The sequence below is a fragment of the Macaca fascicularis genome, chromosome 10, assembly GCF_037993035.2.
Source record: "Macaca fascicularis isolate 582-1 chromosome 10, T2T-MFA8v1.1".
Taxonomy (NCBI): Eukaryota; Metazoa; Chordata; class Mammalia; order Primates; family Cercopithecidae; genus Macaca; species Macaca fascicularis.
This window is the reverse complement of record NC_088384.1, coordinates 93,427,560-93,555,000: the sequence shown is the minus strand read 5'-3', so window position 1 is coordinate 93,555,000 and position 127,441 is coordinate 93,427,560. Positions and strand designations below refer to the sequence as shown.

At 53.6% G+C, this 127,441-nt stretch overlaps 1 protein-coding gene across 8 annotated transcripts; it reads right to left on the bottom strand.

The window, feature by feature from the left end:
- Positions 1-38,055: 38,055 nt before the first annotated feature.
- Positions 38,056-100,270, bottom strand: SRC (SRC proto-oncogene, non-receptor tyrosine kinase). Of its 8 annotated transcripts, XM_045362958.3 has the most exons (17): positions 98,699-98,814; positions 97,723-97,841; positions 76,425-76,498; positions 60,901-61,068; positions 59,285-59,542; positions 57,538-57,637; positions 57,252-57,269; positions 50,697-50,729; positions 49,720-49,818; positions 49,436-49,539; positions 47,381-47,530; positions 45,851-46,006; positions 43,108-43,287; positions 41,763-41,839; positions 40,868-41,021; positions 40,581-40,712; positions 38,056-40,290 (listed from the first exon to the last, which is right to left on the bottom strand). In XM_045362958.3, exons 5-17 carry the CDS (start codon positions 59,532-59,534, stop codon positions 40,082-40,084), a joined length of 1,662 nt encoding a protein of 553 aa, XP_045218893.1. In that variant the 5' UTR covers positions 59,535-59,542; positions 60,901-61,068; positions 76,425-76,498; positions 97,723-97,841; positions 98,699-98,814; the 3' UTR covers positions 38,056-40,081. The 8 variants fall into 8 exon arrangements, with proteins under 8 accessions (XP_045218893.1, XP_045218892.1, XP_073861396.1 ...); XM_045362957.3 differs by lacking the exons at positions 97,723-97,841; positions 98,699-98,814 and adding an exon at positions 100,088-100,270; XM_074005295.1 differs by lacking the exon at positions 50,697-50,729.
- Between the last annotated feature and the right edge of the window lie 27,171 nt (positions 100,271-127,441).

The following is a 127,441-nucleotide window of genomic DNA, read 5'->3' as shown; positions in this document are numbered from 1 at the left end:
CAGAGGGCCACGGAGAAGAGGAGAAAGAGACCAAAGTTCCATCCCAAACTCTTCTGTGGACGCAGGAGGAGAGAGCAGATGAGAGGGAGATGGAAACAAAAGGTCAGCAGAGGGAGGTGAACAAGTTTGCCTCCAAAAACCTGGGAGAGGGGAACATGGCGTTGCCAGGGCAACCACACGAATGGGTTAATGGAGCGGAGCGAAGGGAAGATGGGGTGGGAGTGCGGCTCAGAGGAGGCAAACCTGAAAGCTGGCGGCAGTAGAGGGGAGGAGTGCCCAGGGATGGTGAAGGGGAGCACAGGGGAAGGATTGGGAAGTCAAGGATTTCTCGCTGGGCTTAGAGAGTTTGCAATGCTGGAGGGGTGAGGGGGGAACGGGTGTGGAGAAGTGGGCAATGCAGAAAGACACCACACGCAACACACAACACACAACAAAACACACAACACACACATGCATACACACAACTCACACACAACACACATAACACAATATACACAACACAGAAACCCACATGCACACACACATTACACACACACCCTGAGCGTGATGCTCGGTGACCCAACCCAGTCTTCTTGTGATATAACAACTGGTCCGTCTGCCCTGGACTCCAAGTTTCTTCAGGACACAGCCTGGGTGGGACTCTGGGCTCTTCGCCCTCAGCAGCGCACACACAGATGTTCAATTCACATTTGTTGAATGGCTACTGGATAGATGGGTGGCCAGACACAGACAGATGAAGCAGGATAGGAAAGGTGGGAACCAACCTTGACCGTGTACACACACTCATGCACACACTGCAGGAATGATGCACAAGCAGCACCATTCAACAAGCTCCCCTGGAAAGCTGGAGGAGCAAGGCTGGGGGAGCGGGAGACAGAGGCACCGAGAGAGGGGGTGGTGCATCAAAGAAAAGTTTGAAAAGTCAAGGAAGGGGAGCAGAAGCCTGAGGAGGCAGACAGGCGGAGGAGCAGGCGTGCAGCCCACCTGCCGGCTCCCAGGAGGCGTTCACGTGCGTTTGTTAGGTGGGTGGTGAACCCCGCAGCACAGAGAGGGCAGCCAAGCCTGAGAAAGGCCCCGGGGGAGAAAGCCCCCAGGGCGACACAGGTGCCTGATGACTCCCACACCTGCCCTTCCCGCCCCACCGGTCCCCCTCCTCCTCCCTGCTCCGGGCTGGGGAGACTGAGCCCTGTGGATGAGCCGTGGGCCTTCCAGCTTCGAGCTGGACCTGGCCAGTGGGGACCTCCAGCAGGAGAGTGGAGGGAGGAGGGAGAGAGATCAGCGTGTCTGCTCCCCTGCAGCTCAGGCTGCTATGCCCTCTGCTCTCAGCTGCCCTCTCAGCTGCCTTCTGGAAACTTCTCCTCCCTCGTTCCTTCAGATTCACTGGAAATCACAAGTTTGCTGCTCTCCTGGCTCCTGCGCCCCCTCCCTCGGCACCTTTGTAAACAGACCCTCCTGAGGCTTCCTGGATTGGAGGGAGACATCTGTTTCCTGTTGGGGCCTGAATGAAGATAGGAGCAGGTGCCAAAGGGCACCTCAGTCCTCCATGGAAGGCTTTGTGTTTTTTACAAATACAGTGCGTCCTTAGAGCATGTATGGAGTTAAAAAATGATTTTCCAAAAGGAGACAGGAAGCAACAAGGGGAGAAAGAGTAAGAGGGTAGAAGAGCAGAGCTCGCAGATGCTCCGTCTGTCCTCATCTCCACACTCCCCTCGGTGCCAAGACCCTGACAGAGGTCACACCCAGGCCCCACAGAGCCCATGGCCTGGAGGGGACAAGGACGACCACGAGCCTGGTGCTGGGTGCTCCCAGGGTAGTGCTCCCTGCATCCAGGAGGGCCCAAGGGAAGGCTCAGCAGGGAGTTCTCTGGGGAGGACAAGAGCCCAGGCCTTCTTTACAATGGTGGGGTGTGGGAGAAGGGGACGGAACCTGGTGGCCACTCCACCTGGAGCCTCCCCATCAGGCTGATGACATCTGGACTCTGCAGAGAGGGCCAGAGTGGAGCCTGGCCTGGATCAGCCTTGGAAGGGCAGGAAAGTGGCAGGGAGCAGGCAGGGGAGGGCCCTGGAACACCGGAGTCCCACGCAGGCTGGAGGGAGAAACCCTCCAAAGGAATGGAGGAGGCCCAACTGAGAGGTGCAGGAAAGCCTGGCCTTGGTATCTGGGGTCCAGGGAGAGGCTGCTGTCCAGAAGCCAGCACTGGTCTCCAAGGGGCAGGGGAGCAAGAATGGACGGGCTGCAGGTTTGTCAAGGAGCAGGTAGGCAGCCTTGAGGGGCGCTATGAGGGGCTTAGGGCAGGGGTCCTCAGTTGCAGAGGGGAAGGGAGAGAAACCACCAGGTCTAATACTTCCTCCCCAGCTCATCTGTGGCCAAACAAGAGGGAGCCTATGAGGGCACACAGTCTCACCCCCACCTCTACCACCTCATCTACCTGCTGAGAGGGCCAGGGGGAGGGGAGAGGACAGCGGGGGGAGGGGGTGGGAGTGAGATTATGTGGAAAAGATTGTGAAGACCTGAGGCAGATTAGAGGTGGAGCAGGGAGAGGGGAGAGGTATCCAGACAGCTGGGTCTGGGAGTGGGGTGGGGGTAGGACGGTGGAGAGTTTCATCCTGGCTCAGGGAGTCTGTGAAGCTGGTGGCACCAGTGAACAGACCCAGGGAGAGAACAGTGAACATGCAATGTCTGGGACTTGAGCTGAAGAGCCATAATGGAGGGGACACTGAGGTGAGGCAGTTTGTGGCAGGACCTTTGAATTCCCAGGAGTGGACAAGGAGGGAGATCTCAGGGAGGGAGAGAAGCAGAAGGGGGAAGCGCAGCTGCAGAGGTGTCTCTGCTGGAAAGCAAGGAAGAGGCAAAGGGGCTGGAGAAGCAGCCAGGAGTGACTCCACCCATGCACGCATGCACTCATACACATACACACACACGCACACACAGGTGCACACTCGTATGTATACACATATGCACACACGCACACATGTGCACGTGCACACACACTGTGATTTGCAGAGTGACATAAAGTCTTAGGAAGCCTCCATCAGCCATTTTGTAGTGCAGGCATAACTGCTCTGTATTCTCCCTGGACTCTGAGCTCCCACAGGCCATGGCTAAGGCTTTGTGACCTGTGACCATAGCAAATACCCAGTGGGTGCTCAGTGCAAATCTGTTAATGGATGGACAAAGGGATGGATGATGAGGGGAATGGATGATGAGTGGGCAGATGATGGGGGGATGAACAATGGGACAATGGATGATAGGAGATGGGTAGGTAATGGGGGAGATGAATGACGGGGGATGGATGGATGGATGATGGGGGATGGATGGATGATGGGGAATGGATGGATGATGGGAACATGGATGGATGATGGGGAATGAATGGATAATGGGGGGATAGATGGATGGATACTACTGGCATCAAAAACCTGATAACTGGGCTATGTCAGGGACTGAAGTGATTGGAGTGGGGAGGGGGCTGCTTAGCCACCCCATGGAGAGAGACTTGAAAGGAAAAGAGGACAGATGGGTAGTGGGCAGCAGGAGTGAGTGGAATCAGAGATGACTCGTGCTCCTGGCTGTGAAACCCCAGGTGGTGGTGAAGCCCGGTGCCAATGAGAACTGGGTGAGAAACGCATTTGGAGGATGGGGACAGGAAGTGCTGGGCTTGAGTGAAAGAGCTCAGTCTGTGTGAGCCACAATTCAGTGACAGGATGGGGAGAGAACAAGTAGGGTCTGGGCTGCAGGGGATGCTGGGGTGTCAATGCAAAGAATGACTCTGTGAACCTTGGGGAGCTGGTGAAAAGCTGGGGAGGGAATGATCCACGACAGGAACCTGGGGCCCCAAGATGTGAGGGTGTGTAAAGCAGGAGGAGTCAGGAAGGCAAGAAAGAGACAGGAACAACAGGCAGCCCCTGGTCCCAGCTCAACAAGTATGGTGTGTTGGATGGATGGACTGGCAAATGGATGCAGAATCACTGAGAACAACAGAGAGGGTGGAATCCAGTGAAGACCAACATGTGTACACATGTGCATGCACACACAGCAAGACCTGGAGAAAGTGGGAAACTTCATGAGCTTGAGAAAAAGAGGGAGCTAAGGGGAAGCTGTGCGCGCATGTGCGTGTGCACACACATACACACACACACAGCAGGAAGGATGCACCAACTCAAAGCAAAATTAAATAACACTTCTCGAGAGAGTGGGAAAAAACCACACTGAGCCAGAAGATCAAGACAGAAGCTGGATGAGCAAGATGATGTGTACATTCAAAAAATTAGAGCATGGGAAAGAGAGTGAGGTGGGGTCTTCAGAGAGACGGCCAGGCAGGCAGGTGAGACCCGGGCACGGACATGCACACAGACACCCTGACACACACATGGCCAAGCTTAAACCCCAGCTCCTGGAACAGGCTCAGTGCATTTTTGTGAATGGGTACATTCACAAAAATGTGGGTGGGAGGATGGGTGGGGTAGCCCAGAGAGTGAGAACAAAAACCTGAGAAAGGCCCCAGAGAGAAGGAGTCACCTGAAATTATCCTAATTTGGTTGTGATATCACTTTCCTGATGGGACCCTTTATGGTTACATAAACAGAATGGGGAACAGACAACACACACATGCCCCACACACAAACTCAAGAACTAGGGCCAAGTCCAGGGGAACTGGGAAAGCTGAGGGAGAAACGAAGGGCAAATGAGGCCAAGGAGGGGAGTGACCGAGGACTCGGAGACCCCAAGAGACAGATGAATGCCCAGGCAAGGTTTGGGGTGCCCTGGAACCTAAGAGAGAGAGAGAGAGAGAGATGAATTTTTTCCCATTAATTTGATAACTGAGTTTCCTCTCAGGAAAGAGAGGACTGGGGACCAGCAGGTAGCGTGGTGGGCACAGTGGAAGAGGCTTTAGTCTCATATGTAATGTTTTAATCTTTTAAGAAGAAAATGTGTTTGTATATCACTGATGAGATTGGAAAGTAAAAGTAATTTTGGTTAAAAAAAAAAATAGAGGAATGACAGGAAGGGGAGAAAGGGACTGATAAAGAAGAGGATGAGGCCAGGCACAGTGGCTCATGCCTGTAATCCCAGCACTTTGGGAGGCCGAGGTGGGCAAATCAGTTGAGGCCAGAAGTTTGAGACCAGCCTGGGCAAAATGGTGAAACCCCATCTGTACAAAAAAAAAAAAAAAAAATTAGCCAGGCGTGCGCCTGTAGTCCCAGCTACTCTGGAGGCTGAGGTGGGAGGATCACTTGAGCCCGGGAGGTCGGGGCTACAGTGAGCTGTGATTGTGCCACTGCACTCCAGCCTGGGTGACAGGCTGAGACCCTGTCTCAAAAAAAAAAAAAGAAGACAAAGAGGAAACCCACAGACATACATGCCTTCCATCTGTCTGTCCATCCCCTTCCCCACGTAGCCACACACATCCCTAGCCTTCCTCTGTGCTGACATCCACAGAAGACCTTGACATTAAGGTTCACACTCTGGTAGGGGAGAAAGGTGCCCAAACCAAGGAATGCCTGGCTGTTCCTTGGGGGAGCTCTTGTTGGGGGTCCCAGGAGGAAAGAAGCCAGCAGAGGCTTCATCAAAGGGGACACAGTGTCTTATTCTTGAAAGATGGGTTTGCGATGGGAAGGAAAAGTGGTCCTTGTAGCCAACGGTGAAGACACCCACGGGGACCTCTCACACTGGGCAGATGAACGTGCGAAGGACAAGAGCCTGAAGATCTGGCACACAGGAGGTGGGTAGAGGGCCCTGCCTGAGCACCTTGGCTGGCACAGAGGAAGCAGGGGTGGCAACACTGAAGCCAGTGGCTCCCTCCACAGCTCTTCTGATGATGGAAGGAGAGGACAGAAGGGAGACAGATCAAGATGAGAGTTTCCCTACAAGTTAGAGAGAAGTGGGCACACTCCCCAGCTGAGAGCAGCCAGGAGAGAAGGGAGAATGGCCGTTGCCAGGGCAACAGTACTGGCCATGAGGATGGAGAGGACCAAAGGGGAAGACAGGGGAGAGATGTTAGAGGAAGAATCGGCAAGAAATTAGAGTCAAATTGGAGATGGATATCTCTTCCCTGTCCAAGGGGGAAGAGAAGGTGTCTGGGTTTCTGGTCTCAGAGATGCAGGTGGGAACAAGGAGGGAGGGTGGGGATGTTGAGAGGCTTGATGCTAGCTTGGCAAGTCTGTTGTGTTGCTGGGCATCTGAGTGGATTTGTCTAGCATAGCATCCACCTCAAAATACTTAAAAATGGAATAACTGAATAAAGTAATAAGTTAACAAATGAATGAATGAATGAGGCAAACTAGAAGTTATATCAAAGCCCACTATGCGAGAGAGAAACAAATATGACCCACAGTGACATAGACAGGCACAGACATGGGTGTGCATTCACACACCCACACACACACACACACAAAATGATGCACTCACAAAGGGGACGTCAAACCTGCGTGGGCTCAGAGAGAGAACCCTGAAGCCAAGAGACAAGGAGGACAGGAGCTCGGAGCAAGGCAGGGAGGCAGAGAGGTGAGTGGAGGGCACAGAGGTGAGAGCTGTTAAGGAACCAACCTGAAAGGACATGTGCCACGCCTGCAACCCACAAGAATTTACAGAGCTCCTGCGTGCCAGACACTGCTGAATGACCAAATTACAGCAGGGAGCAGCCTAGACCCAGCCCCTGCTGGGTGGACATACATGAGTACCGTCTGCATGAAGGGCATCTCTGCAGAGTGGACGTACATGAGCAGCATCTGCATGAAGGGCATCTCTGCAGCCCTGGGCAGGGATGACATGGAGCAGGCACTCACCATGGAAGGACCTGGGCCAAAGCGGGAGGACACAGCCCTGGTAGAGGGTTGGATGTAGGAAGGAGGTATGAAAAAGTGATACGTAAGACAGATGCTGGCTAGGTGCAATGGCTCACGCCTGTAATCACAGCACTTTGGGAGGCTGAGGTGGGAGGATTGCTTGAGCTCAGGAGTTCAAGACCAGCCTGGGCAACATGGCAAAACCCTGTCTCTACCAAAAATACAAAAATTAGCTGGGCATGGTGGCGTGTGCCTGTAGTCTTAGCTACTCGGGAGGCTTAGATGGGAGGACTCTTGAGCTGGGGAGGCAGAGGTTCCAGTGAGTCGTGATTATGCCACTGCACTCAAGCCTGGGTGACAGAGCCAGACTCTGTCTAAAAAAGAGAGAGAGAGATCACTCCCCCAAACACACTTTTGTGTGATGACAAAAGGGACATAAAGTCTTGGGAAGTCTCCACCACCCATCTTGAAGGGCAGTGACAACTCTTCTGTCTCCCCTCTGGACTCTGAGCTCCTGCCTTTGGGGACTGTGTCCTCAGCAGAGACCCACTGTGTACTCAGTGCAAGTCTATTAATGGATGGGTGGGTGATGAGTGGATGGACAGATGGATGGATGCGTACAGTGGTCCAGGCTTCAATTTTCCAGGCCCAGGCTGAGGCAGGGGCTGTTAAGATGGTGGGGGTTGGGGGGTGCTGAGCAGCTTTTGGGGAAAGATTACACAGGAAGAACAGATGGGATGTGGGCGGCAGGAGAGTGAGGACTCATAGATGACTTGGGGCTTCTGGCTGTGGACCCAGGCAGGCAATGACACTCAGCGCTAACGAGAACAGGGAGAGAAACACATCAGGGGTGCGGAAATGATGTGGTGAGTTTGTCATCCACTGAGTTTGTGATACCAAAGACAGCTGAGGATTGGCTTTGAGTATCCAACTTGTGAGCATGAGGGCAGCCTGGCCTGTGGGGCCATCAGCACCAAGGACTGGTGCAGAGGAGGAGGGTGGGGCTCAGGACATGCCCTGGGGCCCCAAGATGTGAAGGCAGGAGGAAGAAGAGGAAGAGAAGGAGACAAAGGCAGGGATGGCAGACAGCGTGCATTCACACATGCACACACATACACAATGGAACAGCCCAGGTCCTGACATGAAGCAGGTGTTTAATCAACCTCTTGTGGATGAATCAACAAATAGATGGAAAAGGTGTAAATGACAGTGACCCAGAGACCAGGAACCGCCCCTCCCAAGTCCTAGGGGGAAAGAAGTGAGAGACTGACAGATGTACACACACACACACACACACACACACACACACACACACCCCGTGAATGGCTTGCAGACTCAAAGCAAAAATCCAACAAGGCTTCTCTGTAGAGAGAAAGGGAATGTGGCTTTGGAAGGAGATGAAAACCCAGGCATTGAGGGAAGGGAGATGGGACCCTCAGACACACAGCAGGGACATGGATACAGGCACCCCACAGATACAGGCACAAACTCACCTCTCACTGATTGGCACAGAGTATTTTAGATGGATGGATGGGCAGATGGATGGAAGAGTGGATGAATGGATAGGTGAATGGATGAGTGGATAGGTGAATGGACGAGTGGATGGGTGGGTGGATGGATGAATGGATGAGTGAGTGGGTGGGTGGATGGATGGAAGGATGGATACATGAAAGTGAATGAATGGATGGGTGGATGAATGAGTGGGTGGAGAGATGGATAGATGGATAAATGGAGGAGTGAATGAATGGATGGGTGAATGGATGAGTTGATGGGTTGATGAATGAGTGGATGAGTGAGTGGATGGATGGATGAATAAATGGAAGTGAATGAATGGTTGGGTGGATGGATGAGTGAGTGGAGAGATGGATAGATGGATAAATAGAGGAGTGAATGAATGGATGAGTGGATGGGTTGATGGATGAGTGGGTGAGTGAGTGTGTGGATGGATGGATGAATAAATGGAAGTGAATGAATGGATAGGTGGATGGATGAGTGGATGGGTGGATGGATAGGTGGGTGAGTAGGTGGAGAGGAGGAGGGGTGGATGGATAGGGGGTGGGAGTGTGGATGGATGGATGGAATATCCAGAGATGAGAACAAAACCTGATTGCTTCTCGGCCTTTTGGCTAATATCGAGTGAGAACAACACACGATAAGGGTCCAGAATATGAGAGATTCACAGATGTGCCCACACACATATCACACATCTACACTGTCTAGCATAGCATCCACAATAGGATATTTAAAGATGGAATAACTGAATAAAGTAATAAATTAACAAATGAATGAATGAATGAATGAGGCAAACCAGAAGTTACATCAAAGCCCACTATGTGAGAGAGAAACAGAAATATGACCCACAGTTACACAGACAGGCACAGACATAGGTGTGCATTCACACACTCACACACACACACACACACACACACACGATGATGCACTCACAAAGGGGAGGCCAAACCTGTGCTGGCTCAGAGTGAGAACCCTGAAGCCAAGAGACAAGGAAGAAGGGAGCTCAGAGAACAAGGCAGGGAGGCAGAGAAGTGAGTGGAGGGCACAAAGGTGAGAGCTGTTAAGGAACCAACCTGAAAGGACCTGAGCCATGCCTGTAACCCACAAGAATTTACAGAGCTCCTGCATGTCAGACAGCGCTGAATGACCAAATTACACCAGGGAGCAGACCAGACCCAGCCCCGGCCATCCTGGAACTGACCCTCTAGTACAGAAGACAGAAAGAAAGGAGGAGTAAATTAATGAGATCATTTCAGATAATGATAAGAGCAAAGAAGAGGATAAAGTAGGTTGGTGAGACTGAGTCCAGGGGTATGGTCAGGAAAGGCCTCCCTGAGGAGGTGGCATCTGAACCTAGCACTGAGTGACAAGAAGGAAGGACATAGCCTTGTGGATTACTGGGAGGAGAATCTTCCAGTCTGAAGGAACTGCAGGCTCAGCCCTAAGACAGGAATCAGCTCTGTGTGTCTGGGGGAGAGCAAGCAGGTCAGCAGGGCTGGAACCAAGCAAGTGGGAGGGAGGCAATGCAGGAAATGAAGCCAGAGCTGGGATCAGGGTCACATCATGTCAGATTTTGTGGAATATGACACAAAACTTGGATTTTATGAGCAGGAGGTGGCATGATCCTATTTACAAGATCCCTCTGGTTCTAGGTGGAGAATGAGTTGGAAACAGGAGTGAAAACAGGGAGCCCACAGAGGAGGCTGGACTGGTGTCCCAGAGGAATGATGGGGGCTTGAGTTAACATGGGGCAGTGAAAAACATGGAATGGACGTGGGGAGCTTTGGGAGTTAAGTCAGTACTTACCAGTGGATTAAACATGGATATGAGTGATGAAAGAACAGGGGGCTCCAGAATGACTTCTAAGGTCTTAGAGTGGTGTCAGTTACTGATGTGGGAAAGACTGGGGAAGGAGCAAGTTTTGGGGAAGATGGAATGAGTTCCACTTTGGACACAGTGAGTTTGAGATGCCTCTGGGACATCCAAGTTGAGATGTGGAATGGGCAGTGGAGTCGAGTTCAGGGAGAGCTGGAGTTAGGAAGTCGTCAGCAAATAGATGGTGTCTCAACCCAGTGAGCTGATGGAGATCAGGAGAGGGTGTGGGTACAAAAGAGAAGGGGGCCATTTAGAGGTTGGGGAAGCAACAGGATCCAACAACAGAGGCTGAGAGGAAAAGTACAAGAGTGTCGTATCATGAAGGCCAAGACAAGTGAATGTTTTGAGACTGAAGGAGTGATCAACCCCACAGGCACTGCTGATGGGACAAAGAAGATGAGGGCTGAGGAGTGACCACTGGATAGGACAAGATGGAGGTCCCTGGTGATCCTGCCAAGAGCAATGCCAGCAGCAAAGTGGGGATGGAAGGCTAATTAGAGGGGCTAAAGAAAGAATAGTTGGGGATTGACTTCCAAGGTCTTGTTTTGATCAAAGACTTGCTCAAGTAAATGAGGTGGAATGGCAGTAGATGACTGCTGGGGAGTGGGATGGCTCAAATTGAGATTTCAGAGTTGGCGCTGTCATTGTGTGGCAAGACCAAAGATGTGGTCATAGCTGAGGCTGAGCAAAGGACAATATTTTGGGCACCTGGGAGGTCCAGACCACAGCGTGGGCTACGCCATCCATGTTGGCATTGAAGTCATTCTTGATGAAGAATGGCCACAGAATTCAGAATAGAGAAGACAGAGAACCAAGAAACAAACAGTGATTGAGGGGGCACAAGAAGGGCTTGTCAAATGACCATATCAGTGAAAAATACTAGTGGAAGTAAACAATGCAGAATTAAGGGTGATGTGGGGTGCCCTCCATGGTAAGGCACATGGTGGTCTTCTTGCCAACACAAGGACCCCAGAGAGAGAAGGAGTATGTGTAAGGGATGACGCTGAGTCCACATGGTCCAGATGGAGCAGCAGGTGCCTGAGGGACTTCGGGGTAGAAGCCTCCAGGAAATGGCTAATCACAGGCTCAGAATAAAGGTTAGGCAAGAGATAAAGACTCCGGAATCATCAGTATTTGTGTGGTTATTGAAACAGTGAGCAAAAGACGAGAAAGGGGGTCATGAGGAGGGCTGGGGATACAACCCTGAGGATGAGGGAGAGTGGCATGTCAGGAGAGGCCCTTGTTTTAGATTGTGTGTGTGTGTGTGTGTGTGTGTGTGTGTGTGTGTGTGTGTGAGAGAGAGAGAGGGTGGGGGGGTCTTGCTTTGTTGCCCAGGAGCACAGTGGCATGATCTTGGCTCACTGCAACCTCCGCCTCTTCACCTCAAGTGATCCTCCCACTTCAGCCTCCCGAGTAGCTGGCATTACAGGTGCCCACCACCATGCCCAGCTATTATTTTAGACTTGAGTGGTGACTGTGCCAGGTCCTGAAGTGAGGGCAGCCAGGCAGAGGCCCAGCTTGGAATATCGAAGTCAGGGGCTCATCTGGATCATGTGATGTTTGAGTGGCCACAGACTGACACATGGAGATGGCCACGGGGCAGCTGGACATCCATGCCTGGAGCTCAGGCCCAAGCTAGGAATCATCAACATAAGTCTTGCTGGGTTTTCAAGTCATAGGACTGGGTGAATCAGGATTCCCAAGGAAGTGAGAGAGAAACAGAGACAGAGAAAGAGAAGATAAGCAGACATTGAGCCAAGGGCTCACCAACATTTCAACAACCTCTAGAAGGAGTTGGTCATGTCCTCCAACTCCAGGGGCTGGTCATCGGAGGACATGAGGAGAGATGCGGAGGGCATCCCAGAAAGTGCTGAAATGCCACAGAGAGTCAGAGGAAGAGAAAAACTAGCATTTAAAATGTCCATGAAATTTGGCAGCATGGGGGCCACCTATGAGCTTGACCAGGGCAGAGGCGTCTGGGGAAGGGGCTGATGGGAGTGGGTGGAGGAAATGGGGCTAGTGGCGGGGGGAAGTGCAATTCTTTCCCAGAGCTTTTCTAAGAAGAAAGGAAAGGAAAGGAAAGGGGCTGTAGCTGGAAGAGAGATGGAGTCACGGGAAGGATCTTTTCTAAGACCGGAGAGGCTTGCAGGCTGGCTCAGGAGACCCAGGGCATTTCCAAAAGGCAGCCATCACTCAAAAATGGTAAAAATCCTGCCCTAGAGACAAGGAGTGTAGGGGTCGGGGAATCTGAGAGGAACATAAGGAAGAGAAACTGGCACACCCATGGGGCTGTTCACTCATTCATTCATTCAGAAAATCTTTAGTCACAGCTACCCGTTTAATCTTTAATAACAGCTACGGATTGCATACCTGGCTCTGCTGCAACAGCTTTTCCGTATTTGCCTAATCCTCGAGATACCCCATGAGGAACATGTCATCACCAGCTTTGTTAACGGACACGGGGACTTAGGAAGGTAACAGGTGTCTGAGTAAGAAGTGGAGGGTGAGAGCGGAGGTGGTGGGCCAGGAAGGACAGTCAGCAGGAAGTGGGGACAGATGGGTGGTGGGCGGCAGGCACTGGAAGAGTCAGAGATGACTCTGGGCTCCTGACTGCAGCCCCAGTGGGTGGTGACGCCCAACACTAATGAGAACAGGAGAAAAACACATTTGGGGACTGTAGCGACAGGCGGTGGGCTTGAGGCATCGGTGCAGGGACTAGCAAGTGCCGGCCTTGTGCCTTCATCCAGGCGAACTGCAGGGAGGGACTCCAGGGTCAGCACAGTGGGTAGGGGATGGGCTGCCCAGTGAGAAGGTGCAGAAGGTGGACAGGGGACAGGGAGCCCAGGGCAGGGCAGAAACTGCAGCAAAGAGAAAGACTCCAGGGCCCTTTACACTGAGAGAGAAGTGCTTGATACCTACCACCTCACACCACCTTACAGGGTGATTCTGGAGCCAGACAGCCTGGGTTCAAATCCTATCGTCACTACTTACTTGCCGTGTGACCTGGGACAAGTCTTTTCACCTCTCTGGGCCTTGGTTTCACCATCTGTAAATGGCAATAATCATAGGATCTATACTTGTACTGTAAGGATTAAATGAAAAGCCCACGGAAGGCGCTTAGGACAGTTTCCAGCGTGTGGTGAGCACTGTGTAAGGATTCGTGGCTGCTGCTGTTCTATTCTGTCTTGTTTTATCCTTGAGGACCAACAGCCTTGAGAAAGGCAGACAGACACAAGAGACCCATGATGTGACTAAGGCTTGCTATGAGAGAGTCCAGGGTGGAAGCCACTTTCTAAAGGGGAAGCAGGAAAGGCTTCAGAAGGAAGGGCTATTTGAGCAGGGCCTCGAAGGATGCATAGAAGTTATCCAGGTGGAGAAAGACGGAGTGTTCCTTCTTCCAGCTGCTCCCCGGGATCCCCTGAGTGCCTCAAGTGCACTCAGCTCCGTGCTAGGCAGGCAAGGAAAATCTCCACAGAGAACTTGAGTGCCAGGCCTGCCCTCCGCCACGCCTAGCCTGGGTACCAGGCAGGTACAGAGAGACAGATAATTACAAGAGAAGGTGGGAACAGCAGCAACAATGGGGCAGTGCCCAGGGGTCATGGGAGCCCCAAGGCAGGATGACCACTTGCGGGATGACAGGAAGGGGTGCTGTGAGATGGAGGGAGCTGGGTAAAGGGTAGGAGGAGGGAAGAAGGGTGCATCCCAGGCCGAGGGGACAGCCATAGCAAAGTGTCAAAGCTGGGGAAGGCCACTTGTGCCCCCAGTGATCCTAACCAGCCTTCCCTCCCACATCCTCACCGCCTGCAGGCCTCCATAACTTCTCTCCCTTGCTTATTCCCTGAGTATCTGTTAAACATCTCGGGGGAGCCGCACCTGCGTGGACCAACCTCTTTCCTTCTTCCCCACCGCCACCCCAGCCCCTCACAGCCTCTGCACCTTCCTTCTTCTTCAATTGCTGCCAGAGAGCACGTTACCAAACTCCGCCACTGTGACCAGATCACCCCCTTGCTCTATAACCTTCACTAGCTCCCTACAGCCCATGTAGTAAAGCCCAGAATTCCCAATGTCTGCTAAAACGGGGCAACAGCAGCTTTCCTGGCATTGGCCCAGGCTCTCCCCACGGCCAAGACCTCCTGTCAGGGCACTTTCTCACCCCTCAGTCCCCAGTGGACACGCCTCCCTCCTCAGCTCCCTCTCCCCGTGGGCTCCCTCTACCTCCCATGTCACCCCTTACTCTGCATCCTTCCGGACTCTCGCTGTCTCTGTGGGCATCTCTGTCTCTCTATATCTCTCTCTGTCTCTCTGTATCTCTCTCTGTCTCTCTATATCTCTCTCTGTCTCTCTGTATCTCTCTCTGTCTCTCTGTATCTCTCTCTGTCTCTCTATATCTCTCTCTGTCTCTCTGTATCTCTCTCTGTCTCTCTATATCTCTCTCTGTCTCTCTATATCTCTCTCTGTCTCTCTATATCTCTCTCTGTCTCTCTCCGGGTTACTGTTACCCTCTGGGTTTCTGCATCTCTTCCTCTGTTTCCCCCGTGTCTCTTCATCTCTGTCTCTGTCTTTCTCCCTCCCTCTCTCTGTGTGTGTCTCTCTCTCTGTGTCTGTCACCCTCTCCATTTCTCTCTCCCCCTCTCTCTCCCTCCCTCTCTCTCTCCTCCCCTCGCCCCCATCTCTGTCTCTCTCCCTCCCTCTCTGTCTCTCCCTCCCTCCCATTCTCTCTCTGTGCCTCTTTGTCTCCCTCTCCATTTCTTTGTTTCTCTCTCCCTCTCTCTCTCCCCGACTCTGTCCTCCTGGAGTCTGTTCTATTCTGCTCACGCTCCGCAGCCAGTGGCCAGCACTTTGGTGCAGACCCTAAAGGCCCCCCAGGGCAGGCTGTGTGTCCCAGTCTTTGTGTTGGGCTCCAGGTCAGCCCCTGGAGGGTCTTTGTCCTGGCCCCCAACCCTGCGACTTTTGTCTTCTGTTTCTCAGTGCCTGTCTCTAGAACTAAATTCCATTTCCTTCCAATCCGTGGGTCAGTGCTGCTGTGTGTGTGGTGCCCGCACGCCTGTGTATGTTCATACATCTGTCCTTCTGTCCACCCGCCTCGGTCAGGCCTGCTCTCCAAGTCTCTCTGAGTCACTCATTCAAATGCCAGCCAGGGAGCCCTCCTGTGTGCCAGGAGAGGGGCTGGGGGCACGATCGCCAGTGATAAGAATGACCATAGTGCCATTGGAGAAAACGCTCCTGGCACTGGCCAGGTGCACAGCGTTTGGAAGAGGCGCTAGTGGCAGCTCCACGTCAGAGAGGAGGAAACTGACGCTCAAGGGTGAGGATGAAAGCAGCGACCCTGGAGGGAGACTCAGACCTACCTGCTCCAAATCCACACTCCATGCCCCTCTCTGATGTCCTCCTGCCCTCTACTGAGCTGGAAGGCTTGGGGAGACACCGAGGCAGAGATGGGGCAGAGCTGGTTCGGGGTCAGAGTGTAGGTTGGGAGCCTCATGAGAGTGCGGGGCTCTTATGGGTCACCCATCCCTCTGCTCACCATTCCCACCCCCACTCCTTGGAGCCTCTCAGCCATACTGTGAGGTCACCACAGGCCAGCGGAGGGGCCCCAGGCGGAGTCCAGGCCTGCAATGACAAAGCCCAGGCCAGGGCAAGGGGGCAGGGAGGACACAGGACTTCAGGGAGATGTTTGGGGTTCAGAATGGCAGGAAGCAGGACACTCCGGCTTGGGTGGCAGAAGCCAGGGGTCAAGCAGGGGTCTGTCCCACTGCGTGCTGACAACAGGTAATCGGTGCTCCCACGACACGGCCCACTTCCCAGCCCCTACGAGGTAGAGCAAGGGGGAAGCTCCTCCGTGGCCAGTCCCCCGGTCCCCTGCCCCCTCATCTCCCAGGCCACACGAGGAAAGCTCCCGGAAACAACCGTTTCCTGCTTCCACTCGCTGCTGGGAGCTACGTCCTCTGCCTACACTGCCCTCCTCCACTCCTTAAGGCTCTGTGCCATTCTTTAGGAACCCAAAGACAAAGGGATGGGGACAGGAAAAGGGACTGGGGGCCACAGGCATGCACCTAGCACAGTCGTCCCTGCATCCCAAAGCGGGCAGAGGAGGAAGGAGAGGGGAGGGAGGGCAGAGAACGCGGGATCTCTTTCTGTCTCTCTCTCTCCCCGCAACTGTTTCTTTCTAGCTTCCCCCCCCCCCACACACACACACACACACACGCGCGCGCGCACTCACACCCACACGAAGGCAGAGAGGTAAGAGACCCTCAAACACACAGACCTTCCCGACAAAGACATTCAGATGCGCTGACAGACACACAGGCGCGTCCCAAGTGGGGACACTCAAGTGTTTCTGAAGGTATGAATAAGAAAGTAACGAGTGGGATAGAATCTGCAAAGAAAGAGCGAGGGAAACAGTGCACAGACACAAGGCAGAGATAATGAAAAGCCCCCCAAAATGTCGGCGGCAGCTCCTCTCTTCCTGGGAGGTGGGAGCACCGGGGATTTTTATTTGTCTTCCTCTCCACATTCTTTTTGGTATTTTCCACCTTTTCTACAGGGAACACATATGACATCTGAAACCAAAGGAAAACAATAAATGTCATTTCTGAAAGAGAGGAAATGTTCACGGAGGGGAACAAAGGCTGGCAGGGCTGCAGAGAAGCGGCGAGGGGAGGCGGGAGCACGTGCAGCCCGGCTCACACCCACCCACCGCGCACACACACCCCTCAGCACCCACACTCACACACACACCACACACACACACACCACACACACACACACCACACACACACCACACACACACACACACTCACACACACACACATACAGCCCATTCTTCAGGCTCACAGCAGGAGCAGCGAGAGTGAAATTCCAGAAATCTCCAGGAAAAAGGGTGGAGAAGAGGAAGAAGGAGAGGCAGCCAGGAAGGCTGGAGGTGCAAGGACAGACAGACACACTCGCCCACCCCGGCACAGGCACACCTCAGAGGGACACCAGCAACAGGCACCAGCACCCCTGTTACTCCTGTGGTGCTGGGTGCAATGTTCATGGTTTTTCTTTTTTTTATTATTACAAAGGTAATAAACTTTCTGTGCTCATGGCAGATAATGAAAGACATGATGCTCCATTTTTGAATGAGCAAAAGAACTTATGAATGGGGGTGACCCGGGGGAATAGAGGGAGAGCGAGCTATGAGGAAACCGCAGAGAGGAAGAGAGGGAGACAAAAGTCAGTGGAGGGCCACACACACACACACACACACACGCACACACACATGAGGATGCAGTGAAGGGCAAGATGGCAGTTCACAAAGGCGCAGAGAAAGGGAGGTGGCAGAAAGACAAGCTCACACACAGGCAGAAGGTGTCCAGGGAGCCAGATGTGTGGACACCCTGCCCCCCATATGCACCCCAGGATCTCCGGCAGAGCAGGGACAAAATCCAAGGAACCTTGAGAGACAGCAGGAAGCACGCTCTCCCACAGACACACACGGCCCGGCCCGGCGTCTGCAGAGTGGGGTTTGTGAATAAATGAAAGTGGATGTGTGTGGGAACCCCCAGGGTGAGGGCAGCATGGTGACAAGAAAGGTGCCCAGAGACAGAGGGGTTCAGAGACAGACCAGAGAAACGGTGACAGCCTGAGAAAGGCAGAGTCCCTAAGAGGAACAGAGAGAGGGCCAGGCAGAGCCCAAGGGAAGAAGGGGTGGGCAAGAGTGTGCAAGGTACACACACCTGTGCACAGGGGCCTGGGCTGCAGACCGACCTGGGGCCTACTTCCCGGCCTATACCCAGGGGCCCCTCCTCTTGGGAAATGGAACCCATGGAGGCTTCTATTGTTTTCTCTGTATTTTCTAAACATCCTGTCATGACGATGGAGTGTTACCTTCGCAATCGGGAAAAAAAACGTGTGCCTGGGAAGAAGTAAGAAGATAAAGAAACAAAAATGTCGCAGAGAGTGAATAGAGATGAAGTTACAGAGAACAAGTGAGGGGAGGCCATCAGACGCACACGCACACGCACACAATTCGCACACATGCACATATATACACACAAAAACATACACACATACGCTTGCATACACATGCACACACACAATACACACATGTATACACGCATACACACATGCATACACCTACATACACACATATACATACACATGTGTTTGCACACGGGGAAGGAGAAGCAGGGAGGCTGTGGGCAAGGAACAAGGAGGTGCCGGCAAGGTGGGGTAGGCCTCCAAGGCGCTGAACCCCAAACCCCAAATAGGCTGGCACCCACTCAGAAGGAGACTGGGGTGCGTTTGGGAAGACCTGCTGCTGTGTGCAGGCTTCCGGGGTTAGGTTGGGCTGCAGCCGGTTCCCCTTGAACCTACCTCGATCTGGGGGCAAGTCTGGGCTGAGCTGGAGGCCGGGCAGGGAAAGGGTCTCCTAGAGGAAGGTCCCAGAGCCCAGGAGCACAAAGCGGGGCCCCTGGGGGAGGAGGAGGAGTTTGCAGAGGGGGAAGAGGGCACGGGGTACACGGGGGCCCAGTCACCAGGCAGAGGACAAAGGCTGAACACAAGGACAAAGCCTTGGAGGAGCAGAAGATCCTGGTTTGAGACACAGAGACAGATAGTGGTAGAGACAGAGGACAGAGGAGGCAGGGGCCAGGCGGGGCCTGGGCGTGGGCACCTGCAGGACTTGGGACGAGCGCCGCTCTGGGTTTCTGACCCTGATGGGAGCAGAAGCAGCGGCCACAAAGGAAGCCAGCAGTGTCCTTACAGAGAGTTGGGGTGGCCGTAGAGAGGGAGGTGGGGATTGAGAGCTGTCGGGGGTGTGGAGGGTGGAGGGGGAGTTCAGGAGTCCTCATGATGGTTTGTGGATGGGGGAGGGACAAGCCAGCCCTGGCCTGGGCAAGTGGGGTGAGGGTGGGACTCTCCAGCTCTGGGACCACAGACCAGGTGTGATGAGAGGGTGGGTTTAGCTCTGTGGTCTCCTGGGGGACATGGGGGATGTGGGGATCCCTCAGGATGGAGTCCCAGGAGCAGTGAGACCACAGCTGGAGGCACAAGTGAGAGGACACGACCCCAGGATGGAGCCCCCCAGGCCCCCAGCAGGGTAGGAGCAGAGGGAGGGGAAAGAGACACACTCACAAACACACATAGACACACACACTCAGAGACACACAGACACACATAGACACACACTCAGAGACACACAGACACACACACATTCAGGGACACACAGACACACATAGACACACACTCAGAGACACACAGACACACACACATTCAGGGACACACAGACACACATAGACACACTCAGAGACACACAGACACACAAACACACTCAGACACACAGACACACATAGACACACACACTCAGAGACACACAGACACGCACACACTCAGAGACACACAGACACACACTCAGAGACACACACACATAAACACACAGACACACTCAGAGACACACACAGACACACTCAGAGACAGACACACACACATACACACAGACACACTTAGAGACACACACAGACACACATAGACACATTCACAGACACACACAGATACATACACTCAGAGACACACACACAGACACACACAGATGCACAGGAGGCCAGAAGAAGCGGGAGAAGACAGCCTGAGAGAGGAGGAGGAGGAAGGGAAATACGTGGCATGAGCAGAGTCAGACATGGCACATCTGGAAAAATTGAGAAGGGAGGAGAGAGGCCAAGAGATGGAGAGAGAGGGAGAGAAGAGCAGGAGCCGAGAGAGACAGAGAGAGAGGCTGAGAGACAGAGAGAGATGCTGAGAGATGGAGAGGGAGAAACTAAGAGATGGAGAGAGACAGAAAGAGACTGACAGATGGAGAGAGACTGAGAGATGGAGACAGGCTGAGAGATGGAGAGAGACAGAGAGAGACTGAGAGATGGAGAGAGACAGAGAGAGACTGAGAAGTGGAGAGAGACACTAAGAGCTGGAGAGAGACAGAGAGAGAGGCTGAGAGATGGAGAGAGACAGAGACTGAGAGATGGAGAGAGACAGAGAGAGACACTGAGAGATGGAGAGAGACAGAGATGCTGAGACATGGAGAGAGACAGAGAGAGACACTGAGAGATGGAGAGAGACAGAGATGCTGAGACATGGAGAGAGACAGAGAGAGGCTGAGAGATGGAGAGACACAGCCGGAGAAGAACGGGAGCGGGCGGTGAGTAGCAGGCACTGGGAAGCTGCCCACCACCTCCCTTCCCTCCCTCCCAACCTCTGTCTCTCTGACAGCCAGGGCAGATTTCAGCAACGCCTTAGAGACACAGAACAGGCTGGAGGCAGGGGAAGAGCCAGAGAAACACACGCACACACGCACACACACACGCACACACACACTCATACATGCGCGCACACACGCGCCCGGCCAGCACACAGGAGCGACTCGAGGGCTGCTGCCTGAAGGAGGGAGTGAATGCAGTGACTCACAGAATGAGCACAAAAGCAAGACCCCACAGAGAGGGGGCAGGCGGGGGTTCTGGTGTGTTGTGTGTGTGTGCCTGTGCGTGTGTGTGTGTGTCTCACATGCTCAAAGAATGACAATGACCTCCAGGGCTAGAGCAGAGAGAAAGCAAAGAGTACAGTGTGGTGAGACAGACGGACGGACAGACAGACTGAGAGAGGGTGCTGGCTGGCACTGTGGCACACACACAGGGCAAAGTATTTGATGCTCCAAAGGAGCAATGAAGCACCTAATGCTCCAGTGGAGGAAGGTGTGGCGGAAAGACAGTCAGACAGACACACACAGTGGGCAGGAAACTGGCCGCGGGACACTCAGAAGAGGAGGGGGAAGACAGAGAGGGAGAGGAGGAGGGGCCGAGGGGCCAGGACACACGGCCCCTTCTCTCATCCCCCACGAGTCCCTGTCTACAGCCGCCTGGGGGGAAGCTGTTCCTGGGTACAGGGGACCCAGAGCCGGGTGACTCACGGCCTGACCTGATGGACAGATGGACACCATCAGCACACAGTGGGGCAGGAGCGCTCCTGGAAGCCCCTTCCCTCAGGAAGCCACGGTGGCAGGGGAGACACTAACTCTGCTTAGGGGTGGGAGGGACGGGGAGGGGCAGGCGGGAACAGTCCCCCAATCTGCAGGGGAGGTGACTTGGAGCCAGATGCCCGATCACCAGGGCAGGTTGGGAAGGGACACCTCATGCAGAGAAAATGATGGCTGCAAGGGCCAGGAGGGGTGAGAATGTGTGTGGGGGCGGGATGCTGTCCGAGATGACAGGCCATCTGGGTGGCTGGTGACAGAGAAGGGGTAAGGCTTGAGAGGCAATGGGGGTTGAGGCGTGCAAGGGTTTGACGCCCAGGCTAAGGCCTGGGATGGAGGGAGCCCAGGAGGGGTTGAAGCAGCCAGGGACACATGGCCAGACATGCTGGAGAGGCAGCCACAGGCTCCATGTGCACACTGGGAAGGGGAGGACAGAGCTAGGCATGGCCTCCCCGGGGACTGGGTGAACGAGAGGGGAAGGATTTCCGCTGCATCCTGGCCAGATAGAGCTCAGAGATTAGATTGTTCATTCAGTCGAGCCCCTTCTACATGCCAGGCACAGTTCCAGGAGCTGGAGACGCAGCACTGGACAAGACAGACATGGGCCTGCCCTCATGGGGCTCACAGCATAGTGACAGAGACAATAGCGTGAGAGACTGAAAGTAAGCCAAAAATCAACGTGTAAGAGGATGGCAGGGAGTGATCAGTGTTATGAGGACAAACAGCAGCGTAGGGGGAAAGAGAGTGCCAGAGACCCATTCAAACAGTGTGGCCAGGTAGGACCTCTCTGGGGATGGGCAGTTCAGGCAGCAGGAACGGCCTGTGTATCGAAGGCACGGCAAGGGCAGGGTGACTGCAGCACAAGGCGTGGTGGGGTCTGCAGGCTGCCGAGGAGGGTGCAGGCTAGAGCCAAAGGGCCTTCCCTGAAGGTCGAGTGAGGGCCTTGGATCCACTTCCGAAAGGTGGGGCTCCTGGAGGAAGCTCCTGGAGGGTGAGGACTGAGGAGCATATCAGGACCCTGCCCGGCTCTGCCCAGCCCTGCCCTGTAGGAGTTTGTGGGTGCAGGGCTCAGGTACATCTCAAAAGTTCCAGACAAACTCTCTCAGTGGCAGGAAGGCCACCAGAGGGGTGAGGGTGGGAGCTCCATGGCACAGACACAGGCCTGACGCATGCAGGAAGGGGAAGAAAGCTCCAGAAAGGCTCAGAGGGAGAGAGGGAGGGGCTGGAGAGCTCGGAGCAGCGAGGCAAGGCCCCCCACACCACCAGGGGCTCCCAGATGACGCACACACCAGCCCCACGCGGGGAGAGGGTCTCAGCTGTGCTCTGTGACGCAGGCCGCGCGCCAGGCAAGGCAGTGACAAGCAGACCCTGACAAAGCCCCCAAGAGGGGTCTCAGGGAAGAGGAGGGGGAGACGGACAGAGAGAGGGGAGTCGTGATGCCTCCAGAGCCCCCAGAGAGGGAAAGAAGGACACATGGATGGGATCACCCAGACAGACCCTTGCACTCAGGGAGCTCCCCCAGTTCATCTCTGCACCCAGGAAGGACTGGCCGGCAGCCCCACACACTGAGACAGACACACAGACAGCCCCCCACAAACAGCTGCCATGCTGCAGGCCTCCCTTCACATGGGCAAAACCGGCCAGCCAGAAACCCACTCCAGGACACACAGACCACCACACACACCCCAACACAGAGAAACACACACACACACATCAGATGCCAGGACTGCCCGACAGCAGAATGCATACACACACACATCCCTCGCGGACACAAAGACAGACGGACAGGCAGACCAGATACTCAGCGCCAGCGCTCAGAGACAGACAGACAGACAGGCACAGGCCTGCAGCCCCTCTCTCAGACAGGCTGAAACACCCCCCTGCTGTGGAAAGAGTTGGGCGGAACAACAGGAGGCAGGAGGAAGGAGAGGGGGTCACTAGAAGAGAGAAGTCACAGCTGAGGAGGAGCGTATGAGCCTACGACCTGCAGCCCAGCGGACTCCACTGGCGTCTCCCCACCAGACCAGGGACCGGGGCCGCGGATCTGCCTCTGTATCCCTAAGTCTGCCCCCTGGGGGTGCTGGGTCGTGAGCATCTACCAAAGCCACGACCAAATTTGCCTGCTGTGAGCCAAGTGCAGGCCAGAGCACTGCACGGGCTGCTGCACTGCAGGAAGTGGCAGGTGACAGAGACTCCAAGGAGGGGACTAGAGCACACAGCCCAGGAGGGGACATGAACCCCAAGGCAAGGTACTGGAGTGGAGAGGAAGGGATGGAGCGAGACCCACTGGGAGACCACATGGACTGGACGTGGGCGAGGAGGGAAAGGGGACCAGCCCGGGCTCTGGGCTGGGTGCCGCCAGGTAGTGGGCACATGAGGCAGGACACCCCAGGCTTTGGAGAAAGAGGGGTGGGTGAGTCCATTGTGAGCTGCCCATGGAATGTCCGGAAGGTTGTATGCAGGGAGGCCTGGAACTCAGGGGATGGAGGTGGGGTGGTCCCTACAAAGGGGGAGCTGACGCCCAGAGTGGGGACAGTCACCAGGCGTGATGGGAAGGGAGAAGAGGACGAGGAACAACAGCATGTTAGGAGTCCTCCGGAAGCAGGGCAGGCTCAGGGGACCAACGTCAGATGCTGGAGAAGTCGAGGAAGATGAGAGCAAGGTCATGTCTGCAGGGAGGTAGGCGAGGTGCTGGTGTCAGCCATGTGGGAGGTCCGGCACAAATCGCAGCTGGAGTGAGTGAGAAGGAGGTGCGGACAGAAAGACAGCTCAGGATGGGGAGGGGAGGGATGGGGTGGGGGCTTGAAGCGGGTAAGGGGTTGCTCTGCAGTGGGAGAGATGGACCATGATGAGCAGACAGGTCTGGGCTCAGCTCAGAGATCCTGGCTAGAGACCCGATGTTGGCAGCTTATGTGTGGAGCAAAGGGAGTTGGCAGAAGGGAATGGGGGTGATGCCAGGGGCAGGAGGAGGTGGCCAGAGCTGGCATGGAAGCGGACAGGCCGGCACATGCCCAGGGTGAGAGCCAGCCTGCGCCCACCCCTCAGAGACAGTGAGGGGAGGAAGGAGGGGTGGGAGAGCCAGAGAGAGACACAGGGCTGGGCTCCCCTGGAACAATCTCGAAGAAGCCCCCAGGAGTGGGAGAGAAAGGGAGGAAGGCAGAGGTGGGGGGAAGGAGAGCGAGCGGGGAGGTGGTGGGTGAGCAGGGAGGTGGTGGGCAATCGGGGAGACACACACACACACACTCCTACAGGGACGCACAGAATAGAAGCAGAATTCAATAACAACTTGGAGAGGGAGCGGAGCGGGAGAGAGCAGGCAGGGAGGGTGGCGGGGAGGGAGGTAGGCACACGCGGAGCCGAGCCGTCTTAGGAGGTGTTCAATAACCGCTGATGGAGTGCAGGAACAAAGACGAGGGGCTCCCAGAGGGAAGCAGCAGCTGAGAAAGTGGCAAGATAGACAGACAAAATGTCACGCATACACACAGTGAGAAACACCCCGAGCCTCGAGTGGCGGGCGGGAGGGAGCCTGCCCTGGGGCCCGGACGGTCTGTTTCTTGCTCAGGGTGCTGGAGCCACAGGTGCAGACACAGGTGAAATTCATCAAAGCTTTCCATTTCAGATTTATGTGTCTTACGATATGTAAGTGAGATCCCAATTCTTTAAAATGAGAGGAAGAGGATAAAAGGTGGAGGGAAAGATGAATGCGTCAGACAGGGACAGGAACACACACACACACAGGTACCAATGATGCCCAGGGAAGAACAAAACCCGACCAAGTCAGAGGAAAAAGGAAATAAAATGGAACCTGACCAGGAGAGAAAGACCGACTCCTAGACCCCCACATGGAAAAGGAGAGGCCCTTGGGAGACCTGAAATGCAGGTAGGGGATTTACAGGGCAGGAAGGAAATCGCCTTGAGCTAGAAGAGGGCAGAGGAGAGTGGCCAGGGGAACGGCCCGGCCCAGCAGCGGTGATCTGCTGAGGTGGAGTGAGGCGGCAGGAGGCCCCCTGATAAGGGAAGGAGCCAAGCAACATGTGGAGCCCAGAACGGGCCTTGAAGGGTTTGGGGCCGGGTGATGGGTGAAGGGCCCAGGAGGCAGCTTTGTTCTCAGGTCTCAGTCCAGAACCCACAAGAGGGGAGAGATGGAGATGAAGGGGAGAAGAGGGTGGGCGCTGAAATGGCCCCGCAGGAGGGTGCAGGGGGGCGGGTGAGAAGAGTGCAGGCCCAGGAAAGGGGTGGGGAGGTAGAAAAGGGCCCACAAATAACCCTTGGACAGACAGATAGATGGTTAGATGGATGGATGGACAGAGCACCCTCTCTTATCCGCAGAGCGAAAGCAAAGCCTCAGAGATGATGCAGAAAGAGACAAGGGGAGGTTTGGGGGAAGTGGAGAGAGAGACGGATCCCGGCAGGTGTGCAAGGGTCAAGATGGAGCCAGAGAGAGCAAAGGGGAGAGGAGATCTCTCTCTCTCCCCTCTACACCAGACACACACACACCACACACCACACACACCACACACCACACACATACCACACGCCACACACACACCACACACCACACACACCACACACCACACACACACCACACACACACCACACACCACACACACCACACACCACACACACCACATACACCACATACACCACACACATACCACACACCACACACACACCACACACCACACACACCACACACCACACACACACCACATACACCACATACACCACACACATACCACACACCACACACATACCACACACACCCCACACACACCACACACACCACATACACCACATACACCACACACATACCACACACCACACACACACCACACACACCCCACACACACCACACACACCACATACACCACACACACAACACACATACCACACACATACCACACACCACACACACACCACACACACCACACACATACCACACACCACACACACACCACACACCACACACACCACACACACACCCCACACACCACATACACCACACACACCACATACACCACACACACCACACACCACACACACACCACACACCACACACACCACACACACACACCACACACCACACACACACCCCACACACCACACACACACCACACACCACACACACACCACACACACCACACACACACACCACACACCACACACACACCACACACACCACACACACACCACACACATACCACACACCACACACACACCACACACCACACACACCACACACACACCACACACACACCACACACACCACACACACCCCACACACCCCACACACCACACACACCCCACACACACCCCACACACACCACACACCACACACACACCACACACACACCACACACCACACACACCACACACACACCCCACACACCACACACACCACACACACCCCACACACACCCCACACACACCACACACCACACACACCACACACACACCACACACCACATACACCACACACACACCACACACACACCACACACACCACACACACACCCCACACACACCCCACACACACCCCACACACACCACACACACCACACACACACCACACACACCACACACACACCCCACACACACCCCACACACACCCCACACACACCACACACACCACACACACCACACACATACCACACACCACACACACACCCCACACACCACACACACACACCACATACACCACACACACACCATACACACCACACACACCCCCCACACACCACACACACACACCACACACACCACACACACACCCCACACACCCCACACACACACCACACACACCACACACACACCACACACACCACACACACCACACACACACCACACACACCCCACACACACCACACACACCCCACACACACCACACACACCACACACACCACACACATACCACACACCACACACATACCACACACCACACACACACACCACATACACCACACACACACCATACACACCACACACACCCCCCACACACCACACACACACACCACACACACCACACACACACCCCACACACCACACACACACACCACATACACCACACACACACCACACACACCACACACATACCACACACCACACACACACCACACACCACACACACCACACACACACCACACACACACCACACACACACCACATACACCACACACACACCACATATACCACACACACCACACACCACACACATACCACACACCACACACATACCACACACCACACACCACACACATACCACACACCACACACATACCACACACCACACACACACCACACACCACACACACACCACACACACACCACACACACACACCACACACCACACACACCACACACACACACCATACACACCACACACACACACACCACATACACCACACACACACCACACACACACCACACACACACCACACATCCACACCACACACCACACACACCACACACACACACATCCACACCACACACACCACACACACCACACACACCACACCACACACACACACCACACACACCACACACACACCCCACACACCACACACACACACCACATACACCACACACACACCACACACACCACACACATACCACACACCACACACACACCACACACCACACACACCACACACACACCACACACACACCACATACACCACACACACACCACATACACCACACACACCACACACCACACACATACCACACACCACACACATACCACACACCACACACCACACACATACCACACACCACACACACACCACACACCACACACACACCACACACACACCACACACACACACCACACACCACACACACCACACACACCACACACACACACCACACACACCACACAGACACACACCACATACACCACACACACACCACACACACACCACACACACACCACACACACCACACACACCACACACACCACACCACACACACACACCACACACACCACACACACACCCCACACACCACACACACACACCACATACACCACACACACACCACACACACCACACACATACCACACACCACACACACCACACACACACCACACACACACCACATACACCACACACACACCACATACACCACACACACACCACATACACCACACACATACCACACACCACACACATACCACACACCACACACCACACACATACCACACACCACACACACACCACACACCACACACCACACACACACCACACACCACACACACACCACACACACACCACACACACACACCACACACCACACACACCACACACACCACACACACACACCACATACACCACACACACACCACACACACACCACACACACACCACACATCCACACCACACACCACACACACCACACACACCACACACACCACACATCCACACCACACACACCACACACACCACACACACCACACCACACACACACACCACACACCACACACACCACACACACCACACACACCACATACACCACACACACACACACCCCACACATCCACACTACACACACCACACACACCACACCACACACAACCACACACCACACACACACACACCACATACACCACACACACACCACACACACACCACACACACACCACACATCCACACCACACACCACACACACCACACACACACACATCCACACCACACACACACACCACACACCACACACACACACCACACACACCACACACACCACACACCACCCACACCACACACACCCCACACACCACACACACACACCACACACCACACACACACCACACACACCACACACACACCACATACACCACACACACACCACACACACCACACACATACCACACACCACACACACACCACACACCACACACCACACACACCACACACACACCACACACCACACACACAACACACACACCACACACACACCACACACACACCACACATCCACACCACACACCACACACACCACACACACCACATACACCACACACACACACCACACATCCACACCACACACCACACACACACCACACACACACCACATACCACACACACACACCACATACACCACACACACCACACACACCACACACATACCACACACCACACACACACCACACACCACACACACCACACACACACCACACATTCACACCACACACCACACACACCACACACACCCCACACACCACACACACACACCACATACACCACACACACCACACACACCACACACATACCACACACCACACACACACCACACACACCACACACACACCACACATCCACACCACACACCACACACATCACACCACACACACACACCACACACCACACACACACCACACACCACACACATACACCACACACCACACACACCACATACACCACACACACACACCACACATCCACACCACACACCACACACACCACACACACACACCACATACACCACATACACCACACACCACACACACACAGGACACACACCACACACACAACACACACTACACAACGCACCACACACACACCACGAACACAACACACACAACACACACACGCACCACACACACACCACACACACACAGGACACACACCACACACACACCACACACAACACACACCACACACACGCACCACACACACACACCACACACACAACACACACTACACAACGCACCACACACACACCACGAACACAACACACACAACACACACACGCACCACACACACACCACACACACCATACACACCATACACACACACCACACACACACCACACATGCCACACACCACACACACACGCCACACACCCCACACACTCAACACACACCACACACACACCACACATGCCACACACCACACACACACAACACACACCACACACACACCACACACACACCCCACACACACCACACACACCATACACACCACACACACACACCCCACACACACACACCTGTGTGCACAACTCACAGGAGCTGTTCTGTATGTGTGGACCCAACGAAAATGTAAAGGAAATGACCCCAGGGTGGGAGTGAAGGATCAGGTACGGTGGCAGAGACGATGCCCTGACAGCTTGTCACATACTGGTTCACGTGCACAGACCTATGAGCTCACACACATACAGCCAGGGCAGATTTCAGAGCGCCTTAGAGACTGGCGAGAACAGGTGGGAAGGAGGGAGAAGTGGAGACACACACACACACACACACACACACACACACACACAGGCCAGTACACGGGAGAGATGAAGGGGTGTTGATCGAACTGAGGGACAAGTGCAAGGGACTCAGAATGAACACAAAAGCCAAGGCCTGCAGAAAGGGGGTCAGGCAGGGGCTGCTCTGACCCTCCACACACACACACACACACACACACACACACACACACACACAGGTATGCACATTCTCTCACACACACACAGAGGCAGGAGCAGCTGCTCCGAGATGAGTGTTTTGGGAAGAGCTGTGAAACTGAAAGAAACAAACCCCCAGCCGATGGCAGCGACCCCCACACTGGAGCAAGGGAGGCAGCTGCTGCCCACGCCAGAATCCCACCGACCTGCAGCCACAATGGGCAGGAGCCTCGGGGAACAATGAGGAGCCAGACCTGTTAGCTGCACATACACATGCGCACGCCTAGGAGGACCCTACGAGTGTGTGTGTGTAGGGGGTGCTTAGGAAACGAATGGGAGATGGAATCATGGCCAAACCTGTTGGAAAGAGAACAAGAACACAGACACACTCATTCATACACATTCACACGCGCACACTCACTCACACACACTCATACACACAGTCACACACACACAAACACACACTTATGTACACACATACACATGCACTCACACGCACTCAGGCACATACACTCACATGTACACATACACACACACATACACACGTATACTCACACAGGCACATACACTCACATGCACACATATACACATATACACACATACATACACACATCCACATACACACGTATACTCACACATGCACATACACTCACATGCACACATATACACATATACACATATACACACATGCATACACACATCCACACACACACGTATACTCACACAGGCACACTCACATGTACACATACACACACACGTATACTCACACAGGCACATACACTCACATGCACACATACACACACACACGTATACTCACACAGGCACATACACTCACATGCACACATATACACATATACACACATACATACACACATCCACATACACACGTATACTCACACATGCACATACACTCACATGCACACATATACACATATACACACATGCATACACACATCCACACACACACGTATTCTCACACACGCACATACACTCACATGCACACTTTCACACACACACCCCACACACACATACACGACTTTTCAGCCACTTCCTAATGGGAACAACTAATTAGTGCCTGAATGGGTTTGGCTAAAACCAAGAGGCAAAGATAGAAACAAAGAGACAAAGACTCAGACAACAGAGAGAACAAAATAAAACAGAGCCAGAAAAAGATGCAGAGACGGAGCCAAAGACAGGAAAAGAGAGAGAAGGAGACAGAGAACGACCCAGAGAGAGAAGCGCGCCCTGGCCACCGGGGCTGCCTCATGGGAACGGCTCAGTCAGGATTTTACGAAGGAGCAAGTGAATGAATGAAAGAAAGAAAGGAGGAGAGGCCTCAATGGGTGGGAGGGGCCTCAGCACAGCCCTCGCTGGATGCAGGCAACAGTAAGGGACCACAGGCCGCGGCCACGCCACACACATGCCATGCTGCACACACACTGCACCACATCCACACCACCCAAACCACACAATACACAACCATGCAACACACGCACCACACACCGCAGACCACACTCACAACTGGACTGCGGTAGAGAAGGTGTGGGGATGGAGGGGACACACGAAGGGTGAGGAAGGGGGGACCCAGACCTGAGCATGCCACGTGCACATGCGTACACACACACTCACTCATACACGGACACACACACACAAATGCAGGCAGCCCAGAGAAAAGACAAAATGCCAGCAAAACCCCAGAGAGGAGAGGGAAGGAGACGGAAGGCCAATACAGGAGAGATAGGTGCCGGCTGTGCACTTGTCATCCTCTCTTGGTGTCTGTCTGTCTATATGTTGGCCTGGCCCTCTCTCTCACTCCATCCCATACACACACACACACACACACGCACACCGTGCTGGGCAGGAGCAGCTGCTGCATGGTGTTCTGGGAAGAACCAAGGGAGAGAGGGAAAACAACCCCACCCATGGCAGTGACCCCAACGCTGGAGCAAGGTGGGGCGGGCAGGCAAAGGGTCGGGAGCAGGAAGCATGGCCCACCCTGGAAAGCTCACAGCCTGCAGATCTGGGAGGGCAGGAGACCTGGGGAAAGATGAGGAACCAAGACCCCTGCTCCCTGGCAGACATGCCGACGCACACAGGGACAGGTGTTTGTTGCAGGAATGAATGAATGAATGAATGAATGAATGAATGAATGAGAGGACTCCGGAGAAAGAGACAAACCTGTTATGGTGAAAGAGACGAACACAAGCCAGGCACAGTGGCTCATGCCTGTGATCCCAGCACTTTAGGAGGCTGAGGTGGGTGGATCTCTTGAGCCCGGGAGTTCAAGACCAGCCTGAGCAACATAGTGAGACCCTGTTTCTATTTAAAAAGAAAATAGCCAGGAATGGTTGTGCACGCCTGCAGTCCCAGCTACTCAGGAGACTGAGGTGGGAGGATCACTTGAGCCCAGGAGGTCAAGGCTGCAGTAAGCTGTGATTGCACCACTGCATTCTGGCCTGGCAGATAGAGCAAGACCATGTGTCCAAACAAACAAACAAAAAACATAGACAGATGGACACAGAGATGAAGAGGGAGGATGTGGCATGCGTGCGCGCGCACACACACACGCACACATACATACACACACACGCATCGTCTTGCTTTGATGCACTCACACAAGGACAAACTGCAGGAGCAAAATGAAGACGACAGACACAGAGAGGGCAGAAGGTGGGCAGCATCCACAGCCTGCCCGGCACGGCATTCGCCCAGGCCTGGCAAGACGAGGGACCCAGTGAATCTGTAGCCCAGGCACCATACTTTTGGGACCCCAAGAAAAGATTTCAATTTCTTTTAAAATCAGAAGAAAAATGAACTTTTAACTCAAAGAAAATGTTTCAGTATGTCCTATTAATATATTCATGTTGATACCAATGCTATCGTAACATGTAATTTTTAATTTTCTTTTCTAAGGAAAGGGCAAATGTGCCTAGGCCCACAAAAGTCCAAATGGGACTCCAGGTGGGTGCCCAGCCTGCGACAAGACCAAGGTCAGGACAGATCTCACTGCAGGGAGTATCAGAGACAAGGGAACCCAGCAAAGGGGGTTATCAGGGGGGCTTCCCAGAGGAGGTGGGATTTGCAGGCTGAAGAAAGGAAAGACGTTGGCCAGGCGCGGTGGCTCATGCCTGTAATCCCAGCACTTTGGGAGGCTGAGGCGGGCAGATCACGAGGTCAAAAGATCAAGACCATCCTGGCCGACCAACAGGGTGAAACCCCGTCTCTATTAAAAATACAAAAATTAGCTGAGCGTAGTGGTGCACACTTGTAGTCCCAGCTACTTGGGAGGCTGAGGCAGGAGAATTGCTTGAACTCAGGAGGCGGAGGTTGCAATGAGCCAAGATTGCGCCATTGCACTCCAGCCTGGGCAGCAGAGTGAGCCTCTGACTCAAAAAAAAAAAAAAAAGAAAGGAAAGATGTCGGGCAGAGGCACCGTGAGCAACGCCTGCATGGTCGGGATCAGGATGCCACAGGTCAGCCGGAGCCAGGCCAGAACGGCAGGTGAGGGAGACACAGGGCTCTGAGTGGGGCCAGAAGTGGGAAGAGGAAGTGAAAGCCACAGCAGAGTGTAAGTGAGAGACAGCTGAGCCACCCAGGGCACGTGGCTCTGTGCTGGAGGTCCCCCTGCAGACACAGTGGGAGTGGACAGGTGAGTTGAGTTTTCGGAGGTTGCAGGTAAGATGTCCAGGGATGGTTGCCAGGGAAACTGTCCAGGAGGCAAGCCTTGAGGCTGAGGCTGGACCAGGATGGGGAATGAGGAGAAGAACACCCCAGAGGCCAAGTCCAGGGGCCTCTGGGACAGGGGAAGTGAGGTGAGCGAGCGATTCATGCACAGACACACATGTACACAGATGCACACAAACACTGACATGGCGGCAAGAACAGGAGGGAGGGAGAAGGGGAAGTCAGGTGGGAGGTAGATGGACAGACACAAAGGCACAGAGATCTGGACACATGGACACAGGCACATGTGCCCATACACACAACCTGGGGGTGGAACAATCAAAGAAAGAGATGAGCATTTAATGAGACCACAGCAAGAGGCAGGCGAGAGGCAGAGGCTGACACACAGACGGACAGATGGACACAGCCCCAGGATCCCAGGAGACACGCTCCAAGGGCTGGGTGGGAAAAGCAGCAGAAAGGGGAGGGCTGCGGGGAGTGAGAATCGGGATGGACCTCACAGACGACAAACAGATGGACAAAAAGTTTCTGTGCCTATCGCTCCCTTCCCACCCCCAATTCCAGCCCCTCCGTCTCCATCCCCTTTTCCTGTCTGTCCTGTCTGAATCTCTGAGTCTCTGCTCATCTCTTTTTCTCTCTATGAACCACAGCGTTTCAGAGCCTCCGAGAGAAAAATGGGAAAAGAAGACAGAGATGATAGAAAATGCAGAGAAGAAACTCTGTGTGTGTGTGTGTGTGTGTGTGTGTGTGTGTGTGTGTATGCGTGTGTGTGTGCATGTCTGTGCGCGTCTGTGCATACGTGCACCCAGCATGAAGTCTGGTCTGGAGAATGTAACTAGGGTGGGAGGAAGAGAGGGGATGAGAGAAGCAGAGGATGAACAAAGAGACTTTCGAAGCTCATAGGACGAAGCCTGGGAGGCCACAGGAGCAGGGACACGCATATGCCGCACACCCCTACACACACCACCCACCACACACCCCCTGCACGCACCCTAGAGACATGCCCCGGACTCCAAATGGGAGGGGCGGCGCAGGGGGTGTGAAATGTGGTTGGTTGGTTTGTGTTTTCCTCTATCTTTCCTACTTTGCCAGAAAGAGTATATATTATTTTTTGTCATGGGGGAAACATTTTTTTTTCTCAGAAAGAAAAAAATGCATGCAGAATTAACAGTAAAACCAACTGAAGGCAGAAGAGGAAGGTTGAGGGGACGTGGAGCTCTGGGGTAGCATTTCCCCTGGAGACACCTGGACACTACACAGGGCTGAAGGAGGGGACAGTGGGGCCAGGAGACTATGGCCCAGGCAGAGTGGATGACATCTCTTGCCTCTACACTGCATCTCTGTGTGTCTCTCTCTGTCTCCCTTACACACCGAGTACAGTACAAGCCAACTGGATACAGGCCCAGAGTGAGGAGGTCCCAACCAGAGAAGGAGCCAGAGACAGGAGGGGGAGAGAGAGAGCAACTTTCCCACCTGCCTCCCCTGAGTTACCCATGTGGCCAGGCCTGGGATCATCAGGGAGAACGTCACCCAGTCCCTCAAGTGCTTGTTCTAGTGGGCAGGCTGACAACCTCTGCGGATTCCAGGGCATCAGGGAGAGCTCCCAGGGCCGGTCTGTGGCCTCAGAGATGTGCTCTGCAGGATGAATAGGAGTTTGCCAGGTTGTACAGCGGGAAGAAAGGGCATTCCCAGCGGTGAAAACAGGCTGGGCAAAGGCATGGAGGTGTGGGAGGGCCTGGGAAGAGTCAGAGATGGGAAGAGGTGGATGGGGAGAAAAATGTGAGAGGCAGAAAGGGAGGGTGGGGACTAAAGAGAGACAGCATCCAGGCAAAGAGGAAAAGAGACAGAAATTAGCAACAGTGAGACAGAAAGACACATAGAGAAAGAAAAGGAAAATCAACCAGGCGCAGTGACTCACGCCTATAATCGCTACACTTTGGGAGCCCGAGGGGGCAGATCACCTGAGCCCAGGAGCTCAAGACCAGTCTGGGCAACTAGCAAGACCCCGTCTCTACACACACACACACACACACACACACACACACACATACAATTAGCCAGGGTATGAGGGCGCGCACCTGTGGTTCCAGCTACTCGGGAGGCTGAGGCAGGAGAATGGCTTGAGCCCAGGAGGTGGAGGTTGCAGTGAGCCACTGCACTCCAGCCTGGGGACAGAACAAGACTCCATCTCAAAAAAAGGGAGGGAGGGAGGGGAAAGGGAAATAAAAGAAAAGGAAAGAGAAAGAAAGAAAAAAGCAAGGAAGGTGGGGTGTGGGATTTTTAAAACTTACATATTAGGTACAACGTACGCTACTCGGATGACGAGTATACTACAAAATTCACCCGTATATAATTTATCCATGTAACCAAAAACCACTTGTAACCCCAAAAGCTATTGAAATTTTTAAAACTTAAAAAAGAAGAAACAGGAAATTGATGTAAGGCCAGAGAGGGCTGAAGAGGCACTGACAGACAAGAGAGAGGAAGACAGAGAAACGCTCAGACGGACAACGAAGAGGAGAGAGGCCCCGCCGTGGCGGGTCCCGCCTGTGCCGGCGCGGGGGGTTGGGGTTGGACCCTGCCACGCCGCGCATGCGCACTCCTGACCTGCCGCGGCAGCACGGGCGAGAGCTTTGTCCCCGGCGTGCTCGCACGTGGCCCTGCGCCCCCGGGCACACGTGGGTCCCGCCGGGAGTGGCCAGCGCTGCGGGTGGGAGCCCAAGCTCACACGGGTCCACACGGGCACGCATGCTGTCCCCACCCACATCCACGTGAACCCAGCTGCACACCTCGGTGCCCACACACCCCAGGAGCCCACAGGCTCGTGAACTCCGTGGATCCGTGTTCACACAGTACACACACAGCCAGAGCAAGCGGACCGGCTCACCTCATCCCGTTAATGCCCAAGCACACACATCTGGGACACATCTCCATGAGCCCAGGCTCACAGACCACCTAGACAGCTGCTCACACACAAACATCCAAACACCATGTCTGCGAACAGAGCCCACGCACATACTCCCATGAACAGAAAGGCACACGCATCCAGGTACGCTCCCACCAGCAAGCAGAGAACACCTGCCACAACCTCACATCCAGATCATCTCTACTCCAGAGACACGCACACCCACACACACACCCCTGTGATCTCCAGATGCCACCCTGACCCGGACACTATGATTTGTTGAAATTCGTTTTTAATTAAGCGATGTTGCAGCCAGAGTTGACTCCGGTGTACAGGTGTGTGATCTGATGTATATTTGTGTAAAATAAATGTGTTCGTATAGACAGTTGCAAATCAACCTTCAAGACTGCGTGCTTTGGTGGTGGGGAAGGAGGGAGGAGGGGAAGGGTCTTTGGGTGTTTCTTCAGCATTTTCAGGACTTTTGTGGATCAATCCAGCACCCCTGCCCTGCACTCCTAGGAAACACGTGAAGAGCACACACAGTGGCATTCTTGTCGTGTATTTGTGATCTCCTATAGGCAGGCCTGACAGCCCCACCCACTCCCCAGTGTCACTGCTACCATCCACCACGGACATTTGAGTCCTGAACTTGTCATGCTCGGGGAAGTCCTGTGATGTGCCTTGTCCTTCTCCCAGGTGCTCACCCCCAAACACAGGTGCAGATGTGCACAAACAGCCACATTCTGCCGTAGCTGTCTCCAGTCTGATCATGTCACCCCTGCCTTGGCCTGAAGCCCTCCAGCTACTAGTACTGCCCAAAGACCCCTCGAGGGGCAGTTTGTTCTCGCATATTCCGCCCCATCTCGCTCTCCAGCACACAGTAGATGTTCAATAAACTGTTGATCAAATTCTGAGGTCTGCTTGTGTTTAATCAGACAATATGCAAAGTATTTACAACCAATTCTGGATACCCCCACCCCCCCATGTCTGGGCCTTGGAATTTGGGACCCCCAGACCCGGCCCAGAGCCAGGGGTCCCCCAGGCCTCTGCATAGTCATCTGAAATCTACAAAACACTGTTTAAAAAAAAAAAAAAAAAAAGGACAGTATTAAGACACCTTACACAAAGGGCCTTAGGCAGTTGGAGAGGGATTTGAGAACTCGCTGGGGTGAGTGAGCCCAGACTTGACTGGAATGGACGGGAGAAGACTTGGGTAATAAACATGTACGAAAGGAAAAGTTGAAATTTCATAGGCAGGCACTGCTTGACCTCCTTCCCCACTGGCAGGGCCTGGCTGGCTCAAGAACCCTTGGCAGTGGGAATGTTATTGCTATGACGAGGGGGCCATGGTGAAATGTACATGTTTGGGGGACGGAGCAGGGGGGGCATTTTTACATGTTAAATATGGACGCACATGGAGACACACACACATGCACACGCACACACACACAGGGACCCTTGGCAAAATGCCACAAACTGTCAGCTGCCCCTTTACACATGGGCACACTGAGGCCCAGGGAGAATCTACCACACACCCTAAGGCTGAACAGAGCCAGAGCCCAGTCTCCTGACGTCCCAGGGCTGGGCTCACCATGGATGTCCTGCCAGAGGGCCTGGACTGGAGCTGAGCAGTTGCAGAGGCCATGGCCACATGTGGGGCAGACGCTGCAGCCCAGAGAGAAAGCAGGGGCCACCCAAGGTTACACAGCCAGTCCTGGTGCATGGCAGTGGGTAACACGTCCTCTTTCACCCCTGCCTAGGCACTCTTTTCTCTCCTGATGAGTTAAAGGGTGCCAACTTGGGGAGAAGAACAGGGCCAGGAATTGAAATGCCACAGGACAAAGTACGGGGAAGGAGGCCAGGACCAGGGCCTCCTGGACTCTTGGCTCTTCTATGTCTGTTTGATTGCCTCCAGAGCCCCGGGGCTCACTCTCTTTCATGGCCGGCTGGCTCTGAAGGTCAAAAATCACCCACAAGCTGATTGAAGCCTCTCTCTCCACACTTGCACCTTTCACCCTGATTCCCAGCTCAGCCCCACATCTGCCTCCATGCTGTTCCCGACAGCTGGGCTGAGCAGGCAGCGGCAGTGGGAATCTGCCGTCTCGAATGCATCCTCAGACCCCTTGTCTCCTGGACTGTCCCAGTCTTTCCATGATTCCTCTGACGAACTGTTGGTTCCTGAGGAAGACAGAGGGAGCACCAGGTTCCAAGCCCACCTCCACTCTGAACTGCTCCGTAGCCTTGGGCATGTCACATCCCCTCTCTCGACTGCCTCCCCATGGGTGAAATGGGGGCAAGGAAGTGATGATCTCAAAGGGTCCATCAGGTCTAAGGAGGGCAGGGTTTGAGGGGGTACTCATCCCACCCACCCACCATCATCAGGTCAGGCGAGGCCTCGTGCTGCCCAGCCTGGGAGCAGCGGCAGAGGGTCTGTCTCGGCAGCCTCCGCCTACAGGTGTTTCCAGAACGGATGGCGAGGGGCAGGGTGGCAGGCAGGCAGGGCCAGGGCCCTCTTTGGAAAGGCTCTTTGGCCAGCTCTCGACATAGACCGGCGGTGGCACAGAAGTGGGGAAGGAGTTCAGTGAGTGGAGTAGGCTGAGGCTGGAAAAGGGCACCCTCAGCCCCGGACCCAGCCCTTCTCCCGGTTCTTCTTCCAGAGACCCACAGAGCTCCAGGAGGGAGTGCGGGGAGGAGCGTGCGGCTACAGCGGGAGCCGGACAGAGTCACTGTGCTGGTCTCGCACGCCTGCCGCCCTCTCGGGCCACCCTAGGTCCAGAAGCCCCTTCCATGCCACCAAAGAGGGAGGGGCCTCGCCCCTGACAATTCAGCCCCACAGAGAGAGGACCAACAGCAGGCAGGCAGAGCGAGGCAAGCCCCGAGACAGGGGCCACCCAGCCCAGAATCCAAGCCGAGAAGCCGGTCTGGGCCCGCCTGCACCTAGAGGTTCTCCCCGGGCTGGTACTGGGGCTCGGTGGACGTGAAGTAGTCCTCCAGGAAGGCCTGCAGGTACTCGAAGGTGGGCCGCTCCTCAGGCTCCTTCCGCCAGCACTGGCACATGAGGTCGTGCAGGGACTCGGGACACTCCGGTGGGCAGGGCATCCGGTAGCCCCGTTCCACCTGGTCCAGCACCTCGCGGTTCACCATCCCTGTGGGCAGAGCAAGGCATGGGGAGCCCGGCTCCAGTGAGGAAAGTGGGGTGGGGGAAGCTGATGGGGAGGACAGCGAGGGCTTCCTGCCTAGGACAGGTTGAGTGTGACCATAGGTAGGTCCTGTCCCCGAAGCTGAGAGCATGGACCATCGGGAGAGCCTAACATCAGATGCTCAACTTCTTTGTTGTACGGATGGGGAAACGGGCCCAGCAGGAGTCATGACTTGCCCAAGGCCACCAGGGCAGACGGGTTTGGGGACTAGAGACGGGCCATGAGGACCTTCTTACCAGGGTAGGGCACCCGTCCCTTTGTGGTGAGCTCAGTCAGCAGGATCCCAAAGGACCACACATCCGACTTGATGGTGAAGCGGCCATACAGGGCAGCTTCCGGAGCTGTCCACTTGATGGGGAATTTGGCACCTGCAGGAATGAGAAAGGTCGGGGCAGCTCTGACCTCCTGTCACAACCACTCTGGTAGATAAGCACCATGAGGAATGACAGATGAGGAAACAGACTCGGAGCGGGACGTGACCTGTCCCAGGCCAAGCGCAGCATACCACACAGTCCCTGCTCACCTTGCCGGGCCGTGTACTCATTGTCTTCGATGAGCCGAGCCAGCCCGAAGTCAGCCACTTTGCACACCAGGTTCTCTCCCACCAGGATGTTGGCTGCACGAAGATCCCGGTGGACGTAGTTCATCCGCTCCACGTATGCCATGCCTGAGGCGATCTGCAGGTGGAACCGCGGGAGCCCGGCTCAGGTGCCACCCATGCCCTCCCAGGGCCACATAGCACCCCGGGGCTGGAAAGCCAACCACCCCTTCCCCACCCTCCCCACACTTCTTCAGGCAAGTGAGGTCAGTTCACAGTAAATGCTGTTGGCATCGAAAGCAGGAGCAGTGCTCTGCGGGAATAGGGAGCACAGGGCAGAGGGTAGAGGGCAAAGGTCAAAGGGAGGCACAAGATTAGATGCAGCCAGGAAAGCGAGGTGACCATGGAAAGAGGCCCCAGCGGACCCAGACACAGATGAGTGCCAGGTCCTGCCTGCTGCCCAAGTCTCTCTGAGCCTGTTTTCTCATCCGTCCAGTGGGAATAACAGCCAATCCTCGTCACTCCCGGTCGTGATGAGGATTAAATGAAAAAAAACACTTGTTGAGCACTGCCTGCAGCCAGCGCGAACACATGTCTGCTGAGCGCTACATGACCTTTATACAGACGACAACTGAGGCCCGAGGTCCCACAGTAAGTCAGTGACCCCTGGTGCCCAGGTAAGGGCTTTCTGTTGCCCAGAATCACCACTCAGGGCATCTGTAAGCAGACCTGGTAAATACGTGCAGCAAGATCAATGAGTGTGGAGGCAATCAAGGTAGGCTTCTTGGAGGGGGCACTCAAGAGGCCAGAAATGGCTGCACCAGATGGGATTGGGTGCTTGAGGACCAAGGGTGTGGGGAGGCGGGAAGGGCTGACTCACCTGAGCAGCCATGTCCACCAGCTGAGGTAGCCGCAGGTACTTGCCCGTCTCCCCCTTGAGAAAGTCCAGCAAACTCCCTGGGCAGAGAGAGATCCAGCTCCAGCTCCTGCCCTGTCCCTCTGCCAGGATGCAGTGATTCCCAAAACCCGTCCTCCCAGGTGGCTGGCCTTGCTTTAACCAGCACAGCAAGGCCTCACTCAGTGCTTCTCACTCAAAAGGCAAGCAGGACGGGAAACAACCAGAAGTCCACCTCCAGGTGAACAGGTAAACTGTACTAATGCAGACAGCAGAGTCCTGCTCAGCGATAACAGGAACAAACCGCTGGGAGACACAACAGGGATGCATTTCAGGCCGAGCGTGGTGGCTCCTGCCTGCAATCCCAGCACTGTGGGAGGCCGAGGCGGGAAGATCACTTGAGCCCAGTAGTTTGAGACCAGCCTGAGCTACACAGTAAGACTCTGTCTGTACAAAAAATACCAAAAAAAAAAAAAAAAAAAAGTAGCTGGGCAGGGTGGTGTGCACCTGTAGTCCCAGCTACTTGAGAGGCTGAGATGGGAAGATCAATTAAGCCTGGGAGATCAAGGCTGCAGTGAGCTATGATCACACCACTGCACTCTAGCCTGGGCAACATAGCGAGACCTCATCTCAAAAAATAAAAAATTAAAATTAAAAAAGTAAAAAAAGGATGCATCCCAGATGTAAAAGATTCCATGTAATAAATTCTAGAATAAATAAAACAAATCTATAATGACAGAAAGCAGATCAGTGGGTGCATGGGTTTGGGGCTGGACGGTACTGTCTGCAAAGGGCACAAGGAACTTTCTGGGTGATGGAGATGTTACATAATTTCATTATGGTTAGGGGTACACAGTAAATCCACTTGTTAAAACTCACTGAACTGAACACTTAAAAGGGGTATATTTTATCATATGTAAACTATACCTTCAAAAAGTGGAATTTTGAAAACTAACTAATTAGTTTAAAAATTACTATGGCTCACACCTGTAATCCCAACACTTTGGGAGGTGGAGGTGGGAGGATTGCTTGAGCCCAAGAGTTCGAGACCAGCCTGGGCAACATAGTGTCCCATCTCTACAAAAAATAAAAAATTAGCTGGGCCTGGTGACACACACCTGTGGTCCCAGCTACTTGGGGGGCTGAGATGGGAGGATGGCTTGAGCCTGGAAGGTTGAGGCTGAAGTGAGCTACGACTGTACCACTGCACTCCGGCCCAGGAGACCCAGGATTTGGCTCTACCGCATTTCATCTTTGAAGATGCCCATTCTAGACATGAGGGGAAACGAGGCTCATGCCCCCTGCCCCTGCCCGGCCGCCCAGGCCTCACCCTTGCTCATGTACTCTGTGACGATGTAAATGGGCTCCTCCGAAACCACAGCATACAACTGCACCAGCTTCTCATGCCTCAGCTTCTTCATGACCTGGGCCTCCTGCAGGAAGGCCTCTGGAGACATCGTGCCAGGCTTCAGGGTTTTGATGGCCACCCTGGTAGTGCCGTTCCAGGTCCCTGTTGAGGAGAGATGCAGGCTGTCTCAGTGGAGCCCCTCAACTCCTACTGCACAGGGATCCAGGATCTGCTCGCCTGGGTGTTGGTGTCAGCTGTGGCCTCCACAGCCATGTGACAAACCCAGTCAAAGCCTGGGCCCTTTCTGAGCCTCAGTCTCCCCATCTGTACAATGGGTACAATGGCAGGGTGCTCCTCACAGGATTGTTACTAGGATTAAATGCTCAAGAACCAGTAGCTGTTGTCGGGACTGTGATTGATTGATTGATTGATTGATTGATTGATTGATTTTTTGAGACAGAGTCTCGCTCTGTCGCCCAGGCTGGAGTGCAGTGGCACGAACTTGGCTCACTGCAAGCTCCGCCTCCCAGCTTCACACCATTCTCCTGTCTCAGCCTCCTGAATGGCTGGGACTATAGGCGCCTGCCACCACGCCCGGCTAATTTTTTTGTATTTTTAGTAGAGACGGGGTTTCACGGTGTTAGCCAGGATGGTCTCGAACCACCTGCCTTGGCCTCCCAAAGTGCTGGGATTACAGGCGTGAGCCACCACGCCCAGCCTGGACTGTGATTATTAAGAATGTCCAGGCTGGGCGTGGTAGCTCACGCCTGTAATCCCAGCACTTTAGGGAGTCGAGGCGTGTGGATCATTTGAGGTCAGGAGTTCAAGACCAGCCTGGCCAACATGGTGAAACCCTGTCTTCACTAAAAATACAAAAATTAGCCAGGCGGTAGTGGTGTGTGCCTGTAATACTGGGTACTTGGGAGGCTGAGGTAGGAGAATGGCTTGAGCCTGGAAGGTGGAGGGTGCAGTGAGCCGAAATCACGCCACTGCACTCCAGCCTGGGTGATAAGAGTGAGAGCCTATCTATAAGTCCTTAAAAGCAGCTTATTAGCATGACAGATAGGGGACCAAGGTTCCAACTCAACCGGTGTCACTCCTGGGTTGGTCATGTTCCCTCTGGCAGGACTTTGAACGTGCCTCATGTGTTAGCATGCAATATGTACTGGTGGAGGCCAGGGGTGACGTGGAGCTGGCCCAGGGACTGCGGAGGCTGCTGCCAGAACAAGAGGTCACCTCTGGAGCCCACCCATCCCAAAAAGTGAGACACTGTCCTAAGCATGAGGGTTTGGGGGTCAGGCTGGCCAGAGCCTGACTCCCACCTTCACCTCCAGCCAGCAGAGAGACAATGGGAGAGTCAGTTCCCCTCTCTAAGCCTCAGTTATCTCATCTGGAAAATGGGGATTCCACAGTGTCTATTGGTGGAGCTGTTTGAGGACTGAATGAGATTTTAACCACTGGGCCAGCCCCACCGTGAGGGCTCAGTAAGTAATGCGGTTATCGTTTCACTACTATCTGCTTTTCTAACTGGGGGCTCTGGGGGAAGCTGTATTCTAGACCAGCATGTTTAATCCAGGTTCTTGTGCCAGCAGGACTCAAGGTTCCTTTGCTGTGTGACCTTGGGCCCATTCCTCCCAGTCACTGGGCCTCTCTCCGAGGGTTAGGGCTCAGGCCCACCTCTGTGGTCCTCCTGGCTCAAGCCATCTGCATGTGGCACTTCATGAGTCGACCTGGAGCACCCAGGGAGGAAGTGAGGCCCTTCCCAGGGTCATCACCACTCACCAAAGCCAGAAATGAGTTTTGCAGCCACCAGAATGGCTGACGCTGTGCATTCACCCAGGTTTCGCTCAAGTCCTCACTTTGTGGCTGTGCTCACACCCTGGCTTCTCACCCCTCTCCCCTCTCACCAGCTCAAAGCCCACGCCTCCCCCTTCCAGACGGCCTGACCTCCAGCCTCCAGGCCTCTGTCCCTGCAGTGCCTTCCACCCAGGAGGCCTCTCTGCTGTCCTCCATCAGCACTCTGGAGGGTGGAGAGTGGAGGCAGTGGGACTGAGCGGAGATGCGGCTCAGATGAAACCACCTTGAAAACAGCACACCGTGATCCCCGCTAGCACCATGGGCTTACGGGCTTACAAGTGCTGTCCCACCTCCACCCTGGCCTCTGGTCCCTCTGTGTGAGCAGAAAGCAACCGGTGGACAAGGGGCCTGGGTTTTGTCAGGGCTGCACGGTGCTCATGCTTTGCTGTTTCTCCAGGGTTAGACAGGAAATCACTAACAGGCTCAGACCATGCCAGAACTAAGCTTCCCAGCACCTCCTCCCACGAGCCAGGCTTCTCTCTCCATGGCTAACAGCTGGTGTGTGGACAAGCACTGGGCCATGGCCTCCACAGCCTCCCATAGGTCCCACTGTCACCAGCCCCATTCATAGTCAGGAAGACTGAGACTCCGAGTGAGGCCACCGGGCCCAGCCTACACAGCAGGTCTGTGCAATGCCCAGCCCTGTGCGGATCTTGGAATCAGGTGCTATGGTTTACACGGTCTGGGGCACAGCACTTGGGGGGCCACATCCCAACTCGGTGCCAGCCACCGCTGGGGGGCTCCAGATTTACAACAGGGCCCCGTCGTCCAGCAGAGGCAGCTAAAGGCAAAGGGACCAACAGAGCCCAGAGCTGCCACACGGGGTGGGGGATGGATGCCTCTCCCGAGGGCAGGGGCCAGGCCTTACCCATCCACACCTCGCCAAAGCAGCCCTGGCCCAGCTTGACCTCCAGCCGCAGTGACTCCCGAGGGATCTCCCAGGCATCCTTGGCCAGGCCCTGAGTCTGAGGCTTGGATGTGGGGCACACAGTGGTGAGGCGGTGGCACAGGCCATCGGCGTGTTCTGAGGAGGAGGCAAGAGGAGCAGTTAGGGGGGGCTTCTGCCCTGGGGCCTCCCTGCCCCTCAGTGTGTGTCACCCTACATGCCAGATGCACGCAGATTTCAGGAGACACCCAGGGCGCCCTCAAAGCCAGGCATCTACATCTATGTGCACACAGTCCCACCCCCACACAGGCCCACAGTGCTTTATGCATCTGCTGAGTCAGTCATTCAGCAGACAGTAGGGGGTGCCAGGGACCCTGCGGGGAACACGTCCAGGGAATCTACCCTCAGGAACTCGGAGTCCAGGGAGGAGCCTCAATTCCCTAATCACCTCCCAGGACCACAGACATGAATGTGACTGGAGGAGAGCTGTTCGCGCAACAGCAGGAGGGTCCTGGGAGGCTTCCTGGAGGAAGCAGCAACTGAGCTTGGATGTGCAGGAGGGTGAGGGGTTAAGCAGGGAAGAGCCCTCCAGGCAGGGGCACAGCCAGAGCAAAGGCTCTGAGGAAAGAATAGCTGCAGGGCTGAAGAAGCGGAGGCAAAAGGAGCTGCAGGGAGCAGGTGGGGAAGGGCGGCACCAGGCGGAGGTGGGGAGGCAGCTGGGATTAGACCACTTGGGGGCTGGTGGGGGTCTTTATCCCAAGATTCCAAGACAGCCCCTGGAGAGTTCTGATCTGAGGGAACGGGGTTCAGCATGAGCCACACAGCGGTGGCCGAAGAGACAAGAGCGTGGTGGGTGATCCCAGAGGAAGTCAGGAGGCCGAGCTGAGAGGAGGAGGAGACTTGGGGTGGGAAGTGGACCAACACCTGCACACAGAGGCCACGCGTGCCACAGACACATGGGCACACAGGTACCCACAGGCACCCACAGGCCCCGACACTGCAGTCAGCTCCGGACGCCCAGGTGGGTGGGCTACAGCACTGCGCCCACGCCCGAGCCCTCACCCAGCACGCAAGCCCCGCGAGCTCCCTCTGCCGCTCTCTCCGTCTCTGCTGCAATCGATCTGGCCGCCCCCTCCTCCTCTCCCAGCAACCGGTTCAGACCGGTCCTAGGGCTACATAGACAAATGACACCAGCCTCCGTCCCCTCCCTTCCAGCTCACTCTTGGGCTCCTCAGGGCAGCCCCCTCCATACCAGCCAGCTGCAGAGCAGGAGCAGGGAGAGACGGGGACTGGGAGGAGCGGGTCGGGGGAAAGAAGAGGAAGAAGAAGGAGACGGAGGAAAGTAGGGAAAACGGAGGAGAGAGGAAGGGAAGGGGGAGGGAGAAAGTGGGGAGGGGAGCAGGAAACCTGGCATCACAGGATAACAGAAGACCCCACCCTTCTAGGCTCCAAAGCCCCTCCCCAGGGTCTGCAGCTGAGGCTCTGCCCGCCCGCCCTCCGAGGCTGGCTCACTGGAGTAGTAGGCCACCAGCTGCTGCAGGCTGTTGAACTGGGTGCGGGAGGTGATGTAGAAGCCGCCGCTGTCCAGCTTGCGGATCTTGTAGTGCTTCACGTTGAGGCCCTTGGCGTTGTCGAAGTCGGACACTGAGAGGCAGTAGGCACCTGCAGGGCACAGAGGGGAGCCGTGACCGCCACGCCCTCTCTCCCACAGGCCGCAGCACTCAGCGCTGCTCTGGACACCGTTCTGTGCCTGCCTGACATTGGAGGGAAGGGAGGCCCAGGCGGGGCCCGCGGCCCACCCTGTCTCTCAACAGCCAGCCCCGGGGCAGCCACAGAGGTAGGGCCAAGGGACCCAAGAGACACTTGATTGGAACGTCCTGCCACGCACCCTTGGCCCCAGCAAGACCCCCATATCTCAGGTGGGCATCCTAGCTATGGAACTTGGAGGGGTTACTGGCTCTCTCTGGGCCTCAGTTTCCTCCTCTGCACAATGCGGGTGCTCCCAGGGCTGCTGGGGAGATTCCATGCCACCACATATAAAAGGGCCAGGCACACAGCAGGCACTCAATAACTGTTTGCTGGGAGCCTGTGAGTGGCTCCCTGTTGCTGTGTGGCCCTGGCCTAACTGCTTTCCCTCTCTGGATCGGCTCACGGGGGCACTGTCCGTGTCCCCCACCCACCTCCTTTCTAAAGACAGGCCCAGGGTCAGGCGGGAGGGGGTGGTTGGCAGAGGCTGGCTGTCGTGGGCAGGAGACCACTGGCTGGGTGTGGCCTGAAGGCTGCCTGGGTCAAGCAGGGCCAGCCCTGGTGCCTCCCCTCTTTCTCTTGAGCCTAGAAAAGCTTTTGGCCAGAAAAGTTTCCTCCCATCCAGCAGGCCCAGGTAGGACCAGAGGCCAAGAGACGCCCAAATGGCATCAGGGAACAAGGCTGAGCCCTGGAGGCAAGGGCAGAGGCTCCAGCGGCCAGGAACGGCCTTCCCAGGAGCCTGGCCAGGCAGTGCATAGGCATGGGGGAAGCCGAGCCCTCCTAGCCCACAGACCTCCCCTTTGCAATCTTCAGGAGGAGGTTACGATCCCAGTGTACAGAAGAAATGAGGTCCAGAGAGGGGAGTGGCCAGCCTGGGGTCACCCGGCAAGCCAGAGACAGGGCTGGGGCTCAAACCCACACCCGAGGACTCAAAACCTGCCTTGGGCGACCGTGATTTTCTACGGACGGCCTGGCTGGTGCATGTGGAAGCCACAGGCCTGAGACTGAAGCCAACCCTGGCCATACGTGCATACACATACAGGCATGCCCGTGCCCAGTGGCCACATGCTCATACAGGTACACGCTCCCCAGGCCCTCGGGCACCAGACAAACCACAACAGTCCATTCCCACACAGCGACACACAGACAATTCCACCCCACATGCACACACACACACACGCCCAGACGTACACACAGCATGCACACCCGCACACGGCCGCACAACTGTACGTAAATGCACGGCTCGACATGGATGCTCTGCTCCCCATCTCCCGCTGAGCCCCAGGCCCACAGGAAGCAGCCCAGCTTGGTTGCCATGGTGATGGGCGCCTGCAACCCACTCTCAGAGGGGCTGGAGAGAAAGGGGATGGTCTTCATTCTCTGGCTCAGGGGAGGGACATGAGAGGGGCAGGGATCAGGACTGCGGTTGGGGGAGGGCAAAGCCAGCCTCCAGAATCCAGTGCAGCCCAGGGACCCCTGGGGAAGGGGAAGAAGCAGGGCTCTTTGTAGCAGCACCTACCCTGGGAACAAGCCTGTTACTGTGTGACACTCAGAAAAACCTCCAGACAACCTATGCCCATCTTTCATTTGAGAAAACTGAGGCCAGAGAGGCTAAGCCTCATCTTTCTCTGGACATCTGGCCACCGCAGGTTACTCAGCGTTCCTCAAATGCACCTCCCTGACTTTGATCCTGCCGTTACCTCCACCTGGAAGGCTCTTCCCTCCCTACTCCACAAACCAAACTCCTGCTCATTCCTCAACACTCAGCTCAAACCACTCACAGAAGACTCAGTATCCATTGGCCAACGAGAGTGCTCGTACCTTTTGTGGTCTCACTTTCTCGCACGAGGAAGGTCCCTCTCGGGTTCTCCGCATTGAGCAGTAACCGCTCTGACTCCCGTCTGGTGATCTTGCCAAAATACCACCTGGGAGTGGGAGGACGGAGGATGTTGCTGACTGTCCGGGCTTCTGCCCACTCATAGCACTTCTCCCTGGATATGGCTGGGGCGCTGGGCAGCCAGACCTCCCACCCCAGCCCAGGAGAGGTGCTCTGCACCGGCAGTGTCCAGGGACGACGGGTAGAGGCAGCCAGAGACGGTACTCACTCCTCGGCCTGGATGGAGTCGGAGGGCGCCACGTAGTTGCTGGGAATGTAGCCTGTCTGTCCCGTGCTGAGCGAGTGGGCCAGCCACCAGTCTCCCTCTCTGAGCAGGGACAGAAGGAGGGAGAAAAGGAGAAAGGAGCCGTCAGCCACAAGCCCAGCACCCACCATCCTCCTAGGTGCTGTGCTCAGGGCTCTAGTGGCTGAGGGAGGCCCAGGGAGGTGGTGGGGCCAGCATGAGTCCCCGCAGCATGCCAGGTCCAGCTGGCCTGGAACTCCTCCCCTCCCTGGCCCAGACGCCTTTCTGCCGAAGCTGGATCAGATGGACTTTGTCTAGGACCAGGGCAGGACTGGCCTTAGTCATCTGAGGCTCAAATCCACAGGGGAGGAGTCCCGGGACAGGAAGAAAGTCGCTTCCTTTCAGATGTACCAAGACATCTCAAGATGAGGAGAGCTGCCTTGGGAGGGAGGGAGGGAGCCCCCTGTCTCTGCGGGCAAGCAAGGTTGTAATAGAAGAGATTCCTGCCTGAGAGAAAGTCAAGTGAGACTTGAAAGTGTCCCCATGCTCTGAGATTCGGAAGCCTGCTCCTGGGAGCTGGTGAGACCTGGGTGGAGGCAAGCAGGGCCCTTCTGGGACCCAGTGACCATCCAGGCCCCAACCCTGCAAACGAGAGCAAGGCTTGCCTCTGTCCCAAATCACGGGTCACACCTAAAGGGCTCCTCAGTTGAAAACTACAGGCCCCCTCCTCCAGCCTACCCATCTGCAGGGGGAAACTGAGGCCAGAGGGGGCTGGGACTTGCCCAAAGTCACACAGTGAGCCCTGTCAGAGGGGGTGAGGTGGCAGAGCCCCGATGCCCAGGGCACTTCTATGCGAAAGTGAGGAAAAGGGGGGGGGGCGGGTGATGGGGATGGGGCAGGAGGAGCTCCCGGCGTGGTTGGGTCCCCTGGGCCTGGGTGGGAGCGGGGAGGGGCGGAAGTACCTTTGCAGCCATCTGAATGTGAACCAGGTCTGGCTGGAGCGGGGGTCCAGAGACACAGAGGAGGGAGGAGAGAGCGAGAGCCCAACAGGAGAGAAGAGGCAGAGATGGGGGTGGTGAGAGGCGGAGAGTGGCAGAAAGAGCAGGGGAGAGAGCGGGAGAGCCAGGCGGTGCTGGGGACAGGGGACGAGGGGGCAGCCACAGAGGCCTCACATCCAAAGCAACCAAGGGGACAGGGACAGGGTCCACAGGGAGTGAGGAGAGGTCAATGGGCAGGGAGACCTGGGAACTAGGGTCCAGCCCCCTCTCATTCCCACTGTACAGCTGGGAAGACTGAGGCCAGAGAAGCAAAGGCCTCTTTGCTCAAGGTCACACAGCCAGGCCGGGGCTCCTGACTCCCAGATAGAAGGAGTGCCCCCTACAGGGTGCAACAGGGCTTGACAGCTTGCTGGGCTCTTCTCAATCCAAGGCCACTTTTGCACTTCACCACGACCCTGAGAAGACACGCTGCAGGCAGGGTGGCCCCCACCCACCACCAGGGCCCAGAGAGAGAAAGGCCCTTGCCTACAGTCACACAATCTGAACTTGAACCTGGATCCCTGGCTCCCAGTTCTTCTGAGCTGCCCCTGGCCATATTCTTCAGCCCATATAGAAGATGGAGAAGTTGAGGCCAGGAGGGAGCAGAGCTTGGGGAGCTCTCCAGGGACCTGTCAGAGGACAGGTGAGCACCTGAGACCCTGGGGTTCTGCCAGAAGTGAGCCGGAGGGTGTGGTGTCCCCTCCTGATGGAGTGAGGCGAGGGCGTGTGACTGGGGCTGTGTGGCCTGTCTTGGCTCTGTGATGGCTGGACACACACTCAGGCAGGGAAGTAAGCTATGTGGGGTTACTGGAGGGAGGACCCTGGAGTAAGGGGGCAAGATCCACCTCAAGGAAAGAAGCCTTTGGATGTCCCAAATCCCCACCTACCTCCTTGTTGTATACCCACCCGGGGTGTCCACACTTGTCTCTCCCACTGACCCTCAAGGCCACCCTGCAAGGGAGGAAGGCAGGGCCCCCAGATGAAGAAACTGTGGCTCAGAAGTGTCAAGGGATCAGCGCAGGGGCACACAGCACCCAGGCCAGAGTAGCCCAGCACTTTATTTAATTTATTTGAGATGGTGTCTTGCTTTATCGCCCAGGCTGGAGTGCAACAGCGTGATCTCGGCTCACTGCAACCTTCACCTCCTGGGTTCAAGCGATTCTCCTGCCTCAGCCTCTCAAGTAGCTGGGATTACAGGCGAGCGCCATCAAGCCCAGCTATTTTTTGTATTTTTAGTAGAGACGAGGTTTCACCATGTTGGCCAGGCTGGTCTCGAACTCCTGACCTCAAGTGATCTGCCTGCCTCGGCCTCCAAAAGTGCTGGGATTACAGGCGTGAGCCACCACCCCCGGCCAGCACTTTCTTTAGAGAGTTGGGGAAACTGAGGGACAGAGAGGTGCAGGGACTTGCCCAAAGCTACAAAGCAAGGACTCAAATCACAGAAAACAGCTCTCTGAGACCTTTCAGTTCAAAGCCTCCATTTACCAATGGGGGAAAACGAGGCACAGACAGACCAGTGATTTGCCACACGGTCAATCAACGGCAGAGCAAGAGTGGGAAGCAGTGCCCCTGACTGTCCACAGCCAGGCACAGTAGACCTCCCCAGGCCCCAGAGAGGCTGAGACCTTTGGGAAAGTCAGTGGCAGATGAAAGAGGAGGCTGCAGGGCTGGGGCAGAGGACAGGTCACAGTGGGAAGGGGCCAAAGTCTAAGGCCAGATGCTAAAAATTGAGGCCGTTTGACAAAGCTACCGTCTGCAGGCTGGTCAGCCTCTGGGGAGCCTCCAGTCACCCACTCAGAGTGAAAGGCTGGCAGGAGGCCTATGATCGGAGGCCAGCCAAGCAGGGCCCAAGAACGAGAGGAGCGCAGCTGACACTACCCAGATTTCAGTAAGCAGGGTTCTCACTCCCCAGAGTCAGCCCACCTGTGAGTCTGGGGTTTCATGGTCCAGTCCGGGGGTTTCATTTCACAGGGGACAGGGAGAGAGATGAGATGCACTCCAGTTTTACTGAAGGACCCAAGATCCAGTCTCAGCCTGGCCCCTGATTTAGAGGGGTCTGAGGGCATGAGCTCCAGTGCTGGGCTGCCCTAGACACCATCCCAGCTCACCACTTGCTGGCTGTGTGACCTTGGACCCTCCACACCACACTCACCAGTCTCAGTTTCCTCATTTGCAGGGTTAGCCATGTCTCCCTCCCAGGATATAAAATGCCAGAACAGACAGTGCACGGTGGCTCATGCCTGTAATCTCAACACTTTGGGAGACCGAGGTAGATGGATCACTTGAAGTCAGGAGTTCGAGACCAGCCTGGCAACATGGCGAAACCCCTTCTCTAATAAAAATATAAAAATTAGCTGGGCGTGGTGGTGTACATCTGTAATCTCAGTTACTTGGGAAGCTGAGGCAGGAGAATCACTTGAACCCAGGAGGCAGGGATTGCAGTGAGCCAAGATTGCACCACTGCACTCCAGCCTGGGTCACAGAGCAAGACTCGGTCTCAAAAAAAAAAAAAAAAAAGCTGTATCAGAGCCCAGCACAACATGCATCAGTTGTTAGATCTGGATTTAGCTAAAAAATAAAACTAGAAACAACTAAATCGATATTTCCACAGTGCCCCTTCCTACTCCCCAAAACCAAAGCAGCACAGTTTTAAAAACCAAAGCAGCACAGTCCTGGTCTCCAACAAAGATTTGCTGTGTGACCTTGGGCAAGTACCCTGCCCTCTCTGGGTCTTAGTTTCCTCATATGTAAAAAGGAGACAATATTCACAGAATCTCCCTTGCAGGCAAAGTGTGTAAACAGTGAGCGTCAAGCTGGGCTCAGAGTAAACTGAGATAATGACCGTGATGATCATCTGAGCCTCAGTTTGCCCACCTGTGAAATGGAGGTATCAATCCCCATCTTCCCATGTCAGGGGCTTGGGAGGCTCAAACCTGCCTCTGGTGGCTACGGTCGTCAGTCACAGCAGCATCAAGCCATCAGGGTGAGGAGTTCTACTGCATCCAGCACCTTCCCTGGGGCCTGGTCCTCAGAAGGCGGGCAGCAAGCAGGGAAGGAAGGGAATCGCGCATTCCTGCCCGACCCCTTGCCTTCCCACCCGTGGCTAGAAGAGGGGCCAAGAGTCCCAGAGCTGTGATTTTTCACAACTGCTGGTCACCAGCTGTGTGGCCCTTAAGCAACTGACCTCACCTCTCTGAGCCCCAGGATCCTCTTTTGGGGCCCTAATCCTTGGGTTCCAGCCAGGGTGGCATGTGGCTCAGGGGCACGGCAGCTTTGGCACCCAGGACATGTGCCAGTGTGGGCACTGACATTCGCTCCCTTGGGCTGTTGGGACTGGTTGGGAGGGCTCTGCGGATGGCCGCTGAGCTGGTGTACCACGGCTGAGGCTGGCCGGGCGGGCAGTGGGCAGGAGGCCAAGTTTCCAAGCCCCAAGGCCTGGGGCACATGGTCTGTGGGGTGAGGGAGGAGCGAGGCAGGGGTGAAGCCAGCACAGGTCTCTGGAGGAGAGCATGAAGGCAGGGCCCCGAGGCTCTGGACTCCCGAGGTGCCCCCTGCCGCCATGAGCAGGGCAAGGAGGCAGAGGCCAGTTGAGGCGCTGTTGCCCGGAAGCGCCGGCCAGAAAACTCCCAAAAGAAGCTCCTGGAATTTGGGTGGGAGGAAGGGGCAGTTCAGGGAGCAACCGAGAATCAGACCCAGAGGAGTCCTGACTCCTGAGACTCGGATGTCAGGTCAGGGAGCTTGAGGCAGTCAGACGTCAGCCCCAGAGGGCTTCCTCATGCCCAGGGCCACACGGTACCCAGAACACCAGGACCCAGGGCCACGTGGCACCAAGATCCATGGCGGGGGGTCTCTGGGTCTGCTACTGTGAGGACTCCCACTTAGCCAGACCCCATCCACAGACAGGTTCCTCCTCTCTCTCTACTGCCCTGACAGCCAGCTCAGCCCCCACACATGCCTGGGCCCCATACTAGATTCAGAAAGTCCCTCACTCTTACAGGGTGGGGGAGGCACTACACAGTAATAGGCCCTGAGCACTGATGGCGGAAGGATGTGCATGTAGGCGGGACCCGGGTGAGGGGGAGACTCGAACACCTAAATTCAGGTGGCCCATCTCCTACCAAGCCCTGCCCCCAAATCCCTTTCCCTCTCCTCTTCTACTAATACCAGCCCCCACCTACATCCCACTCCTTCACTTCTTCTTTTTTTTTTTTTGAGACAGTCTTGCTCTGTCACTCAGGCTGGAGTGCAGTAGCATGATCACGGCTCACTGCAGCCTTGAACTCCTGGCTCAAGCGATCCTCCCACCTCAGGCTCCTGAATAGCTGGGACCACCGGCACGCACCACCACACCTAGCTAATTTAATTTTATATTTTGTAGAGGCCAGATCTCCCTATGTTGCCCAGGCTGGTCTCAAACTTCTCGGTTCAAGCGATCCTCCTGCCTCAGCCTCCCAAAGTGCTGGGATTACATTTGTGAGCCACCGCGCTCAGCCACCATCTCTGACGTCTAAGTGAAGGAACATTGGAGCACTGTGATATGAGGAGGGGCTCCCAATCCACCCACCCCCATCTCCCAGTCTACCCAGGGTCTTCCCTGAATGAGATTCCATCACTTCCAGGCCTCCTGGCAGCCCCAGCCTCCTGGCCAAACCTCCCCCAGCGCACCCCCCCCGGAAGGCAAGAAGAGTGGAGGGAAAGGGCTGGAAAAAGGCAAGCATGGGGCTGCCCTCTGACTCCAGGTGAAAAAGGCAGAACCAAAGTTATCCAAGCCCTTCCTGCCTCCACACCTCTGCCCCAGCTGTCACCCAGTCTGAGACGCTTGGTAGAGACTCCACCAGGACTTCAAAGCCATCCTGCTGGCGCCCCTCCCCTGCACAGGCCCCTCCCGCCTGTGGCCTCTGCTGCACCTCCACTGAGCCTTTCTGAAAGGACCATGGGTCGGAGGGCCAGCCTAGTCTTCCAGCTCTGCCACTACTAGCCATGTGACCTTGGGCAAGTCATTTCACCTCTCTGGGCCTCAGCTTCCTCATCTGTAAAATGGTGCAAGTAAGACTTCCCATTTCTCAAGGCTATGGTGATGCATAAATAAAATAATGCGAATTCAAGCACTCAGCAGGCTCACATAGAGAGCACAAGAAATGGTGACTTTGTCACTGCTGTTCATTCATCCTGTTCACCATCACCTGCTGGGCACCCGCCACTGTGCTGAGTTACAGGTGCTATGGGGACCCAGAAGTGAGGTGCACCAGAGAGCTGCCCTCCAGCAGCTCCCAGTTTAGGGGGGAAGCAGACACAAACAGCTGGTGACAATAAGAAAACTGTAGCTTCGCACCAGGACTCTGCCATGCAAGGGGGGAGGGGGAGCTGGGAGAGCCCCTCCCCTCCACGCACCCCCCCTCCCCCGCCGCCAAGAGCAGCTTGAGGAGGGCAGAAAGTTGCTGCTTCAGTTCCAGTCCTGGCTTTGCTACTTGGCAGCTGTGTGACCTTGGACAAGGACCTTCACATCGCTGAGCCTCAGTTTCCTCATCTGCAAAATGGAGACAGCCCCTCCCCGATCACTTCAACCCTGGCTAGACTGCAGAGAGGAGTCAATACGAGGACACGGGTGGAGACGACTGGCATGGCAACTGGCACCTCTGTTCCCTTTTGCCCCCTGAGAAGGCAGTCCTGCACTGATCTTGAGCCATGAACAGGAGTTCTCCAGGCAGACACCGGAGAAAGGGCATTTCAGGCAAAGGGAAGAGCATGCGCAAGGCAAGTAAGTGGGGTATGAGCAAGCCAGACACGCTCGGGGCAGTGGAAACCCCCAACTTCCTTAGCCAGGCCTTCGAGGACACCCAGGGATCGATTCTCCTCCGCCCTCTAGAACCTCTCTGCCTCTCACACCCGCGAAGGCGTCAGCCCCCTCCAGCCCGGCCCCCTCCCACAAGCTGCCCTTCCACCACTGCCACCTGCCAGAGAACTTCACTGGCTTTCCTTTGAGGCCCTTGACCCTCCCAATCCCTGTGGTCATCACCAGAGACAGGCCCACAGCAGGGGCTCCAGGAGCTGACTCTGGGCTCGTCCACTGCCTGACTCTTGGCCTGGACTGGGGCCATGGGCTGTCTCCCTGGCCACATGCTGGCTCCAGGAGGGCGTGGCCAAGGCCTTCTCCACCCAGGCCATCCCAGTCACAGCACTGGGTCCTGCATGCAGCGGACACTTGGGTGGGCTGACGGGGCAGAATGGGAGGGTGAGTGAGTAGGAAGGTGGATGGGGAGGAGGTGTGCAGGAGAGTGCAACGGAGGGGCCCCTGATCACAGCCTGGGGTTAAGGTCCAGGACCTAATCAATTGGTGGGGGGGAGAGGAGAAGCTGGGAGGTGAGGAGCAGCCAAGAGAGCCAGAGATCACAGGCAGGGAGTGGAAGCACATGCAGACAGCAGCCCCCACCCCCCGCAAAGCACCCTGCCCAGCCCGCTGCCCACAGAGCATGTACACACCTGACATCCACCTTCCTCCTAAGGGCCAGCAAGAGAGAAGCAGAGAGAGGGAGAAGCTGAGAGAGGGCTGGAGGGAGCAAGCAAGAGCCAGGGATTGGGAGGAGTTCCCCACGGCTGGGGGAGCGACAGCAGGTGCTGCCCAGGGCGAGAGTGCAGCAAGCGCCCGGCTCCGCACTGCCCTGGGCTCCGCACTGCGCTGCCCTGATGCCAGATCCTGCATGAGCCCCTGCCCGCATTGAAGTCCCACCACCCAGCCCTGACGGGCAGTAGGGAAGGGGGCACTCACGTGTTGTTGACAATCTGGAGCCGCTCGCCTTTCTTGAAGGACAGGTCTGTCTCCGTCCTAGACTCATAGTCATAGAGGGCCACAAAGGTGGTCACTCCACCTGCAGAGAGGGGTGGGGTATGTCAGAATGGTGGAGCCACACCCAGGGAAGGCGTGGGCAGGAGGGCCCTGTGCCCAGGAGGAGTGGGGATTTGTCTCCCACACACCACAAGCGCCCAGCCCAAAGACACGGTCAGGTTCAGTGAAGATGGGCCTGTGCATGTGTCCACTGCATCCGTGTGTCTGCACATCCCTGCAAGGGCATGTGGGAGCGGGAGCATCCCTTCCTGTCCGTGTCCGCCCCCAGGGCTTTGGGCAGTGCTGGGTCCCGGCTTATCTGTTTGGTGCCTGTCTTACTCTAGGACCAGAAGTCCCCAATAACAAGCATCTTTGTTTTGTTTCCAGAGCCAGGCACATAGTAGGTGCTCAAGAAAGAGCTGTAGGCTGAACAAAGCGGTGAATGAAGAACACTGCCCCAGGAAGACTTGCTCTCTCTCCGTAAAGTGTGTCACTCTGGGCGCTCCTGGTGTCCAGGAAGATTCGGCTCCAAGTAACTGTCCCCTCAAAAAGGCCCCCGTACCCCCTTCCACCATTTTAAGCTACAGCCTCCACCTCCACACATCCCCCAGCCCTCCCTCCCTGCCTGTTTTGTGTCTTGGCCGCAGCGCCACTTCTAACGCCCTCCACAAGCTGCCCTGTGCTTCCTTCCCCCAGGTGGGTTCCGTCTGCCCAGTAGAGGAGCCCCGGCCGGTAGTAGGAGCTCCATATATACTTCTTGAACAAATGAATGGTGTGTCCGTGGATCTGTTTCTCTCTCGGGCGTGCGTCTGCATCTGAGGGGTCCAGCCCTGTCCGTGTGTCTCTGAGTGTTCGCATGTTCTCGATGCACCCGTGTGCATCTGTCGTCTGGGCGGCCACGATGGTGACTTCCAGCTGAGCATGTGTCTGTGTCTTGTGTGTGTCTTTGAATGCGCGTCTGACGGCATGCGCGTGTGTCTTCATCTACAAGTGTGACGTCACCTGTGCATGTATGTGAGTTTGTATCTGGGTACATCTGCGTTGGGGATGTGTCCGCGGGTGTCTGTGACCCTGTCTCCACTCCGCATGTGTGCGTGTCCCGGGCAGGGGTGTAGCCGTGTGTGTGGCCCAGCGTGTGAGTGTGGAGAGAGTGCACGGGTCTGAGTGAAGTCTGCGTGGAGTGTCTGGGGCACGGCCGCGGCTCTCCAAGCGGCCCTCTCCGGGGCTGCGGTGACCGCAGAGCGCCAGCAGAGGGCGCAGGGGCGCATCCTGGCGCGGGCCCAGCCGGGGCCGCCCGGTGCCCAGTTCCCCGGGCGACCCCTCCGCCGCACGTGGGCCACGGGTCCCGACTCATTTCTGGGCGGACCGGGGCAACGAAAAAGGCCTGGGCGCCAGGCAGCAGCTTCAGGCCCGGTCCCCGCGCCGCCCCTCTCTCTGAGCCTCAGCGTTCCACTAGGTTCCCTTCACCAGACCTCGCGTCCTCTGCGCCTGCTCCACCCCAAAGGCCGCGGCGGCGGCGCGGAGCGCTTCACAGTGGGTACTGCCCTCCCGCACACCCAAGTCACCCAGGGGCGCTTCTCCTGGCTAGAGTAAGGGCCTGCGCAGAGGAGGCGACCCCGGGCACACAGCCCCGCCGCCTCCCCGCCGTGGTCCCAGGAGGGCGAGGACCCAGCGCCGCCCGCGCACTGACCGGCCAGCGGGCCCGCCCTCTGCGGGGAGGTGACGGTGTCCGAGGAGTTGAAGCCTCCGAACAGCTTGGGCTCGGCGGCCGCGGGGGCGAAGGCCGCGCTGGGGCCGCGGTGGCCGTCGGCCGAGGCTGGCTTGCTGGGGGTCTGGGAGGCGGGGAAAGCGCCCCCGCCAGCGCCATGCGCGTTCTCGGCGGGCTCCAGGCTGCGGCGCCGCTGGCTGGCATCCTTGGGCTTGCTCTTGTTGCTGCCCATGGTCCTGGCTGGAAAGAGAGGAGACACTGGAACAGGTAGGGTTGCCGGGGCCCCTTGGCCGGCCTCCCTCCCACCCATCCCACAGATGGGGAAAACGAGGCCCAAAGAGAGGCACCAGGGCCCGGCACGGTGGCTCACGCCTGTAATTCCAGCACTTTGGGAAGTCGAGGCGGGCGGATCACTTGAGGTCAGGAGTTCGAGACCAGCCTGGCCAACATGCAGAAACCCCGTCTCTACTAAAAAAAGAATCCAAAAATTAGCCGGGCATGGTGGCACGCGCCTGTAGTCCCAGCTACTCAGGAGAACCGCTGAACAGGGGAGGCAGAGGCTGCAGTGAGCCCAGATCCTGCCACTGCACTCCAGCCTGGGCGTCAGAGGAAGCCTCCGTCTCAAAAAAAAAGAAAAAGAAAAAAAGAAAAAACCGGGGGGACGGGGGCACCAGCCTCTTTGGGAGAGTTAGCCTCTCAAAACCTCGATGGCTTCATCTGTAAAATGAGCGTAAGGATGGCATCCATCCACAAAGGGCCTCCTCGGTCCAGGGCCAGGAACGGAATAAATGCCTCATAATCAGAAGCCCTGACCTTACCTACCCACCTCCCCCTGAGTCACTGTTTCCCTCCCTCCTGGCAGGGACAGTATCTGAGCCACGCCTATGTCCCGGGCACCTAGCACATGGAGGGGGCTCACTGAGGGTTTGTTGAATGAATATGTGGCTGATGGGAATTGCCTAATGCTGGGGAAAGGTGCTAAAAGTGGCAGTCAAGGCCGTACAGTGGGAGGTTTGAAGCAGAGATGACTGGCAGCTAACTCCAGCCACAGGGCCTTCGTGCATACCATTCCCACTGCCCAGATGCTCTTGCCTGGCCACTTCATCGGGGTAACTGGTGCTTCCTTCCGTTCTCAACTCAAAAGTCCCCTCCTTGGGAAGTGTCCCCCAAACCCTTTCACTGGGTCCCCCTGACTTCTGTCTCTCTTTGATAACATGTGGTCCTGTTTTGTTTTTGTTGTTTGAATTCATGTGGTTATGTGACTACTGTCATGGGCTTTTGTTCATCTTGTTCACTGCTGTGCTACCAGTGCCTAGCATGGGGTGTGGCACACAGTAGGTGCTCAGTAAACAGTTGAACGAATGAATTACTATTTAAGAGCTAAGGGACTTTAGAGCCAGAAACCTGGGAGCTCCAGAGAGAGGGAAACACAGAGTAAACCAAGTTGAATACTCCCCCTGACACCCACAGTCCTGCCACCACCCTCTGCCTCCCACTTCCCCATCCGCAGGCCCTGGACCCTGGCTGGTCCCAGCTCCCACTCAGACTGGCCTGGGTCTCCCCACCCATCTTGAACCCTGATAGGGCCATCATCTCACCTGGTAGAAGGCAGGGGCTGTCCCAGAGGACCTGGGAGGCAGCCTGGAGTCTTGGCACGAACACCAGGTGTGAAGTCAGGGGTCTCGAACTAGAAGCCCTCCTCCACCTCTCCCCGCTGTGTGTCCCTAGGCAAGTGACTTCCCCTCTCTGAGCCTCAGTGTCCTCATCTGCAAAGCAGGGATAAAGCAGACATCTCAGCACTGTTTTGAGGATGTCGTTAGAAAGAGAAATCCCAATGGCGTCCACTCTCCAATCACTGTCCATCAGACTGTGGCTCTGGCCCAGTGCTGAGTCTCCTAGACCTAAAGTACCCTTCAACCCTCCCAAAGCTCTTTCAACCCTCTCAAAGCAAGAGTGAGGCAGGGTATGGCATGGCGCTGAGCGTGGCTCTGGAGCTAGGCTCTCCACGTCCAGATCCTGGCTCTAACCCTAAATAACTATGTGACCTTAGGCATGTGACTTCACTTCTCTCTATGCCCTGTTTTCCCATCTATAACGATGGGGTCATTGTGGTAAGTGCATGAGGCACTGTAGAGTGCTAGGGGCATAGCAGGTCACCCTGCACCTCAGCCGTTATTGATATTGTGTGATCCTGGACACACCAGGGAGGTGGGTTCCAATTATTCTCTGGGGAGGCAGATGGCCTGGGAATTAGTCCAGAATTTCCTCTGAGAACCCATGAGTGGGGAAAACACCCACTGGCTGGGTCCTCAGGCAAGACTGTTTGCCCTGAGCACCCAGTCCAGCTATGAGATGCCCCCTGCCTGTGTGAACTTCAGCCTGTCCCCTGTTTCCGCGGGGCCTCCGGCTACCCAGCTGCACAATGGGGATATGGCTTGCATGCTCCTTGGGGACCACCCAGCTCTGAGAATGTGGGGTTGGGGAGGCCCTGGGGAGACCTGCTCAACAGCCCAAGGGTTTACCACGGTCTCCTGAGGGACACGTCAATGAACCTGGGGATAGGGAAAGTCAGTTTCTATGGCAACCCATTCCATTGAGGTCACGGTGCCCATCAGCACTCACCCAGCTGGTGTCCCGCAGGACCTGCTGACCTGGTTACCTGCAGCCCGAGGCTTTATGGGGGCCCAACCAGCCCACCTCCTAGCCACTTGCTTCTTGGTGCAGCATTTATAGTACCTACTAGCAGGCCCTGTGCTCCTCACTATAGGGGGACATAGAGACGAATTAGCCAGGTCCTGCCTCAGGACCCCAAAGCAGGGGACTTGTTTATGTGACCTTGAGAGGAAGTAAAAAATTTTTTTAAAAATTTTATGTAGGAAGAACTATCTAAGAGCCTGAATTTTCTTCAGAATAAAATAAATGTTGAGGAGTGAGCTCCCTGTCACTGGAGGTAATCAAAGACAGGAGAATGGGTACTTGGCTGCTATGCCATGAAGGGAGACAGAAAGCCAGGGCTAGACCTTGAGGGCCCTTCCAGTATCAAGGATACATGTCCCCTCTTGGAAGGGGACAAGAAGAAAAGACACAGCCCCTGACCCCTGCACTCTTACATGAACACGAAGACCACTCCCCACTGGGGCACTCAGAAAAAGCATAACAAGGACCTTTAAGACGAAGCTAAGGGGACCTGAGCCACCAAGTACAATGTTTGTTGCTTTGTGGGACAGTTTTTTTGGTCTTGGTGCTTGGTCCTGGTGTTTGTGGAGAGGCAGACGGTCGAGGTTAAGAGCTGGAGTGCTGGACGGACTCCCTGGTTTGAATCCTGGCCTGCCGCCCTTCGCCTCAGTTTTCCTCTCTATCGATCGGAGATAACACCCGTGTCAGGGCTGCTGGGAGAATCCGTGAGGGAAGTACACGGAACACGCTCAGGATGGCGCAGAACGTTGCCAGGCCTCCGTAAATGGTAACTTTTATCATTCAGAGTGGACTCTTTGGGAACTACCGGAAGATTTAAAAAAAGAAGAAAAAGAAAAGAAAATGCCCCAGAATTCTGCCCCTACAAGACAACCACCTGGGTGTGGTGGTGCATTTCCTTTCAGCTTCACAGCAACGCAAGACTCAACAAACTGGGGTCCACCCAGTAACCTCCACTGTGCACCTGCGACTGGCAGGGCCAGGCAGGATCCATCTCCAGGCCCCCAGAGACCGGGATGGGCCTGACACCCACTAGGTGCTCTGGAAATATTTGCAGAATAGACAAAAGACTAAATGAGCATGGATGTATAATTTGCATCCTGTTTTGTTCCTGCAATGCCGCACTGAAAAGACTAAATATCATTCCGTGGTATTCAAACACTCCCAGAGCTCAGACCTTGAATTGGACCTTGCTCTAAGTACTTTGCAAACATTGACTCATCGGCTCCTCATGATAATCTAGGAGGTAAATACTAATCACGTCTTTATCTTACTGTTGAGGACATTAAGACACAGAGAGGTTGAAGAACTTGCCTGAGGTCGCACAGCATGGGTGAGTGAAAAGGGGCCAGGGAACTACACTGGGCAGGTGGGAATCAGGGGCTGCTCACCGGGTCTGGTGGGGAAACTCACGGGCCACACCTCCTACCTCCGGGGACTCTCTCTCACAAAGCAGCCAGATGGCCTTGGCAGAGGCGTGAGAGAATAAAGCAGCCCGCCCCAGTCCAAGAGAAAGCCTGAGAAAGCTCCAAGCAGAACGTGCTTGAGCAAGAATGGCCCACTGAGGGTCATGCGGGTAGCATTGTGGCCCCCACTTTCCAGATGAGGAAACTGAGGCCTGAGATACCCAGAGGAGATTCTACACTGCCGCCTCCCTCTTTTCACTTAGTGTGTTAGTGTGTTCGGAGCATCTTCTCAGGCCACTTTGAGCTCTCTCATTCTTTTTTTTTTTTTTTTTTTTTGAGATGGAGTCTCACTCTGTTGCCGAGGCTGGGGTGCAATGGTATGATCTCGGCTCGCTGCAACATTCGCCTCCCGGGTTCAAGCAATTCTACTGCCTCAGCCTCCTGAGTAGCTGCGATTACAGGTGCCCGCCACCACTCACAGCTAATTCTGGTATTTTTAGTAGAGACGGGGTTTCACCATGTTGGTCAGGCCGGTCTCAAACTCCTGACCTCGTGATCCACCCGCCTCGGCCTCCCAAAGTTCTGGGATTACAGGCGTGAGCCACCGCGCCTGGCCATGCCTCGCTAATTTTTTTTGTATTTTTAGTAGAGATGGGGTTTTACCATGTTGGCCCGGCTGGTCTCGAAAGCTGCACAGCTATTCACTCGATGACTCAGTGAGGGTGGGAGTTAGTCTCGGGGGGCTGCTTCCATGCTGTGGGACCTCAGGAGAGACCACCCTCTTCCCTGACGCAGAGCTCTGTCCTTGGGCTTCCTGATTCTGCGGCCCAACCGACAAGTCACCATGAGTTGCTCCTTGGAGGGGGGCCAACCTCCCCTCATCTCTTCCGCCACTTGCAGCCTCCAAGGTAGAGATAGACCCTTGCGGGGGGTCAAGGGGAAGCAGTGGGGGCCCTGTACTGGGGCTGCCTGAGGTTCCCAGGGAAAGGTGGCCCCTTTCCTTTGGGAAGTCACTCCTCACCGCGGGCTCTGGACTCCTCAGCAGACAGGGCCTGCTCTATGCCTCGCTCCCTCACGAGGTGCTGGGTTGCTGCCATATGAACTTTTCCCTCAGTGTTCCCAGTGCCTTGAGCTCAGCAGGTCCCCAAGTGGCCAAGCACCTCCCGCTAAGCCTGCATCCCCCCCACCCCCATCCCCATCACTGACTCAGCGACACCACTGCACGTCCCATCCCAGTCATTCCCCAGGTGTTCGCAGAGCACCTGCCATGTGCCAAGCCCTGTGCGGGGCTCTGCCTGTGGGGAGCCCTGGGGCAGTTCCTGAATCTTCCTCAAGCGCATCCCTCCCCGCCACGCTGTCTATCTCCAGTCCTTCAGGCCAGGGCCCTGTGGTCCTGGGCCTGGACACAGCAGTGTGGGTCCCTCCAGCCCACCCTCCCCCCGCAGCCAGAGGCGGCTCCGTAAACCTCACAGACAGCCGGGCCTCCCCCGCCTAAAACTCTCCACGGAAAGCCACTAACAACCTACGTGTTCCTCAGAGAGGGGCTGGTTAAATAAAGGGGCTGCAGTCACCAAGTGCACAGCAGTGCAGCCATTATAAAGAATGAGAGCTGACAGTGGCCTGAGAAGAAGCCCCAACACACTGTTTCAGTGAAAAGAAGGCGGTGGCAGTGTAGAATCTCCTCCTCTCCCCGCCCTGTGCGGGGCTCGGCACATGGCAGGTGCTCTGCGAACACCTGGGGAATGACTGGGATGGGACGTGCAGTGGTGTCGCTGAGTCAGTGATGGGGATGGGGGTGGGGGGGATGCAGGCTTAGCGGGAGGTGCTTGGCCACTTGGGGACCTGCTGAGCTCAAGGCACTGGGAACACTGAGGGAAAAGTTCCTATGGCAGCAACCCGGCACCTCGTGAGGGAGCAAGGCATAGAGCAGGCCCTGTCTGCTGAGGAGTCCAGAGCCCGCGGTGAGGAGTGACCTCAGTTTCCTCCTCTGGAAAAGGGTTGTCAGCAATCAAACATGATAATGCAGGCAATGGGCTTAGTGTGGTGTCTGGCCTGTAGCAAACATGAGCTGCTATTATTTCTGTAAAGAAGATTGCGCCTGGGCAACATAGTGAGACCCTATGTCTATAGAAAATTAAAAATTAGCCTGTAGTCCCAGCTACTTGGGAGGCTGAGGTGGGGGGATCACTTGAGCCCTGGAGTTTGAGGCTGCAGTGAGCTGTCATCACGCCACTACACTCCAGCCTGGGTGAGAGAACGAGACCCTGTCTCAAAAAGAAAAAAAAAGAAGAAGAAGAAGAAGAAAGAAAGAAAGGAAATTGCACACATACATGCACTCTGCCTGGGCAACAGAGTGAGACCATGTCTCAAAAAAAAAAAAAAAAGTAGAATTGGATTGTTTGTAACACAAAGGAATGATAGATGCTTGAGGTGACGGATACCCTACTTCCCCTGATGTGATTATTACATAGTGTATGCCTGTATCAATATATCTCATGTACCCCATAAATATGTACACCTACTATGTACCCATACAAATTAAAAATTTAAAAAAACTTTTAAAAAAGAAAGCTCTGGAAGGATTCCAAATTCATCACAATGTTTCATCTCAAAAGTGTGGGATGGGGAGAGGAAAATCCCTTTTCACTTTACACCCTGTATCCGTTGACATTTAGAAATGACTTTGTCATGATTTTCTAAAATGAGAATTTTTTTTAAATATTCAAGAGCTTCCCATCATAACCCTGTGGATGAGGCCTAAAGCCATCACCTGGGTCACACGGCCCTGCAGCTGGTGTTGCTGCCATCTCCCACAGCGTGTCCCATCCTCCCACAGCATGTCCCATCCTCCCACGGCGTGTCCCATCCTCCCACGGCGTGTCCCATCCTCCCACGGCATTTCCCGTCCTCCCACGGTGTGTCCCGTCCTCCCAGGGCGTGTCCCGTCCTCCCACGGCGTGTCCCATCCTCCCACGGCGTGTCCCAGCCTCCCACGGCGTGTCCCATCATCCCACAGCGTGTCTCATCCTCCCACGGCGTGTCCCAGCCTCCCAGAGCGTGTCCCCTCCTCCCATGGCGTGTCCCATCCTCCCATAGCATGTCCCAGCCTCCCAGAGCATGTCCCAGCCTCCCACAGTGATCTGCCCAACCACAGGGCACCACACACTCTCTCTCACCTCCTGGCTCACAGATGCTCAGACCACACTGCTGTTCAGCCACTACACACCAGCCCCTTCCTTCCTGACACTGAAGAACATCATCTCCACCTCTTCTAAGGGTGGAGAGCAGGCCAGGAGCTTAGGAGCTGAGAGTGAGGACTCCAGTCAAACCTGGGTTCGAGTCCTGGCTGCACTTCTTAGTAGCTACATTTTCTTGCGCAAGTCACTTTGCCTGTGAGTTTCCTGCCCTTTAAAATGGGGTTAGAAACCTAACAACTGAAAAGTACGAGTGAGAGTCCATGCGGCAGGAAAAGAATAAGTGCACGATAAACAGCACACGATGTTGTTTACTGTTGTTATGATCATTCCAGGGAATAAGAGGAGGCAGTGGCAGGGCCTTGAACACCAAGCACAAGGCTGGGCACTTTAGCGCTTTACACACGGCTGGTTCTTAATTGTCCCAACAGCACAACGAAGCAGGGACTGTAACTGCACCCATTTTACAGATGGTTCAGAGAAACTAAAACCTTGTCCAAGGCCACACAGCAAGTCAGTGCAGCAGAGCTGGGATGCTCACGGTTCAGGAGAGAGGTGTCAGAACCTACCTCTGGTGCCCCGCCCACCGTGCCAATGACCCCACAGCCCAAAGCAACACGGGGGTCAGAGGGCAACCTATGACCTCATCGCCCACATCTTAGACCCTCCAGGGAAGCAAAAGCATCACAGAGCAGTCAAAAACTACAGGTGGAGCCGGGCGCAATGGCTCATGCCTGTAATCCCAGCACTTTGGGAGGCCAAGGCGGGTGGATCACCTGAGGTCAGGAGTTTGAGACCAGCCTGGCCAACATGGTGAAACCCCGTCTCTACTAAACATACAAAATGAGCTGGGCATGGTGGCGCACGCCTGTAATCCCAGCTACTTGATAGGCTGAGGTAGGAGAATCACTTGAACCAGGGAGGTGGGGGTTGCAGTGAGCAGACATTATGCCATTGCACTCCAGCCTGGGCAACAAGAGCAAAACTCCATCTCAAAAAAAAAAAAAAAAAAAAAATTCAGGTGGCCTGGGACCACAATGCCAGGTTCAGATGCCGGCTTGCAACTTCCTAGCCATGCAGCCTCGGGAAATGGGAACTGGTGTGATTTTTCCTACATAATTTGGGGCTCACTGTGAGGAAAGCATGGCATCATATTTGTAAAGTACCTGGCACATAGAAAGTGCTCAGTATCTAATTAGCAATTATTATGATTTCTGTGGAAGATCTTGTTCAGACACTTGCTCTCTTTTGCAGTCAATTTCATAGTTAGGCCTCCAAAATGCCTACTGTATGCGCCATGCCCTGTGCATGGTCCTGGCGGGGCTTGCCTGGTGGAGTTGATTAGGAGCCAAGGCCTACAAATGCCACTTTACAGGGAAAGAACCCAGAAAAGACAAGGATATCACTATGGACTGAATGCGTTTCCCCCACCCCAGATTCACATGTTGAAGCCCTAATCCCCAGTGTGATGGTGTTTGGAGGTCAGCCTTGGGAGGTGATTAGGTTCAGATGAGTCATAAGGATGGAGTCCTTATGATGGGATTAGTGCCCTTACGAGAAGAGGAGACCAGAGCCCTGTCTCTCTCTGCCATGTGAGGACACATTAAGAAGGTGGCCGTTTGCAAACCAGGAAGACAGTCCTCATCAGACACTGAATCTGCTGCCACCTTGATATTGGACTCTCCAGCCTTCAGAGCTGTGAGAAATAAATGTTCATGGTTTAAGCTGCCCAGTCTATGGTATTTTGTTATAGCAGCCTGAATGAACTAAGATACAAGTCCATCAGTTAACCCCACTCTAAGATACTTGTCAATACAATTAGCTTAGAAAAAGAAGGCTGGGTGTGGTGGCTCACACCTGTAATCCCAGCACTTTGGGAGGCTGAGGCAGACGGATTGCTGGGACCCATGAGTTTTCCTGGGCAACATGGTAAAACATCATCTCTACAAAAAAACACAAAAATTTGGCCAGGTGTGTTGGCTCACGCATGAAATCCCAATACCTTGTGAGGCGGAGGCAGGAGGATCGTATGAGACTAAGGGGTTTCCGACTAGCCTGGGCAGCATGGTGAAACCCCATTTCTACAAAAAATACACTAAAGAAATTAGCCAGGCATGATGGCATGCACCTGTAGTCCCAGCTACTCAGGAGGCTGAAGTGAGAGAATCGCCTGAGTCTGGAAAGTTGAGGCTGCAGTAAGCTATTACCGCACCAGTGCACTCCAGCCTGAACAACAGAGTGAGACTGTCTCAAAAAAAAGGAAAGAGGCCGGGCGCCGTGGCTCATGCCTGTAATCCCAGCACTTTGGGAGGTCGAGGCAGGTGGATCACCTGAGGTCAGGAGTTCGAGATCAGCCTAGCCAACATGGTGAAATCCCATCTCTACTAAAAATACAAAAATTAGGCGTGGTGGTGCACACCTGTAATCTCAGCTACTTGAGAGGCTGAGGCAGGAGAATCATGTGAACCCAGGAGGCAGCGGTTGCAGTGAGCGGAGATCATGGCACTACACTCCAGCCTGGGTGACAGAGTGAGACTCTGTCTCAAAAAAAAAAAAAAAAGACTAGAAAAAGAAATTGAAGAATAAAATGGAATTAGAAAAGAGAAAGTAAGAGTATTATTATTGGCCAGGTGCGGTGGCTCACACCCGTAATCCCAACACTTTGGGAGGCAGAGGTAGGTGGATCACCTGAAGTTGGGAATTCGAGATCAGCCTGGCCAACATGGTAAAACCCCGTCTCTACTAAAAGTACAAAAATTAGCTGATGTGGTGGCACATGCCTGTAATCCCAACTACTCTGGGGGCTGAGACAGGAGAATCGCTTGAACCCAGGAGGCAGAGGTTGCAGTGAGCCAAGATTGCGCCACTGCACTCCAGCCTGCGCAACAGGGCAAGACTCTGTCTCAAAAACAACACCAAAAAAGAGTATTATTATAGTATTTGGTATAGGTATAGATCTGGGAAATCCAAGATAACCTACTGCAAAACTATTAAACCAAAAGCAAATTAAGTAAAGTGGCAGGGAATTAAGTTAACATTCCCAAATCAATTATGTGTATATACACCAATTGCAATTAGAAAATAAAATGAAAGAAAGCTTAGCATTATAAAAATATTGGCCAGGTGCAGTAGCTCATGCCTGTAATTCCAGCACTTTGGGAGGCCGAGGTGGGTGAATCACAAGGTCAGGAGTTCGAGACCACCCTGGCCAATATGGCGAAACCCTGTCTCTAGTAAAAATACAAAAATTAGCAGGGTATGGTGGTGCGTGCCTGTAGTCCTAGTTACTCGGGAGGCTGAGGCAGAAGAATCACTTGAACCCGGGAGGTGGAGGTTGCAGTGAGCCAAGATAATGCCACTGCACTCCAGCCTGGGCGACAGTGCAAGACTCTGTCAAAAAAAAATTATTCATAAATCAATCTAAAAGTTCAATGTGATCCCAATTAAAAAAACCCAACAAGATTTTTTTTTTTAACTAGGCAAGTCAATTTCTAAATTTGTAAGTAAAAATATTGAATAAGAGTAGCCAGAGAATTCCTAAAAAGAAGAGTAATGAGGGAGAAACAGCCCAACCAGACAGTAAACCTTACTACAAAGATAACAGTAATTAAAACTGTGTGCTATTGGCACATCAGTAAATCAGGGGAACAGAATAGAGATTCCAAAAGTTGTCCTGAAACATATGGGAATTTACTATATAATGAAGATGGCAGTTTGTACCAGTGAGAAAAAGGTGGATGATTTTTAAGATGGAGTTAGGACCAACAGTCTGACATCAGAAAACAAAGCTGGATCTCAGTCTCACTATATATGCCAATAAATTACAAATCAATCAGATTTAAACCACAAAATACTCAAACCATAAAGCTCTAAAAAGGGGAGGAGCCAGGTGCGGTGGCTCACACCTGTAATCCCAACACTTTGGGAGGCCAAGGCAGGAGAGCTGCTTGAGTCCAGGAGTTTGAGACCAGCCTGAACAACACGGCAAAATCTCATATCCACAAAATATGTGTGTGTGTGTGTGTGTGTGTGTATGTGTGTGTGTGTAAAGGGGGAAAGATAATAAATTTTCTTATCTCTGAATGGGGAAAGCATTCCTAAACATGACATAAGACCTGGAAATCATTCTTTATTTTTATTTTTATTTTTTTTGAGACGGAGTCTCGTTCTGTCGCCCAGGCTGGAGGGCAGTGGCCGGATCTCAGCTCACTGCAAGCTCCGCCTCCCGAGTTTACGCCATTCTCCTGCCTCAGCCTCCTGAGTAGCTGGGACTACAGGCGCCTACCACCTTGCCCGGCTAGTTTTTTGTATTTTTTAGTAGAGACGGGGTTTCACCATTTTAGCCGGGATGGTCTCGATCTCCTGACCTCGTGATCCGCCCGTCTCGGCCTCCCAAAGTGCTGGGATTACAGGCTTGAGCCACTGCGCCCGGCCAGAAATCATTCTTTAAATGATAAATCACTCTATATAAAAACTGAAGCGGTTGTGTAGCTCAACAGTAAACAAGTTTAAAGGACAAACAACAAACTAAGAAAAATAATTGCAACTCTATGATAGGTAAGGGTGTTTTTTTTCTTAGCATGTATATAATAAGCTCCCATAAAATAAGAAAAACGACAACATATAGTTTGAAGAAAAAGCAAACAAATGGCTCACAAACATATGACAAGATGCTCAACCTCACTCATAAGATAAATGCAAATTCAAATCATACCAGCCACCCAACAACAGCAGATACACGTTCTTCTCGAGTGCACATGGAACATTCTCCGGGACAGACCATATGCTACACCATAAAACAAGGCTCAATAAATTTAAAAGGAGTGAAATCATACAAAGTATGTTTCCAACCACAATAGAATGAAGTAAGAAATCAATAACAGAAAGAAATTTGGAAAATTAAAATATGTGAAAACTAAACAACACGTTCCTCAATAACCAGTGAGTCAAAGAATAAATCACCAAAAAGCTTAGAAAATACTTAGAGATGAAAGAAAATGAAGATGCAACATATCCAAATGTAAGGATGTGGTAAAAGAGAACTTAAAGGGAAATTTCTAGCTGTAAAATCCTATATTTAAAAAAAAAAAACCGTCTAGATGTGGTGTCTCGTGCCTGTAATCCCAGCACTTTGGGAGGCTGGGGCAGATGGATCGCTTGAGCTCAGGAGTTCGAGACTAGCGTGAGCAACACAGTGAAACCCCTGTCTCTAAAAAATAAAAAAATTTAAAAAATCATCAGGCGTGCTGGCACCTGCCAGTAGTCCCAGCTACTCGGGAGGCTGAGGCGGGAGGACTGCTTGAGCCCTGGAGTTCAGAACTGCAATGAGCCATGATCATGCCACTTACACTCCAGCCTGGGCAACAGAGTGAGGCCCTGTCTCAAAAAATAAACATAGGCCAAGTGCAGTGGCTCACGCCTGTAATCCCAGCACTTTAGGAGGCCGAGGGGGACGGATTACCTGAGGTCAGGAGTTTGAGACCGGCCTGGCCAACATGGTGAAATCCCATCTCTACTAAAAATACAAAAATCAGCAGGGCGTGGTGGCGGATGCCTATAATCCCAGCTACTCGGGAGGCTGAGGCAGGAGAACTGCTTGAACCCCGGAGGCAGAGGTTGCAGTGAGCCGAGATTATACCATTGCACTCCAGCCTGGACAACAAGAGTGAAATTCTGTCTCAAAAAAAAATAAATAAATAAAAATAAAAAGGAGAAAGATTTCAAATCAATAACCTAAACTTCTACCTTAAGATACTGGGAAAAGAAGAGCAAACTAAATCTAAAGCTAGTACAAGGAAGGAAAGAATACAGATTAGAGCACAAATTAATGAAATCAAAAATAAAAAGCAATAGGGAAAATCAACAAAACCAAAAGGTGATTCTTTGAAAAGATCAACAAAATTGACAAATCTTTAGCTAGATTGAACAAGAAAAAAAGGGAAGACTCAAATGACTAAACTCAGGAATGAAAGGGAAGACATTATTACTAACCTTAAAGAACCAAAGATTATAAGAGACTACTGTGAATAATTCTATGTCAGTAAACTAGATAACTTAGATGAAATTCCTAGAAATAAACACAAATTATCAAAAATTAGAAGAAATAGGCTGGGCGCGGTGGCTCACGCCTGTAATCCCAGCACTTTGGGAGGCCGAGGCGGGCGGATCACCTGAGTTCAGGAGTTCAAGACCAGCCTGGCCCACATGGTGAAACCCTGTCTCCACTAAAAATGAAAAACCAGCCGGGCGTGGTGGCACGTGCCTGTAATCCCAGCTACTCGGGAGGCTGACACAGGAGAATTGCTTGAACCCAGGAGGCGGAGGTTGAGGTGGGCCGAGATAGTGCCATTGCACTCCAGCCTGGGCAACAAGAATGAAACTCCATCTCAAAAAAAAAAAAAAAAAGAAGAAGAAGAAGAAGAAGAAATAGAAAATTCGAATAAATCTAAAGCAATAAGGAGATGGAATTATTAATTTTAAATTTTCTCACAGAAGCAGCCCAGGCCCAGATAGCTGGACTGGTGAATTCTACCAAATATTTGAAGAAGAAATAATACCAGTTCTTCTCTAGGAAATACTTCCCAACTCATTTTCTGAAGCCGGTATTACCCGATCCCATAACCACACAAAGACATCACAAGAAAAGAAAATTACAGACCAGTAACTTTTATGAAAATGAATATATGTATTACATACATATAAATATTCTACAAAATACTAGAAAACTGGATCCAGCAACAAAAAACTTATGTTTTCCAAAGAACAACATCAAGAAAGTAAAAGGACAACCCACAGAATAGGAGAAAATATTTGTAAATCATATACTTGTATCTACAATATATAAATATCTCTTACAGTGGCTCATGCATGTAATCCCAGTGCTTTGGAAGCCAAGACAGGAGGATCTCTTGAGGCCAGGAGCTTGAGACCAGCCTCGGAAACATAGTGAGACCCCTACTAAAAATTAAAAAAAAAAATTAGCCGGGCGTGGTGTTGCATGCCTGTGGTCCTATCTACTCAGGAGGCTGAGATGGGAGGATTGCTTGAGCCCAGGAATTTGAGGTTACAGTCAGCTATGATCACACCATTGCACTCCAGCCTGAGTGGCAGAGTAAGATCCTATCTCTACAAAATTAAAAAAAAATTAAGCCAGGCATGGTGGCACACGCCTATAGTCCTAGCTACTTGGGAGGCTGAGGCAGGGGGATCACTTGAGGCCAGGACTTCTAGACTAGCCTGGGCAACATAGTGAGACCCTGTTGCTAAGACAAAAAAAAATAGATTACATTAATAATAAAAGTAGGCAAAGAACTTGAATAGACATTCCTCCAAAGAAGATATACAAATGGCCAATAAGCACATGAAAAGATGCTTAATGTCACTAGTAATTAGGGAAATAAAAATCAAAACGGCTGAGTACAGTGGCACATGCCTGTAAACCCAGCGCTTTGGGAGGCCGAGGTGCGAGGATCATTTGAGCCCAGGAGTTCAAGACCAGCCTGGGCAACACGGTGAGACCCTATCTCTACAAACTAAAAAAAAAAAAAAATGAGCCTGAGCCAGGTGTGGTGGCACACACTTTTGGTCCCAGCTGCTCAGGAGGCTGAGATGAGAGGATTGTTAGAGCCCAAGAGTTTGAGGCTGCAGTGAGCCTCGGCAACAGACTGAGACCCTGTCCAAAAAAAAAAAAAAATCAGAACCACCATGAGATGCCACTTCACAGACACTAGGACGGATGACTAGAATCTAAAAGACAAATGTTGGCAAGGATGTGGAGAAACTGGAACCCTCAGACATTGCTGATGGGAATGTAAAATGGTGCAGCTGCTTTGCAAAACAATCTGGCAGTTCCTCAGAAAGTTAAACATGGAATTACCATATGATCTAGCAATTCTACTCGTAGGTACACACTCAAGAGAAATGAAAAACATATGTCTACACAAAAACTTGCACATGAATGTCCAGAACAGTATTACCCGTAATAGCCAGAAAGCCCAAATGTCCATCAACTGATGAATGGATAAATAAAATATGGTATATCCATATGATAGAATATTATTTGGCAAGAAAAAAAGAATGAAATATTGATCCATGCTACAACATGAGTGAATCTTGAAAACATTATGCTAAGTGAAAGAAGTCAGCCGCAAAAGAGTACACTTGAATGATTTCATTTCTATTAAATGCCCAGAATAGGCAAATCTATAGAAACAGAAACTAGATTAGTTGCCGCCTAGGTCTAGGGGAGGGAAGTTTAGGGGGAAGTGGGGAGTAACTGTAATGGGTAAAGTTTCTTTGTAGGGTAATGAAAATGTTCTAAATTTGACTGTGGTGACGATTGTACAACTCTGTGACTCTACTAAAAACCACCGAATTGTATACTTTAAATAGATAAATTGTATGCTATGTGAATTTTATCTCAGTAAAGCTGTGATACACATTTTTCAAATAAACTACACTGGGGGCCACTGTTCACCTATCAGCTCGGCAAATTGCACTTATGCAATTTATCCCCAAATTGGTAACATCCTATGCTGGTGAGAGTGAGGAGAACAGAGGGTGTGGGGACACCAGCGCAATCTCTCTGAAGGACAATTTGGCAATACCTATCACAATTACACACCCACTGACCCTGCAGTGTGGAATTAATCCTAAAAGAACACATAAACACAAGGCATATGATTGAGGATATTCATTTGTGGAATTGTCTAGAACAAGCAAAAGACTGGAAACAACCAAAATATCTGTCCTTAGTTAAGTACAGTGTGACCACCGTACATGCAGTGGAATACTACGCAACCATGAACAAGAAAAATGCAGCACAAATAAATGACCTCTGAGGTACACTGTCAAGAGAAAAAAGTCAGTTGAGGACAGGGTAGACTGTGTGCTATCATTTGTCTAAAAAAGAGAAAAAAATTTCCGGCTGGGGGTGATGGCTCACACCTATAATCCCAGTACTTTGGGAGGCTAAGACAGGAGGACTGCTTGAGCCCAGACATTCAAGACCAGCCTAGGCAACATAGTGAGACTCTGCTTCTACAAAAAAATAAATAATGGCCGGGCGCGGTGGCTCACGCCTGTAATCCCAGCACTTTGGGAGGCCGAGGCGGGCGGATCACAAGGTCAGGAGATCGAGACCACGGTGAAACCATGTCTCTACTAAAAATACAAAAAATTAGCCGGGCGCGGTGGCGGGCACCTGTAGTCCCAGCTACTCAGGAGGCTGAGGCAGGAGAATGGCGTGAACCCAGGAGGCGGAGCTTGCAGTGAGCCGAGATCGCGCCACTGCACTCCAGCCTGGGCGACAGAGCGAGACTCCGTCTCAAAAAACAAACAAACAAAAAAAAAAAATAAATAAATAAATAAATAAATAATTAGCTGGGTGTGGTGCATTTCCCTGCAGTCCCAGCTCCTTGGGACGCTGAGGTGGGAGGATCATTTGAGCCCAGGAGTTCGAGGCCTCAGTAAGCATGATTGTGACACTGCACTACAGCCTGGGCAACAGAGTAAGACCCTAAGAAAAAAACAAAATTCTTTGCAAATGTGTAATATTGAGTCAAGTGCGGAAGCTAAAAATATCAACACCTGGCATTCCCATCATTATTGAAATTCACATTATGCTAAAAAAATTGTTAATATACATGCTTATATATGCCTGGATCTCCCTGGAAGGATACACCAGAAATTTTTTCAAGTGGTTGACTCTGGCAAGGAGACCTGGGTGTGAGAGAGACTTACTTTTCCCTGTCGTGTGTGTGTATGTGTGTGTGTGTGTGTGTGTGTGATGTTTTTTCTTTCCTTTTTAAAGAAAAAACACAAACTTACCTGGTTTCAAATCCTGGCTCTGTCTCTCATAGCTGGCCAAGTTGCTTCACTTTTCTGAGCCTCTGTTCTCTGTTCTGTAAAGGGAGGGATAATAGGATTAATATCCACCTTGCAAGGTTGGTGTGGAAGATGAAATAAGACAGCACAAGCTCAGGGCACCCCCCCGTGCCTGGCTCCTAGTAAGTGCACAGTCCCTGTTTGCCATTCATCTGTAACTATGGACACTGCAGTGCACTGTAACAGGGACCACCAGAGAGCCTCAGAGAAAGTGTTCCAAGGACCAGCATCCCCTCTGGCTGGGAGAAACTGGGAAAGGCTTCCTGGGGGAGGCAGCATTTGCGAAGGGCTTCGAGGACAAGAAGGATTTCCACAAGTAGAGATGAATGGGGGCCACATTCTTGGCAAAGGGGGCCACACAAGCAAAAGGCCAGGAGTGGGAAAGCCCTGGACAGTCACTCAATGGTGCACTGCCAGGCTCCTCCAACAAGGCTTAGCTGAGCACCTACTGATGCCATAGTGGGAAAGACAGTCAAAAGCCATGTAGCTGGGCTGGCCGAGGGAGGAACTACAGAAAGTATCGTGACAGGGATAACGAGGGGCCAGGTCCACAGGCTCATAGAGCAGGCCGGGAAATGGAGGCTCAGAAAGGGAGAGGGGCCATCCAAGATCACACAGCAGGTTCCCAATTTCTGAACATAGCCTCTCTCAGCTTCACCCTCTCCTTGTCCTCTAGACCTGGAGAAGAGAAAGTCCAGAGGGGTCCTCCGGCCATGCCCTCATCAGGGGGTGGACACAGAGGCCAAATAAACCAGGGGCCCCACAAGGAGGAGGGATGGTTGATCCTCAGAGGATAACAACAGCTACAGCGTCACCATCACAGTGTTGCTGGGTGGCGCGCACCATGCTTAGGAACTCAGTGAACCACCCCAGCCCTCTGTGGTGGGCCCTGATTTGCAGATGAGGAAACTGAAGCACAGAGAGGTGGAGCTGCTTGCCTGATGTCACACAGCTCATAAGACACAGCACTGGGAGGCAAACCCAGACTATCTGGGTTCCACCGTCTCGTACCCCAGAGCCCATTCCTTAAAGGAGGCCCCAGCAGGGCATCCTATCAGTGATCACATCCGCTCAGAAGGGCCCAGGGTGGAAGCTGTTCTCAGCCAGTCCTGGAATGCCTCCTGATAACAGTGCCCCAGTGGCGGGGGAAAGGTGGGAGGCGGGCCAGGGAAGAGCAGCAGTGGGTGTAGTGTCAGGCCTGTGCGGGGATGAAGGGGGAAGGCGGCGGGCAAGGACTTGGCCCTTTGGCAGCCATCCTCTCTCTGACGGGAGAGCAGAAGGGCTTGTCAGGCACCTGCCCAAGCCAGGTGGGGGCATCATGGTTAAGGGGACCCTGCTGCCACCACAGGAGGACTCTGGGCACATGGACTGAAGTTTCCTTCAGTACCATGGAGATGCCCATAGTCACCCTCAGGTAGTTGCAAAGGCTAACAGGTGAATCCACGCCAAGACCTGGGCACACAGGCCATGCCCCATGAACAGAGGTCCCTGCTGTGCCCCTAACCTTAGATTCTCACTGGTACTGTTCAGACTTCTATTCTCACCAAGACCCTGCTACACAGCAACAACCTGCCCCTCTTTCCAGATGGGGGCACAGAGAGGGACTCAGAGAAGCCAAGTGAGATGCCTGGGGCGCGTCCAAGACAGCAGATGGCCAGCTGATGCCCCAGGCCAGTGTGGGCACTGCTCCCCAAGGCCACTCTCCCAGCTGGAAATTACCCCAGGGACTAAGCAGAGCCCCATGGCTGGCCCATTTTCCAAAAGGGGAAATGGAAAGCCAGACAGGGAAAGTGGCTGGCCCAAGGCCACAGAGCTAGGAATAGGGCAGGAATAGGGCAGGGAGCAGCCACCAGGGCCCAGGCCACTACAACAACCTTGGGGGTCAGGGCACCCTGCCAGCACTGGCCGCATCCAGAGACAGCAAGGCTGAGGCTGGGAGAAGTATAAGGGGGCGCAGCCTGCCCATTTCACAGATGGGCACCGCCTTCCTCCAAGCCCAACACCCTCTTCTTGCCCCTCACACTGGAGTGGAAGCTCCCCGTGGGCAGGGATCTTCCCCGCTTCTCTTTTTCCTTCCCGCTATCAAAAGAACGACCTGCTCGGCTGGGCGCGGTGGCTCACGCCTGTAATCCCAGCACTCTGGGAGGCCGAGACAGGCGGATCACGAGGTCAAAAAATCGAGACCATCCTGGCTAACACAGTGAAACCCCGTCTCTACTACAAATACAAAAATTAGCCGGGCGTGGTGGCAGGCGCCTGTAGTCCCAGCTACATGGGAGGCTAAGGCAGGAGAATGGCGTGAACCCGGGAGGCGGAGCTTGCAGTGAGTGGAGATCCCACCACTGCACTCCAGCCTGGGAGACAGAGCGAGACTCCGTCTCAAAAAAAAAAGAATGACCTGCTCACCCGCAGTGTTTTTCTACAAGTGTAGAAATGCAGAAAGGCACAGGCTTCACAGCAAGGGATACGAACACTGACAGCAGCGGTGGCTGATATTCATGCATCACCTGCCATGCGCCACACTCATCACCCCATCGCACAGATGAGGAAACCGAAGCACAGACAGGTTAAATGGTGTGCCTGAGATCCCAACTCTTAGCAGCCAAGTGACAACCCCTAACCCTCTGCACGTCTTCCTAACCAGGACGGCCACCCAGGGCCCTGGAAACACCCAAAGGAAGGAGCCTGGGCTCCTCCTGGCAAAACCCAATGTTACCAGCTGCTCTGGTCCAGGCCAGGGGTGGAATGGGGTGTGCTGACGGGAGTGCAGAAACCCATGCTTCTCCCCATCAGCTTTTCCCCCTCACATCCTTCCGCCTGGAGTTCACGCTCCCCTCCAAAGCTGCCAGCAGCCTGTAGCAAGCTGTGGCCACACTCGTTTCACACACAAGGCCATGGGGGCTCCAGGAGGCTGCCCCAGCAAGAAGGCAGACAGCCAGGATGCCAACCAGATCTGAGGGACACCAGAGCCCACCCTCCCCTACCTCCCCTGCGAGGAGCACAGCAAGGGCAGCCCAGGAGGGAGCCTGGGTGCAGAGGCACAGGCGGACCAGAGTGCCAGGTGGGCAGGGCCTTGTCCAGAGCGAGGTCTGGCCAGAGTGGGTTCCGGTGTAACTGGGTCACTGCTGGCCCTTGGCCTAGGCACGAGGGGGCCCAGGGGAGACCCCCAGAGGGATATGTTCAGCAATGCAAGTCATGAAGGCCTGCAAAACTGAGAGCAGGGCCAGGAAGCTTTTCTCAGGCCCCTGGGAGCTGGAGGTCAGGGCACAGTGGCCCTTCCCCCAGTGTCTTCTCAGGGACAGTCATCTCCAGCTCCAAAGGGCCTGAGGGGCAAGAGGAGACACCTAAACCATGGTGGCCTTCCCAGAGGAGGAGGTATCTCAGCTGAGGCCCAAAGGCTAGGTGGTTTGTGAAGAGAGGGTGGTGAGTGTGACCCAGGTAGGTGGGACGGCTTTGACAGGGCCTGCAGCTGCGACCGCTTAGAGAAAGGTGAGGGAGCTATGTCCATTTCAGTCCTGCAGCCTCAGTCTCCTCAGCAGCAAAATGGGGGAAAGACAGACACACGGGGGTGGCTCCTTCTTCCCTATACCCACTTCCCACCATCTCTCCCTCCTCCAGGCTCCCATGCCCCGGAGTGAGGTCACTGAGAAGGAGACAGTATCTAGGGACTGGTGAGTTGGAGGAGTGAGGAGGCTTCACAGACCTCCCCACCCCACTCCAGGTACCATCCCTATCTATCTGTCTATCAGCAGGCAGCCCCGTCTCGGGGTGGGTAGGGCAGCTCACAAGGCCCGGAGGTCACAGCCCCAACCCCCGGGAGGCTTTGTGGGCCCTTCTCCTTGGCAGATGAGGAGGCTAAAGCTGAGAGGGGGCTGCCAGCCCTTGGTCACACAACAAGGCCAAGGCCTGCCTTGAAATAAGGGTGTGGGCTGGGGGCAATGGCACTGAGGATAAGATTCTGGGGGCACCAGGCCCCAAAGCACTGAGCTGAGGAGAAACTGGAAGAGGAGACAAAGCCTTGGGGCCGGCCTGCTGAGGGCTAACCACCACGTAGCTGAGTGAAGGCTTCCATCAGAATCACTGTGTGCCGGGAGCAGCGGCTTGCGCCTGTAATCCCAGTGACTCGGGAGGCCAAGATGGGAGGATCGCTTGAGGCCAAGAGTTTGAGACCAGCCTGGGCAACAAAGCGAGACCCCCATCTCCACAAAAAAATAGAAAAAAAATGTAACCGGTCATAGTGGTACCCAAGAGTTCCAGCTACTCGGGAAGCCGAGGTGGGAGGATGGCTTGCAACCAGGAGTTTGAGGCTGCAGTGAGCTACGATTACACCACTGCATTCCAACCTGGGCGACCGAGTGAGACCTTGTCTCAGAAAAAAATAAAAGAAGAAGAAGAAGAGCTAACCTGGGCTTCAGCACCTCTACCCGCACACAGAGGACCCAGGATCTCTACCCGCACACAGAGGACCCGACACCTCTACCCGCACACAGAGGACCCGACACCTCTACCCGCACACAGAGGACCCCCGACACCTCTACCCGCACACAGAGACCCGGCACCTCTACCCGCGCACAGAGGACCCGACACCTCTACCCGCACACAGAGGACCCGGCACCTCTACCCGCACACAGAGGACCCGACACCTCCACCCGCACACAGAGGACCCGACACCTCCACCCGCACACAGAGGACCCGACACCTCCACCCGCACACAGAGGACCCGGCACCTCTACCCGCACACAGAGGACCCAGGATCTCTACCCGCACACAGAGGACCCCCGGCACCTCTACCCGCACACAGAGGACCCAGGATCTCTACCCGCACACAGAGGACCCAGGATCTCTACCCGCACACAGAGGACCCAGGATCTCTACCCGCACACAGAGGACCCAGGATCTCTACCCGCACACAGAGGACCCAGGATCTCTACCCGCACACAGAGGACCCGGCACCTCTACCCGCACACAGAGGACCCGGCACCTCTACCCGCACACAGAGGACCCCGGCACCTCTACCCGCACACAGAGGACCCCGGCACCTCTACCCGCACACAGAGGACCCGGCACCTCTACCCGCACACAGAGGACCCGACACCTCTACCCGCACACAGAGGACCCGGCACCTCTACCCGCACACAGAGGACCCGGCACCTCTACCCGCACACAGAGGACCCGGCACCTCTACCCGCACACAGAGGACCCAGGATCTCTACCCGCACACAGAGGACCCCCGGCACCTCTACCCGCACACAGAGGACCCGACACCTCTACCCGCACACAGAGGACCCGGCACCTCTACCCGCACACAGAGGACCCAGGATCTCTACCCGAACACAGAGGACCCAGGATCTCTACCCGCACACAGAGACCCGGCACCTCCACCCGCACACAGAGACCCGGCACCTCTACCCGCACACAGAGGACCCAGGATCTCTACCCGCACACAGAGACCCGGCACCTCTACCCGCACACAGAGGACCCAGGATCTCTACCCGCACACAGAGACCCGGCACCTCTACCCGCACACAGAGACCCGGCACCTCTACCCGCACACAGAGGACCCCCGGCACCTCTACCCGCACACAGAGGACCCCCGGCACCTCTACCCGCACACAGAGGACCCCCGGCACCTCTACCCGCACACAGAGGACCCCCGGCACCTCTACCCGCACACAGAGGCCGTCAGCAGCACCCCCACCCCTGCTCAGCGTCAGGAAAGGACCACAGGGAACACTGAGGTGGCAAGTTTTGCTCTCTCCCAGTGGTAAGTCATCTCTCCCAGAGCCCCCAGCTGCCCCACCCCGATGGCTGATGGCTGATGTGCTTTGTGGAGATGGCCGCCAGCCGGCCCCTGCCCACAGCACCCGCTGTTCCCTGCCAGCTGCTCTGGGAACACACAGTGCCCCCTCCTCCACGCCCACACCCATGCAGTATCTCCCTCCAGGGACACTGGTGGGCAGGAGCGCCTAGTGGCCTGGCCCCTCCACACAACCCAGTCTGAGCTCCAAACCCACCCCCCGGCCCCGTTCAAGCCTGCAGGTGGCCTACCCCTGGCAGTGTGGTCACAGGAAGGTCAGCCTCCCTTTACTCATCCATGAAATGGGGTCCTGGCAGGTCTCAGAGGAAGGAGAGGGCATCCGAGACTAAGGCCGGGGACGGTGATCGTAAGATGATAAAAACGCTCTACACTCCAGCCTGGTGATCACAGGACCAAGGTCAAACTGGGGTGGAGGGGGCCTGCCACAAGCTCCCATCCCTTGACCCTCCCTTAAACTCCTAACTACCCTCTAGCCTCCAAGCCTTTGCACATGCTCTTCCCTCCCCTAAGCTCCACCACCCACCTCCCCTTTCCCTGCCCCCCATGAACTACAGTGCACCCTTTGGGCCTGACCACAGGCAGTGTCTGACCTTGCCTGCCCCCCCACAAGCTGAGAGAGGGACCCCCACCATTTTCTGGGCTCACATAGCCTCCACCACATAGGGATTAAGAGCTAGACTGCCAGGATTCAAAACTCAGCTCTGGCCCTTCCTTGCTGTGTGACCTTGGGAAAGTTACTCCACCTCTCTGTGGCTCCACTTCCTCTCATAAAATAGTGATAAACATCATCTACTTCAAAGGACTGTTGTGAGGATTAAATATGTTTGTATCTGTGAAGCACACAGGACTGGGCCCAGACCCTAGCAAGCGTGCCCTAAGTGTTTGCTATCAGTCAAAATAGTAGGAGTAGCTATTCCTTGTTGAGCACCTATGTGCTGGGCCTGTGCTAGGCGTCCTACTTGAATGATCTCACAATAGCATGACAGTGGTGGCTATTACGAACCTCACTTTATGGCAAGGAGGGGAAGCCCAGAGACATCAGTGGCACCATCAGAGTATATCTGGGAGAGGAGGGGACTTTTGCTGATATTAAGAAGTTAGCCATTAGGCGGTGGCTCACGCCTGTAATCCAGCACTTTGGGAGGCAGAGGCAGGAGGAGCACTTGAGTCAGGAATTGACTCAGGAATGACCAGTCTGGGTAACATAGAGAGACCTCATCGCTACAAATTAAAAATTTTAAGAACTTGCCAGGTGTGGTGGTATGCACCTGTAGTCCCAGTTACTCAGGAGGCTGAGGTGGAAGGATCGCTCAAGCCCAGGAGCTTGAGGCTGCAGTGGGCTGAGATCGCACCACTGCACTCCAGCCTCATTGACAGAGTGAGACCCTGTCTCACAAAAACAAAACAAAACAAAACAAAAAACAGAGAGAGAGAAAGAAATGGTTAACTTATTTTATATGGACTATAGTTGTATGGCTACTTTTTTTTTTTTTTTTTTTTGAGACGGAGTCTCACACTGTTGCCCAGGCTGGAGTGCAGTGGCGCGATCTCGGCTCACTGCAAGCTCCGCCTCCTGGGTTCACGCCATTCTCCTGCCTCAGCCTCCTGAGTAGCTGGGACTACAGGCGCCCGCCACCGCGCCCGGCTAATTTTTTGTATTTTTTTTTTAATAGAGACGGGGTTTCACTGTGGTCTCGATCTCCTGACCTTGTGATCCGCCCACCTCGGCCTCCCAAAGTGCTGGGATTATAGGCTTGAGCCACCGCGCCCGGCCCTGGCTACTTTTTAAACACAAGAGTCCTTGTCTTTTAGAGATACACACTGAAATATTTTACATATGAAATATGATGCCTGTGATTTGCTCTAAAACGACACAAGATAGGATGGGATAGAACAGGTGTGGAAGAGGCGGGACTGGCCACAGGTAGTGGTGCTTGGCTCAGCGATGGGTTCATGAGTCTCATTATATGAACATGCCTCCATCATAGAATGGGAAAAGCAAGACTAACTAAGAAAAAAAATGCTTGGACCCTTAACCCTCCCAACAACTACCCCTTCCTTGCTGTGTGACCTTAGGAAAGTTACTGACTTTACTGAGAGAACCGCCACCCCCCAGACTAAAGCAGCAGCCACCTCACTGGTCCACCCGCCACCACCCTCACCCCCTAGTCTGCTTTTCACACAGCAACCAGGTGCACCCAGAACCCTCGTGTGACCCCATCTGGCTCCAAGCCAAAGCTGCATTTTAGATGGCTCAGGGGCCCCCCCGATCTGCCCTCCTCTCCCTCCATTCTTCCCCTGTTCTTCCCCTTCCTCACTCTGTACCCTGGCCCCCTTCAGTTTCACCAGCACTCCAGGCTCTCCCCTGCCTCGGGGTCTCCGCACTGGCTGTTCCCTCCCCAAGGAGCTGCATGGCTCCTTCCTCCCCTCCTTTGTTGTGAGCTTCTTTGAGGTGTGAGGCCTTCCCTGGCCACCATCTAATTGCGACCCATCCTCCACGAGCCCGCCAGCAGGCCCACCCGCTTCCCTGCATTATGGATTCGTGGCCCTTACCCCCTTCTTATGGGCTATGTGTGCAGTTTCCTTATTTGTTGTGTTTTTCTGTCTCCCCCTCTAGAATGTGAGTTTTGCAAAAGCAGGGATCTTTGGTTGTTTCCTTGCTATCTGCAGCCTGTAGAACATTGTTGAGCACAGAAAATATTTGTGGGATGGATAGACAGACCGATGGGCCCCACCCAGGGCCCCACAGGAATAAGAGGTGGCAGGCCTCGGCCCCAGATCTGTCCAGTCTCACAGCCTATGCCCCGCCACTGTGCCCTTCGGCCGCCGGCCTGGTCCATCTCTGGCGCAGAGCTTCTGCCCACCCTGGCTTACACAGGGCATAAGCAAGTCTGAGACAACTCTAGGCCCTGATCCCCGCCCAGCACAGCCCAGGCCGGGAACTGAGGTCCCAGGGGATGTTTGCTGAGTGAGCAAAGAGTGAGTGAAGAGTGAGCAAGGGGCCGTGCGCGGGCCAGGGCAGCCGGAACATGTCTGGTCCGGTGTCCGCGGCGCGAACATGCTCAGGGACAGTAGGCTCAAACCGGCTCTGCCAGTGGGGCTGGGGTGGAGACGGCAGGCTGGGGCGGACACCGACAGAGATGGAGGGGTGCACTGGGGATGGGGCCTGCAGCCCAGAAAGGGCAGAGGCCCAGCAGGGGGGCCAGGAGCTCCTACCAACTCACACCCTGTAGAGTACAACTGTCCCAGCCCCGGCCGCTCTTCAGCTTCCTCCCGGGCAAAAAAGGGGCTTCTTTCAGACCCCAGCCCCTGGCCTGCACCGTAGGGGCCTGTATCCCTTCCCACCGGGGCCTGTGCAGGGCCTGGAAGCCCTCCAAGGAAGCATACTGCCTGGAAGTGGGTAGCGCCTGAACAGGGCAAGGAGAGGTGAGCCCTGGGCTGCGCAGAGACCGCCCGGCACGGAAACCCTGATCCGTCCCAAGGTGCTGCGGGGCCTTGAGCGCATCCACAAGCCCTTCTGGACTCTGTTTCCCGGTGTGGAAAGTGGCGTTGGGATGGATTCCAGGACTGTGAATCCCAAAGTGCTGAGTTACCTGTAAGAGGCCACTCAGCCCTCCAGCCCCTCCCCGAAGCCCAGCTCTGGGATGACCACGGCCAGAGCCCGGGCGCACACACAGGCCCTTACTCCCCACAAAAACAACAGTAATCACAATCCTCACTCACTACCGAACACATTGCGCATGCAGGGCATCGGGCCAGCACTTCACACTCAGCCTCGTCGGCTCCTCCTGCCAGCACTGCGAGGTGGGGACCGTTACTGTGCCCATTTCACAGGAAGGGAAGCTGAGGCCCAATTCACATGGCAAGTTGGAGTTCAGGCCTCCTGGCCCCATCCCCAAGGTCACACTGTGCAGCCTCCATCTCCCTGAGACAGGTACTGTCCCAGGTATGCTCTGAAGTCGCTGGCTGGCGTTTAGGGGACAGAGTCCATATTCCCCAAGTCCATAGCTCCCCTTGGTCCTGGGGAGGCTGAGACCCACCCCTGCCCCTCTGTGTAACCCAGGCCACGGGTGTGCCACTCACAGTCTCAGTATTTTCACCTGTAAAATGGGTAGAATCCTGCCAGCTTCACCTAAGGTACATCCAGTATCGGAAGCTGCAGGACCCAGAGGACTTGGGCCAGCGCTCAGGGCCAGGTGGGGAAGCCCTGGGGCTGTGTAGCTCCAGATGCATGTGGGCAGGGCGGCCCACATGGACCAGAGGCCCACCGTTGTCTGTGAGGGGATGCTGCCCTTCACCACCAGCTGCCCAAAAGAGGAACGATGATTCCTCTTGCCCCGCTGTTCCCCAGCTCCAAGCCCTGTCAGTTTCACCTCCAACACACTCTGAATCCACTTCCCTCCCTCCCACCATGACCACATCCTCAGCCAGACCCAGCCTCCTCCTCTCAGGCTGGCTAATATGGAGCAGGGAACCCTTCTGAGATGTCTGAACCCTTCGCTCCTGCTTAATACCACCCACAGTACCCACACTCCTGACACAAAGGCCGAAGTCGTCACAGAGGCCTCCAGGGCCCTCAGTGGCCTCCACCAACCCCATCCCTCCCCTCACTCTATTCCATCCACACCGGCCGCCTGCCCCTTCCCTGAGAAGCTAGCATACTCCTGCCTCAGAGCCTTTGCACCTGCTATTCCCGCACCGGCAGCACACTCCACCCGCACCTACACTTGCCTCCCTTGTGAGCCTGAGCCCACACACAGGCCCTTACTCCCCACAAAAACAACAGTAATCAAAATCCTCACTAACGACTGAACACATCGCATATGCAGGGCATCGGGTCCCCAGCAGGAAGAGATACAGTCCCCTACAGTGCATCGGGAGGCTCACTCAACTCTCTTGCCTCCTTCAGGTCTTCAGGACTCAGCCACCTGCTCAGACAGGCCTGCCTCGACCACCTGTTTCTTGATACACCGGCCAACTCTGTTCTCCAAGTCTCAGCTCCAAAGCCACTTCCTCACAGAAAGCCTCCCTCAAACCCCAGTCTCAGTGAGGATCTTCAGCTTCCGCTTCCTAGCATGGATGATCACAGCTCTGCTGACAAAACTCACTGTGTGAGAACCCGTCTCATGGGGACGGGGCCACTTCTGTCTTCCCTATAGTTGAATACTCTGCAGCAGGTGTAATATTCAAAACAATGAACAGCTGGGATGCTTGGGTACCAGCGGGTCAGAACAGACACTGGCCAAAGGCACACAGCCCAGCATGGAGTGAGTACCTGATCATGGATGGATGGATGGATGGATGGATGGATGGATGGAGGAGTAAGCAGGGCACCCACAGTGGACCTGGGACTTGCCTGAGAAAGTGGCCCAGAGAAAAGAAGGGCCCACCCGAGCTCACAGCCAGAGGTTGGCCAGGGCAGCCGCAGCCAGCCCGGCCTCTCCTCCTGCACAGCCCAACTTTCGTTTCCCACCCTCTGTGTCTGAGGAAGGTCCTTCTCCCGGGGGAGCTGAGTGAAGAGAAGGGGCAAGCAGTCCCCTGCTCCCCAAGTACGGGGGCTCTCAGGCTCCATCCGCCCTCCACAAAGGGGCTTTGTCCTCTGTGCTGAGAGCCCAGGGTAGACCGGAAGCGGCCCTCCACAGCCCAGCAAATCTCAGTCCCCGAGCCGGCTAGAGCAACAGCTCTAGTCACAGACCCCTGAGGCGGGCAGAGTGCTGGCACAGCTCTTCACAGGATCATTTCATTTTCTCAGGAGCTGTAGGAGGGAAGCTCTAGTGTGACCCCCATTTTTGCGGATGGGGAAACTGAGGCTCTCAAAGGCCAACGTCTGCCAGCCAGCAGGTAACAAAGCCTGGATTCTAATCCAGGCTCACCTGGCACCAGTGCCAACAGCCACGGCTCTCAACTCCCCCTGTCTAGAGTACAGACCTTCTGGGTTCAAGAGGGAAGAGGGGGTCTTTATAGAGGCCATCAGGCCTAGCCCTTCACCCGAGTAGGGGAGCTTTGCCCTGGTGAGGTTTACCCGAAAAGGAAGAGAGGCCAGGCCCTAACCCCACAGCCCTTGCCCAATGCCCCAGGCACCTTGGGAATCTGCCAGTTGGGCTGCAGCACGTCTCCACCACTTCCTGCCAGGTGGGCGTCTTCGAGAAAAGGATGGACAGGCAGAAGGACCCAGGGGCAGAGGGTCCCACCCTGCCCCCCACCACTCCCCTGTCCATCCCAGACCTGGCCATTTCCCCTGCCAGTACCCCCCTTCTCTCCAGGCCCATCTGTTCTCAGTGTGGCCACCAGGGTCACCTCACTGAAGCCACATTGACCCTGAGTTAGGCACTACCCAGAACGTGGGATACATGACTCTCGTCCAGTAGCCCCTCCTCACTGCCCGAGGAGCAGGCCCCCCAGGCCCTCTACCCATTGGCACCAGCCAACTGACCCAAGTCCAGACTCCACGGCTCCTCGGACCTCCAAGAGGCACCTTCAGGCCCTTTGTCAAGCTCTATCCCCTGCTAGAGGTCCCTCCCATCCTTCCGTCAGAGTATCTCCTCCCCCAGGAAGTCTTCCCCGACCCACTCCCTCCAAGGACCCAGGCCAGCCTCTACCTTTTGCCCCAGGGAGAGGTTTTTGATCCCTGTCTTGAACCCTAGCCTCTGTGGGCTGCCTTTACTTGGCAAAAGTAATTGAGCCCCTGAGGCTGATCTGATCCTTCCCTGTCCTCCACACCTGCAGCAGGAGTCCGGCCTCAACCTGCTCTGCTCTCATCAGCCCCAGGCCCAAGCCTGAGTGCCTTGTGAGAGTGTGAGGCTCTGCCTGATCAGCCAAGCCACATTTTAACCCCCCGTACACGCCTGCTGCTTCCCACCTCCCCGGCTATCCACACCTCCTGGCTACTACCTACCCTCAGGCTTTTGTGCACACGGTACCTTCTTCCTGGCCCACCCTTGCCCTTATTGTTTTTCTCATGAGCTCCTGCTCACCCTTTAAGACCCAGGCCAGGTATCACCTCCTCCGGGAAGCTCTCCTGGCATTGTGCTGGGCTACCATAGTTCATATGGCCCCTACCCTGTGGTGCCATAGGAAAATTATTGGGGTCTGTGTCTGGCTCCCCCAAAATATAAGCTATGTCCCAAGCACATCCTTAGGGTTCCCAGCAGCCATCACAAGGCCCAGATATCACCGGTGGACAAGCGAGAGTCCAGCTGCCAACTCCCTACCCAGAGAACCCAGGGGCAGAGCCCAGGAGCCGCTCCCAGTGACAGCACTGAGTCCTATTTTGCCCGTGATGCCCACAGCTCTAAGGTATGGGTGGAGTGGGCGGAGGGGGGAGCTCTCTGCAAATGGCCAACTGGTAACCAAACCCACTCCATTTCTAAAACTAGGGCACAGGAGAGAAACGGGAACAGCAGTATTGTCCCCAAATAGAACTATGTCTCATCTGGTTCCGGGGCCTTCGGGAACACCTGGCGGGGTGGGGGTGGGGAGGGCAGGAGGCTGCTCCCGAGGCTTCAAACAGAAATCTAAAGTTTAGAGGGCAGGGGAGTCAGCATCACCCAAAATCACCACAGTTGGCGCTGAGGTCCTGCCCACTTCACGCAGTGCCAGTCCAAATCCCCACCTTATGGGGTCCTCTCCCACTTCACCCACCTGGCTACAGGGTGCTCCCCAAAACTGTGCCACCTCCAAGCCTGTGCTCATGTGTATCCTCTACCCAGGATGCCGTTCGCCCCTCCTGCCAGTCAGGATCCTACCCGTCCTCACAGCCATGCCCATTAACAGTGACACTGTCTATAAGCCTGGCATGGGGAGAATGAGCACATCAAGCCTTCCCAACAGTCTGGTGAGGAAGACTCCTGACCCCATCTCATAGGTGAGAAAACCAAGGCTCAGAAAGCGAAGCCCCACCTGGGGCACGCGGCAGCAAAGGCAGGCAGACGCAGTGATGTGGCAGGATCTGGGTGCTGGCAACCACAGGGCACCCAGAAGGCCTGGTGGGGATTGGTGCAGCCTCCCAACCAGGCCCAGCCTTGAGGACTTGGCACAACTCAGGGAAAAAGTCCACAAGGCACAGCCCTGGCCTCCCAGGCAGAAGAGAAAGCCAGACCTCACCTCCCCAGCCCCTGCCCCTGCCTAGGGTGGCTTCTAAGAGACTGAGGAGCCACACTGGCGAGGCGTGATGGAACTGTCTCCCCAGAAACATGCACAGAGCATGGCACAGATGAGAAAATAGAGCCCTGGAAGTCCGTCCCTGCAGCTATTTGTTGAGTGCTGCCTCCAGGCCAGGCCTTGAACTAAATGCTTCATGGAGATGACTGTACCCAGTCCCCAGCCCAGCCCCACTGGATGCACGCTTGTTACCCTCATTTCCCAGATGAGGAAACTGAGCCTCAGCGAGGGGAAGCAACTGACCCATAGTCCCAGGGCAAGCAGGTGGACAAGGAGGCTGCAACCCAAACTGAAGGCAAGAAATTAGGACCTTGATTGAGTCCCTTCTCAGGTTCCAGGCCTCAGTTCCCCCTCTGGAAAGCAGAATGCGCCCCAAGAGACTTCTGGCTGTGACATCACATTGTGACCTGGCGGATGTTATTTCCTTTCTCTCCATCTTCCCATCTGGATAACGGGGTGGTCTTTCCCTTCTTCCGCAGGTCAATACAAATTACAATAAAATAACAACACGCATCGAACACTTACTATGTGCTGGCATTGCTGAGAGCATTGGACGCAAGACTTCATCCTTGGAACAAGCCCATGGGGTGGGTTCTACCACTAGGCTCATTTTTCAGATGGGGAAACTGAGGCACAGAGCGGTTAAACTGACTCACCAAAGCCACGCGGCTAGTGGGTGACAGCAGTTGGAGGTAGAGGAGAAGTCTCCCGGTCTTCACGCTGCCCAGTGAGGAACTGTGGGGAGGGCTGAAGGGCTGATCAAGGGTCTGTGGAAGCAGAGAAGGGCTCAGCCCAGATGAAGCGGGGCAGGCCTGGCATGCCCAGGAGGCCCTGGGTTCAAATCCATGCACTGGATGACCTTGGGCAAGTCCCCTGGCTCCTGAGCTTCCTCTTTGGTGAAATGGGGCCGGGACCACTACCCTGCGGGGCTGCTGTGAGCATGAGACAACCATTTGCCTGGCACTGCAGAAGGGCTCAACTCTGTGCCGGAGGAACGAACGCTGGCTGAAGGGACCACCAGGGCTCACCGTGGCTCACTGCTCCTTCAGGGTCCCGGGCGTGTCTGGTCCTCCCTTCAGAAGTGGGAAGAAAACTGGCCTAATCTGCCTCTTCTCTGATTCTTAGAAGGAACCCTCCAAGTCCCTTCAGAGCTGCGTGACCTCAGGCAAGTCACTTTACCTCTCTGAACCTCCAAATCCTCCTTTTGACAATAAGTCATGCTTTTCACAGGGCTCTGGGAGAGGGGTTCCGGACTGAGGAGACAGGCTCGGTGGGGCAAGAGTCCAGTTCCATTTGCCCAAGCAGAGAGAGCACCTGGCATGACCCTGACTTGAGGTCACAGTTTCCTCATCTGCCACACAAAGTTTATGACAGTGGTTCTGCCTGTCTCAGCCCTGCTGGTGCTAGGGATGCACAGAGGTAACTGCGGGAAGTTCTTGGTAAACTGTAAAGGGCTGTGCCCTTGCGAGTGATGATTACCATATTCCCTTAGAGGCAAAAAGAATCCTATGACTTGCCATCTAAGGCAGAATGTGTCAGAGCCATGAGGAAGGGCAAAGAAGGGACAAGGTGAAGTTCAGCGGCAGATGTGGGGTCAGTACGGACTCATGGACTCAGTGGGACTGGGAGGGTGGTCACAAAGGCCTTCTGAAGCCAGAGGCATCTCAGCCACTGGAGGGGTACTGAGAGGGAGGGCACATCAGGCAGTGGGAGCTGCAGAGGCAAAGGTGTGTGGTCCGACAATCCCAGGCAGGCAGGAAGATAGCTACAGCCCTTGATGTGCAGCCTAAGCCCATCCCTGCCTCTCTCTGAGTTTCAGCTGCCTCCCAAAAAACAAGAGCAGGAACAGGTCCTGCCTCTCAGGTCAAACAGGCAAGGATGCTCAAATAGAATCCACCTTTGAAGAGAGGGGCCCATTCAGTGAGGGGGAAGAGGGAGGCCAGGGTGAGGCATCAGGGCACTGGGAGGCTATGCTAGGTCACAGGCAGGCAAGGGCTAAGGCAGGAGCCAGGCTCAGGGAGGCTGGAGGGAGCTGGTGGCTTCCAATGGATCCAGCCACCAAGTTTGTCTGTCTCTAGTTAATCTTCCCCCCACTCCCTTCCCCACAGAACAAGCCAACCACAGACAAAGGTGGCCGGTCACTGCCCTGGGGATTTCTGGATCAATCGACCTGCAGAGGCCCAGGATTCCTGCCTCATCAGGGAATCACCTTTCTAACAGGCATTCATAAATATCACACACTTCCTGAGTGTAGGCTCCGCACCCAAGCACTTGGCACACATTGGCTCACCGGATCCTCATGCCATCTTGTCAAAGCTGGTGCCAGCCTCATCATCCCCATTTCACAGATGGGGAAACTGAGGTTCTAAGCTGTAAAATCATACACAGCAAACAAGTGGCCAAGCCAGGATATGAACCCAGAACCAACTGCCTTCAAAGGCTTTGCTAATTCTATTACCCTTTATGGCATAAGCACCCTTGAGCACCCAAGATCCCAGTACTCCAGGTCCGACTGGGGAATCCATCAGCCAGAGCTGGAACCCAGAGAGTCAGGGTCACCTGCCTCCAGCAACACACCCCTCCTATACCTGGGAAAAGTTTTAGCCACACTGGGTACACACTTAATAGGAATCAGATCCCCACAAATTACTCAGCAACCAGAAATCTGGGCTCACACCTCACTTTGCTGCGCTCCTATGGCCCCAGCTCTTAGCCTCTCTGAGCTTCAGTTTCCTTTTCCATGTAACAGGAATAAGAGTTTGACTGCTCCCAGGATGGAGCAAGGGACACGATGGGTCACCTTATTATGATCCAGCTCAGAAGGGCATGACATGAAGATATCAATATCAGATAAGGTAAAAGTCAAGGCCATGAATTTGGGCAAAGCAGCCTAAGAGAAGCTAATCAGACCCCACAGGGAAGCCATGCTTCCCGAAGCCACTCCAGCTTAATTTCTACTCCCAGCAACTGGATTCTGCCTGTGTCGGCCTCATAGCCCAGCAGGTCCAAGGGTTCAAAAGAACCCATTCCTAAAGTTTCTCAGTGGGTCCACAGATATCACCACCCACCCACCACAGACATCCCCACCCCTACAGGAGCATCTAAGAGGACTCCACTGGGCCTGCCCCTGGAACACTCCCCAGCTAGGATTACCATCATAGAGCCTCAATGGGAGGAGTCTTCACCATACTGAGGAAACTGAGGACCAGACAGGAAGGGATTTGGCCAAGATATTCAACTTCTCCTCCCTTCTGGCTTCTCCTTTTACTCTGGAACTTCTCTGGGTAGTTCTAAGGGAGAAGGAAGACCAAAGGAACCAAGGTTGGGGGAAAGTCACTTGCTGAAGGACCCAGAGCAAGGAGTAGAGAGATGGAGGTCTGGCTCCCAGCTCTGAGATCCTCCCCAGTCATCTATCCCTGACTCAGCCTTACCAGGCTGTACTGTGGGAAGGAGGAGGCTGGCTGGCTGGGGAGAGTCCTGGATCAAAGACAAGAGCTCTGCATTTTTTTCCCAGCTTAGATGATTTGCCCTGGGTCTTTCTGGCCTCAATCCCCCCATCTGTGAAAGGAGAAGGTCAGAATAGATCAAGAATGACAAACTCATGGCACATATACAATACTCTCTTATCCTCTGCCCATGGCAGACATGACTAATCTATCACAGCACTCTTTCCCATGAAGCCAACACTAAGCCTCAGAATGCTTCTCAACACAGCACTCTAGGCCAGGGGGATGAAAGCTCAGAGCCTTTCCTAAACTAGATAATATCTGAGTCCCCAAGAGGGAAAAGAATGGGGAAAGAAAAATATAAAAATTTCCAAGCACCCAGTAGATTTGAGCCACTGGGAATACATTAGCTGATTTAATCCTCACAAGGGAGGTGTGCAGAGGCTGAGGTTGAGAGAGACTAAGTGACTTGGCTTTGGACAAACAGCGGGGAATGAGGCCTTGAACACAGAGGAGGCCTCTACTGGGTATCCCTCCCCCAGGAACAGAGACACGGAGCCAGCCACCAGGTGGGGACCTAAGGTACAGCCTCATACCATCCTCTTGTTAGCCTTACTAGGTACCAGCCCTAGGCCCATTTCACAGCTTCAGAAACTGAATCACAGGACAGGGAATCAGCTGCCAGAGGAGGCAGGACTTGAGCAGGTGCCTGGCCCTCCCCCGCCTCCACTGATTGAGTCCCTAATGTGTGCTAAGCACTTTATTTCTGTCCTCTTGGGACATCCTGGGAACCATGACTCACTATCCTACTTCAGGGATGAAGAAACTGAGGCTCCCCAGAGGAAGTGGCCCCCAGGAGTTCAAGGGGAAGCCAGAGGGGTTTTCCATGGAGATAAGGGGTGGGAGCCATGGAGGGGAAGGAAAGGGCTGTGGGAATCCGAAGGGAGATAGAGATGTGGGGACACACACCGAGGTAGGAAATGAAGCTCCGGCAAAAGGCCCAGCGCAGGGAAGTGGCAGCCTTTTTCAGTGGCTCTACTGGACTAGGAGTCCAGAGCCCTACAGCCAAGGCCTGACCCTGTCACTTGGCAACTGGGAGACCCTAGGCAAGTGGCTTTCCCTTCCCGGGTCTCAGTACTTACAACTGGAAAATGGGGCCAATTGCACCGAAGGCAGGCTTTGAAGAAGCGGGGCTAGGCTAGACGCATGGCATTCTCCCCCGTTCAGCCTCTTCACACACAGAGAAGGCAAAGAGAGTGCAAGGCAGGACTCAAAGTCACCCTGCACATTGGCAGCCTTGGCTGCCAACATCCTCTCCTGAGCCAGCCCTGCCCCAACCGGCATCTTCAGACTCAATGAGATCACCCAGGCAAAGGCTTGACCACAGAGATGGCAGGGCCAGACGCAGAGAGGCCAAGTGACCTGTCCAATGCAACAGTGCAAAGCAGGTCCCATTTGCCAAGTACCTACCGGTGCCAGACACTGGGCACACAGCCCTCCTTTAACCCTAATCTAACAAGGAGATAGCTATTGTCCCCATTTTCATGACAAAGAAACTAAGTCTCTCAAAAGATACAGTAAATGATCCAAAGACACACAGCAAGTGGGACGGTTGCAACATAAACCCAGGCCTGTCTGACTCCTGAGCCCTTATCAAATCTTTGGTCCCCATCTCTCGGGCTGACCCCTCCCTGCTCCCCACCTCACTCCCAGCTTCCCGCCACCCAGCACTGCACTTCCCACACCCCCGGCTCTCATCCTCTCCAGCCTTGCTGCTAGTGAACTTCTACTCCACTTCCAAAGCCCAGCCTCAAATACCCGATCCTCTTGAGACCTGATCTAGGCCTCCATAAAATACTGGAGTCCAGCCCACAAATCTAGTTCTGTCGTCAGATCTTTCTATTGGTCAGCTCTGTACCTCTGGCCTCCAGCCTGAGGCTGTTCACACAGGGGACACCAATCAGCCCCCTGTGTGACGATGAAGGCCAAACTCCTCCCCAGGGCCCACAAGGCCCCAGCATGGTCCGGCCCTGCTGATACACCCGCTCGTTCTACCTCTTACCCACTCCCCTTCATTGTGTACACTCCAGCCTCACAGCTTCTCCCACTGATTCTCCATGACAGCACACATCTTGGCACACACCCCAGGGCCTTTGCACGTGCACTTCCTGCTGCCTGGCAAGCCCTTTCCCTAACTCTATGCCTGGTCAACCCCTACATGCCTCCTTCAAGATTCCTCTGTACCCCAGGCCTCTCTCCCTGAGCCCTTATCATATCTGTGATTATACAGTAACTCAACTGGCAACTTGTTTGCAACTTTGCTCACCCTCCAGATTCAAACTTATGGGAGGCCAAGGACCTGTTCCCAGGCTCCCAGCAAGTATCCAACCAGGCTGACCACACCCCACCACCCCAGGGCCCCTGGGAAGGGAAAAAGAGCTCCCTCTCCCCTTCTTTGCTGAGTGAACTCTTGCTAGTCCTCAGCTCAGGCCCTGCCACCTTCTAGAAGCCTCCAAGACTCCCACAGCTCCCACTCCCTACTAACTCCAGCACAATACTGCTCAGCCCCAGTTCCAAGTTCCTGGTACACAGCAGGTGCTCAATACAGGGGTCACAAATGCTTATACATGGGGAGGTCTGAGAAAATGGGGTCAGCTGAGGACCAGAGAGATGGGCATAAGGTCCCTCAACAGGTCACCGAGCCATCTCCTCTCCGGTTCCTGGGGCTTGAGGGAGCCAGACATCCCTCCACCCCACCCCCCAGGTCACAATCAGAGAAGCAAAAGCAGGAACCAGGCTGAGCTGTGGGTAAGTCATGCTCCAAGAAGAGCTAGGGGACAGGGAGAGACAGCCAGGGCCCTTCTTCCTAGAAGAGATGGGCCTAAGCTAAGCCTGGTGGGGCAAGGGTAGATAAGCAGCACCTGGAGGAGAGGGCACTCCGGGAGGGACACTGTTTAGAAGCAAAGGCCCAGGGGCACGCGGGAGGGCCTAGGCAGGCAGTCAGCTGAGAGAGGTGACACACTGTAAATCATTTCCTTGGGTGGAAAGACCACATCACCACATCACCAAAAAGGCCTCGTGGCTTTCATTCAATCCCTCGGCACAACAGTCTTTTCCGGCCCTGCTGTGTGCGCAGTCCTGTCTGGGGAGCCTCCGCTGCCCCATCACTGGAGGGATGCAAGGGCAGCCAGACTGTGGTCTCTGAGGTCGGGGCTTTCATTCCAGCTTGCATCTGTATGGCCTTGGTCAAGTCACTTCCCCTCTCTTAGCCTCAGTTTCCCCATCAGCAAAATGAGGATAAACAAGAGTCCTTACCTCCTAAAAGGTGTTCAGTAGATGTTGGCAGCTGTCATTACCATTGGCCCAGTTTTATACGTGGCAAAACTGAGGCCAGAAGGGAAAAGTGAGTTGCTTACAGTCACCCAGCTGCTGGCTGGCAGGATGGTGCCAGGGCTGTTTCTTTCTCAAGGCATCAACCCATCTTCTTCTAGGATGAACTAGCCAGCAACCTCACATCTCACTTATCTTTCTCAGCCAATGCGTCCAGTGAACAATTCATTTATTGAGCATCTACTACATGCCAAGCCTCTACCTGCAGAAGCGCTTAGAATCTTCACCTGAGGATTCTCATTTCACGTATGGGGACTTAGTGGGGCAGTCTCTTGGCCCAGGTCACTGGGCAAGACAAGAAGCCTCAGTGCCTTGACTCCCCAGCCAGGGGGCTGAGAAGAGGGTCTGCAAAAGGACCAGCCTGGCCCACCCTAGAAACCAAGTCTGATCCCAGCTGCACTGTGGCTGTGGCTGGGCCTGGACTTACCCCAGGTGACCCAGCAACCACTGCCCCAAATTGTACAGAGTCCATGAAGTTCAGGAGGCCTTGCCCAGGGGCACACACAGGCTCTGTCCACTCCTAAGTCCACCTGAAGGACACAGGTGCTGAAAGGATACCACAAAGGTGAGCCCCTTCTGTTCACCCCATCCTTCCACCAGCCCAGCAATTCCAGCCAGGCCCACCTGCCACCAATGAGGACCCCAGTTCAGAGAGGCAGGCAGTTGTCTGAGGACACACAGCAGGGCAAGTGGCAGCCCTGGTGCAGGACTCAAACCCACCCCCAATCCCAGCCCAGGCAGACAGGTGGACCTGGCCCGGTGGCCAACACCCAAAACTTTTGCCAACTTCTGAGCCGGCTGGTGGCTGGGCCTGCTCTGGGGCGAGGCTGGGGGCTGTGGGCAGTGGAGACTAAACGCAGTCTGGCCCAGTCCCTTCCAGGCCGGCAGCACCAGGCCCTACCCGAGGCCCCAAGAGGGCAGGGAGGTCCTGGTGGTTCGGCCTGGCGCCCTGACTCCGGGGCCCCTCAGCCTGCCCTGCCGAGCCCCTCCACCTCCCACCCTGGGCCGGGGGGCGCAGGACCGGGCAGCCCAGCCAGAGGCGGCGCCGACTGGCTCAGATTTCAGATTTGGCCTAGACCTGGCCCGGGGGCTAGGGCCCAGCTCACCCGCTTCTCTGGGGGATCCTATGGGGAGCACTAGCTGGAGGGGGTCCCCACGCAGCCAGGACCCCTGCGTCCCCCCGCCCAGTCCCCTCCCCCCGCGGCATCACAACAAAAGGCCGCGCTGGGCATGGCCCTGTGCGCCCGCCCGGCGCTCGGGTATCGCAGCTCGGCCCGGGGGGTGGGAATTGGGGGGTGGACAGGAGCCCCCGCGGGCCCGCGATCCGACCCAGGTGGTCCAGGGCGGGGGCTCCCCCGCGCTGGCCGGGACTGGGGGCCCGCGGAGGGGCGGGGGGCGCTCACCTGGGCCGGCGGGCGGGCGGGCGCACCGGCAGACGGACGCACGGAAGGGCGGACCGCGGGACGGCCGGCGGGTAGGGCAGACGGCGGCCTGGCCGCTCCGGCTCCCAGGCCGGAATGGATTCCGGGCTGGGAGAGACAGATCGAGAGAGAAAGGGAGGAGGAGGAGGAGGAGGAGGCGGCGGCGGCCCGGGGAGGGGAAGAGGAGGGAGGGAGCGCGCGAGCTGGGAGGAGGGGCCCGGCAGGCAGCCGGGAGGAGGAGGAAGGAGGAAGCGCGCGGGGACGGATTCCCCGCCGGTGACCCGGGAGAGACCCAGGCACGGCCGGGGTCCGGGCGGGGTGGGGACACCGGGCACAGAGGCCCCGCCTCCCACTCCGCCAGGGCGTCCCACCCCGCGGGCCCCATCCGCCCCCAGGCCAAAATGCCCTCCTCGACCCACCCACCCTCTACGCCCCAAATCTGCCTCTCCCGAAATCACAATTAGTAATAATATCAGCGGGCGTGGAGCGCCCGCTCTGGGCCAGGCGCCAGGCTAAGGTGCTCAGGTCGACTTCAGGGTTTAATCCTAACCACCACCTGGCCTGAGTGGCGGAAGATCGCCCCACTTTACAGATGGGGAAACTGAGGCACTGACAAGAACCAGGCCCTGGACTTTAACCTTGACCTGAGTTTCTCAAAGTGGGGGCTGGGGCAGGAGGGACAGGGTGGGGAGGAGCGACCTTTATTTTAATAGTTGTGGGTTCATTTTAAAAAGTGCGTAAGGAAAAAACATCCCTGGCAGCCCATTGGAAGTACCCTAGTTCCAGTTATTACTGCTTAGGAGGGGTTGGCCAGGGCATCGGAGTGGCACTCACACTTCCAAGTAAGTAAAGAGGCTAAGTATCTCTGAACCAGGGCAGGAAGTGTAGCAGAAAAACGGGACATTGAGGAAACGCTGCTTTAGGCCACAAAGACTCCCCATCACCCCCTGGCACAGGCTCCAGGGCTATCCTTTTGGGGCTGGGCACCCCACCCTTGGCTCCTCACCTGTCCTGGAATCCTAGCACAGGGAAAGGTGGACCTGGGTCCTGCTTTAAATATCACACCTGCCTCCATGTTCCTTCTTTGAAAGTTCTCCCATTTCACAGATGGGAAATTAAGGCCCAGCCAGGTCAAAGACAAATAGAAGCCTTTGCCAAGCTTCTATTCCCTGGGCAAAGGTCCCCACTGAGAGGAGCCGGGAGGAGCACCCTAGAATGTGGAAGGCAAAGACCTCTGGGTACAAAATACCTTCCAGGAGACCAGGAATGAGCAAAGCCTTACTCTACACTGATCTAGGTTCGCATCTAGGCTAGCTGCCCCTCTGTTGTGGGGTGGACAAGTCCATCAGCTTCCCAGCCCAGCCCCCTCACCTGTAAAACCGGAGTGAACGTGGCCAGAGAAGATTCCTGGGAAGGCTGAAACTGACCAGTGTGAGGATGGTCGGGTTGTGCTAGATGAATAGTAGCTCTTCCGGTGATAAACTGAGGCCAAAGGGGAAAGGGGCTGCTTGAGGTGCCACAGCCAGTCAACAGCAGAAGCCAGGCGAAATGGCTGCCCTTGTTTGCAAGGCTGGCTTAAAGATTAACCGCAGCTTCTCAGGGCTAGGCGGGCCCCCGGCTGGAGAAGCAGGTTTCTCAGCCCTCTTCCATTCCTTAGACATGTCTAAAGGCCTTTACTGGCCGTACGGGGCTCGGGGGGAGGCAGGTATAGTCACCCAGTGACACGCTGGAGCTGGCCCTTGCCTACTTGCAAGAACCGACTGTGCTCATCTCTTCCCAAGTCCATATTCAAGAATGTCACACTGGTTAGCTCCATGTCAGCCACAGTGGGAGTATTTACCCCTTGGACATCAGAATACGCTACCAATGAAGCCTCTTTTTTCTTCCACAGAGCTGGTTGTTCAATATGTACCAGCACATCACTAAATTCATCCCCAGGAGTTCAACAGAAAATTCTGGGCTTTTCGAGAACTGGGATGACAGAGAGCTTAAAAGTACAGATTTTGGACCAGACCCAGGTTCAAGTCTCAACTCTGCCACTTTGCAGATAATGTAAGAAGCCTCAGTATGCCAACCTGAACAGTGGGCTAAAGATATCACAGCCCCCAGAAGACGCACGTAAGGATGAAATGAGGTGATGCCCGCTCAGCACATGTGAAATCTCATTCTCATTCATACCCTACACGCTCTTATCAGAGAGGAGGCAACTCAGACAAGTAAGGGTTCTGCAGGCAGATGCAGCTTCGCACCTGAAGCTACCGCGGGCTTCAAGGGCCTGGCTCAGTGGCTGAGGTTCTCAGGAGGATGTGGCCAGCACAATGGTTTCATTATTGAGCGTTTGAAGCGCTCTTTATTTTTAACCACCCCTCTGGGTTTTTGCTCAGGCTGTAACCCCTGCCAGGAATGCTCAGCCCCTGTCCCTGGCTACCTCGCCTTGTTCTTCAAAGTCCAGAGTAAATGCCACCTTCTCCACAACATGCTTCCTGACACACCCTGATGGAGGCACGTGCCAAGTCCATTCTGAGTGTGTCTGTCCCCACCCTGAAGGCAGTGACCAAGGCCTGGCCCATGCCCAGCACAGAGCAGGCACTGCCCAGTTGGCCAGGCAGCACACACTGACTTAGGACCTACAGACAAGAGTTCAAGTTCCAGCTCTTCCCTTCAGTGACTATGTGAACCTGCCTTCTCTGGGCCTCAGTGTACTCATCAGTAAAACGAGGGTAACAACCCTGGCAAGCTCCAGGATTATGCAGTTGGGAGTTGCGGGTCTGGCCTGGTGGACAAGTGACTCTTTGTGCAAATTATTTTGCTTAAAACATTCTTTGTTGGTAAAGCAGCAACTCACTGCTTAATTCCTGCAAATCATCATTAATGGACAGCAAGCATTTATTGACTACCAACTGTATACATGGCCCCAGACCAGTCTTAGAACACCAACAGGAACCACTTCCCAACCCAAAAGCACCCAGCAGATGATAGATGCTACTGACATCAATATTGCTGAGATGGTGAGTGCTGGTCGTATAGTCCTCTGTCTCCAGAAACCTCCTCTTCCCTCCTTCCCTCAACCTGGGTGGGTCAAAGCCACAACTGAGGGGAGGGTGGAGGAGGTAGGGTGAGGCAGTGAACCCACCAGTCAGAGTTGTCCCATCACATGGGATTAGAGGTGCTGCCCACACCACACCTAGTGCCCTGGTGCCTCTGGCTCAATGGTGGCTGATCTGCCATGCCCAGCCCCAGCCCAGCTCACCCTTGCTGCAGCAGCCAGGAAACTGGACCCATCACAGGCCTCAGTGGGAAATTCCAGACCAGCTCCGCCATTCTCCACATGGTGTGCTGTGAGTGGTCTAGTTGAAGCCACCGGGCTCAGGGCTACAGGATAGGGTTGGGTGAGGGATGGGCTCTAGCCTGAGGCTGTGGAATGGGCTTGGCACCTCCCCTGGCACTGCACTTCACAGTTTCCGCAGAGATGTCCTGCTGTGCAGGCCCTGGTCCCCTCCCCTCCTCTACCTGCCTCCTGCTGTCCCTTCACAAGCAGTCCCTGTCCTGAGGCCTTTGCACGTGCTGATCCCTCTGCCTGGAAGGTTCCCACCCCCTGGCCCTTGGCTGGGCTGCACTCATCCTTCCTCCTGCAGTGGTCATTTATTGAGCATCTACTATGTGCTAGGGTCTGCGCTACATGCTGGGATACAGCAGTGAAAAAACCAAGGCTGGTCTCTGGTCTCTAACTTAGAGGAGTCAGGGATGGGCAAGTACAGGGGCTGCAGGGCCCAGAGTGAGGCCCCTAACCCAGCATGTGTGTTGAGGAGAGAGTTGTCTATGGAGAGTTTAGAAGCCTGGGGAAATGGTTGCCAGGTGAAAATGAGACAGGGAGGCAGGGCATGGTGGGTCATGCCTATAATCCCAACACTTCGGGAGGCTGAAGCAGGAGGATCACTTGAGCCCAGGAGTTTGAGACCAGCCTGGGCAACACAGTGAGGCCCTGTCTCTACAAAAAAAAAAAAACCTAAAAATTAGCCAGATGTGATGGTATGCACCTGTGGTCCTAGGTACTGGGAAGGCTGAACTGGGAAGATAACTTGAACCCAGGAGATTGAGGCTGCAGTGAGCCATGATCGTACCACTGTACTCTAGCCTGGGTGACAGAGCAAGACCCTGTCTCAAAAAAAAAATAATTATAATAACAAACAGGACAGGGCCAGTGTGCAGGTAGAGGGACAGCATGAGCAAAGACAGAGATGGGGATGCCGCTGCGTCTGGAACTCCATGCAGAAGCACGTGGTGTTTGCAAAGCACAGCATGGCGGCTGGGCTGGAGTCAGGAAAGTAAGGTGGGCAGGGTGGCAGGGGAACCTGAGGATCCCTAAGTGCCAGTCGTGGCTTCCGTCCTGGAGGTGGTGGGAGCCATGGAGGGTGGTGAGCAGAGCAGGGCCTGGGGAGATGTGGAGTGGCAGCCACATTAGGGGACAGGGAGGGGGCAGTCAGGAGGCCTCTGTGCTGAGGAGCAGCAGGGACCCAGTTAAGGCAGAAGGCCTGGCTCATACAGGAGTGTGTGCATGGGCATATATCTGTGTTCCGGGAAGTGAGGCCAAACTGGCCGAAGGTGGGAAACCAAGACACTAGAGACTCCCAGCCACATGGGAGTCAGGAGCCAGGAGCCGATGAGCTTGTTCGCCCGCAGCGGCCAGCGCCAGGAGGGGCGTCCATAACATGGATGTCAGAGGCAGGAAAGAAAAATCTGAAAAACTATCAGAGCAAAGAGGAGACATGATCCTGGGGCAGAAAAAAGACATTAGGGAAAGACTTAGGAAGTCTGACTAAAGCATGGACTTCAGTTATAATAATATATCAGGCCAGGGGCAGTGGCTCACGCCTGTAATCCCAGCATCGAGGCTGAGGCAGGAGGATCACTTGAGTCTAGGAGTTCAAGATTAGCCTGGGCACACAGTGAGACCCCTGTCTCCACACAAAACAACAAAAAATTAGCTAGGCATGGTGGTGTGCACCTGTATCCCAGCTACTTGGGAGGCCGAGGCAGGAGGATCGCTTGAGCCCAGGAGGTCAAGGCTGCGGTGAGCTGTGATCATGCCACTGCACTCTAGCCTAGCAAACAGAGTGAGACTCTGCCTCTGAAATTTTTTAAAATAATAATAATGTATCAATATTGTATTGATTCATTAATCATAACAAATGTGTCCCCGTCAGGGAAGAGATGGAGACAGCAGCAGCTGAGCAGGTGGCGCCCAAGTGGTGACCTACAAACGGCGTTAACCACTGAGTACAGCCCCACACACTCAAACCCCACAGCCGGACCTTCTGGGCTGTGTGGCCGGTTCTCAGATGGGCACCTCAGGCTCAAAAGTGTCTCTACCCAGCCCAGAATCTGGAGACAAAACACTGACGTCAAAGGCAGAAAAGACCTGTCCATGTGAAAATGGGGGAGACGCCTGGCCCCACTGGGCTCACGTGACGGCCAAGTGCCAAGAAACTCAGCCACTCATCACCTCACTCACCTCAGGCTGCAGAAGAGGCCCAGAGAGGGACAGGCATTCTCCCAAGGTCACACAGAGAGTCGCTGGCAGGCAGAGCCACCACCCCACCCCAGCCCAGGCCTCCTTCCGCCACATCCCAGAATGTTTGTGAGAAAAGATGAAAGGAGGCTGGGCCCTTGATCTGCCTGGCCTGACGGGAGGGCAGAGGGCAGCCGGAAATCTGCAGCTAGAGCTGTGACCCCACAGTCCACAGGGGGCGAGAAACCCGCCGCACAGAGAGGAGACGGTCACGACGGGAGGGCTGAAAGAATCATTGTAAAAATAATCACCACGGCTCACAGTCCTGGTGCAAGGAGTTTCCTGAGCAGGGAATTGCTTCCAGGGACCCTGGAAGTAGTATCTAGTTCATTCTTCACAACGCAACAAGGTAGGAGCTATTGTTATCCCACCGTACAGATGAGGAAACTGAGACTCAGTGAGGTGACATGACGTGGTGAGGAAGGGCAGGAACTTGAATGCAAACCCAGGCAAAATTCAAGCCTTCCTGGCTGGGCGCGGTGGCTCACGCCTGTAATCCCAGCAGTGTGGGAGGCCGAGGCAGGTGGTTCCCAGAGGTCAGGAGATGAGACCAGCCTGGCCAACATGGTGAAACCCCGTCTCTACTAAAAATACAAAAATTAACCGGGCGTGGTGGCGGGTGCCTGTAGTCCCAGCTACTCAGGAGCCTGAGGCAGGAGAATTGCCTGAATCCAAGAAGCAGAGCTGAGATTGCAGTGAGCTGAGATTGCACCACTGCACTCCAGCCTGGGCGACAGAGCGGGACTCCCTCTCAAAAAAAAAAAAAAAAAATTTAAGGCTTCCTGAATCTGGAACTCCGGCACTGCAGTTCTGTGCTACCCGGGTCTGTGAACCTCGAAGCTCACGTATTTCATATCCAAGAGCGAAAGGCCGGATCCACAGGGCCGGGCAGGGAACCACTGCAGCCCCTCTGAGCACTGGCCTCCACCTCAGTGGAATGCCTCCATCCTCCACATTTCCTAGGCATTGGGAAGATACAATGTAGCAATGCTTTGTGGGAGTACTTTGAAAAGTAGATAGAAGAAAAAATGTTCAGGCTATACTCCACCCTCAAGGAGGGGGAGCATGACTCCCCAGTCCCTAGGTGTGGGCTGTGCTTGGTGGCTCCCTTCCAAAGAATTCAGGGTGGAAAGAGGGGTGGGGGTGGTGCCTTTGCAGTGCAGGAACCTTACGAACGCTATCTCAGCCAGGTGATCAGGGCCAACAGGCCTGCTGATAACATTTGCCCTTGAAATGATGTGATGAGAATGGCATTTTACCTCTGTGGTCTTTCTCCTCAGAACCCAGAACCCCAGTCTAGCCATGAGAAAAGCTTCAGACAGATTCCAATAGCGGGGCATTCTACAGAACACCAGACTAGGCCAGGCACTGTGTCTCACGTCTATAATCCCAGCACTTTGGGAGGCCAAGGCGGGAGGATCGCTTGAGGCCAGGACTTCAAGACCAACCTGGGTGACATGGCGAGACCCTGTCTCTACCAAAAAACAAATTTTTTTAAAAAATTAGCTAGGCGTGGGGGCACATGCCTGTAGTCCCAGCTACTTAGGAGGCTGAGGTGGGAGAATCGCTTGAGCCTGGGAGGTGCAGGCTCCAGTGAGCTATGATTGTGCCACGGTACTCCAGCCTAGGTGACAGAGTGAGACACTATCTCAAAAAACAAAAAACAAAAAAGGTTGGGCGCAGTGACTCACGCCTGTGATCCCAGCACTTTGGGAGGCTGAGGCAGGCGGATCACAAGGTCAAAAGATCAAGACCATCCTGGCCAATATGGTGAAACGCCATCTCTACTAAAAATACAAAAATTAGCTGGGCCTGGCGGCGGGCACATGTAGTCCCAGCTACTGGGGAGGCTGAGGCAGGAGAATCGCTTGAACCCAGGAGGTAGATGTTGCAGTGAGCTGAGATCACACCACTGTACTCTGTCCTGGCAACAGAGCGAAAATCCATCTCAAAAAACAAACAAACACAAAAAACAAAAAACAGAACACTTAACTAGTACTCCTCAAAACTGTCAGGGTCATCAAAAAAAGAAAAGTCTGAGAAACTATCAAAGCCAAGAGGAGACATGATCCTGGAAGAGAAAAAGGACATAGGGGCCAGGTGCAGTGGCTCACACCTGGATTCCCAGCACTTTGGGAGGTCAAAGCGGGTGGAACACCTGAGATCAGGAGTTCGAGACCAGCCTGGCCAACATGGTGAAACCCCGTCTCTGTTAAAAGTACAAAAATTAGCCAGGCATGGTGGTGTGTGCCTATAATCCCAGCTACCCAGGAGGCTAAGGCAAGAGGATATCTGGAACCCAGGAGGTGGAGGCTGCAGTGAGCCGAGATCGTGCCACTGCACTCCAGCCTGGGCAACAGATAGAGACACCATCTAAAAAAAAACAAAAAAAAAGACACTAGGGAAAAACTAAGAAACTCCATATCAAATATGGACTTTAGTTAATAATAATGTATCAATATTGGTTCATTAATTGTAACAAATATACTATACTATCATGGATATTAATAATAAGGGATTCCCTAGAAAGCCCACTTGAGAAAAAAAATTAATATAACAATATAAGGGAAATATCAGGGAAATTTAGTGTGGGGTATGTGCCATGTTCTAGAGCAAAGGACTGAATTTTCGGACAGGGAGGAAGCTAAGACACTTGTCTGTAAACATTTCCTTCTAAACTCGGGGAAACTTAGGACCAGAGAATAGAAGTGACTTGCCCAAGCTCAAACTGCACGTTTATGACAAATTTAAGATCAAGCTTTCTCAATGTCACAAGAATTCAGTAACAGCCTACTGTATACAAGGCACCAGTCTAAGTCCTCATCATGGTGAAGGTTGGTGGGGAGGTTCAAAGATTTGTCCATGGGTCAACACCTCCCCACGGCCAGGTCCCCAGGGACACGGACTCTGCCCTTTGAAGGCTCCAAGCCAGAGGACGAAACAGACCCTGAAACGCTATGAGCAGGAGGGCCAGAGAGCAACACACTTTGGTATCCAGGAGACGCAGCCCCACTGCCTGCAACCCTGCAACCTCCCTGAGCCCCACTGAGCTGCTCAGTAAAATGGAACTAAGGACAGTGCCAATTGTCAGTGATGCCGAGAGGTACAAGGAGGTGAAATGTGAGACCCTGTGCATTGTGGACTCCCAAGAAACAGTGATTCTTTTTATTTTTAAGTGTGTTCTGAGTGCTACAGGAGTTCAGGGGTGGGGAGCATCTGTCAGTTTGCCTTGATAGGGGATTCTCAGAGAGTTTACCAAACGAGGGACATTTAGATTGAGTCTTGGCTGAGTGCAGAGGCTCACACCTGTAATCCCAACATTTTAGGAGGCTGAGGCAGGAGAATCGCTTGAGCCCAGGAGTTTGAAATCAGCCTGGGCCACATAGCGAGGTCCCGTATCTACAAAAATGATTAAAAATTAGCCAGGTGTGGTGGGTGTGCCTGTACTCCCAGCTACTCAGGAGGTTGAGGCAGGAGGATCACTTGAGCCCAAGAGTTTGAGGCTGCAGTGAGCCATGATTGTGCCACTACACTCCAGCCTGGGCAGCAAAGCAAGATCCCATCTCCAAAGTAAAAAAATAAAATAGATTGGGTCCCGAAGGATGGAAAGGAGTTTGCCACACCGGAAGGATGTGAAAGCTGCGGCCCCAGCTTTCAGTTCTCACAGTCTGGTCCGAGAGAGAAGGGGACACGTCAAGTCACCCTCCCAGGGGATTCCCACGCAGCAGGACTTCCGGGTCTGGATGGCTCCTTCCTGGCCTCCCTGGCCTCTGAGATTCACCAGTGCCTGAGCCAAGGGCACAGGCAGCAGCGGAGGGGGAGGGGTGGGGGCAGGCACCAGGGCTGAACAAACCCAGGGCTCATCTGGAAAGGAAACCAAACCCTGCCTCCCACTTACCAGCTGAGTGTCACTTGTAGAACTTCCTCCTTCTGTTCCTGTTCAGGAATTACCCAGGCAGGGCTCTGTGGCGGGACTCGGGGACAGGGGCTGCCCCAGAGACAGGGCCTGGAGCCTCCTCAGTCTGCTCTGGCCACTCCCAGACTCACCCCCATCTGGCTGGTCGGCCTGCTCCCAGACCCATTTCTGCCCTCGGCAGGCCAGGTCTCCTCCCTCCTCCACACACCTGCCCACGAGGTACCATGGTCCAAACCCCACTCCCCCTTGGCCCACCCCCGGCCCCTCCTAGAAATCTTCCACAGAGATCCCTCCCAATCTTGGCTTCCTTATGGTCTTTATCCATTCAGGCCTGCATGTCAGCTCCTGTGCTGGAGCTGGGGACAGATGAGTGAGCAGTGAATGACCAAGACTGGCACCGTCCCTGCCCTTTGGAGCTTGGGTCTCTAATCCCTATGTCCCGTGTGTCCCGCATGCTTCATCCACACCCGGGTGGGGAATCGGAAGCCAGGACCGCAGTCCTGAGCAGCCTCTGAACAGTGTGGCCTTGGGCAAGTCCCTTCCCTTCTCTGGCCAGCGTGGTTTCCATAGCTGCTAAGGGAAGCAGTGTGATGTCCAGGGGGCAGGCAGGAGGGATGGTGATGACTGCTCCCCCAACCCTGCCTGCCCCAATGTAATGTCCTGCAAATAAAGTTTCCCTCCAAGTGGAACTGGTAAAATGTACACACGGGGCTCTGACTCATCAGAACTTTTTTCAGAAACAAATATATAGGGGTCAGTGGGAGGGACCTGCCAGGTGGCTGAACATCACAGTTAAGAGCAGACCTGGGCCGGGCGCGGTGGCTCAAGCCTGTAATCCCAGCACTTTGGGAGGCCGAGACGGGCGGATCACGAGGTCAGGAGTTCGAGACCATCCTGGCTAACACGGTGAAACCCCGTCTCTACTAAAAAATACAAAAAACTAGCCGGGCGAGGTGGCGGGCGCCTGTAGTCCCAGCTACTCGGGAGGCTGAGGCAGGAGAATGGCGTAAAAACCCGGGAGGCAGAGCTTGCAGTGAGCTGAGATCTGGCCACTGCACTCCAGCCTGGGCGACACAGTGAGACTCCGTCTCAAAAAAAAAAAAAAAAAAAAAAGAGCAGACCTAGGTTTGAATCCTGCCTTGGTAGCTGTGTGGCCTTGGAAGTCATTAACCCCCGACTCTCATTTCTCTCACTGGTAAAACGGGGATACTTGTATGCACCTCATATGGCTGTGTAATGATACACATGTTAGATACCCAGTAAATGCATATCATTATTATTTCTGGTACAGCCGGAGAAGTCCCTTAATAAAGTAGATAATTATGACAGCCTTAAAATTAATAATGTAGATCCATATAACCTTTATTTTCTTATTTAGTTCTTTTGAGAAAAGGTCTTGCTCTGTCACCTAGGCTGGAGTGCAACGGCACAATCACGGCTCACTGCAGCCTCAGCCTCCGGGGCTCAGGAGATCCTCCCACCTCAGCCTCCAGAGTAGCTGGGACTAGAGATGAGCGCCACCACACCTGGCTTGTCTTTTCTTTCTTTCTCTTTCTTTCTTTCTTTCTTTCTTTCTTTCTTTCTTTCTTTCTTTTTTTTTCTTTCTTTCTTTCTTTCTTTCTCTTTCTGTCTTTCTCTTTCTTTTTCTTTGTCTTTCTCTCTTTTTCTCTTCCTTTCTTCCTTCGTTCCTCCTTTCTTTCATTTCTTTCCTTCCTTCCTTCTTTCTTTTCTTTTTCTTTTTGTTTGTTTGTTTGTTTGTTTGGAGATAGGGTGTCGCCATTTTGCCCAGGCTGATCCTGAACTCCTGGGCTCAAGTGATCCTGCCACTTCAGCCTCCCAAGTAGCTGGGACCACAGGCAACCGCCACCATGCCTTGCTAATTTTTTTTTTTTTTGTAAAGACGAGGGTCTCCCTATGTTGCCCAGGCTGATCTTGAATTCCTGGGCTCAAGTGATCCTCCTTCTTTGGCCTCCCAAAGTGCTAGGATTACAGACGTGAGCCACTGCACCCGGCCTATGAGTTATTTTTAAAGTGCCATCTAGTGCCCTCTACTCACACAGATCTTTGCTTCCCAACTAGTTGGGAAGCCCAAGTATGAGGCCTAGTCCACGGCCCAAGGTTCCTGGGGGCCAAAGTCCTCAAGGCAGCTGGTCATGCACTTGGCCTTTCCGCAGCCCCTCTGGGCTGGTCCCTCTGGGGGCACCTGCTGGGGATGCTCTGTGACGTCTGTTGTGCATTTTGTACCTGTCCTGGCACCATTGACGAGAGAGTGCTACCCCCAGGAGGAAGTGCCCAGTTCTTCTCCATGACATTCTGGGATGTCCCCTTCCCCTTCCCCTTGACCTTGACTCACCCTTTCTACATCCACACATGTTCCCAAGGTAGGGCAGAAGTGGGTAATGAGGAAGGTGGGCTCCTTTGCACTGGGCCTGGGCTGAGCACACAGCCAGTGTTAGCCTAAGAGGAGTCAGCCAACTGTCTGGTGGCTTCAGCTTCACTCTACCTTAGTTCAGGTTCTCCTGAAGCAGAGCCTGAGACTACTCTTTTGGGAAGTGACCCCAGGAAGCTGGAGCAAAGGAGCAGGAAGAGAAAGGCAGGGAAGGAGAAAATCCAATACATGGAGCACTCTGGAGGTCACTGCTGTAGGCTCGAGAAGGGACTAACTACCCAGCTAAGATCTAAGAGCCTTCGGTGGCTCTCCAGGGGCCTTAGGCCAAAGCTCACACTTAAGAGGCCACCAGGTCCCCGCCAGCCTCTCCAGTCCCATATCATCTGCCTGCAGGGCTAAACGGCTGAACCTCCACCACCCCGCGTCCCTGCCCCTGCCACTGTCTCTCCAGTGGGCCCTGCTCCTGCTTGCCGTCTGCTGGGATGTCCTTCCTGTCTCTAATCCCCCGCTCACTCCTCTTCCACTCTTTGGTCCCTCCCCTGACCCCCCAGCCTGGGTCAAAGCTTCGTGGATCCCATCTGCACTCCTCACAGTGGATGTTTCACCAGCGGGGAGAGGGTGGGCTGGGTCATCATCATGTTCCAGCATTGCTCAGACCAGCACTTGACGCTGAACAGGCCCCAACACTTGTTGGGACAGGAATTTCAGGCCTGGATTCCCCAGATTGGCTGGCGCCATGCCAGGCCCATCTCAGCCCCTGTCTGAGGCTAGCACATTAGCTTGGCTTCCAGAGCAGGAACTAAGCCAGCCACCCCGCCCCACGGGTCACACCCTGAGTCTGGCCTCACCTTCTCCCAGGGCCCCGCCAGCTCAGGGAGGACTCCAGAGGCAGGGATCCCCAAGGAGCCCGGAAGGAGCCCAGCCCCAGTGCTGGCTCAGGCCTCAGCTGCCTGGGGCCACAGGCTGTGGCTGTGACCTCTCCTATCCAGATGGTTGGATCTGGGGGAGGCTCCTTCCCACACCCCAAATTTGAACCAAGCCTCGGGCCGCTTGTGGTCTGTGCTTAACTTTGTACCACAGCTGCATCCCCGTCATTAAACATCTTTAATCATCTAATGGTGCAATTAGCTCCCTGGGCCTTAAGCTGGCTCCCCTGCAGCCTTCTCATTCCTGGAGGTGTTGGCATCGAGGTTTCCAGGTCCTTCTGTTCAACTCAGCAAACACTCAGGGAGCTCTGTCTGTGGAAGCTTGCCCTGAGAAGTACCCAGCACATGAAGGGCCAGCCTGGGCAGCCTCCCCTCCCTGCCACAACGTGGGCCAGGGATAAGAGGAGGCATACATCACCAGCCAGGCCCCTCTACCTGCCAGACAGGCCCAGAGAGGGTGAGTAACTTCCCCAAGGCCACAGAGCCCAGGTCTGGAGATCTGCTTGAGGCCTTGGGACCGGGTGAAGCATTTGCTGAGTGTCTGGTGGTGGGGGCACGTTGGTTAATAAAATGCACACGGCCCCTGCCTTTGTGGATTTCACAGGTTGGTGTGAGAGGCGGTCGGTAAAAAAAATTGACCCAATTGTTGCAGAAATGCAGAATGTGCTACCTGCTAGGATGGGAGTCAGTGAGGGACAGGGTGAGGAGGAGGTGAGGAGCTCTTAGGACAGCAAGTCAGAAAGGCTTCCCAGAGGAAAGTAGCTAAAGCTTGGTTTTTATTGTTCTTATTGCTTTTTAGAGGGTCTTGCTCTGTTGCCCAGGCTGGAGTGCAGTGGTACAATCCTGACTCACTGCAACCTCAAACTCCTGGGCTCAAGTGATCTTCCCGCCTCAGCCTCCCAAGCAGCTGGGACTACAGTTGTGCAGCTAAACCTTGAAGGATGAAAAAGAGTGACCATATAAAGATTCGGGAGAGCTGGGCACGGTGTAATTCCAGCACTTTGGGAGGCTGAGGCGGGAGGACCACTTGAGCCCAGGAGGTTGAGGCTGCATTGAGCTACGATCGTGCCACTGCACTCCAGCCTGGGTGATAAAGCGAGATCCCATCTCAAATAAAATTAAAAAGTAAAAGAAAATGATTTGAGGAAAAGAACATTCAGGGGAAGGCCCTCAAGGTGGGAACTGGGTATACTGGATCTGGATGGAGAATGGGTGGAGGAAGATTAATGGGAGATGGAACCAGAGCTTTTCACAGGGACTGGAGCCTCCTCCGGTATGAGAAGGGGCTTGAGCTTTACTTCCAGGCTCTGGGGGACCACACTGGATGTTAAGGGAGGAGACAGGTGTTGGTGACAAGATGTAATGTATTTTTTTTTTTTTTTTTCTGTAGAGACAGGGTCTCCCTTTGTTGCCCAGGCTGGTCTCGAACTCCTGAGCTCAAGGCATCTACCCGCCTTGGCCTCCCAAAGTGCTGGGATTACAGGCATGAGCCACCAATGCATGTTTTTGCAAGGCCCTGCCGGCAGCTGCATAAAGCGGGATTAAGGGAGGTGGGTGGAGGCAGGGAGGTCAGCAAGGAGGCTGGGATATCCTCCAGGAGGGGGTGAAAGTGCTGCAAGTGGCCGGGCGCGGTGGCTCACGCCTGTAATCCCAGCACTTTGGGAGGACGAGGCGGGCGGATCACAAGGTCAGGAGATCCAGACCACGGTGAAACCCCGTCTCTACTAAAAATACAAAAAATTAGCCGGGCACGGTGGCGGGCGCCTGTAGTCCCAGCTACTCAGGAGGCTGAGGCAGGAGAATGGCGTAAACCCAGGAGGCAGAGCTTGCAGTGAGCCGAGATCGCGCCACTGCACTCCAGCCTGGGCGACAGAGCGAGACTCCATCTCAAAAAACAAAACAAAACAAAAAAAAAAAAAAAAAAAAAAAAAGAAAGTGCTGCAAGCCTGGCAGGGGAGGTGGCGAGAGTGGATGACTTGAGCGCATTAGGAGGAAGCTCCGACAGTCCCTGCTGATGGATGAGGGGTGTGGGCACAGAGAGGGCAGCTCAAGACGGATTCTCAGGCTTTAGGTGGGTGAGTGGAGGTGCACTTACTGAGATGAGGAAGTCTGGGTAGAAGCCCACTGAGGCCAAAAAGTCACGAGTTTGGTTTTGGCCAAATTATTTTGGGCAAACCTGTTAGATATCCATGGAGATGTTGAAAAAAAATGAATAATTTAACCAACACTTTTGAACACACTGCATCAGTTGCCAAGTGCCTTATATGCATTAACTCATTGCAACCCATTGGAAAAGGTGCTACAGGTTCAGTCTCCCTTATCTGAAATGCTTGGGACCAGAGGTGTTTCAATTTTGAATTTTTTTGGATTTTGAAATATTTCCCTAATCCAAAATATAAAAAATGAAATCTGAAATGCTCCAGTGAATATTTCCATTGAATGTCATCTCAGTGCTCAGAAAGTTTCATATTTTAAAGCATTTTGGATGGCATATTTTTGAATTTGAGGTGCTCAATTTGAGGTGCTCAACCTGTATCATTATTCCCATTTCACTGACGGTGAAACTGAGGCTCAGAATATGATGTTTTGTAAAGGATGAGAAAGCCACGCAGAGCCCTGGGGAGTCCTCATGTCTAATAGGCTGCAGGAAGAGGCCTCCAATGAGGGTTCTAAGCTTTCTGGAAGGATGTTGTTCTTGGATTAGATGTTGCTGGGAGACCACGTGAGATAAGATAGGGTCAATAAAGTGTCCAGGGCATTAAGCCACCAATCACAAAGCAGCTCCAGCTGACCTCAGAGAGTGAGGTTTCAGGGGAATAGAGGCGGGAGCTGGACTGCTAGATGTCCTGGAGGGAGTGGGAGAAGAGAAGGTGGAGGGAGCTAAGCCTGGCTGGGGAGGGCAGGAGACAGACAGACGCTGCTTACAGGGACAGAGGGTCCCAGGATGCTCCCCTGCCCATCTAGGGCCAGAGACTCCAGGGATTTGTCAAAGAGATGGACACTTTAGAATAAGAATTTCCTTTCTGAGTCTAGGCGTGGTGGCTCACGCCTGTAATCCCAGCACTTTGGGAGGTTGAGGTGAGCAGATCACCTGAGGTCAGGAGTTCGAGACCAGCATGGGCAACATGGTGAAACTCTGTCTCTACTAAGAATACAAAAATTAGCCGGGCGTGGTGGCGGGCACCTGTAGTCCCAGCTACTCAGGAGGCTGAGGCAGGAGAATCGCTTGAACCCGGGAAGCAGAGGTTGCAGTGAGCCGAGATCGCACCATTGCACTCTAGCCTGGGCAACAGAGCCAGACTCAGACTCGGGAAAAAAAAAAAAAAAAAAAAATTAGCCAGGCATGGTGGCGCACGCTTGCTGTCCCGGGCTACTTTAAGGCTGAGGCACGAGAATTGTTTGAACCTGGGAGGTGGAGGTTGCAGTGAGCCAAGATCATGCCACTGCACTCCAGCCTGGGCAACAGAGGGAGACTGTCTCAAAAAAAAAAAAAAAGAATTTCATTTTTGGTATTGATCAGCAGCTGTGCACTTCCGAGTTAACCTGTGTATTATCGAGGGCTATTTCTTGCCTGTGGCAATTCTCCAATGGACTGAGGACAAGGCAGAGGTCAGGAGAGGGCAGGGTGCCTCACTCTCCCCTCTCCCAGCTCGGGGTGTTCCCACACACACTGGGACTCGGTCAGAACTGAGAGGGCTGCCAGGCAGCGCCCTTATGTTCCCAGAGGACTCTGGACCTACAGGAGAAGAAGAAGACCACAGCCTTGGGTGCCAGGATAGGATAGTCTCTCCTGGCCATGGACAGGCGCCCTCCAAGCTCACAACGAACATTAACACTTTCCCCACCCCAGAAGTCCAGAGGTAGGGAGACCTCCGCCAGCCCCTGCAAGTGCATTCTGGGGAGACCCAGGCCTAGACGGGAAGGGCCTTGCCCAAGGTCTCATCCCATTTGTCCATCACCTCCTCAGTGCCGCCAGATGCAAACCCTCCAGCATGGCTACCTGCCCCCAGAGGCCTTCCTTGGCTCTCCCCTAGGCTTGGTTAGGCCCTCGCCTGTGTTCCCAAAGCCCCTTAGGCCAATACCCCCAGGCTTGCCACAGCCTATGGTCATAGTCTTTCTGTGCGTCTGCCTAGCCCCACTGACTGGAGGCAGGAGCCGGATCTGACCCACCTGGCATCCCGGTGCCCAGCATAGGGGTTGAATAGGGCCAGGGTGTGGGTGTATTTGTTGAACCTGCCTGAGCTGAACTGAATCACTTGGGCTCTTGCTAAGGGCCATAAGCCTGGATCTTTCTCTGGCTTGAGAAGCAAAGTACCACATTTCAGATTTGGCATTTCTATCAGGTGACTACATAGGAGCAAAGACTCAGGGTCCCTAAATGATAGGAAACCACAGGGAACATCAGGCATCCTGCCCTCATCTTCCAGAGAAGGAGGGTGAAACTTAGAGGGACGAGGGTACGAACCACAGGCCCGCCAGCAGTGGGGATGGGTCATACTCAGATGGCCTCGGCCCTGCTCCTGGCTCCCTTTCCATAAATGTGAAAGCCCAGGTTTCCTCGTCTGCACAACTGAGTTGGACTCAGCGGTCTCTGAAAGTTCGGCCACTGTCCAGTTCCATGAACTCACAGGCTCCCAGCCCCCCAGCGGGGGGAGGAGAGGCACTTTCAAGAGGCTGTTTATCATCTTGTTGTACCCCCTTGAGCTCTGGGAGCAAAACATTCCCAAGAAACAGGGTGATTCATTCACAGCACCACTTGCCAGTTCCAGAGAAAAGGCAGCCCGTGAAACACACTCTGTGACTTTTAAGGAGGAGGAAAATATTTTTTTTTTTTTTGGAGACCTGGTCTCTCTCTATCACCCAGGCTGGAGAGCAGTGACACCATCACAGCTCACTGCAGCCTCCACCTCCCTGGGCTCAAGTGATCCTCTCTTCTCAGCCTCCTGGGACTACAGGCGTGCACCACCATGCCTGGCTAATTTTGGGTGGTGGTTTTTTTTAGAGCTGGGGTCTTGCCATGTTGCCCAGGCTGCTTTTGAACTCCTGGGCTCAAACAGTCTTTCCGCCTTGGCCTCCCAAAGTGCTGGGATTTCAGGCATTAGCTACCACACCAGGCCAGCATTTTTTAACGAAATTTCTCTTTAGCAGAAGATGGCCAAAGAAGCTGGAACACGTATTTTTTTCCTCCCAGAGAACCAAGCTTTTTTGGGAGGAATCTATCATCATTCAAGCCTAATTCTCTCAAAACACAAGATGGTACCTTCTAGCAACACAAGAGACGACATCACTTTTTGAACAATGTGATAGGCTGAACCTGACAACGGCCGCTCTTATTGTTGGTTGATTGGATGTGGGTTAAAACTAAATTTGATTGGCTGTTTTGTTGTTCTTGACATGAATCCATGTCAGAACTCCGAGTGTCAAGGAGAAGATGAGAAACTCATACTGGCTCCTCTTAAATTAAGTAGAGGGAAGCGTGTGGAATGTGTTGGATTAGAAATCTTGCCACCCAAAAAGCCATGGAGGGAGGGAATAGGTGAGTCTGGTTAGGGATCCTGGGTGTAAAATGTGATAATTGCAGCAGGGCGGATGGCAAGCCTCCATGATTCAAAAACCAGCCTGGAACGACTCCAATAATACAAAGACAGATGGAAAGCACAGTCTCTCATTTTGAAGTCACAGGATATCTATGCCCTGAATTTGGGCCTCCCATAACATGAATGTTATACTCAAGTCCTTAAAAATTATACTTTGAGCTCCCAACCTCCAGCTGGGTGGAGGTGGGAGTGAGTTTGACCTCTTTGCCCAAGTGGGATGCAGTAAGAAAGCTCTGGAAACCTAGTTCCATTCTGATTCCAAAGAGCTAAGTGGCATTGAGCATGTCTCCAACCCTCTTTGGGACTCAATTTCCCTTTTTGTAAAATCTTAGGGAAAAGAATGGGTTAGAGAGAAGAGGTAACCCTTGAGGTAGGGGCTTTGGGGTCATAGTGCTGGGTTTTAATCCCACCTTTCTTAATGAGGCAAGTTGTTTAGCCCTTCTGAGAAAAGCCTTCAGTTTTCTAAGGCAGAGACAATAATATCTACCATAAGGAATTTGCTTACAAGTTAAATTACATAATGTATCTCAAACACATAGCTTATGTCTTGACCCACAGGAAAATTTTTTTTAAGTTTTTGTTTTTGTTTTGTTTTGTTTTGTTTTTTAAATAGAGACAGGGCCTGACTATGTGGCTCAGCCTAGTATCCTGGGCTTAAGTGATCCGCCCACCTCAGCCTAGGAAAATATTTTAGGAAAAAGCAATTTACAAATAGTGAAGTGCTCAGATCTGAAGCATTCAGTCAATTTTGATGACTGCATATCAAGGTATAAAACATTTCCAGCAGGTGATCCCAGCACTTTGGGAGGCCAAGGGGGTGGATGACTTGATCCCAAGAGTTAATGACCAGCTTGGGTAATATGGCAAGACCCTGTCTCTACAAAAAATACAAAACGTTAGTTGGGTGTGGTAGCACACGCCTGTGGTCCTGGCTACGCGGGAGGCTGAGGTGTGAGGATCACTTGAGCCTGGGAGGGAGAGGTTGTAGTCAGCTGAGATCCCACCACCGCACTCCAGCCTGGGTGACAGAGCAAGACCCTGCCTCAAAAAAGAAAAGAAAAAATTCATCATCCCAGATAGTTTTCTCATGCCTTTTCCTACTCAACCCTCTTCCCAGAAGTAGCCACAGATCTGATTTCTATCACCACAGGTTAGTTGTGTCTATTTTAGAATTTCACTGGAATAGAACCAGACTGTATACAGATGTTCCTTAACTTGCAGTGGTGTCACATCCTGATAAACCCATCCTAAATAGAAAATGTCATTAAGTCAAAAATGCATTTGGCAGGGGAAGGGACAATGGTTAGGTAGAATGGTTAGAGTTAGGTAGAATGAATAAGATCTAGTATTTGATAGCACAACAAGGTGACTATAGTCAACAATAATTTGTTATACATTTTTTTTTTTTTTTTTTTTTTTTGACGCGGAGTCTTGCTCTGTGCCCCAGGCTGGAGTGCAGTGGCGCGATCTCGGCTCACTGCAAGCTCCGCTCCCCCGGGTTCACGCCATTCTCCTGCCTCAGCCTCCCGAGTAGCTGGGACTACAGGCGCCCGCCACCTCGCCCGGCTAATTTTCTTGTATTTTTAGTAGAGACGGGGTTTCACCGTGTTAGCCAGGATGGTCTCGATCTCCTGACCTCATGATCCGCCCGTCTCGGCCTCCCAAAGTGCTGGGATTACAGGCTTGAGCCACCGCGCCCGGCCTTTGTTATACATTTTAAAATAACTACAAGAGTATAACTGGACTGTTTGTAACACAAAGAAATGATAGATGCTTACCTCAATGTGATTATGACACATTGTGTGCTTGTATTAAAATATGTCAAGTACCCCATAAATCTATACACCTACTATACCAACAAAATAAAAATTGTTAGTGCATTTAGGCCAGGCACCATGGCTCACAGCTATAATCTCAGTGCCTTGAATGCCATGAGTTCAAGACCAACCTGGGCAACATAGTAAGACCCCACCTCTACCAAAAAAATATATTTTAAAAAATTAGCCACGCGTGGTGGTATAAGCCACTAGTCCCAACTATACGGAAGCTGAGGTGAAAGGATGGCTTGAGCCCAGGAGTTAGAGGCTACAGTGAGCTATGATCATACCACAGCACTCCAGCCTGGATGACAGAGTGAGACCCTGCCTTTACAAAAAAAAAAAGTTAAAAAAAAATGCATTTAGGCCGGGCGCGGTGGCTCAAGCCTGTAATCCCAGCACTTTGGGAGGCCGAGACGGGCGGATCACGAGGTCAGGAGATCGAGACCATCCTGGCTGACACGGTGAAACCCCGTCTCTACTAAAAAATACAAAAAACTAGCCGGGCGAGGTGGCGGGCGCCTGTAGTCCCAGCTACTCGGGAGGCTGAGGCAGGAGAATGGCGTGAACCCGGGATGTGGAGCTTGCAGTGAGCCGAGATCTGGCCACTGCACTCCAGCCTGGGCGGCAGAGCAAGACTCCGTCTCAAAAAAAAAAAAAAAAAAAATGCATTTAATACGCCTAACCTACCAAACATCCTAGCATAGCCTAGCCTACCTTGAACGTGCTCCGAACACTTACAATAGCTTACAGCTGGGCAAAATCATCGAACACAAAGCCTATTCTATAGTGATGTGTTGAATATCTTAGGTAATTTATTGAATACTATACTGAAAGTGAAAAACAGAATGGTTGTATGGGTACTCAAAATACGGTTTCTACTGAACGTGTATCTCTTTCACAGGATCATAAAGTTGAAAAATTAAAGTAGAAAATCATCCGTATTCATATTGTGCATATCTGTAATCATTTCTTTCTTTTTTTTTTTTTTTTTTTTTTTAGAGATGGGATTTCATTCTGACACCCAGACTGGAATGCAGTGGTGCAATCATAGTTCCCTGCAGCCTCGAACTCCAGGGCTCAAGGTATCCTTCCAACTCAGCTTCCTGAGTAGCTGGGATTACGAGCTTGAGCCACTATGCCTGACAGTCAATCATTACTTGATGGTGTGTAGTATTTCATTGTATAAATATGCTGCATTTCACTCATTCTATTGTTGATGAACATCAGGGCTATTTTTAGTTTTTGACTACTATGAATAAAGCTGCTATGAACAATCTAGCTTGAATTTAGCACAAATTTTTGTGGACAAATATTTTCGCCTCTCTTGGGTAATATCTAGGAGCGGAATGCTGGCTCATAGCTTAGATGTATGTTAAATTTTTAAAAGAAACTCCAGTTTTCTTTAATTTTTTTAACTTTTAGGTTTGGGGGTACATGTGAAGGTTTGTTACATATGCAAACATGTATCATGGGAGTTTGTTGTACATATCATTCCATCACCCAGTTATTAAGCCCAGTACCCAATAGTGATCTTTTTTGCTCTTCTCCTCCTCCCATCCTCCCCCCTCAAGTAGACCCCAGTGTCTGTTGTTTCCTTTTTTCCGTTCATAAGTTCTCATCATTTAGCTCCCAGAAACCCCAGTTTTCTAAAGTGGCTCTACTGGTGGGGGATGGTGGCTCATGCCTGTAATCCCAAGGCTTTGGGAGGCCAAGGTGGGAGGATGAATTGAGGTCAGTAGTTCAAGATCAGCCTGGGCAACATAGTGAGATCCTGTCTCTACAAACAATTTAAAAATTAGTCGGGGGTGGTGGTATGCACCTGTAGCCCCAGCTACTCTGTCAGAAAGCTGAGGCAGGAGGATTGCTTGGAACCAGGACATCGAGGCTGCAGTGAGCTATGATGGTGTAACTGCACTCCAGCCTGGGTAAAAAAGCAAGACCCTGCCTCTAAAAAATATATAAATTTGGAAGAAGATAGAGGTGGTGGCTGTACAACACTGTGAAAGCACTAAAATGCTGCTGAATTGTATGCTTATTTAAAATGGTCAATTTTATGTCATGTGACTTTTACTCCAATACGTTAAAAAATAAACACGAAACTCTTCTCTAGAGTCTCTTCCTCACTGACGAGCACAATTTTACCATTAGTGATTTAGTCCTTTAGATAGTGAAGTGGGCAAGGAGGAGTGGGGGGAAATGAAGTCAGAGAGGCGAAGGAGGCGAAGTGGTTCTTGCAGGCTCTGTAGGTCCCAGTGAGGACTTTGGCCTTTACCTGAGTGAGATGGGGACAGGTGATGGAGGTGATCTCACAAGTTTTAAAAGGATCTCTCTGGTTGCTGTTTTGAGAACAGACTACCCATGAGGAGGGTGCTGCAATATCCAGGTGAGATAAGGGTAGTGAAGTGATGAGATAGTGTCATTCTGGATTTTTAAGGTTGAGTGGCAAGGAGATACTTAAGAGTCAGAAGTGGAGTGTGACAGAGAGAGGGAAGTTAAGAATAACTTCGGCCAGGCGCGGTGGCTCAAGCCTGTAATCCCAGCACTTTGGGAGGCCGAGACGGGTGGATCACGAGGTCAGGAGATCGAGACCATCCTGGCTAACACGGTGAAACCCCGTCTCTACTAAAAAAAATACAAAAAACTAGCCGGGCGAGGTGGCGGGCGCCTGTAGTCCCAGCTACTCGGGAGGCTGAGGCAAGAGAATGGCATGAACCCGGGAGGCGGAGCTTGCAGTGAGCTGAGATCCGGCCACTGCACTTCAGCCTGAGACAGAGAAAGACTCCGTCTCAAAAAAAAAAAAAAAAAAAAAAAAAGAATAACTTCAAGGTTTTTGGCCCAAGCAACTGGAAGAATTAAGATGTTCTTTAAGACACAAATAAGTGAAAGATATCCAATGTTCACGGATTGGAAGAATTAATATTGCTAAAATATCCATATTACCCAAAGCAACCCACAGATGAAATGTAATTCCTATCAAAATTCCAATGGCACTTTTCACAGAAATAAAAAAGAAAATCCTAAAATTCATATAACCCACAAAAGATCTCACATAGCCAGAGCAATCTTGAGAAAGAACAAAGTTGGAGGAGGCATCACACTTCCTGATTTCAAATTATATCACAAAGCTACAGTAATCAAAACAATATGGTGCTGACATAAAAACAAATACATAATCCAATTGAAAAGAGCAAAGAGCCTGGAAATAGACCCAAGCATATATGGTCAACTAATTTTTGACAAGGGCACTAAGAATACACAAAAGGGGAAAGACAACCTCTTCAATAAATGGTGTTGGGCTGGGCACAGTGGCTCAAGCCTGTAATCTTAGACCTTTGGGAAGCTGAGGCAGGAGGATTACTTAAACCCAGGAGTTCAAGACCACCCTAGGCAACATACTGGGACTCCGTCTCTACAAAAAATTAAAAAAATAGCTGGGTGTGGTGGTGTGCACCTGTAGTCCCAGCTACTTGAGAGGCTGAGGCAGGAAGATAGCTGGAGTCTTTGGCTGCAATGAGCCATGATTGTGCCATTGCACTCCAGCCTGGGCAATAAAGAGATTCTGTCTCAAAATAAATAAATAAATAAATAGTGCTTGGAAAACTAGATAGCCACCTACAAAATAATGAAATTGAACCTTTATACTATATATAAAAATCATCTCAAAATAGATTAAACACTTAAATATAAAATCTGAAATTGTAAAACTCCTAGAAGAAAACAGGGAAAAAGCTTTTTAAAATCATATATATGTAATTTATTTATTTGTTTATTTTTTGCAGAGATGGTGTCTCACTAAGTTCTATGTTGCCCAGGCTGGTCTCAAACTCCTGGCCCCAAATGTCTTCCCAGCTAGGCCTCCCAAAGTGCTGGGATTATAAGTGTGAGCCACCACACCCAGTTGGGAAAAAGCATTCTGATATTGGCCTTGGCAACAATTTTTTGGATATGGCAACTAAAGCACAGGCAACAAACACAAAAATAAAAAAAAAAGGACTGCATGAAACTAAAAAGTTTCCACACAGCAAAGGAAACAATCAACAAAATGAAAAGGCAGTCTACAGAATGGAAGGAAATGTTTGCAAATCATATATTTGATAGGGCATTAATGTCCAAAATATATAAGAAACTCATACAGGGCCGGGCGCGGTGGCTCAAGCCTGTAATCCCAGAACTTTGGGAGGCCGAGACGGGCGGATCACGAGGTCAGGAGATCAAGACCATCCTGGCTAACACGGTGAAACCCCGTCTCTACTAAAAAATACAAAAAACTAGCTGGGCGAGGTGGCGGGCGCCTGTAGTCCCAGCTACTCAGGAGGCTGAGGCAGGAGAATGGCATAAACTCGGGAGGTGGAGCTTGCAGTGAGCTGAGATCCGGCCACTGCACTCCAGCCTGGGCTACAGAGCGAGACTCCGTCTCAAAAAAAAAAAAAGAAAAAAGAAACTCATACAACTCCATAGCAAAATAACAACCCAATGAACCCAATTTTTTAAATGGTCAAAGGACCTAAATAGACAGTTTTCCAAAGAAGACATACTAATGGCCAACAGGTTCTATGGAAAGGTTATCAACATCACTAAATAATGCAAATCAAAACCAAGAGATATCACCTCACACCTATTAGAGGGGCTATTATTTTAAAGACAAAAGGTAACTGTTGGCAAAGATGTGAAGAAATTGGAACCCTGGTACTCTACTGATGGGAATGTAAATTGGTATAGCCATTATAGAAAACGGTATGGAGGCTCCTCAAAAGATAAAAAAAAAAAAAAAAAAAGAACTACCAAATGATCCAACAATCCCACTTCTGGGTATTTATCCAAAGGAAATTAAATCAGTATCTCAAAGAAATGCTACATTCCTGTGTTTATTGCAGCATTATTCATAATAGATAAGATACAGAAACAACCTAAATGTTCATCAACTGATGAATGGATAAAGGAAATGTGGTGTATACATACAATGGAATATTATTAAGCCTTAAAAAAAAAAAAAAAGAAAAAGGAGGCCGGACATGGTTGCTCACGCCTGTAATCCCAGCACTTTGGGAGGCCAAGGCGGACGGATCTCAAGGTCAGGAGATCAAGACCATCTTGGCTAACAGGGTGAAACCTGTCTCTACTAAAAATACAAAAAATTAGCCGGGCGTGGTGGTGGACGCCTGTAGTCCCAGCTAATCGGGAGGCTGAGGCAGGAGAATGGTGTGAACCTGGGAAGCAGAGCTTACAGTGAACCGAGATCGGACCACTGCACTCCAGCCTGGGTGACAGAGCAAGGCTCTATCTCAAAAAAAAAAAAAAAAAAAAAAAGGAAATCCAGGCCAGGCACAGTGGCTTACACCTATAACCCCAGAGGCCGAGGTGGGCAGGTCATGAGGTCAGGAGTTCAAGACCAGCCTGGCCAACATGATGAAACCCCGTCTCTACTAAAAATACAAAAATTAGCCGGGCATGGTAGCGCATGCCTGTAGTCCCGGCTACTCAGGAGGCTGAGGCAGGAGAATTACTTGAACCCAGGAGGTGAAGGTTGCAGTGAGCCAAGATCGCACCACTGCACTCCAATCTGGGTGACAAAGCGAGACTCCGTCTCAAAAAAAAAAAAAAAAAAAAAGGGAAATTCTGCCATTTGCAACAACACAAATGGACCTGTGAAATAAGCCAGACACACGGAGAGAAATATTGCATTATCTCATTTATATGTAGAATCTAAAATAGTCAAACCTATAGAATCAGAGAGTAGAATGGAGGTTGTTAAGGGCTAGGAGTAGTGGGTGATGGGGAGCTGTTGGTTAAGGGGCACAAAGTTTCAGTTATGCCAGATAAAAGAGTGTTGGAGATCTAATGTATAGCATGGTGACTATAGACGATACTGTACAGTCATCCCTGGGTATCTGCCTGGGATTTGTTTCAGGACTCCCGCAGACATCAAAACCCACACATATTCAAGTCTCGAGGTGGGCCCTGTGAAACCCGCCTCTAGGAGAAGTTAGCCCTCCATATACGTGAATTTCACATCCCACAAACACTATTTTTGATCTGCTTTTGGTTGTAGATGTGGATGTGGCTATGAAGGAATTTTATTTACTGAAAAAAAGCTGCGTATAAATGGACCACACAGTGCAAACCCATGTTGCTCAAGGGTCAACTGTATATACTTGAAATTTTCTAAGATCTTAAGTGTTCTCACCCCACCCCCCACCGCCCGACACACACACACACACACACACACACACACACACACACACACACACCGATGTGAGGTGATGGGTATTTTAATTAGCTTGATTGTGGTGATTATTTCACAACATATACATATATCAAATCAGCAAGTTGTACACTTTAAATATATACTTTGTTTTTTTTTAAGATGCTCTTTAAGATAGGAAACACCACAGAAAGAGCAGGCCTGGGGCTGCTGGTGAGATCAGGAATGTGCTTTGAGATGCCTGCTGTGTATTCAAATGGAGATAAGGAGTAGGAAGTCAGATTCGTGAGTCTGGAGCTCAGGAGAGGGGCTGGAGAGATCCGTGGGGGAGCCTTCAGCATGTGAGCGGTGTGATGGTTAATTTTACATGTCAGCTTGACTAGGCCACAGGACATGCAGATATCTGATTAAATAGTATTTCTGGGTGTGTCTGTGTTCCGGAAGAGATTAGCATTTGAATCTGTGGAGTGAGTAAAGCGGGTGGGCCTCATCCATATAAGGGCCTGACCAGAACAAAAAGATGGAGGAAGGTTGGACTTGCCCTCCCACTGTCTGACTGCACGAGCTGGGACGTCTGTCTTCTGCTCACAGCACTCCAGGTTCTCAGCCTTCAGACTCAGACAGGATCTACACCATCGGCCCTTTACTGGCTTTCTTGGGTTTCCAGCTTGCAGGCAGCAGACTGTGGGACTTCTCGGCCTCCATAATCACTGGAGACAATATCTTATAAGAAATCTCGCTGGGTACGGTGGCTCACGTCTGTAATCCCAGCACTCTGGGAGGCTGAGGCAGGTGGATCACTTGTGGCCGGGAGTTCGAGACCGGCCTGGCCAACATGGCCAAACCCCACCTCTACTAAAAATACAAAAACTAGCTGGGCGTGGTGGCACGTGCCTGTAATCCCAGCTACTCGGGAGGCTGAGGCAGGAGAATCGCTTGAACCTGGGAGACAGAGGCTGCAGTGAGCTGAGATCGCACCACTGCACTCCAACCTGGGCGACAGAGCAAGACTCCATCTCAAAAAACCAAACTTTTAAAGTCTCCTTCCATGTTTCTCTGGAAAATCCTAATATGGGTGGTATTTAAAGCCTCGAGCCTAGATGAGATCTTCAAAGGAGTGCGTGCAGAGAGGAAGTCTAGGGACTGGAGCTTCTGTATAACAGACGATAGAAGACTAAGGACTGAAGCCTGGGTCCCTCTCATGAGCAGGAACTAGTAATGCAGGAGGGAAATCCGGAGAGGATGGGTCCTGAAAACCAAGAGAACCAAATGCCGCAAACTCTGCCCACAGTACATGTGGAAGAAGGGTTTGGTGGAGCAGAGGATGACAGCCCTTGCTTTCTGAGGGCTATTCTCTGGCCCAGCCTTTAAGGGAGAGGATCTATTGAGGGGGCACTGCTCCCCAGAGCCAGAAGCTGTCTCTCCCCCACAAGCTGAAACAGGTCTGCACTACAGCTCTGGCCCCTGCTCTCCCAGCCTTATTTCCCTGTGGTCTCAAGTCCTGCTGAGCCTTTAAGACTCAGCTCCATCACTTCCACTCTGCCAGATGGCTGCACCTAACCCCTCGAGATTGAGCTGGGTGCCCCTGGGAACACTGTTGGAGAAATAGCTCCTCTGTTGGAGAAACTCCCCACATCAAACCTGCTTACATGTCTGAGTCTCCCACTTGGCCAGGTGCACTCTGGGTTTCTGGGAAGGTTCCTTATTTCTGCATCCTCAGTTCCTAGCATGGGGCCTGGCACTGAAACTCTCATTAAAGTGTTGCGAAACAGCAACACTCCGCAGAAGCTCCTCCTCAAGCCAGTATCTAGCCAAGACTGGCCCTTCATTATGCACAAGCTCCAGCCCCTGGACTTCCTCTCCTGAAACCTCAAGTGCTGGGAGATCTTGCCAAGCCCCTCTGCAGCAGAGCAGGACCCTCATAGCACTCACTAAATACCTGTTAAATACCAAGGAATGTGCCGTGGGCTGGGTCCAAATCCCCGGCTTGGACATTCTCAAGTAGTCTGGACTTCAGTTTCCCATCTCCAAAACGGAGATGACAGTCGCTCATCCCTTAAGACCCTCATCAGTCCTGACATTTGGGAAAGTTGTCCAGCGGGCTATAAACAAGCTGGGCAAATCTGAGTTACCAAGGGGCCAGGGCTTTTCCTCAGCAGCTGATTCAGGGCAAGTGACTACACCTGGCCAATGCCACATAAGGCCTTTTACCGTATTGCACTTGGTTTTCCTCAAGCCACTTTGACGACAAGCAGCATCTTCCTCAGAAGGAACGTGGGGAATGAGCAGGGCCTGGACCCAGTGGA

Excerpts from the sequence above, each read along its gene's own strand:
- SRC (XM_045362957.3), bottom strand. The coding sequence starts at position 59,534 with ATGGGCAGCAACAAGAGCAAGCCCAAGGATGCCAGCCAGCGGCGCCGC. Across the intron at positions 49,819-50,696 it reads ACATTCAGATGGCTGCAAAG|AGAGGGAGACTGGTGGCTGG; the intron begins GTACTTCCGCCC and ends GTCCCTGCTCAG. Across the intron at positions 46,007-47,380 it reads GCTGGTGGCCTACTACTCCA|AACACGCCGATGGCCTGTGC; the intron begins GTGAGCCAGCCT and ends CCTCCTCCTCAG.